The sequence below is a fragment of the Clupea harengus genome, unplaced genomic scaffold, assembly GCF_900700415.2.
Source record: "Clupea harengus unplaced genomic scaffold, Ch_v2.0.2, whole genome shotgun sequence".
NCBI lineage: Eukaryota > Metazoa > Chordata > Actinopteri > Clupeiformes > Clupeidae > Clupea > Clupea harengus.
In genome coordinates this window covers 6699-150877 of record NW_024879600.1, presented here as the reverse complement: position 1 = coordinate 150877, position 144179 = coordinate 6699, and the positions used below count along the sequence as shown (strand labels likewise).

The following is a 144179-nucleotide window of genomic DNA, read 5'->3' as shown; positions in this document are numbered from 1 at the left end:
TCGCTTTGCATAATTACTACATGATAGGTGAAAATTCACCCTAGTTACCTCAGGACTCCGGAGCTGCATATAAGTATATTTATTAGACAAACAACAATTGCAATCGGGCTCACTCCCAGCACAAGGCTGACAGTGAAGCAATGATAAACACATCGCACAAGGTCCGAATGTCCGAGGCAAGGATGGAAGTTTTGCAAGGTCGGAAGAAGCACAGTTCGTCCCTTCTTATCACTTCTGGTCTAAACATGCTCTTGTACATATGCAGACTAAGTGGCACCTAATATTCTAAGTTACACAGATGCAGAAACACAGAAAAGCCATGTTCCTGCTTACATAAGTACATGATTCATATAAGGTAATTAAGTAATTAACAGTGTTTGCAAATTATCTCCATCACTACACTTAAGGTTGTAAGTTCAATGCACTTAATTACAAGTTCAAAATGACAAGTTTTTTATTTCACTTTTATTTCAACACGTTTTAGAAAACCAAAAATACAAAAACTTAAAAAATAAATAAAAAAATAAACGTTTTAAGCATAACCTGAACGTACACAGACATTCCTGATATAAACATGAAAAAGGCTCTGTTCTCGCTTAACTTCCATGTTTTAGTCTATAATGTTTAAATAGCTGTGCTCTCTTTTCACAGCTATGAGGACAGTACTTGCACTTCCAAAACATTGTAAAACAACAAGAGGAGCGATTCAATTAAACATGCTCCGCATTCAAGTTGTGACCACGTTAGGTTAACCACGGCTGATTTGTAGTTTGTTTTTTTGCCAAATTAATTATAGACTTAATTTACTTAATGCTTTTTAGCTGTCAAGAGCATTCACATTCCCATAATGCACTCTGGTCATGACTAAAACTCAGTAATTGAAAGCCACTTAACTTAAGTTAACACTTATGTTTACTCATTCGGCTATATCTACAAAGTACTTCGAATTTTGTAGTAATGTCATCACACTTAGTAGAATATACTTAACATTTAGTAGTGATGTCATAAACTTTCATTCTTTAAGTGAAAAAAACTCAGTCATTTAAAGCCATTTCACTTAAAGTTATTCACACATTCGACTATATCTACAAATTGGTAGAATATACTTAGAAACTTGTAGTAATGTCATCACACTTAGTCAGACCCTTTAGGAAGTTGCGATGTTGCGATCGCACCAATTCACGCAAATTCAACGATTCCCCGCGAATTCAGCGCGACGTTGCAATTTTAACACATCACCGCAACTTTCCCGCAAATTTGACAAATCATTGTCATCTGCCACAACTTTATCCCTTCCGCTTCTCCAAGGGCGGAAATTCTGCCCTGTGGACACGGTGCAGACACTAGCAGAGTTCTAATCCGTTGTAAACAATGAGAATGGCTACACCAGACATGTCTATTGAACACAGCCCATGTCCACACTGAAGATTCCGAAATAGATCTGGCTTCAATTTTTTATAATTTTCCGCAAGGTGTGCTTGGCCCTTTTTACATAGAGTCTGGTAATAGATCTATGAAATGTAATGAACATTATTTATTTTGCTGTGAATAATAAAGGAAGCAATACATCCGATTATTTCCCAAACCCTCGAGAGCTGTTGCTATGGAGATTTAACATTACTTTTGGATTGAAGATAAGGTAGCAGCTAGTGTAGAAGAATGGATTACTTGAAATTGGACGACTTTAAATTAATATATGAAATTGAACAACATAAACACCTGTACGGATAAAATAAATCAACAAGGATAGCAAAACAGATTGATAAGCATAGAATGAGAACGGCAGAAACGCAGGCAGGACGTCAGGTGACGAAACAGATCACAGTGACATAGGCTGTTTTTTTTTTTTGTTGTTGTATGTGAAGGCTGAGATATTCATAACATTTTATTCAGTCTTACTTGTGGTCCTTTTGTAATACCAAAAGGTGCACTTCGTTGTGGATAAGTAAATCCTATGTACTGTTCCCCCTACGTGTTTAGCATAACATAGCATAACTAGCTATGTTTCTAGATAACTGTCTAACAGCTGTTGCCATTCCCACAAGACGAACAAATGAATGATGTCAAAGTAAAAGTCCTATACTATACTGTGTTCGTTTCCATAACAACAATTCAAGCAATATACATTTTCTGACCTAAATAAGCAGAGGGCAGAACAGCCTGTTATGCTACATTTTTGTAGTCCTGGTAATCTTTAGTTTGGCATGTTGGTAAGGTTATTTAGAGGACCATTTCTCAATGTTTTTTTTTTTTTTAAAGAATGTTTCTTTATTAATTCTTTATTTTTCAACAAATAACTCAATTATAATTACAAAGAGGGAAATTCGCAACTTTCACTTGCTCCCGCAATTTCATCGCAACAAACACCTAAAAAACACTGCAACTTTCACCGCAACTTGTTGGAAAAGCCCCCGCGAAATCAGTAATTTTAGGCCGCAACTATCACAAAAAAGGCCCGCGAAATCCTGGGGGGACTGCTTAGTAGAATATACTTAACATTTAGTAGTAATGTCATAAAACTTAAATTTTTTAAGTGCATTCTAATTAAATGGTTTAAGTACAGTAGACTTGATACGAAATTGGGGCTAACAGTGCATTTGTCAGAACTGCATGATAAAAGTTTGCAACATCGTGTGCCCTGATAAAAGGCAAGCATTTTTAAATGTGAGCCTAAGCAGAAACACCGTTGCTGATTGTGTATGTGACCTTGCCAACGATCTACAACAACATCTGATGGGAAAGGGAAAAGATTTAATCGCACACTCCCTTGCTGTGGATGAGAGCGGCGACACATCTGATACTGCCCAGCTGTCAATCTTCATCCCTGGAGTGAACTCGACTCTGTGCGTTATAGATGAACTTTTGGGATTTAAATCAATGCATGGCACAACTACGGGGAAAGATCTCTTTGAAGAGGTATCCAAATGTGGCAATGGAATGGGGCTGCCTTTGGACAAACTTGTTGGACTGACCACAAGTGCAGAAAAGAGAGGCATAAAAAATGAATGCCACTGATGTTTATTTTATTATGAAATTTGATACCTCTGTGTTTATAGGCAATAACTAAAAGGCCATAGCTTTAGGCTGCTTGTCACAGATTCAGTAGGCCTATGTTAAACTTAAGTTGTTTACATTGTTTACATATGAAAAAATATAATATATCTTTTTTTTACCAATAAATATTGAATATGTCCAGCCTTCGACTAGGATGCAGTTTAAAATGTTGGCCCTCTGTGTATTTCAGTTTGACACCCCTGACGTAGAGAATCGGAAAGGGAGCCGGTCACCTCCTCTTACTCAGAAAACAGATGGGCTGCAGTATAATTCTACCGGTATAAACTTAGGTTGCAACTAAACGAGTCAAAGTATATTTGGAACTTTGGCCAAAAGTTCAATACGAGTCGTGGCTGTGTTGTGCTTTGTTCTGTTGAAATTATTCTGCAGTGAGGGTATCTCTTTTATGCATGGAGTTCACTGTTGTAAACCCACCACGAGAGAGAAATAATTTTTAATTCGCTGCTGCTTTTAAAGGGCAAAAATGCGTCACTTTTACAACCTTGTTGTAACCAATACTGTCCCAGCGAAATGTAGATTAGGAGTGAAGGTGATAAGAGAATTGTGGGTGATGTAGTCTATGGTGGAACTACACCTACAATGAACTGTGCTTCCTTCGACCTTGTGTAAAACTGACATCCTTACAAGACAGAAAGCATAGTAAGATGACCTCGGACGTCAGAGACTCACCACATGGTTATCCCTGCTGACAAATTGTTTTGGCGTCAAAGAACGCTAACTTCTATCGGAGGCCCTGACGGGGGCCTTTGTCCTCTTGGTGGCGGCCCTCTGTTTCGGATCAGGACCTCCACGAGGTCTGGCTTGATCAGCCCTGCTGCCACCAGGGTATGAATAGAAGGAGCATTGGCGGAGGTCCCCAGTGGATAGGATGTGGTGCTGCTGGCAGGGTCTTCGGTGGTGGCGAATTGGGCCCGATTTACTACAAAAGAGTGGATGAAATGGCAGAGATTGCCAGCCACCTTGACAAAGTCTGCCTTTAAAGGGCCAAAGATTCCCGCATCCAGGGGCTGCAAGAGATGGGAGCAATGCAGTGGAAAACACTGGAGTGTGACACCCTCTCTCTATCACCTCCGCCCTGCTGGCATACGCGATGAAATGGCCAAACCACTTGAGGAACAGCTCCCCTTCAATGTACCATGCAGGCCACTTGCCATAAATGGCCTCCGGGGAAATGTTGGGGAAACTGGCGTCCTTATCGACAGTTCAGCCAAGTGCCTCCTCTTGAACCCAAGCCACCACTTCTGGCCCAGTGGTGGCGTGATGTTGTTTGGGCTCCTCTTCATCCTCACCGCATTGGCATTGTGGAATAAATCGCAGAAAGACGGAACCGCCAGCGACACCATTGACCGATATGCATGTTAGGCTTAAATCATACTGATAATCATATAACAAATGTGTGCTTTTCTGAAATTGCTTGAAGCATGTCTTATAATCATATACAAAACCCATAACCCATATACAAAACCCATATCCCATATCCATATCCATATATGCTTGCAGATAACGGTTTGAAGAGTGAAATATGCATACATGCTGTGTGATGATATACTTATATACTGTGTGGAATGTGCTTACATGCTGTAGAACAATGTATGTGTTTAAGTATGCTGAAATATTTGTACGTGTCTGTAAGAAAATGTGCTGAACTGTGTTGCAAGACAAAAGAGCAGGCAGAGAAAAAGAGGAAGTGTACGTTGGGGCCCTGAGTTTCAATGAGGAAAGTAAAAAAGTAAAAAAAGCCAGGCGGAGGCTGACACATGATTGTTAGAAGATGACATTCCCTTGGACAATTCCCTTGTACGTCGCTTTGGACAAAAGCGTCTGCTAAATGACTAAATGTAAATGTAAATGTGACATGACATAGGTAAGAAATGTATGCTACCAAATATGGGTTAAGCAACCAACTAGGAAACGGATTACCATGTATGGGTATAACTGTTGCTTGCAGGAAGCAGGAGGATATAAGAAGCGACTACGCAAGTGGCTCTTCTCTTCTCTTCCCTTCTCTGACTTTGCTGGACTGAGATTGAGATTTTGGTAGATAGCCACTTCGGTGGTCTACCCCCTCGGGGGAGACTACTTCGGTGGTGAGGACTCTAGTTAGGCTAGGGAATCTTGAGGGGCGAGAGCTGTCTTGCTTTGGTGTTTGGAGAAGAGTTACGTAGTTTTCATTTGCTTGTATCTTTTTTACCTCTTTGACATTAAATCTTTGAGCTGTTCAATACTGAAAAGTGAGTTCCCCCCGCGTTCGATACACACCTCACCTTAGTACACCTGTCAGATCAGTTCTCTGTGGTGCGGAACATTCGCTGTCTTAAGAAGGGCAGGGATCTCTGGCACAGAGGAACCTGTGGACTGCGTGAAATAGGTGAGTTGTCCTTCTCTTTCACTATAGAAGAGAGTATGTGAAGGTGATCTCAGGGGATATTCTGGTTGATCCCTTTCGTATCTTGATTGAAACATGCGAATAAGGCTTGGCATAATGTGACATGATTTTTCCGAACTAAGTTGTATTCTATTAGGGGGGGGGGGGGGGTCCTCCAAGTAATCTGCGAACGCAAGCTGTCATAAATATTTTTTTCAAGCTTGTTCGTTTGACCAACCCCATGTCACCATGACAGGCACGCTTTTTATTTCGGGTTCGAAATGGAAGGTAGCTGCCTCGATGCCGTAATAGACAAATGTATTACAAGACATGTCTTTTGGGTGAAAGCGTTGGTTTCGAGCGGCCTTTTTAAGATGGCATTTACGGTAACGTTTGACGTTGGTACGCTGCAAGAACGTTATATTATCTAACGTGCTAATGTCAGACAGTTGGCCGACAGACGCCTCGCAAATCACATCAACCATTTTTGCTGGTTACAATAACTGTGTTATTGGATAGTAGCTACAGTGTCTTTTTCTCAGTAACTTTTGAAAAATCTAAGTGTGAAAACGCCGAAAAATGTACATTTACTTAAAAGACATGGCCGTCAGCCGAGTTTGGTCCGGAGTTTAGCTGCTAAAGTTATCTTCTGTCCTGTCGTTTGAAGCAAACCTTTTAGCTCTGGCATTGGTCTCCCATTATGTATTTATCACTTCACTGGATTGTAAATCCATCTCCCAGGCTATCGCACGCCCCCTTCATTGAGGCAGAGGTTAGGTTTGCCTCCACTATGTGCTTTTTCACTGTGGTTTTATGACAGATCAGCAAGACTAAATAGCTTCTTTACATACGTGAAATGCATTACATTACATTACCTATTATATGGATACAAACGACATATAATAAAAGGGTCTACAAATATTTCAGTGATGAAAGCAATAAAATAGATTAATGCATGAAAGCAAAAGTCATGCGCTCAACCCAGTGTGGGATTGCACAATCTGAGATGAGTCGCCTCTGTTTGAACAGGACATGGTCAAATTCAGCGATTTTGACTATAAAAATGATCGGAATCATACAAAAATTCAATGTAAAGCAAAGATCAGTAGATACATATTAATATTTATTATCATTATTTGTTTTCTACTTTCATGATGACTTTTACTTTTCATAAGGCTCTGCCTTCCCTGACCGCACGTCCCCATGTGTATGTAATCTGAAGCACTGACCCGTTTTCTACTGCCGGGCGCTTCACTGCAACTGAACAAATTTACCACTCTCCTACTTCAGTTTGGTTTCAGAATGAGAGAATTTTAGGAGGAGGATGCCATTACTGTGGCTCAACTAGGAGTCAGGTTCAAATGGGCCTTGTCCTGACAAGCTATACTCAAAGAGTAATGTAAAGGGAAAAGAATATGTGTTCCCACTGTCACAGTTTTTCAAGAACACAGAGAAGCTAGGTCATGCCTGATGCAGCCTCTGTTGATTTTCTGTTCCTATTTGGCCCTGATCTGTGACGTAATGTGCTTTGGTGAAGTGGACTGGAGTGGGTGGTCGGGAGGGTATTGGGGTGGGGGGTTGGCCTGTTTATAAACAGGAATGTTTATGATGAAACTGTTACCAGAGCACAAAATTGTTTACAACAGCACAAAGTTTTTCATAGATCTAGCCTCATAATTTTGTTGTCAAAGTGCACCAGATTGATGCATTGAACTTTAAAATGTGCAAAATGTTCTTATATATAAAATGAAATAATTTGGGGGTGGCTTTTACCCCATGTGACCAATCTGTCTTTATATTTTGTTCCCCAAACTTCACTCCCAATGTAGTAGTATTAGTTTTATAGGAGGGTTATATTTTAGTAATGATTTCCTTAGCATGTAGCAGGTTGTTCTTGTCTTTTCAGTTAAATCTCTTATTGCTCCATCAAAATGTCCTGTGGAAGAAATCATTAATTCTAAATAACAATAACTTTTTATCTGTTCAAGTTTTTTGTTCAACAGTTGTGATCCTGTAATTACTATTAAGTATGGAGTGTCTTTTCTGGAATATCATGATTTGGGATTTATCCAGGTTAATTGGAAGGCGGCCCTTGTTAGACTGTATTTGTTAAGAATATTCAGACTTTCCTGAAGCGCCTCTGCACTACGGGAGAGTAGGAGGAGATTGTCCGCAAAAATCAGGCTTTTAATTTCTTAATTTAGAAGTTTAAGACCTGGGGACGAAGATCTTTCAATCTTTGTAGCCAAATCATTGATATAAATAAGGATGGACTTAAGCAACAGTCTTGTCAAACTTATTTTGTCTGGTCAAAATAATCTGTTATCTGTTGTTGATTTTTACACAGCTTTTATTGTTTTTCATACAGGTCTTTAATGATGTCATACATTTGTCTCCAATTCCACCATCAAATAATTTTAACATAAGTCAATTGTGCCATTCTGAGTGGAAAGCTTTGCTAAAGTCTATGAAACAGCCAAATATTTTATCTTTTTTTTTAATTGTGTACACGTTCCTCTCTGAGGGCCTCATTTACTAACATTGCGACCACAGCGCAATCTGCGCCTTTGCCAACCCGCATATAGCGCACTGTATTTTGCATCGTATTTATCAAACAAGAACCTCATCTCCATGTGTCGACGCCTTACCAGCGTAATCAGCACCTAACCCCGCCCATTAGTGTTATTTAGCGCGCAGCTAAAATAGGGAAGAAAGAGCCTGCGTGTTCCTTCCACCATGAATGATGAGGTAAAATTAGAATTCGAGTTTTGGTTCACGAGGTTACAGCAAACTAACCCGGGTAAATATAGAAACTCATAAATATTTCTCCATTTAGCCCTTCCTAAAAGTTGTGATCACTTTGAATTCATTTTATTGGTGAGCTGATTTTGGGAAATTAAACTTCTCAGCGAACATTGAGGTTATGGGTTGCTATAGTTACCCCTCAGGGTGCCTGTGCAGCTTCATATTAACGAGTTTATGTTCATGAGTTCATATTCACACATATTAACATGAGTTAATCACATACAGGCAACTGCAAACTGTTAAGATGGTTCCCTAAGCTAGAGATAGCTAGGATAGTTAATATCCAGGTTAACTGCTCCATAGCATCCCGTTAAATAGTCTGGTAGGAATACACGGCACCCCTTACTTTAAAACGGCGTATTCCAACACTGAAAACCATGCTTTTCAAAAACGCTGCCCTAGGCAGATACATTTGAAAATTGTAGTTGTAGGTTGCCATGGCACTGGGGGTAGCTTGCACTTGAGAGGCTATAACGTCAAAATAAACATGGAAGGTGAAATGAATATGCAGCTCTGTCTCTACAATTTACTTACCGGTAGTTTAGTTAGTGTACTTCGAGTACAAGTACTTTTCCTGAATAGATACGCGTCACTCCTATGCAGAAGGTGTGCACTGTACTCGGTGTGCTTGAACTATGAGTGAAAATACCATTTAAACCATACAATGAGCGGCGATTCTGGGTAAGACGTGGCCGAACTTTTCCCAAACAGCTAGCTGGTGGGACAGTTTGTAATTCTATTTGTTTGTATGCCTATTAAATGATATATCAAATATAAACATAAAAAAAATAACATTTCTGATGTTCCTATTTTTCAAATTTCTCGCAGGCACATAGTTTTCATTTAGCAGCTGATACGTCATGCTAAAACACCTCTTGTTTCTTTACTAATACATAATTAGGTGCACTTTACGCATCTCCTCCCATTTCTTTGCGGCGAACACCCACTTTCCCACACCCACTTCCCAGCAGCGGTAATTTGCGCTTTTACTCAGGTGTGCCTCCTTTGGAAATATGGTTTTATGTCTTTACCCGCTATTTTACACCTGAAATGGGCGCAATCCTGTTAGTAAATGAGGCCCTGAGTGTATGCGATGAGTATATATGGTCAGTTGTTAGAAAAACCTATCTGGGGTGAATTTATGATATTATTGTTCTGGATACATTGTGTTAATCTGTTGTTCAGGTGTCACAGAATAATTTCCCTAAATTGTTGCCTTGTGAGATACCTCTATAGCTGTCAGGATTACATTTGTCACCTCTTTTATGAAATGGTGTGATGTGGTTCACCTTCCATCGTTCTGTAAAGTGGCCTGAAGACAGGATTAAATTGAATAATTTCAAGATTGCCTCTTTTAATTTAGGTGTGCTGTGTTTCAGCATTTGACTGTACACTCCATCTACGCCACATGATTTTTTGTTCTTGAGGGATTTTAATTTTGGATTTAATTCTAGTAATGTTATGACATCTAATTGATTTAGCCTGTTGTTTTCTCAACTGAGATTTTAAGGCTTTTTGTTCAGAATTTAGGTTACCTTTTTGTATAATTTTTCAAAATGTTCTGTCCATTTTCTACCATCAACTAATGGGATGACTTTTAAAAAAAAAATTATCGAAGTTATTCCAGTGGTCCCAGAATGTGTTGTGTATACAAAGTTGCTTAACAAAGTGGATTTGATACCTTTCTCATCCCTTACTGTGTGTGTGTGTGTGTGTGTGTGTGTGTGTGTGTGTGTGTGTGTGCTTGTGTGCGTACGTACGTGCTTGTGTGGTGTGTGTGTGTGTGTGTGTGTGTGTGTGTGTGCGTGTTTGTGTATATGGACAACCTTAGAATCTATATTAAACAAAAGAGTTTCCACCATTACAAAACCTAAAAAAAGAAATGTAAACCGTGTTTTTTTTTTTTGTTTTTCATTGTAGTTTTGTTGGTAAAAATCTTGTGGCAGACAGAGGGCCTGCTTGTTTTGAAGGGGATGGGGTCATTGGGGGGATATTGACAGTCTGGGGATGTAAACCCTCTTTTTGATAACCTTCTTCCTCAGAGTAAAATACAGACATCTGCTTGTTGTCTCTAAGTCTAAATTGGGGGTTAAAGGCCTTGTTCCCATACAGGTCCCTACATCATTTAAACCTAATGTGTTAATGCAAATGTTTGCGAAAGGACCCAGACACCTCTGGCTCCGACATCCCCCAGGCTGACAAGACTAAGGTGTGTGTGTGTGTGTGTGTGTGTGTGTGCGGCCGTGTGTGTGGTCTTGTGTGCTTGTGTATATGGCCAACCTTAGAATCTATATTAAACAAAAAAGAGTTTCCACCCATTACAAAACAAAAAAAAATTAAACCCTGTGTTTTTTTCATTGTAGTTTGTTGGTAAAATATTGTGGCAGACAGAGGGGGCTGCTTGTTTTGAAGGGGGTTTGGGTCGTTGAGGGGGATATTGACAGTTTGTGGAAACTTACTCTGAAATATGTCTGGGGTCATAAACCACCCTATTGACACCTTGTCCTTCAGAGTAAAATACAGATGTCTACTTGCTGTATCTAAAGATAAATTGATGTCTAAAGGACTTGTTCACATACAGCTCTCTGCAGCAGTTTAAAACTAATGGGTTGTGTTTTAACATATGTTTGACAAAAGGACACAGACACCTCTAGACCCCGACATTCCTCAGGCTGGCAAGACTTAGCTATGGCTGTGGGGCCTACCAACTAATGGGCCTTTGGGGAATAGAGATAGAGAGAGAGAGATCCTAATACGAGCCAGTCAAAATGACAAGAGACATTAATCAATCAAATATTGCTCTGCATACCGATCATGTTGACAGCATAATTAATCATCTTGACATTTAGGAGATATTAATAACTACTTACATGTTTAATTTCTTCATGTGATGGAAATATTAGCTAAATAAACTGGATTTTTTTTCTTAACAACTTTTTAATTTATTGGTTGTTACCTAACTAACGTTATTTTTGTTTTCTGGTGAGACATTTGTGGCCGAAGCTCATCAGTTGGCGGGCCTGTACCATAAACCCTCACTGTACTTCCTTCTTCCTTCCGTTACTGATCTGAATGAGAGTAAGAGGTTAGATTGGTTTGTGTGGCAGATTAAATGCGTGCGTAGGAATACTAATTTATTAATGACAGCCCACATCGTTTCACATATTTTGCAATCATTTTGGATGATGACTAGATTCAATTAAATGACTAGATTAAAAAGGAAACTGCAGGATCTTATTTCTAGGCGCAGTTCAAAGAAAACAAAGTTCGAAGCTCATGAAAATGGCTACAGTAAAAGCACCTGTTAAGGCCACAAATCAAATGCAATATTGAGAGTACAAGGAGCAGATTTGGAGGCTCAGAGGAAATCAAACAGAGAGTTTGCTTTCTGACCACCTTAAAGTTATTGAATTGTTCCGAATGGCTGGCTAAAAAGCACAAATATGGGGCACTTGGACGACTAATTCATGATATTTCTAAAATTTACAAATAAATATTTCACTTTATTTCCCCGATGCTGTGTTGTGTGTTTTTGCCATTGATCTTAACGTCTGAGGTCATTTTTGGAGACTCTGACGGAGAATGTGTGTAGTCACACTTTACATCAGTTGCTGCAGAAGTGTCTACTAATGGTATGTCTCTCAGTAACGGGTAATTTATAAATGCTTATAAAGTATAGATAGTGCCCGCTTTAGATCAAGCCTTGCAAAACACTTTACTAATGATTAGTAAATGGTTTCTATAGTATGTCCCTCAGTAATGGGTGTGACAGTGGTACAGGAGGTAGAGAAGTCGTTTAGTAATCAGAAGGGTGCTAGTTCGATTCCCTGTCGAAGCGTTCTTGAGCAAGACACACCCCTAATTGCTCCTGATGTGCAGTGTACCATCAGTGTAAAAATGTGTATTTGGATAAAAACGTCTGCTAAATGACTAAATGTAAATGTAATGGGCCATTTATAAGTGTTCATAAAGTATAGATAGTGCCCGCTTTAGATCAAGCCTTGCAAAACACTTAACTATTGATTAGTAAATGGTTTCTATAGTATGTCCCTCAGTAACAGGCCATTTATAAATGTTTATAAAGTATAGATAGTGCCCGCTTTAGATCAAGCCCTGCAAAACACTTTACTAATGATTAATACATGATTTCTAAAGACCTATATTAAGCATTAATTAAATAATATTAATATTAATTAAATAATATTCCCTTACACCTAGCCAGGCAGCCCCTCTCCCTCTCTCTCTCGCTCTCTCTCTCCCTCCCTCTCCTCTCATATCACATCGCTAATGCTTATAATAATACTGATAAAATGGCCATATTGCCTACTGTAAATCTACTACCCAAAGGTATCTCCTTATCTGGTTCTGAAATAAATGTCTACTAACAAAAATGTTCTCTCTCCCTTGTAGCATGTTCCAATTGCTGATGGAAGTGGAAACATTGCTCCTCACCCCCACTACTCCTCAACTACGCATATGGACAGCCAAACTCTACCCACTCACTCTGTTCTTTTTCTTTTTCTTTCTCTCCTAATCCAGACTATCTTCGCTATGGGACGCTGCTGTAATCTCTCCACCCGGTCTACCCGTAGAAACCCTCTGCCAATTGCACCCACCGCCACCGCACTGCCGTACACTTACTCTACCTCATACCCTATGCTAGCATTTATATACAATATATAATATTGCCACCATCAACATGTTTCTCTGTTCCTACTCCCCTTACCCCTGTAACAGTAAACCTTTGAGCACAGTGTATACCCACTAAACTGGTCTTGTTTGTATCATGTATTTACCACCGGATGTCTGTATATATATTATGTACACCTACCAAATGCAGGATATGTACAACACCTGTTGTTTCCCATCCCCTTCTGCCACACAACCCTCCCCCCATCCCCCCTTCCTATCTCCACCCGGCCGACCTCAAGCAGATGGGTCCCCCCTTATGTGCCGTGGTTCTGCTTAAGGTTCCTTCCTGACTAACAGGGAGTTTTTTCTTGTCCCTGTTGCCAATGTGCTTGCACTAAGGGGGTTCAGGCTCTGGGCTCTGTAAAGCGCCTAGAGACAATTGTATTGTTATGGCGCTATATAAATAAAATTGAATTGAATTGAATTGAATTAACTGAGGTGCTACATGTGCTAACATATATGATTTCACTCATGAATTAGACAATAGCTTATGCATGATGAAGGTTATTCATAATGAACCATAAATGGTGAGCAGACCATTATCATATACCTTATAAACGATCTTATAAATCATTAGAAAATCGTTTGAAAAATGTTCATACATACATGACTACTCGTTTATAAATAGCTTACTAATGTCCTTATAAATTATCTTATAGATCATTAGAAAATACTTGGTACCACTTTACAATAAGGCTCCATTGATAAAGGTTTATAAATGGTTTATAATTAGGTTATTAATTAGGTTGTAAACACTTTGTAAGTCATTAATAAGCCATTATAAATGAGTTACAACACAGTTTTTATACATCGATGCGGGCTCACTATTTGGGAATCTTGACAACCCACTGTCTATCCCTTAACTGGCTATACTAGCCCATTGCACAGTCCCTACCATTCTTGTATCTGTTACTACCAGACCCGTAGACCCTACGAGGGGGGGGGCCCAAAAAAAGATATAGAAATAAAGAAAAATATATTTAATTGTGCTTTCTTTGTTAGGTAGCCTAGTGACGTGATGACATAGGTCAGAAGGTCACAGACCGGTGCGGCAACAGTAAATAGGGAGCTTGAGTTTTGATATCTTGCCTATATGGGGGGGGGGGGGCTCTCGTGTTTCCGTTACGGTACTGGTTACTACCCCACTCCTTTTGAACGTGTTCTCCCTATGTGTATGTGATTTGTGTATGTTGTGTCTGGATGCTACTGGATGTCCTAAAATGTCCCTCGGGATTAATAAAGTATCCATCCATCCATCCATCCAAGATCAAGTTACTGCTTACTACTCATTAATCTTATGAGTTACTAACATTTATAACTGGAAAAACGGAGCCTTATTGTAAAGTGTGAAACACATCATCATGTATTAATCAGAAACACATCATCATCGTGGCTGCGGGGGTAATCTCTACGGGTCTGGTAGTAACAGATACAAGAATGGTAGGGAGTGTGCAATGGGCTTGTATAGCCAGTTAAGGGATAGACAGTGGGTTGCCAAGATGGGGATCTTCCCAAATAGTATATATAAATCGTATAAATAAATATATCGATGTATAAAAACTGTGTTATAACTCATTTATAATGGCTTATTAATCACTTACAAAGTGTTTACAACCTAATTAATAACCTAATTATGAACCATTTATAAACCTTTATAAATGGAGCCTCATTGTAAAGTGGTACCAAATAATTTGAAACATGTTCATAAATACATTACTACTCATTTATAAATATCTTACTAATGTCCTTATAAACGGTCTTATAGATCATTAGAAAATCATTTGAAACATGTTCATAAATACATTACTACTAATTTATAAATAGCTTACTAACGTTTATAAATGTTGTGATAATGATTTGGAAATGATGAACAGACTATGAACAAATGCTTCATAAACAGTTTATTAATGAGGGTTATTCTAAAGTGTTACCCCTTTCGGTCATAAAAACAATTAGCCATCTTGAAATTGACTGTAAATAAGGAGGAGACAAATAAGACTGACATCATAATGTCATGGTGTTTCCACTGGTAGTCAGATAAATGCTATAAACTGCTAAATGAAACACAGTGTTTTAAGTGAACTTTAGACTTATCTCAAGTGGCTGCCTATTTTTTCCTAAAGTTGTGCAGCAATAATAGTAACAAAGAGAGAAAAACGTACTGAAAAGTCTCTGGTTGAACAACACTTTCAGGAAAAGCACACCTGCACTCCCCACAGCACCCGGCCCACAAGTGTTTCATGACTGAGCACAAAGCATCCTGATCACGGGATAATGGGAAATCTCACTCAGACTATATTCAGTGTGAACTCCAAATGACCACAAAGATATAATTATTGAACATTAAACATTAATCTGTTCTCATCAGTGATGTTTATTATAAATATTAGAATTAAGGGAATATTAATGAAAACATTATTTTCACAACACTACTTACAAACTCTTTGAATTTGTGTTCTGTACTTCAAATAGTGATGCAAGTACTATACAAGGGAGAGGGAAATATATTTACAGTCCAGTGGAGTACAGAGATAGGAGTAACATAATTTCTTCCTGAAAGACAGTTACAGTGGAATGGAGCTGTTGGACCGTATACCATGCAGTGACACTAATTATTCCAGTAACTATAGAGCAATCATGTTTACATCAGATTTTATGATTGGTTTCATACACAGTGTAGAGGAATAAAATATGAATGGATTCATGACAGTTCAGATATTTTGATATGTTTACAGTTTGGATCTTTTTGAAGTTTAGAGAACAGCTGCAGTTCTGAGGGTCCAGGCTGATTCCCATACAGCCAAAGCTCTCTGAGGGCTGATGGGTTTGATCTCAGTGCTGCTGCTAAAGATCTGAAGCCTTCACCTGTAATCCTGAGCTCTGCCAGACTGAAGAGAGAAAGAAAGAAAGACTATTAGATCAGCTGAGGGACACACATGAGGACAAAGAGAGAAGCAGTTATTACTTCATTTGTTTTGTGAATGTTGGACATGTCAGACATAAAAGTGTGTACTTGTATCTCTGTGTGTTTGTGTGTGAGGGGTATGTGTTTGATACAGATCAAACACACACCCCACAAAAAGGAAAAGGAAAATGATAAGAAGTGTTTAATGATGAATTCATATTAACCCTTTACATGTCAAGAGCATGACAATTCACTGTCAAAATCAAATTCACTGATAGCAACTCAGTTTTGTACTGCTGAATTAATAGTTACCCTTTACCTGTCAAGAGCATAGCAGTGGTATTGTGATACTCACAATAGTTTCTCCAGTTTACAGTTGGGATCCTCCAGAAGACAAGAAATATCCTTCACTCCTGTGCCTCCTCCTTCATTCCCACTCAGCTTCAGCTCTCTCATGTGGGGGGGGTTTGATCTCAGTGCTGATGCAAGATAACTGAAGTCCTCCTCTGTAATACTGCAGTGTGACAGGCTGAAGAAAGAAAATAACAAATATTATTTGTTTCCTTTAAGTTAAAGAGGTGTGTGTGTTTCTGTGGTGTGTGTATGTGGGTGTCTGCGGTGTGGTGTGTTGTGTTGTGTTGTGTTTTGTTGTGGTGTGTGTGTGTGCTGTATGTGTGTGTTTGTGTGCTGTGGTGTGGTGGGTGTTGTGATGGGTGTGTTTGATAAAGATGCAAAAGGAGAATGATAAAAAGTATACAAAGTGTTTACTGTTGAATTAATAGTGACCCTTTACATATGAAGACAGTGAACCAATGTCAAATTCACTGATAGCAACTCAGTATTTGGCCTTGTGATACTCACTCTAGTATCTCCAGTTTACAGTAGGGATCCTCCAGAAGAGAAGAAAGATGCTTCACTCCTGAGTCTCCTGCTTGATTCCAACTCAGCCGCAGATCTCTTATGTGTGAGGGGTTTGATCTCAGTGCTGATGCAAGAGAACTGAAGTCTTCCTCTGTAATGCTGCAGTGTGACAGGCTGTAGAGAGAAAGGGAAACATTTTCTTTTTTTCCTTTTAGACATTAAAATGTTAGTCGGATTCAGAATATTTTTTTCCCAACAATGTATCAAGTGAATACCCTGAAAATGTTTTAAATGTTCTGCTTTGTTTTGTTAGATTGCAGCCTTGTTACCAACTTTACTATACAACGATACAAAAGTGGTGCAGTACAGCAGTTGCATTGAAATGTACGAAGGACAAATAGAGATATAGTGGTCGCTGAAGACTTTTTCCCACTATTACTGCTGTATATGTAAGACATGGACTATCAATGAGACAACGTGACCCAAAACTGCAACTATAACAAACATTTTTATCCAAAATGACTTACAATAGCATCTTGCATTCCAGGAATTGAACTCAGGTCAGCTACTTATTATTCAACAACACTAACCACTGTACCAATGATCACACACAATATATTTGCCACACTCAAGTGATGAATACAGTATTGTGACAGTCAAACCAACAGATCAAAACAGTTTGTTCTCAGGTGTCATGACAGCAGCTTGAAATATTTGTGGAATATGGGGAATTTTAGGGGTGTATAAGATGTGCTAAAACATTTTTCCAAAGATTCAAGGCAAGGGAGAATGTTGCGGTTCTGTAAATGTGAAGTTCATAAAAAACTCACCACATATCAGCATTAGAGCTGCACGACACTTCTAGTGGTATGTAGTAGTCTCATGTGTTGTTGTTTCACTTACTGTACTGGGAAAGAAAAGTGTCTGCACACTTTTTGTTGTACTATAGTATACCACATGAAATTTAGCATGGAGCTGTCTGGAGGCATATAGCTGAATTTCGTAGTAACTGTATTTTATTTTATATTACAATATTTATGAGTTGTCATATGTTTTCCTTTTCTTTTGCAATGCAAGACTAAACTGTGCAAATATAAATGATACACAACACATAATATATGCATTTTGCAATGCTTCAAGTTGTCTGTGTTTTTTTAGTTTATCGTACATTGAGAGATAAAGTAGTTTAATGGGAGAGAGCATATGCTATAGGTATGGCTGCACGAGTCACTTTTGGGTGAAGTATGAAATGTGGTTGGTGGTTGTAGTGCATTTTGCACCAAAGGTTAACTGATGTGCTGAGGTGTATGTCTGTAAAGCCCACTGTGTGAAGAGGTTTGAAAAAGTGGACATGGTATTGAGACAAAAGTGAAAATGATTGGGGGGGGGGAATAATAGTAACCCTTTACATGTAAAGAGCATGGCAACTCACTGTCAAACTCATTAATAGCAACTCAGTATTTGGTCTTGTGATACTCACTCTAGTTTCTCCAGTTTATAGTTGGGATCCTCCAGAAGAGAAGAAAGATGCTTCACTCCTGAGTCTCCTGCTTCATTCCCACTCAGCCGCAGCTCTCTCATGTGTGAGGGGTTAGATCCCAGTGCTGATGCAATATAACTGAAGCCTTCCTCTGTAATACTGCAGTCTGACAGGCTGTAGAGAGAGAAGGAAACATTTTCTTTCTTTCCTTTTAGAAATTAAAATGTTAGTCAAATTCAGAATATTTTTTTCAAACAATATTGTGTTTGTGTGTGTGGGGGTGGTTCTCTGTGTCTTTGTGGTTGTGTGTGTGTTTGTGTGATACTGATGGAAAGGGAGAATGATAAGAAGTGTTTACTGCTGGATTACAGTTTTTTCCAATCATTTTCACACGTGTTTCAATACCATGTATACTTTTTCACACATTCCCCATATCAGTAGACTTGAACTAAACTGTAGATACTTTTCCATTGCTTACATACAAAATGCATTCAATGACCACTTCTTCCAAAAAAATCATGGTCTCAGTCAATGTTCACCACCAGCAAAACTCTGTGCAGCTACAGCATTTTTTGCTGATATTTAGATACTCTGTTCAAAACAGTTTACTTTTAGTTCAAAACCAGAGAACATTTAGATAACTGTAGATGCTGTATATTGACAAATAATGGAAATTATACACTTGAAATAAGGCAGATTATTCTACACATTTTGCTGAAAATGTATCAAATGTTCTGCTTTGTTTTGTTTGTTTGCAGCCTTGTTACCACCTAAACTATACAACGATACAAACGTGGTGTAGGACAGCATTTGCATTGAAATGTGCATGTACGAAGGACAAATAAAGATATAGTGGTCGCTGAAGACATTTACCCACTATTACTGCTGTATATGTAAGTCATGGGCTATCAATGAGACAAAGTGACCCAAAAATGCAACTATAACAAAAACTTGTATCCAAAGTGACGTACAATAGCATCTTGCATTCCAGGAATTGAACTCAGGTGAGCTACTTGTTATTCAACAACACTAACCACTGTACCAAGGATCACACACGGTACATTTGCCACACTCAAAAGTGGTGAGTACAGTATTGTTCTGGGGGGCGCTGCTGAGCAAGCATGGAGTAAGACGTGTGTTTGTGTAGCTCTGCAAGAAACTACGGTTAAATTATTACTTTCAGAGGTAACCTCTTTAAGCAGTGTCAAGTTTGCTTAATAATGCGCGTGAGACAGACTGTGTACTAAGGTTGACATGTTTAATTAGATGCTCACCCCGTATCTGACCCCCGCACCCCACATTCACTCCCTCATCCTATTGGTCCCAAGCCTATCAACATACGGCTTCCTATTGGTTAAACATACATGTCAATCAACTGTTATCAGTAACATTGAACAATACCACATCTTCCCTTTTAAGATAACAAAGAGTAAACTGTTGTTTCTATTAGACCATTCGAACCCTGTAAAGAAAACAATGTTTGGCACTTAAGTGAACATTGGAACTTGTATGAAACAAGTGCATTAATTAAACAACTGCTGTTCCCTGAATTCTCACCTTGTAACATAAAGTGTTTTAACTACACTTATTAGCTTCAACTAGCTTTCACATATCCATGACACCATAACACAACAATAACTCAACATATATTTCAGAGATTTCTTTCACTTCATTTCAGTTCACAAGTTAAGCCTAGCAGGCTCAATGACGGCTCTCCCAGACCTAGTTCTAAGATTGGGAGTCTCTGCAGGTAAGACTGGAGGTGTCACGGCAGGTGACATTGGAGCCTGCTCTGACATGTGCTGCTGTGGTGGTGTCCTCTCTTGTGTAGGCGTCTGTAGAGGTATCAGATGCAGGCGGTTGCGTCTCACCACCCCCTGAGGTAAATCCACCAAATAAGATCTTGGAGTAGAGTGGTTCTGGATCACAGTTCCAGACGTCTTAGCGTCGGTGACCCATACAGGTTCTCCTGGTGACAAGACACTGAGCATTTTTGCACGGTGACGCCTGTTGTAGTGTGCAGCATCTGACATCCTCTTCTCCTTTTCCTTCTGAGCCAGTGCGCTGCTGTCAGGCAGTGTAGGGTCCAGATGAGAGGGAACAGTTGGCACCGTGGTGCGTAAACGTCGGCCCATGAGAAGCTGAGCGGGGCTGTATCCATTCTGAAGAGGAGTGGCTCTATAAGCGAGTAGAGCAAGGTAGGGGTCATCTGCCTTCTTTAGAAGGTTTTTCACCGTCTGGACCGCTCGTTCTGCTTCGCCGTTACTTTGCGGGAACCTCGGGCTGCTGGTGACATGTCTGAATCCGTATGCAGCTGCAAACAAGGCAAAGGCCTGTCCAGAAAACTGAGGTCTGTTATCTGACATCATTACCTCCGGGATGCCATGGCGAGCAAAGATCGACTTTAGATGAGTGATGACGTCGGTAGACCTGGTGTGAGATAAGAGTGCAATCTCAATATATCTCGAGAAGTAGTCTACGACAAGTAAGTACGTTTTACCTCCCAGTTCAAATAGGTCCGCCCCCAACCTTTGCCATGGTCGGTCAGGGTGCTCTGAGGGCATGAGCGGCTTATTGTGATTGTGTCTCTCTTGTATGCATGTTCTGCATTTGAGTACCATGTCGTTTATCTGCTGACCGAGTCCCGGCCACCAGACTGGCGTGCACTTGCTTTACATTTCACAACACCTTGGTGTCCTTCATGCAGCTTGGCTAGCACATCGTTCCGCAGTGTTGCTCTTTTAGTAGCAAACCGTCTTCCACTGTGAGTGTGGCTCGCTCTAGCCAGTAGTTTTTCTGCACTGAATCCTGTTTTACATGCGCTGGCCATCCTTCTCTGCACAGCATCATGACCCGTGAGCAGACACTGTCAGCTTTGAGCTGCTCTTTCAGATTGTCTATGTATGAGGGACTGGCAGGCAGATTTGCAATGATACAGTCCAACTATATGTTTGTGCTCTCCATCAGTTCGTTTTCATCTGGGGACATGCTCGCTTTTACAGGTGAGGGTGACAGTGTGTCTGCTGTCCAGAGTGACTTCCCTGGCACATGTATGATTGTGTAGGAGTAGCGCATGAGCCTCATTCTGAAGCGCTGAATTATTGGCGGCAGAAGATCGAGTGCTTGGGCTCCAAGTAGGCTGAGAAGAGGTTTATGGTCGGTCTCCAGGATGAAATGCTGTCCCAGGAGGAAATCCCGGAACCGTTCACAGGCCCATGTGAGGCCCAGAGCCTCCTTTTCAACTTGTGCATAGCGTTGTTCAGTTGGAGAGAGTGACCGCGATGCATAAGCCACAGGACACCATTCACCGTCCACCTTCTGGAGAATAACACCTCCCAAGCCATATGATGATGCATCGGATGATACTTTAGTGTCTCTGTTTGGGTCATACATGGTCAGCACTGGAGGAAAAGCAAGTGCCTCCTTCAGCTCCTTAAACGCCATTACCTGGTCAGTGTCCCACACCCAGCAGTTCTTTTTCGAGAGGAGGTCACGGAGTGCTTTGTCTTTTTCAGCCAGCTGAGGAATGAATTTTCCGAGCTGGTTGACCATGCAGAGAAAACTCCTCATCTCACTCACATTTGTGGGCTCCTTCATCTCCGTGATAGCCTCCGTCTTCTTCGGATCGGGCCGGATGCCCGTGACTGAGATGATGTGGCCCAAAAAGGCCATCTCGCTCTTGGAGAGTTCACACTTTTCCACATTCAGGGTGTTGCCTGCTTTCTCCACTCTTTGCAGCACAGCATGGAGTCGTGTGTCATGCTCGTCTTGGTCCCACCCCCACACTAGTAAGTCATCAATGTGGCAGACCACACCCTCCAACCCCTCTATGACTTCCGCCATCATGCACTGAAAGTGTTCGGGTGCTGAGTTGATGCCGAAGGGAAGGCGGTTAAAGTGGAACCGCCCAAAGGGTGTTATGAATGTGGTGTACCTGACTGACTCTTCAGCTAAGGGGATCTGCCAGAACCCCATGTTAGCATCCAATTTACTGAACACTTTTGCTCCAGCAAGCATTCCGAGGGACTGATCCACAGACGGCAGAATGTACTTTTCACGGCACACATACGCATTCAAGCCAGTATAGTCCACACACAGTCTCAGGCGCGAACTGTTTTTCTTTGGTACGACCACCATACCGGCACACCAGTCTGTTGGCTCCTCCACACAGCTGATGACGCCCAGCTCTTCCATTCGCTGGAGCACTTCCTTGACTTTCCCCGCCAGCGGCAGAGGAATTCTCCTAGGGGTTTTCAGTGAGAAAGGCACAGCATTTGGTTTTAGTTTTATGTGATATGCCCGTTTCACCTCACCTAGCCCACTGCACAGTCTAGGGTACGTCGACTTGAGAGTGTCCAAATCTATGCTGTCAACACGTTTGAGCAGGCCAAGGGCTGTATTGGCTGGAAATCCAAGCAAGGGCGTGCTCAGATGTTTGACCACATAAACCTTCTGCATGGTCTGCTTGACTCCACTCCTCAGCTGCAGTCTGGCGAACCCTGACACATCCAGCGGAATCCGTCCCGGACCAAGCAAAGGTCTCTCTGCTTTCTGAAGAACAGGCTGCTGTGTACCGGAAAATATTCTGTTCATATCAGTCTGTGACACAGCAGTGACATCCGCTCCGGTGTCGAGTTTGAACTTGATTGTGGTGTTCTTTATTCCTATGTTAGTGGTCCATGCAGCTTTGTCGGACGTCACAGAACCCAGGAAGAAACTTTCATCCTCCTCCTCCTTCTCAATACCGTCCACGTGTTCGCCTGCACGACAGACACGCTGAAAGTGACTTTTTTTCCCACATGAATGACACTTTGCATCGTTGGCAGGGCACTCATGTCCAGGGTGAAGTGGGCCACCACATTTGTAGCACTGGGAGCTATGTGGATGTCTACTCTGGCTGCTGAAGTGTCACTTTGCTCCATCACTTTTGTATTTGTTGAACTTGGGCTTCTCTCTTTGCTTTCTGCCTTCAAACACTCTGTCCACAGTGGCGGCATCCATCTGCACTACACTACTGACATCACTCCTCAGTGTGTTTTGTTGCTTTTTTATCTCCTCTGATTGTCTTGCCATGTTAATGGCTTTTTCCAGGTTTAAATCCTTCTCCATTTGCATGCGTTCGGAGAGCCTTGCATCAGCCAGTCCCACTACAATCCTATCTCTGATTAGCTCCTCGTGCAATGTCCCATAATTGCAGTGCTCTGCTAATGCATGTAGGGCAGTTACAAAAACGTCAACAGTTTCATTTGCCTCCTGTTTGCGCATGTTAAAACGAGTGCGCTCATATACGATGTTCTTTCTAACAATGAAGAAAGACTCAAATCCGTCTCTCACTTTTGAGTATACTTGCTGGTCTGTAGCCCTTAGTTTTAAGCCTCTCAAGACGTCATCTGCGTCATCTCCCATGCAGTATATCAAGGTATTCACCTGGTTGACTTCGGAGCTTGCAGACAGGTTACTTGCCTGACGGAATCTTTCTAACCTCCGAATCCATTTTGTCCAGTCGTTCGGCTTGGAAAAATCAAAGGCTCCGGCGGTTGGATGTTAAACGTAGCGCTGGGAGTGTTAGCTGCCATGCCATGGTTAGCTGCTTCCCGGTCCTGCTCGTTATCACTCATCTAACTTCACCGAACACTTCTTCCGAACGTTTACCTACATCCCTACAGTAGTACAACTTTTATATGTCCTGTTTTGGCTACACAGCACTTCTGACACCATGTCAAGTTCGCTTAATAATGCGCGTGAGACAGACTGTGTACTAAGGTTGACATGTTTAATTAGATGCTCACCCCGTATCTGACCCCCGCACCCCACATTCACTCCCTCATCCTATTGGTCCCAAGCCTATCAACATACGGCTTCCTATTGGTTAAACATACATGTCAATCAACTGTTATCAGTAACATTGAACAATACCACAAACAGCACTTTAAACAAAGACATTTTTGCTTTGTGCAACTGTTATATGCGCAAGATGTCAAACAAACCTGGCAAAACACGACAAACAACCATATCTGCGTCGAAGCCTTCTTCAACGAGTCAGACCACATGTGAAAAACAGACGGCGGAAGAAGGCACCCCGGCTATGCCTCTTGATTTTGAAGGATTTAAATGTGAGCTACGCGAAGACCTAGTTGGTGCAATGAAAAAGGATGTTCGATCTGTACTCGAAAGAGAACTGGGATTTTTCTAATCGGAAGTTTTGGCTCTAAAATCAGGTTCGGTGGAATTCAAAAACATAACGAACTCAGAAATAGCTGTGCAACGCAGCACGCTAGCTAGCACAGAGCACAGACTGTCCACTTGTAGTGATGATGTGACTACACTGCAATGCGATGTGAAGCGTTTGACAGAGCTGGCTGATACTACGGTGGCCGAGAGGTGCAAACCAACATTACAAAATCTGAAACACTTTTACAAAGCTTGAAACAAATTTACATTTTGGAAAACATTTTTACATATCATAAAACGAAATTACATTACCATAACACATTTACAAGTCCCGAAACAAATTTACATTTCAGGCTGACAACAGTCAGCCACTCGTCACAAAGGGGGGAGCGGTGGAGTCCACACTGCCTCCGCAGAAATCAGCCCGTCGCTCACATGTGGAAATCATGTCCAGCACGATAAGCAGGTTTTCACAAGCACCACAATCATATGTCCTAACTCCTGTCCCAGATGGCGCAGTGCCCAGGCATGCTTGTGCAACTGCCCCCGCGATGCACACAGTGCAATCGCATCCCCACATTTTTTTCAAAAACATGAGGGGGCAGCCTCAGATCTCGTTTCCCTCCCTAGGCGGAGTGGGTGTAGATCTAGGCTTAGACTCATTGACCATGAGCGGGTTAGTCCCCGACAAATTCAACTCAAAGCACAACCTCCCTGGTTGTGCGGAGAGTTGGCGCGCATGCGCAGTGTCACCATGGGTGCTAAAGACGATCACAAGGGGTTACGTGCTGCAATTCGCCCGTTCCCCTCCGCCATTCAGCGGAGTGATACAGTCTGTGGTGCAGCGAGAACAGTCTCACTTCCTACGAGGAGAGATAATCTCCCTGCTCAGAAACGAAGCGATAAGCAGAGTCCCTCCCAAGGAGGAAAATGCAGGCTTCTACAGCCATTACTTCCTCGTACCCAAAAGAGACGGGAATTATCGGCCAATATTAGATCTACGTGTGTTAAACAAAGCACTCATGCGGCTACGGTTCAGAATGTTGATCCCACGCAAGCTTGTGCAGTTTATAAGGCCAAACGATTGGTTTATCACGATAGACTTAAAAGATGCTTATTTCCACATTCCGATCCACCACAGACATCGGAGATATCTGAGGTTTGCGTTCGGAGGAATAGCGTACCAATTCAACGCACTTCCATTCGGCCTGTCTTTAGCGCCGAGGGTATTTACAAAGTGCGTAGAGGCAGCCGTCGCCCCATTACGTCTACGCGGCTTACGCGTTTACAATTATTTGGACGACTGGTTAATTGCCTCTTATTCAAAGGCTGCAGCAGTGCAGGACGGCCATCTAGTGGTGGCGCACCTGTATCGACTGGGCTTTGTAATTAACAGGGAAAAGAGCGTTCTCTGCCCCAGGCAAGTTACGCATTTTCTGGGTATGATTTTAGACTCCACCTCCATGGAGGTCAGGCTGTCTCAAGAACGGATAAATGCCATCAAAACATGCATTCCTGTTAGGAATGATGGCGTCGGCCGCTATAGCGCTCCCGCTGGGGATGTTGCGCATGCAGCCATTCCAAATATGGTACCTGTCTATGAAGCTCAACGCAGTCACAGACAGGCATCGCAGAGTAGTGGTGTCCTCCAGATGCAGGAAAGCCCTGGCGATCTGGAGAACCGCCTGGTTTCTCGCCACGTCGGGCACTATGGGCATAGTGTCGCGTCGCGTGGTGGTGACCACAGACGCTTCCACCAAAGGCTGGGGAGCGGTCTGCGAAGGGAGAGGCGTGAACGGTCTCTGGTCAGTGACAGAGGCCGTGTCTCACATAAATGTGTTAGAGCTGCGAACAGTAGTCCTAGCTCTACAACACTTTCTGCCCAGGCTGAGTGGTCAGCATGTACTAGTGAGAACGGACAACACTGCGACCTTGGCGTATATAAATCGCCAGGGCGGAGTGCGCTCCCCGTCACTACACCATTGGGCGACTCGCCTGCTCCTGTGGGCAGCGAGGCACGTCCTGTCCCTCAGGGCAGTTCATATACCAGGTCACCTCAACTACGGTGCGGACCTGTTATCGAGGGGCGATCCTCGAACAGCAGGCTGGTGCCTTCACCCACAAGTGATAGGTCAGATCTGGGTGCGTTTTTTCAAGGCGCAGGTGGACCTGTTCGCGAACAGGCAGAACACCTGCTGCCCGCTCTGGTTCTCGCTAGGGGGCGACGATCCCCCACTAGGCATAGACGCGCTGGGCCACCAGTGGCCAGCTCTACCCCTATATGCTTTTCCCCCGATCCCGCTCCTCCAGCAGGTGCTGTGCAGGATTGCGGACGAGGGCAGGGAATTTATATTGATAGCCCCCCACTGGCCCAATCAGCCGTGGGCGGCAGATCTGGTCAATATGTCAGTGCAGCAGCCTTGGGAGCTGCCTCTGCGGAGGGACCTCCTAACGCAGGCGCACAGGACAGTGTGGCACCCACATCCGGAGTGGTGGCGTCTCAGAGCCTGGCACCTGAAAGGTGCAGGCTCATAGCGTCAGGCTTGTCGGACGCGGTGGTGGCTACAATACAGAGTGCCCGAGCTGTATCAACACGGGCTCTGTATACGCTGAAGTGGCGCAGTTTTGAGCGGTGGTGTGCTGCGCGTCAGCACGACCCCATTAACTGCGCGCTGGGCGTTATTCTAGAATTCCTACAGCAGTTGTTTGATGAGGGGAAGGCGGCTTCTACTCTCAAAGTGTACATGGCTGCCATTTCAGCCTGCCACGCAGGCATTAATGGCAGTTCTCCTGGCAGTCACCCGCTAGCGTCACGCTTTATGGCGGGGGTGAGACGGCTCAGGGTGCCAGAGAGACACCTCATACCCTCTTGGGATCTGCTAGTGGTGTTACGTGCTCTCACAGGGCCTCCGTTCGAGCCCCTGGAGACAGTGGACATAAAGTTTGTCTCTTTAAAGACCACGCTGCTGCTGGCGTTAACGTCAGCAAAACGCGTTGGTGACATGCAAGCCCTGTCAGTCAGTCCATTGTGCCTTCAGTTCTCGATCGCTGGTGACAGAGTGGTTATGCGACCTAATGCTGCTTACACACCTAAAGTGGTGGTAACCCCATTCCGCAATCAGGTGATTGAATTAGCAGTTTTCTCGCCTCCTCCTTTTGCGTCAGCAGAGGAGGAACGTTTGAATAAGCTCTGTCCAGTGCGCGCTCTCCGCTGTTACGCAGAGCGCACTAGAGCTTTCAGACAGTCAGATCAGCTATTCGTGTGCTTCGGTGCACGCGCAAAAGGCAGACCTCTATCAAAACCGAGCCTCTCCCGTTGGATAGTAGAGGCTATCGTGTTGTCTTATAAGAGCTTGTCTTTAGATCCCCCGGAGAAGTTGCATGCGCACTCTACGCGGGGGGTCTCGTCTTCCTGGGCCTTACTAAAGGGCGTCTCAGTGGAAGATATTTGCAAAGCTGCAAGCTGGAGTTCTCGCCACACTTTCATTAGATTCTATATGTTAGATGTGGCTGAACCTAGTTTTCTTCATAGCGTTCTGCGGGCAAGCGATCTCCGAATCCCTTGGCCGGAGAACGATATACATGATAAGTGTGTTCATTAGTGTCTACATGTTATGTTGCACATGAAACATCCCAGGGTTTTCCTACGGGCGCAGGATCACGGATCCCTGTCGCCTATGATAAAGGTGGCCCTGTTAGATTCATGGTGTTCTGCAGGCAAGCGATCTCTGAATCCCCTGACCTGAGAACGATGTATATGATAAGTGTGTTCATCGGTGTCTACATGTTTGTTGCACATGAAACACTCCAGGGTGGTTTCCTACAGGCGCAGGATTGCGATCCTTGCCGCCTATGTCAAAGGTTGCCCTGTTAATATGTTCACCGCCAGCGGCCGTATGAACCTCTATGAGGGCAAAGGCTTCAGTAAAGCTGGTGTGTGTAATTGGCTGCCACTGTATTATCACGCGGGAATGTATAGGGTCCCATACTGTTATATCGCAGTGAACTGCGATAAGGAACGTCTCGGTTACTTACGTAACCTCGGTTCCTTAAGCAGGAACCAGATATAACAAAGTTGGCGTGTACAGTGTTACCTTGGATTGATTGTCTTGCTCAGTTTCTTTCCAAGGCAGATCTGAGGGCGCGTAATGATATTATAGTACTCCTGGCAGGCGGGGCCAGGAGCGCGCGCTGACAGATCTCGCAGCCTTTCAGGCGTGAATAGATAAATGCTTCGATTTGTACCCCATGACTGACGTCATGTACCATACTGTTATATCTGGTTCCTGCTTAAGGAACCGAGGTTACGTAAGTAACCGAGACGTTTGTGTGGATTGTCAAGGTGATTCTTTCCTTATTCACCGTTTTGCAGTAGGCTATGTTTGTTCTTAATATAAGCTAACTAGATCAGGGTTTGGGTTTCCCAACCCATGGGCCGCGGAGCATCATCCAGTGGGCCGCGAAAATGTTTCAGGTTTTTTTTTTTTTATCAACATAGTTGAAGACGGTGGGCTGACTGAGGTGATTCGAATTGCTTTAGGGGACAATTCTTATGATTAACCGTGGAGGGGCACCATTGTGTCTCGCATACATTCCTTGTATGACGGCGAGAGAGCACGAAAAATTCAGCTCCTCGAGCAAGCTGCCAGCGTCGCCCTTACTGGTGACCACTGGACGTCAGTCAGTAATGACAATTACCTGGGTGTCACAGCTCATTTTATTGACAATGTATGGAAATTGAGATCTTTTGCATTGGAAGTAAAAAAAAGGCGCGACATACAGCGGAGAACTGTGCAGAGGAATTAATCGACGTCTCAAACAGATGGGAGATAAGTGGCTAACTGACCACTTTAGGCACTGATAGTGCCCGTAACATGTTGGCAGCTGCTAGGCTACTTCCATTTTAACATCTACCCTGCGCGGCACAGAGTCTGTACCTGGCTGGCACTTTATAGGTATGAGTTATAGGCCTGAGCCTCTTTGAAAACACAGTTCTGTGTGCAGTTTTGTGTTAAAAAAAATAATACAATTAAACAACAGTGTCTAAAATACACGCTGTCTGAAAGTGATTACTTAATTTATAAGATTTAGTCTTAAGAGGTAAAACAAACTTTTAATCGCGATTAATCTAGATTAATGAATTTCAAAATGTGAGATTAATTAGTTAATTTTTTTTTATCTATTGACAGCCCTAATATTAATACAATGTATGATTGAAATTGGATGTTTTAAACACAATATAATATATATATATAGGCATAACAGACAGATCATGAAAATAATATCCTATCTTGTTCGAACTTTACAGCGTCATCAATTTGAGGCGCTCAGTTAAGGTTTAGTCTGTGGCAATATTAACGGGAAAATTGAGAATTTGCTGTGCACAAATAGGCCTTGGCCTACTGCAATTAAGTTCCTTTGTTTCAAAACTCTTTTGGACTAAAAATGCTCTGTGTGGTTTTATGTTGTTTTCTGGTGCACAATACAATTCTGATGCAATATCTAGAGTTAGATTTTCTTGTATTCATTTCTAGGCTTCCACGTGTAGCAGGTGCTTTTTGCTTTTTGTGCTTTTTGTAACACATAACAATCACTTATTGATTATAATGAATGGATTATAGATTAAATTAGCCTAATGGAATATAGAGTAGCTAAAATAAGCGGGGTGTCTGTTGGGCCCCAACCTGTTACAAATACGAAAAGTTGGGCCTCGGAGTCGAAAAGGTTGGGAACCCCTGAACTAGATAATAAGGACTGCCAAAGCCACAATAGTAATTTGTGAGGATTGTCAAGGTGATCCTTTTTATTTTATTATTATTATTCTCCTCACTTGTTTGCATTATGTTTGGTTTGGTCATTACAAACTTAGTTATTTGATGATGGCTATATGATTAATGGTCTAATATGGCAGCTTGCCATTCTTGTTAACTTTTCAAAACTTCATGTGTTATCAATGTTTAAATTATGGAACCTACCTCTGTTTATCATTTCTAATTTCCTGCAGACTGCATACTAGTTCAGTAGTTAGGCTACCTGTAAAGCCATGTGCTATTACCTCTGTTTAGGGGCTGTTTATGCGACCTCTGGATTAGGGGGAGGTCGGCATAGGGGTATAGGGTACTTACTTACTTGCTTGTTTGTTTTTTTCCTTTTTTTAATGTATGTTTTTTGTCTGCTCACCACTGGGACATTTTACTACTAAATCACCCAAGTGTTCACTTAAAATACTGAATGACTTCACAAAGTAGCGGTGCACCCTGCGCCACACGTCTCATCAGCTGGAATATAAAGTGGATGAACCACCCAATTAAACGCAACCGTGTCTTCTCACACTTAAAATCCTTAGGCCCAGATATAATTTTCTTACAGGAGACACATCTCTTGGCTACTGAACGTTCTAAATTAGAAAGAGGCTGGGTTGATCAAATATTCTGCTCTAACTTTGAGGCCAGAGCCAGAGGGGTGACAATTTTGATTAAAAGGGGGACCCCTTTTGTCCTATCTCAAGTTATCTCTGATACAAATGGGCGAAACATCATAGTCTCAGGGAAACTGTTTGGCACTCCCATTATCCTAGCTAACGTATTCGGTCCAAACTGGGACAATCCACAGTTTTTCTCACGCCTTATAGCCAAGTTACCAGATATCAACTCACATTATCTAGTATTGGGAGGTGATTTCAACTGCGTTCTTGACCCAGTTTTGGATAGGTCCAGGGCCGTGACCCAAATCAATATTTACAAGTCTGGGGACGGTACTTCTGTCTTTTCTGAATGATTACAGGCTACAGGACCCTTGGAGAAGCTCTAACCCCACAACCAGACCATATTCCTTTTACTCTCCAGTTCACAAGTCTTACTTAAGAATTGATTTTTTTCTTGTTGAGGATAGGTCTCTTTCTTTTGTCAAACATTCAAAATATCACAGTATGTTCAAAATATCACAGTATCATTATATCAGATCACTGCCCTCTACAGTTAGACCTTCATATGCTATTGGCTGATAAGTATTTCACTAATTTCATTAGTAGTCAAATAGACTACTTTTTCTGAGACCAATACAACTCCAGGTATATCATATAGCATCATTTGGGATAAAAGAGGGCAAATCATCTCCTACTCAGCCAACTTGCAATCAATGCGTAATTTGCAACTTACTGATGTATCTAGACAGATAAAATATCTAGACTGTAGAGCTGCTTCTGATCCTGACTCCAATCTGCACAAAGAGCGTCTGCTACTGCAATCAGAGTATGACTTCTTATCCATTAGAGACACAGAACAACTTCTTTACAAATCAAAGCAAACGCATTACAAACACAGTGATAAAGCAGGCAGACTCCTCGCTCATCAACTACATCAGAAAACAGCTAAGACAGCTATCCCTGAAATGCACCGGATAAAACCACCACCCATCCACAGACTATTAATGACCAATTCAGACATTATCATGCAGATATTTATACATCAGAGGCTAATGCTAATACTGGGGAGATCCAGGAGTTCCTGGATAAACTTGACATTCCACAGATAAGCCAAGAGGCACAAACATTTATTGATGCCCCTATAACATGCCAGGAAATCACACAAGCCATCAGCTCATTGCAAAGTGCTAAGGCAGCATGTCCTGATGGGATTTCAATTGATTTCGACAAAGCTTTTTCTAACAAACTGGCACCTATATTGGGTTTCCTATACACAGACATTTTATCCACAAGAGAAGAGAATGCCAAAAACAATGAATCAGGCTGTAATAACAGTCTTACTAAAAAAGGGCAAGGACCCCCTAGAATGTAGTAGATACCGTCCAATAAGCCATCTTTGCTATGACTACAAAATTCTTACAAAAATACGTGGGGTGAGGCCGGGCTGCTATTTGCATTTACATTACATTTACATTTAGTCATTTAGCAGACGCTTTTGTCCAAAGCGACGTACAAGGGAGAGAACAGTCAAGCTAAGAGCAATACAAAAACTGGTGTAACAATAAATACTACTTTACATAAGAAATAGAAAAACGACCTAGAATGGAAAAAGAAGTGCAGGAATGTAACTGCTGAAGTGCAAGTTAAGCACTAGTCAAGGTGCCAGTTAGGAAGGGAGGTGCTCTCTGAAGAGTTGGGTCTTCAAAAGCTTCTTGAAGGTAGAGAGGGACGCCCCTGCTCTGGTAGTACTAGGCAGTTCGTTCCAACAACGTGGAACTACAAATGAGAATAGTCTGGATTGCCGTGCTTGCACAGACGGCAGTGCCAAACGACGCTCACTAGACGAGCGCAGCGTCCTGGGTGTAACATTTGCCCTTACAAGAGCATTTAGGTAGGTGGGAGCAGAACCAGCAAGCACTCTGTAGGCAAGCATAAGTGACTTGAACTTAATGCGAGCAGCTACCGGCAGCCAGTGGAGCTCAATGAGTAGCGGGGTGACGTGTGCCCTCTTCGGTTGGTTGGACACCAGACGCGCCGCCGCATTCTGGATCATCTGTAGTGGTTTCACCACGCAAGCCGGCATGCCCGTTAGGAGGGCGTTGCAGTAGTCACGGCGGGAACTCACCAAGGTTTGCTAGGTGGCATACTGGGTTAGGTACGGCCTGATTTTGCGGATGTTGTATAGCGCAAAGCGGCACGACCTGGAGACAGAGGCGATGTGGGGCGTGAAGGTCAGTTGGTCATCAATAATGACCCAGAGGTTTCTTGCTGTTTTGGATGGAACAAGAGATAAAGAGTCAATATCGATATTGATGTTGTGGTGAATGACCTGTTTGGCTGGGAAGACCATCAGTTCTGTTTTGGCCAGGTTCAGCTGAAGGTGGTGATTTTTCAGTCCAAGATCCGTGCCGAGACAGTGGTGTCCTCAGGAGGGAAAGACAGAAACAGTTGAGTATCATTGGCATAACAGTGATAGGAAAAAACATGCAAGCGGATGATAGGGTACAACGAGGTGGTGTAAATGGCAAAGAGAAGTGGTCCCATCACCGAGCCTTGGGGCACCCCAGTGGTGAGGCAGTGAGGTACAGACAGCTGACCTTGCCATGACACGTTGAACGAGCGCCCAGTGAGGTAGGATTCAAACCAGGATTGCGCGTTGCCAGAAATGCTCATACTTGACAGTATGGACAGAGGGATGCGGTGGTTGACTGTATCAAACGCAGCTGATAAGTCAAGCAGGACGAGAGCCGAGGATTGAGCTGCTACTCTAGCTGTTTTTAAGGCCTCCGTTACAGACAACAGGGCTGTTTCGGTGGAGTGACCGCTTTTGAATCCAGACTGGTTTGGATCGAGGAGATTGTTCTTTGACAGGAACTCGGTGACCTGTTTGGAAGCTGCCCTCTCAATGGTTTTAGATAGGAGCGTGAGAAGTGAGACTGGTCGATAGTTTTCCACCTGAGTGGGATCGAGAGACGGCTTCTTGAGCAGCGGCGTTACCCGAGTCACTTTGAAAAGAGAAGGAAATGTTCCAGAATTAAATGAAGCATTAATCACCTGTGTGATTGCCGGTAAGACGGAAGGGGATATGGCTTGAATGATGTTGGATGGGATGGGGTCCAGCGGACATGTAGTTGGACGGCTACCTGTTAGGATTTTGGAGACCTCACCTCTCAGTGAGAGGGATGAAAGAAGGAAACGATGAGTCATTGACGGTTGTGCCCTTAGGGGGGGGAGACAGTTGGTCGAATTGTTTCCCGATGGCTGCCACTTTCTCTGTGAAAAAGGAAGCAAATGCATTAGCAGTGAGGTTAGTAGCTGTTTGTCACCTTTTTTGTTTAACCTAGCAATTGAACCTCTGTCCATAGCTCTCAGAGCTGACAATAGAGTTCCTGGCATTGTTAGGGGGGGCTTTGCCCACAAGGTTTCACTTCATGCTGATGACCTTCTTTTGTATCTTTCTAACCCTACAGCTTCCTTACCTTATATCACTCAGCTACTAAACGATGTTAAAAGGATATCTGGCTACAAGCTGAATTTCCAAAAGCGTTCTTTTTCCTATTGATAGTTTAGCACAGAATATTAATTATAATGCTTGCCCATTTAGACTGGACAGAGAATCCTTTACCTACTTTGGTATTGTGGTCACACGCTCTTACAAGAATTTATATGAGGCCAACTTTAAAAAGCTCCTTGAAAATACGAAATTCAATCTGAAGCGGTGGTCTACCTTGCCCATCTCCCTAGCAGGCCGTGTCAACACTGTGAAGATGACAGTCCTTCCTCAATTTTTGTATGCTTTTCAAATAATACCACTGTTTCTCTGATCTGAATTCACATATTTCATCCTTTATTTGGAACAAATCTGTCCCAAGAGCAAAGAGGGCTATTTTAGAGATGCCTAAATCAGTTGGTGGACTTGCACTTCCCAACTTCATGTTATATTACTGGGCAGCCAATCCCTCTCAATTGCCCTATTGGATTACATAATTTAGAACAGGACAAAGCCCTACTTGGGTTTCCATGGAAAGTGAAGCATGTCCCTCCTTTTCACCATTACCTAGCCTTTGTACTTCCTTTTCAAATCCTGTGACAAAACATTCACTCCGAATATGGCGCCAATTCAGGAAACGCTTTAATCTTAGTCATACGATATTTTTCCTGCTGTAAAAGCCGACTCAGCTTTTCGCTGTTGGTATGATAGTGGCATAGTGTTTTGCAAAGACTTTTTTGTAGGCAACACCTTCACTTCATTTGAGACTTTGCGTAAGGATTTTAGGATTTTACAATACCTCAAGTTCACTTCTTCAGATACCTACAGGCCCGCAGTTTTGCTAGTGAACACTACCCATTCCCACATCTATCCGATAATGATTTACTTGACAGAATACTTGGGCGTGACCCAACCCTTAAGGGCAACATTTCTTTCATATACAACATCATTCTCAATTTTAGTATGCCTTCAACAGAGAAGACTAGATGCACCTGGGAACAGGACCTTGGAGTCCAACTCTCAGCACAGACCTGGGAAGGTAGCCTAGATTTCATCCATACTTCATCTTTGTGCCTTAGACACAATCTGATACAATTTAAGATCCTACACAGGCTTAATTTCTCTAGGGATCGGTTGGCTGCCATTTACCCAAACACTGATCCACATTGTTTGAGATGTCATCAGGGCATAGCTACTATTGGGCATATGTTCTGGGCCTGCCCAGCACTGACAAATTTCTGGATCCAGATATTTGAGGCTTTTACACATATGTGTGGCAGGCTCATTCCACTAGACCCTATCACTGCTATCTTTGGTGTTAGAGCTGGGGAGGTTCAGACCTCTACATCCCAAGCATATGCCATTGCATTTGCTTCACTTTTAGCTAGGAGACTTATCCTGCGGCAGTGGAAGTCAGCTAATCCCCCATCTTTCCTCTGCTGGGTAAAAGAAGTCCTCGCTTTTCTACCCCTAGAAAAACTGAGATACTCTAGGGGTAAATCTTCCAAATGATTCCACAATTTGCAGATAATCTATCCTTCTCTTGATCCTCAATTGCACACATGACGTAGGATTAGGACACAGTGTGCAGACAAGGGGCCTGAATAAACAGGGATTCATCTGCTTCAGTTTAGCTGGCTAGTACAAGGTCAAAGTCAGAGACCTTGTACTCGCCAGCTAAACTGAAGCAGATGAATCCCTTCTTATTCAGGCCCCTTGTCTGCACACTGTAACCTAATCCTACTTGTATACTGGTTAATAGGCCTATACATTGTTCATATGAATAAGTTGTTAATAAATTCGTATTGAACTGAATTTATCTTACACGCTGTGTGCAGCACAATTGCATTACTTATGAATAGGGATGGGTATCGTTTGGGTTTTTTCCGATACCGGTGCTAAACCGATACTTTTAAAACGATGCCGGTGCCTAAACGGTGCCTGAACCGATACTTAAAAAAAAATAGCACAAAACTACGATTGACGACATTAAAGAAAGGCTCTTTTATTGCCAAGGCAAATGTATTTCTTCAAATTGAACAATATATTAACTGTTTAAGGTATACTATAAATATAAATACAAAATACTTGGCTTCAAACTACAGCTTCAAACATTTTAACTTCAAACTATGAACCATATACTGTATTAACTGTTAACAACAGTTTACAGTATTCCTAAATAAATATAAATAAATACAAAACACACACACACTCTGTACACACACTACAGCTTCAAACTTCTGTAATTCTTTTGCAGAAATATGAGCATATGCCTTTCGGCATTTTCTCTGTTAAATTGATGGCTAGCTCTGTTTGTGTCAGGTCTGTGCTGTTTTTGTCCGTGCTTTTACATTGTTTCCCTTTCGTTCTTTTATGTTGCTTCCTTGTTCCCTCCATGTGCTTTCCTGTGTTTGTTTGTTAATGCCATGTGCCCTCTTGTTGTTGTCCGTGTCTCCACCCCTCACCTGTTCCCAATCACCTGGTTTGTTAGTCTCATTGGTTTCTCCTGTGTCCTGTTAATTCCCCTTGTTTAGTCCACCTGTGTCTCATTGTCTGCCCCACCTTGATTGTTCTCACCTGTCCCTTGTTATCTGTTGTGTGTGTATATATAGTCCATGTATTCTTGTTACTCGTTGAGTCGTCGTCATTAAGGTTATGTGTTGGTTGCTCTGTGTCTCGAGTTCGGTGTCTCGAGTTCGGTGTCTCGAGTTCGGTGATTATTTAATTAAGTTTCTAGTGTTGCCGACCTTGGACTGTACAACGACTTCTCTATTGCCTATTCCCATTTGGATTTGTTTGCCTGCTCTTGGACTGTCTACCCGTGTACCGAACCTTGTTAAGTAAAACGTTAACCCCTTCATTCTACTGCTGAGTCGTGCTTTTGAGTTTTGTTCATCACCACCAATTCCTAACAGTTTGTGCTTGCTCTGTGAAATCCTGCCTGCTCTTCGCTGTCATACTGTTGCTATGTAATCACCAATGAGCGTGAGCGACACAGGCCAAAGTTTACATTGGGAGATGGGGCAGTTTTAAAAGTGCCCCACAAAATCTGCCTAGCAACCCAAAACATTATTCATACAGATCGTACTCAGACAGATCTACGCCGCCAACGTTACTGCTCGTTAGCTATCGCTAGTTTTGTACTGTTTTGGAACCAGCCTCCGTGTTTCATGTTGCAGCCTGAAATCATTCCTGTTCATAAGACAACATTTTACGCAAGTTTTGTTAATTTAGCTGCATGATTTGTTGCTGTTTAAATCGGCTCAGGCACCGAAATCTGCGTTGCATTTCCGTCCGGGTAGGTACCGGTTGTATTGGAACCTGTGCCATATTGGTACCGGTTCTCGGTTCCCAACCCTACTTATGAACAGTCATTCACTAACAAAACTTTGTCTATACAGGGTGTGTTTCAGAATGTTACATTTTGCCTCAAAGGTGGCATTATTTTTTATTAATTTGTTTAAGTTTCCTCTTTCTTTAATGTTGTGTATGTGTGTGTGTGCGTGTATGTATTATATGTACCCTTGGTGTGTGGGATCAGGGCTATTGTTTGTATAATTGTACTGTGAAAACTCTGGAAAAAAAAAGTTTGTTCTCAACAGCTTGAAATATTTGTGGAACATGGGAAATTTTAGGGGTGGATAAGATATGCTAAAGATTTTTTCCAAAGATTCAAGGCAAGGGAGAATGTTGCGATTCTTGTATATTGTTAAGTTAATACAAATGTCACCATGGATCAGCATTAAGGCTGCAGGATTTGGTATTTAGTAGTCTCATGTGTTGACGTTTCACTTACTGTACTGGGAAAGAAAAGTGCCTGCACAATTTTTTTGTACTTATAATATACCACAACATTTTGCATGGAGCCGTCTTGAGGCATATAGCTGAATTTCATATTTACTGTATTTTAATTTATATTCCAATATGTACGAGGTGTCATACGTTTTCCTTTTCTTTTGCAATTCAAGACTAAACTGTGCAAAAATAGATGATACAGCAACACATAGTATATGCATTTTGCAATGCTTCAAGTTGTCTGTGTTTTTAATTCATTGGACATTGAGAGATAAAGTAGATTAATGGGAGAGAACATATGCTATAGTTATGGCTGCACGAGTCACTTTTGGGTGAAGTATGAAATGTGGTTGGTGGTTGTAGTGCATTTTGCACCAAAGGTTAACTGATATGCTGAGGTGTATGTCTGTAAAGCCCACTGTGTGAAGAGGTTTGAAAAAGTGGACATGGTATTGAGACAAGAAAAAATGTTTGTAACCCTTTACATGTAAAGAGCATGACAATTCACTGTCAAACTCATTGATGGCAATTAAGTATTTGGTTGTGTGATACTCACTTTAGTTTCTCCAGTTTACAGTTGGGATCCTCCAGAAGAGAAGAAAGATGCTTCACTCCTGAGTCTCCTGCTTCATTCCCACTCAGCTGCAGCTCTTTCATGTGTGAGGGGTTTGATCTCAGTGCTGATGCAAGAGCTCTGAGACCTTCCTCTGTAATACTGCAGTCTGGCAGGCTGTTGAGAGAAAAGGAAACATGATTTGTTGTCAATCAGGTGTGAAGTATGATTCTTTGGACAGGTTTCTTTTATACACATCACCAGTTGATATCAGGTGTACCTCGTTAGGCCTAATGAGGACTAATCTGTGTGCTTCTTGGGCGCATAACTGGTCATTGGGAGCCAGAATTCTTGCTGTTTGCTTGGGGGTTCAAATACTTATTTTCTGCATCAAATGCAAATTAAGTCATAAATGTTATAAAATACAGTTTTCTGGATTTTTTTTGTTGATATTCTGTTTCTCACTGTTAAAATACACCTACTATTACAATTATAGATCACACATTTCTTTGCAAGTGGCCAAACTTGCGAAATCGGCAGGGGTTCAAATACTTATTTTCCCCACTGTAACTGTAGATGGAAAGATGCTGTATTTTAAAAGACAATTTAAATTATACACTTGAAATTAGGCAGATTATTCTATACATTTAGCTGAAAATGTATCAAATGTTCTGCTTTGTTTTGTTAGTTTGCAGCTTTGTTACTAACTATACAATGATACAAAAGTGGTGCAGTACAGCATTTGCATTGAAATGTGCATGAACAAAGGACAAAGATATAGTAGTCGCTGAAGACATTTACCCACTATTACTGCTGTATATGTAAGTCATGGGCTATCAATGAGACAAAGTGACCCAAAATTGCAACTATAACAAACACTTTTATGCAAAGTGACTTACAATAGCTTCTTGAATCTTAGGAATTGAACTCAGGTCAGCTACTTGTTATTCAACAACACTAACCACTGTACCAATAATAATAATAATAAATATAGCTGCAAGCAGTGATGCGGATTCCTCCAAAGATTGCGAAACCAGGGGAAAATGTATATTCTTCACAATTTTGGAAAGAAGAGTAAAAGAAGGAAAGAAGAGTGAAGAAGGGAAAGAAGAAAAGAAAGAAGTGTCTTGCTAAAGGACGCTTCGACAGGGAATTGAACTTACAACCTTCTGATTACTAAACGACTTCTCTACCCCTGTACCACTGACGCCCAGCTTAATATCTCAAAGATTTGCTTAGATATTACTTCACTTCCTGTTTGGCGGCTTTTCTGCTGAATTTGAGTGGCTGTACCGGACAAACGGTTGTGAGGATCAAAATTATATGAATACGTTTTGTGAGGCTTGGTCTGAAGATCATCTCTAGTGATTTTGAAGAAGATTTGAGAAAAATTGTAGGAGGAGTAGGCTTTTCAAAGGTTTTTGAGAAAAGCGCAAATATCAGAAAATCTACATAACCGAAAATTGGCGCCATTGAACGTTGAATTTGTCTTGATCCAAGGAATCCAATGGTACCTCATTTTTGAAAATCGGTCAAACGGTTCAAAAGTTACAGTGTTAACAAAAGTCCAACTTTGACCCGTTGGTGGCGCTAGCGTGGTCTAGTGGGAGACATGAAACTTGGTGTAAGTAAAGAAGGGACTGTCCTCAATGAGTGTGCCAAATTTCAGAAAAAGTTACCATACGGTTCTAGGGGCTGCCATTGACTCCAATGGTACAAACATAATAATAATAGGAAAGCCTACAATAACAATAGGTTTCCTCCTGACGGAGGAATCCTAATAATAATTTATTTTATTTGTAATGCACTCTTCATTCAAAAGAATCTCAGAGTGCCAACATATTAGAAACTAACTATAATAATACAATAAAATAAAAAATAATTAACATAAGCATAATAGAAAACTTTTTAACATTTTAACATACGATTTAACACAAGGCCAGAAATGTCTTCCTGAATAAAAATGTTTTTAGTCCAGCTTTAAAGGAGTCCAGCGTCTGCGTTGCCCTTAGGTGGTCAGGGAGGCTGTTCCATAAGCGTGGCGCTGCCGAGCAAAAGGCCCGGTCGCCCATGGTGCGGAGCTTGGTTTTGGGGACGCGGAGGAGCGAGCTGTTTGAAGACCTGAGGGTGCAGGTGGAGGTTTGGGGAGTAATTAATTCTTGCAGGTAGGGAGGTGCATGCCAATTTATGCATATACTCTACAAGTGTAATTGAGAGAATCCATAAGAGGTGGATTTCATATGGGGAACATGAGGCCATGGGGAACGTTACTCATCTGTATTTTACTAATTCATGGTATGGATATGCATTTTTGCAAGCGAACAGACTTGATAAGACTAATTGCTATGTGTGTACCTTAATGCCAACATCCTCCTTTCACCCTAGACTTAAAGCAAGGCCACTCTCAATCCAAGCAACGATCTGTGTTGGAGAGAAGTGTGCCCCAGACAACTGGGGCTACAGTAAGCCATCTTATGATGCAAACGGTACCCAGGTGCAGGATCCGTGTAACAATACCCACCCACTAGCAGAACTAAAAAACATGCCACAACCTAGCTGTCACCTTAAGTGGCAGTCCATTCCATATTCCTAATGTGTTTTTCTATTAATGGAACAACGAGAGTAGGCTCTCTGAGACGGAAACAGTGTAGTGAAATTGTCATCCCTACTGCTATACTGTCCTCAAACACCGCTTCCTCAGCCAACGTCGTACCCTGTCCATGGGAACAGTTTCCTTATGTTGAGGTTGGAATGCAGGGCATTGCCACTCTGACAAGGGTACCCCTAAGGTGAGAGAGGTATTGTGGGTGTGTGGTAGTAGATTGTACAGTCATCTTCCTCCACACTGGGGTGGCGTATGCGCCCCCGCCCAGGTCATGGACTATATTTGTGTTGTTAGTGCTATCTCGCAGCAGAGTTATCTCGTAAAAAGAGATTTGCTGTTGAGAAGCATGACAGCGTGTGGGGGACTGACGTGCCTGATGACCAAAAGATTTGGACCACCAGCTCCAAGGTTATTTTGTTTCTGTTTCAGGCCCTAGGAGTAGGAAAAGTCATGTTAAGAATGAAAACGCTTAACTATAGGTTAGGATTGTTTGTTAATGCCAACTTAGTCAGCCTGGACGGCCTTAATGATGAGGTCTCGCAGATTCGGCTGATTGTGCTGCAAAATAGATTAGTGTTAGATTTACTCACTGCTGCTAGTGGAGGGGTTTTGTGTTATGCTGACTGATACCTGCTGTATCTGGATATTGGATGATATTCATAGTGTCTCTGTGACTGAAGCCTTACAGCAAATGAGGGCTGTTAGTGATGCTTTAATACAAGATAAAGTGGTTAATGTTCCGTGGTGGAATCTGTTTGATTGGTTTACATCTGGTACATGGTGGTAAATTGTGTTGAAAAGTCTGCTCTCCATTGTGGCAATTTGTATACTTTTTGTATTTTTATGATGTGTATTTCTACGTGTCAAAGTTCTCATTTCTAGTCTTGTACGTACTTCTGTATAGAGTGTACTGTTGTCTGGAACCATCAAGATGATGATGCTTTAGTTTAATGATGTTTAGACTAGTATTGTTTTCATGATAAACAGGAGGGAAATGTGAAAGAAATATGCTATATAATTATTATCATGATATGAGTTGTAGTTTGATATTAGTTTGTTAAATGGAAGTCTAAGATGTTTCTTTGTTCTGATGAGAGTAATTCTGAGTTTGTGAGAAAGTGGGGGTTTTGGAACTCAGAGATGTTAAACTCAGACCTGTCATTTGATGTTTAGGGTAGGACTGAATTAGGAGACCATGTGTTTATGTGAACTCATCTTGACTGTTGTGTTAAAGTCTGGGTTTGGGGGTCTTAGGTAAACATTCTTATCTCTGGGAACCAAAGAGCAGATGGGAGTGTCTTCCTGTATGAACTGTGAACATTTTCTTTCCATAAAGAGTAGACATTTTACCAGAGAGTCAGTGTATGTTGAACAGCGGTCTGAAACCACTGCACTCCTCTTTGCCAGAGTAAAAGTCTGTTATTTATTATATTCTTGGTTGTGTGTCTTAATTCTGAGGTTAATACAGTCCTGGTAAAGGTTAAGAAATTCCCTGACATGACAACAGCTTGAAAAATTTGTGGAATATGGGGAATTTAAGGGGTGGATAAGATTTGATAAAGATTTTTTCCGAAGATTCAAGGCAAGGGAGAATGTTGCGGTTCTGTAAATGTGAAGTTCATAAAAATGTAACCAGGGCTGCAGGACACTTCTAGTGGTATTTAGTAGTCTCATGTGTTGTTGTTTCACTTACTGTACTGGGAAAGAAAAAGTGTCTGTACACCTTTTGTTGCGCTATAGAGTACCACACCAAAATTAGCATGGAGCCATCTTGAGGCATATAGCTGAATTTTATATTTACTATATTTTATTTAATATAACAATATGTACGATGTGTCATACGATTTTCTTTTCTTTTGCAATGCAAACCTAAACTGTGCAAAAATAGAGGATACAACAACACATAATATATGCATTTTGCAATGCTTCAAGTTGTCTGTGTTTTTTTAGTTCATTGTACATTGAGAGATTAAGACCACATTTACACATAGCCGGGTATTTACAGAAACGAATATTTCTGCCCCTCCGTTTTCAAAAATAACGTTGTACACACAACATCGTTTTCAAAAAAGTTTCTGTTTACATGAACCCGCATAAATACGCCCTTCTATGGAGGGATGCAGTAACTCCGAAAGAGACAGTAGTGATGAGCGCGACATTCGGAAGTTCTCATGCCATTCGTCCGGGAGGACGACTTCTTTTTCGAAGTTTTCCCACCAGACAGCAGTTTGCCCTGGTCGGATCCAAAACCCGCGACGGCGACGTTGGCAGGCAATGTAGCCTATGTCTTGGGAGTGAAAGCAGTAGAAAGACTGCTGACCTCCGTGCAGTTCTTTGCCTCTGCTCCTCCATAGAAAAGCAGTTGTGTTTGTAAATACAAACAGGCGTTTGCATTAACGTATAAATGAGCACTACCTGACTGTTCACAAAAGTGCGTGGACGCCTCGCGGACCCCCCCCCCCCCCCCCCCACGTTTTTAACACGTGTTCGAATTCCCCTTAACTAATCGCGGCCAAGATAAATATATTTTTTCTGAAACAAACCTTAATAATAAAAGCCATATATGTTCTCTACGAAACTGTGTTGTTACAATTCGCCAAAGGACATTTAATTCCTTGTGCTTCGTTCATTTTCATTTGTACTACACACTTCTACCTAACTTTGGTATCGCTGCTGGTTTTACGAAAATGGGTATTCCTCCTATCAAGTTACTAGAAACTGATTGACACTTACTTTATCCAATAGTACTCATTCTCAGGTTTAAAATGGTACCTCCTTTGCCTGTCGTTGAGTAATGTAAAGGTCTGATTGGATAATGCGTAACCGAGTGAACAAGATTTATGACCCGCGCGTAATGACGCAGCTCATTGCTCTCTTCACTCTGACAGCCTGCAGACGAATTTGACGCGACACCGAGATACGAAATACGAGTTTCATGCGAGTTTAGATAATAGTTTATATTATAGTCCTATAGTTTATATTATTTTATATTTTATATTATTGTCTATATTATTGTCTATTCCTTCATTCAAAAATGAAGAAATATACCACCGAACAAGCTTTGGAGTTCATGTTTGAAGACAGCGAAGAAGACGATGTTGGAAGCTGGGCAGATGATAATTCCGATGGAGCAAGTATTGATTCCTTCGATGAGTTGGATTGGGAAGAACGCACTGACCGTGTCCTTGACATGTAAGTACATATCTGCATTTACTACTATGAGCATGCATTTTGGTATGTTTCCACGATATTATTACCAAGTATTATCTGACTAAAAAGCATGAATGCTAGCAAGCTGGCTGTTGTTATGTTATGTTGAGCGTCTTATTTGTTTGCTGTTTACATAGTAATAGTGTTGTAATAGTAGTAATATAATAGAACTAATAGTGTTGTTTACATAGTAAAAAATGCTCATAAAAAGCACGAATGCTAGCAAGCTGGCTGAGCTACTTAGGTTATGTGGGTGGATGCAGCCTTCATCACGCATTGCTTATTTTATATTGACGTTTTCCTGGTCTTATTTGTTTGCTGTTTACATAGTAATAGTGTTGTAATAGCAGTAATATAATAGAACTAATAGTGATGTTTACATAGTAAGAAATGCTCATATGACTGATGGAACAGAATGTACTCTTGTCTATAATCTTTGATTTACGGACACGCACCTGACCCATTCGCACCTCGATAAACCAGCCGCATTCCTGCTATCAAAACCCCCCTCTTTACCCTTTGTCCCCTGATCTCATCCCATCAACCTTAGATTATCCTCATTAGTATGTATTATCAGACTCTGTAACCCAGACATCTAGATATATACTCTCTTTTGTCTCACAGATAAATGAGCAATTAGCATCTAGAACTCTATAAACCAGCTCCCTTCCTGCTATCAACGACCCCCTCTTCACCCTTCGTCACCTGTTCTCATCCCACCAACCATAGAGTATCCTCATTAGTATGTATTATCAGACTCTGTAACCCAGACATCTAGAAATATACTCTCTTTTGTCTCACAGACAACTGAGCAATTATCACCTTACCCCACCCCATAGCAGGAAGGAATAAACCAAACCCATGTTGCATATATCTTATTTTTAGTTGCATATTGTGTTTTGTTATTTTACAAAGTTGTTTTGGAGATGTTCAGTTGTGCTTACATAGTAATCTATAGTTTTATTTTCGCTGGGTTGTTTGTATAACATTTGCCAATTGATTTTTTTTTTCAGAGATGTCCCTGCACGAGACACACCTGTCCTCTCCCCTCATCCAACACCCCTCAGCTCTTCTGACCTGCCTGGACCGTCAAGGCCTCCTCCAGCTCGAAGGCAGATGAAGGCCAAAAGGAGAGTGAGGTCATCCTCCAAGGTAGCAACAGCATCCACACCATGGCTGCTTCCTTCAAAGAGGAGGAGACCTGCCCCACTGGGGGATAGAGGGCATGCTGGTGGTTCTGAGGAGAACGTGTGCCCTTCACAGATTCCTGCAAGGCAGACGAGGGCCAAAAGGAGAGTGAAGTCATCCTCCCAGACAGCAACAGCACCCATACCACTGCTGCCTCCTTCACCGGTGGATAGATGGCATGATGGTGCTGAAGAGGACGTGTGCCCCCCACAGTTTCCGTTCTGCCCTAAGAGGATGCCTGGAGCGCAGCTTGATTCCCAGAAATCATACAGCCCCAAGGAAATCTTCGACCTGTTTTTCACAAACAATGCCAGAGTGGTTACACGTGTGACTTCACCATTTACGAGGGAAAGGCGCCGTCTCCGAGTGGCAATGGACTAACTTTTGACGCAGTTGTCAACCTGCTCAAGGTGCCCTATCTTGGCACGGGGTTCCATGTTTATGTAGACAACTTCTACACCAGCACCAAGCTTTTCAGCCATCTACACCAGGTGCGCTTTGGGGCTTGTGGGACCATCCGGGAGAACCGTGTGGGGTTTCCACGGACAACAGAGAATGCGCTGGGCAAGAAGGCTGCCAGAGGGGACATGCGCTGGATACGCGAGGGCTCCTTGCTTTATGTAAAGTGGAAGGACACACGTGACGTTACCATGTGTTCCACGATACACAAAGCGAACAGTGGGCAGAGTGTGCAGCGCCGTGTCCGCAACCCCGATGGTACCTGGTCCAGGAGGGAGTTTCCTGTGCCTGATGCAGTCAAGCAGTACAACAAGAGCATGGGGGGGGTGGACCTCTCTGATGCTCTCATCAAACATTTCTCTGTTACCCGGAAAACAAGCCGCTGGTACCTGAAGTTCTTTCTACACTTTGTAGATAATGCGGTGGTGAACAGTTTCCTCATCCACAAGGAGATGGCAGAGATGAAGAACCAGAAACTCCTCACCCAGAAAAAATTCAGGATTGCACTGTGTGAGCAGCTGGGTAAAGTTGGGAAGGAGCTGGCATCCAACGAGGCATCCACGGACCACGTCCCATTGGAAGCCTGCGGACTCTCCAATGATCCACACCTGAAAGCCACCAAGGGGAGGAGGAAGTGCCGAATCTGCAAGTCATCCACTATATGGCTATGTGAGGCTTGTGACGTGCCCCTGTGCATTATCCCAGGGCGGTGTTGCTTCAGATTTTGGCACAAGCGTGTCTGATTTAAAAAAAAAAAATGATCGTTTTCCGTGATAAAACCTCCGTTTTCGTGTAAATGAAAGGCCAAAACGCATGAAAATATATGCGTTTTCCCATCGTGTAAACGGGGTATAAGTAATTTAAAGGGAGAGAGCATATGCTATAGTTGTGGCAGCATGAATGTGTATGTCTGCAAAGCCCACTGTGTGAAGAGATTTGAAAAAGTGGACATGGTATTGAGAAAAAAGTGAAAATGATTGGGACATTTTTTTATAGTAACCCTTTACATGTAAAGAGCATGACAATTCACTGTCACTGTGAAACTCATTGATAGCAACTAAGTATTTGGTCTTGTGATACTCACTGTAGTGTCTCCAGTTTACAGTTTGGATCCTCCAGAAGAGAAGAAAGATGCTTCACTCCTGAGTCTCCTGCTTCATTCCCACTCAGCTGCATATCTCTCATGTGTGAGGGGTTTGATGTCAGTGCTGATGCAAGAGCTATGAAGCCTTCCTCTGTAATACTGCAGTCTGACAGGCTGTAGAGAGAAAAGGAAACATTTTCTTTCTTTCCTTTTAGAAATTAAAATGTTAGTCAAATTCAGAATACTTTTTTCACACAATATTGTGTTTTTGTGCTGCTGGATTACAGTTTTTCCCAATCATTTTCACATTTGTTTCAATACCATGTATACCTTTTCAAAACACTTAACACATTCCCTATATCAGTAGACTTGAACCACCTGTTTATACTTTTCTATTGCTTACATACAAAATGCATTCAATGACCACTTCTTCCGAAAAATTCATGGTCTCAGTCAATGTTCACCACCAGCAAATCTCTGTGCAGCTACAGCATTTTTGGCTGACATTAAGATACATTGTTCAAAGCAGTTAACTTTTAGTTCAAAACCAGAGACAATTTAGATAACTGTAGATGGAAAGATGGTGTATTTTGAAAGAATTTAAATTATACACTTGAAATAAGGCAGATTATTCTATACATTTTGCTGAAAATGTATCAAATGTTCTGCTTTGTTTTGTTAGTTTGCAGCTTTGTTACCAACTATACAAAGATACAAAAGTGGTGCAGTACAGCATTTGCATTGAAATGTGCATGAACAAAGGACAAAGATATAGTGGACGCTGAAGACATTTACCCACCATTACTGCTGTATATGTAAGTCATGGGCTATCAATGAGACAAAGTGACCCAAAATTGCAACTATAACAAACACTTTTATGCAAAGTGACTTACAATAGCATCTTGAATTCCAGGAATTTAATTCAGGTCAGCTACTTGTTATTCAACAACACTAAGCACTGTACCAATGATCACACATGGTACATTTGCCACACTCAAAAGTGGTGAATACAGTATTGTGACAGGCAAACCAACAGATCAAAACAGTTTGTTCTTGGTGTCATGACAACAGCTTGGAATATGGGGAATTTTAGGGGTGGATAAGGTGAGTTAAAGATTTTTCAAAAGATTCAAAACAAGGTAGAATGTTGTGGTTCTTTAAATGTGAAGTTCATAAAAAAACTCACTATGGATCAGCATTAGGTCTGCAGGACACTTCTAGTGTTATGCAGTAGTATCATGTGTTGTTGTTTCACTTACTGTACTGGAAAAGATGTGTCTGCACACTTTTTTGTACTATATTATACCACATACAATTTAGCATGGAGCTGTCTTGAGGCATATAGCTGAATTTCATGTTCACTGTATTTTATTTTATATTACAATATGTACAAGGTGTCATATGTTTTCATTTTCTTTTGCAATGCAAGACTAAACTCTGCAAATATAGATGATACAGCAACACATAATATATGCATTTTGCAATGCTTCAAGTTGTCTGTGTTTTTTTGTTCATAGTACATTGAGAGATAAAGTAGTTTAATGGGAGATAGCATATGCTATAGTTATGGCAGCATGAATAACTTTTGGGTGAAGTATGAAGTGTGGTTGGTGGTTGTAGTGCATTTTGCACCAAAGATTAACTGATGTGCTGAGGTGTATGTCTGTAAAGCCCACTGTGTGAAGAGGTTTGAAAAAGCAGACATGGTATTGAGACAAGTGTGAAAATGATTGGATTTTTTTTATAGTAAGCCTTTACATGTAAAAAGCATGACAATTCACTGTCACTGTCAAACTTATCGATAGCAACTCAGTATTTGGTGTTGTGATACTCACTCTAGTTCCTCCAGTTCACAGTTGGGATCCTCCAGAAGAGAGCAAAGATGCTTCACTCCTGAGTCTCCTGCTTCATTCCCACTCAGCTGCAGGTCTCTCACGTGTGAGGGGTTTGATTTCAGTGCTAATGCAAGATAACTGAAGCCTTGCTCTGTAATACTGCATTCTGACAGGCTGAAGAGAGAAAAGGAAACATTTTATTTTCTTTCAGACATTTCCAACAATATTGTGTTTTTGTGTGTATGTGTGTGTGTGTGTGTGTGGGGGGGGGGGGGGGGGGTTCTCTGTGTTTTTGTGTGTGAGGGATCTAGGCGGGCATCTAGTGGTGAAAATATAGAAAAAAAAACATGGTGAAGGAGATGATGTGTTCTTACAAAAATATACTATTATTTATTTTGCTGGGAAAATCTTTCATATAGCCCCAAACATATATACACAAAACAAACAAACATAAATCCGTACTTAAAAAAGTACTCAAAACTAGTCAAAGAGTGTCAAACAGCAAGCTCAGTATTTACTTCATCTCACATCAGGTAAGTACATCTTCTCTTCCACCTTTCTGAAGGAATGAGGCACCCTTAAAAAATGCTGCCCATTGGGCTAAATCGGACCAATCAGCCCCAATTGGACCCAACCTTTTCAGTGGGGTAACCCTCCCCACGTCAGTCCAATAATATCCATAGTATGTTGCATTAATAAATAAATAAATAAGTTCACCACCAATTTCACCATTGCACCCAAAATTATACATTTACCATATTTACACATCTTACACAGACCACAAATATTATTAACATACATACACATACATAACATACAAATGTCACATCAAACACCCCTCATTCCAATTCCCTTCTCCCTCCTCGTGGAGAAATACCACTCCTAAGCCGCACAGGCTTCTGCAAACAAGCAGCAGTGCGGGAGGTTGGGTGAGAGTGAGTATCTGTATGTATGAATGAATTAACCAGGGTTGTATGCTGTAACAGAGAGTAAATGTGACATAACCTAGTGGGTACCGCACTAGGACATGGATTGTAATGATAATAAACAGTTGATCAGTGACGATAGTGGATTCATTGTTTCTGTTAAAAAGCAGGAACACCGTGTGCAACCACACAATGGAGTTTGCGCCTGAACTTGCGCCAAACTCACACAGCCAACCATGCACACATCCGCATGGAATGGGTAGCTAGCGACAGACATGACTAGGCGTGTTTGTGCAATGTCTCTCTCTCCCGTTCTTGCGGGAAAGGTGAGTCAGGTCTCTTTCCCGCTCTTGCGGGGCATTGTGAGATGCACTCCATTTTACTGCAAAGGTGAGAAGGGGGGAATTCACCTTTGTACATTGTGGTTGTGTGTGTGTGTGGTGTGTGTGTGTGTGCGTGTGTCTGTGTGTGTGTGTTTTAGGTACACCTGGAATTCGTCCATTGTTTTTTACTTTAATCAGTAACTTGTTTAACCTGAACCTACGTAAAACTTCAGCCCACTGTAATTTGATGCGACTTTATCCACGCCCCCCCCCCTGAGCTTGGACAATAGCCACGTATCCACAGATATCGTCTCTCTCTCTCTGGCTTTGCCAGGAAAACACATTTCTTCTCACCTCCAGCATCACCTGGAGCACACCGTCTCGTTCGTCCACCTCCAAGGGTGTAGGCCTACTCTCTTTGTTCTCTCACACGAAAGAGAACAGACAAAGCTATCACTTTTGTCTACGGCAGTGATTTCCAAACTTTTTACAGTCCCGTACCCCTTCAGACATTCAATCTCCAGCTACGTACCCCCCCCCCCCCCCCCCCCCCCCCGTTTAAAAAAATAAATAATCCTTTTCATCTTTTAGGTGCATTCCGTTTTATTCCGTTTCGGCCCATTTTGTTCACCCTGAGGTAGATTGATGGCTTAAAATTAGTAAATAATATATGCCAGAAGTGACCCAAACCTTCTAAGGTTGTTGTTTGCCGCCCATCAACAGAACAGAAGACTAAAAAAACATTATTTGCAGGCGATTGGGAGAATGAGCAAATTAATTTGACAGGCTGTAGCGGAGGTGTGTGTGTCAACCGTTGAACAAGGGGGCGTGGCCGGAGCAGAGTTCAGCACAGACGTGACATTTTCTCAGTTGTTTTTTGTTTTTTAATTAATGCTTGTTCTGCCTCCAGGCATTTAATTTGAATTGTTACGCTTGCAACGTGTACAATTTCAGTTTCATCCAGACTCTTATTTTGACGTTTGTATTTTTGAGCTGTACAGGAAGTAGGCAGGTAAATTGTTTAGAATAATTTAGAAACGGCAGGCTAATTAAGAGTGCAGACGGTCATTACGCCGGGGAGATTCCTTATTTACAGGTTGATTCCCCAGCAGAGGCATCGCTGTATGTATCTTACATTTACATTTACATTTAGTCATTTAGCAGACGCTTTTGTCCAAAGCAACGTACAAGGGAGAGAACAGTCAAGCTAAGAGCAATAAAAAAGCATGGTGTAACAATAAATACTACTTTACATGAGAATTAGAAAAACAACAACCTAGAAAAGAGGAAAAAGAAGTGCAGGAATGTAACTGCTGAAGTGCAAGTTAAGCGCTAGTCAGGTGCCAGTTAGGAGGGGAGGTGCTCTCTGAAGAGTTGGGTCTTCAAAAGCTTCTTGAAGGTAGAGAGGGACGCCCCTGCTCTGGTAGTACTAGGCAGTTCGTTCCACCAACGTGGAACTATAAATGAAAATAGTCTGGATTGCCGTGCTTGCACGGACGGCAGTGCCAAACGACGCTCACTAGACGAGCGCAGCGTCCTGGGTGTAACATTTGCCCTTACAAGAGCATTTAGGTAGGTGGGAGCAGAACCAGTAAGCACTCTGTAGGCAAGCATAAGTGACTTGAACTTAATGCGAGCAGCTACTGGCAGCCAGTGGAGCTCGATGAGTAGCGGGGTGACGTGTGCCCTTTTCGGTTGGTTGAACACCAGACGCGCCGCCGCGTTCTGGATCATCTGTAGTGGTTTCACCACGCAAGCCGGCAGGCCCGTTAGGAGGGCGTTGCAGTAGTCAAGGCGGGAGCTCACCAAGGTTTGCACCAGCAGCTGGGTGGCATACTGGGTTAGGTACGGCCTGATTTTGCGGATGTTGTTATAACTAACTTAATTCATTAGAATGTTCATTTCATGGTTTAAAAACGAAGTTATAATGCTAAAACCTAAGTGGCAATGTTAAAATATGGATGTTAGTTCTAACACGTGGATGCTATTACGATAATGCTAGCTCTAGGAAAGGTTAACAGTTAGCTTTACATGTGATTTATATACTTCATGGAACTAGGTGACTTCACTAATTGCAATATTTTGCTGTTTTCTAGTTTCACTCGCTTTCATCTTTTGATCTTATCAATGTGGATTCAGTACAACGTGAAGAGTGAAAATGAAGCTACAAACAAGAATTTAAGGCATTCTTCATGTTCATGAACAGAAGAGAGTTTAGCTTGCTGTCTAGTTGAAGTTATCACACCTCAACGAGGACAGTACAATGCTTGTTCATCATTGTGATAGTTGTTGTGTTTATTAGAAAGAAATACAGCCTTGCAGGGCAAAATACAGGGGAATTTGGGCGATTTTGATGCACAAAATGATGTTTCCGTCTGAAAGTTGCAATTCTGTTTCAAAGGGTACATTCCGCGAATTCTGTCCGTTTTCCGTTATCGCGGACATTTTCTCCCCGCGTACCCCCTGAACCACTTCACGTACCCCTGGGGGTACGCGTACCCCATTTTAGGAACCGAGGGTCTACGGCAAACAATAGCCTAAGATCTCTCGTTGGCCAAACACAGACCGCTAACGTAGACGTGCACACACATGCACGCGGAACTGCGGTGATCAAACAAAGACACACACACATTCTTTCTGGTGCGCTCCTAACAGCGCAACCCCGAGCCCACAAGCCCTCACACACACACACACACACACACTCCCTCTCTCTTACACATCCCCACACTCCTTCAATTCATTGGTTAGTTACATTTAGCTAGATTACATAATGTGTGTTATTTTCTTATCATCGTGTAAATAAATACTTTGATTATATACGCTGGTCTATTTAATGTTACACAAGAATGAACGTTGCCAACCTCTTCTATTCAGAACTCCAATGAACTTCAACCTTGCTATTAATAAGGTAACTTCGGTTGTAGTTATTAATTTAATTAATAATCAGAGTTCCAAATTGATAGTTTAATATATTTTATGAGACTGATATATTAAATGAGACTGATTTGTGGATTATCTTTATTTTGACCACCGTGGAGGACACTACACTTTGTGTGGTGCCCCCTAGGTGTTCAACTTAATTGATCTGCCTTTGTGTTGAATGGTTGATGCCTGTCCAATCGGGTGAGATTACCAACATTTACATTTACATTTACATTTAGTCATTTAGCAGACGCTTTTGTCCAAAGCGACATACAAGGGAGAGAACAGTCAAGCTAAGAGCAATAAAAACCATGGTGTAACAATAAATACTACTTTACATGAGAATTAGGAAAACAACAACCTAGAAAAAGGAAAAAAAAGTGCAGAAATGTAACTGCTGAAGTGCAAGTTAAGCGCTAGTCAGGTGCCAGTTAGGAAGGGAGGTGCTCTCTGAAGAGTTGGGTCTTCAAAAGCTTCTTGAAGGTAGAGAGGGACGCCCCTGCTCTGGTAGTACTAGGCAGTTCGTTCCACCAACGTGGAACTACAAATGAGAATAGTCTGGATTGCCGTGCTTGCACAGACGGCAGTGCCAAACGACGCTCACTAGACGAGCGCAGCGTCCTGGGTGTAACATTTGCCCTTACAAGAGCATTTAGGTAGGTGGGAGCAGAACCAGCAAACACTCTGTAGGTAAGCATAAGTGACTTGAACTTAATGCGAGCAGCTAAAGAGTCAATATTGATATTGATGTTGTGGTGGATGACCTGTTTGGCTGGGAAGACCATCAGTTCCGTTTTGGCCAGGTTCAGCTGAAGGTGGTGATTTTTCATCCATGTGGATATATCAGCAAGACAGTCCGAGATCCGCGCCGAGACCGTGGTGTCCTCAGGAGGGAAAGACAAACAGTTGAGTATCATCGGCATAACAGTGGTAGGAAAAACCATGCGAGCGGATGATAGGGCCCAACGAGGTGGTGTAAATGGCAAAGAGAAGTGGTCCCAGTGGCACCCCAGTGGTGAGGCGGTGAGGTACAGACAGCTGACCTTGCCATGACACATTGAACGAGCGCCCAGTGAGGTAGGATTCAAACCAGGAGTGCGCATTGCCAGAAATGCCCATACTTGACAGTATGGACAGAAGGATGCGGTGGTTGACTGTATCAAACGCAGCTGATAAGTCAAGCGGGACGAGAGCCGAGGATTGTGCTGCTGCTCTAGCTGTTTTTAAGGCCTCCGTTACAGACAACAGGGCTGTTTCGGTGGAGTGACCGCTTTTGAATCCAGACTGGTTTGGATCGAGGAGATTGTTCTTTGACAGGAACTCGGTGACCTGTTTGGAAGCTGCCCTCTCAATGGTTTTAGATAGGAGCGTGAGAAGTGAGACCGGTCGATAGTTTTCCACCTGAGTGGGATCGAGAGACGGCTTCTTGAGCAGCGTATTGTTGCTGTTGCAAGGACAGCACCAGTGTGTCTTGGTGGCCCTCGCAAAGCCGGTATCACAATTTACACACAATTGCACCCACATTTACCCGGCGCCTGCTCACAGGGTAAGGTACCTACATAGTCTGGAACTCCCAATTTCACCTACCGTGTGATACTGATGGAAAGGGAGAATGTTTACTGCTAGATTACAGTTTTTTCCAATCATTTTCACACTTGTTGCAATACCATGTATACTTTTTCAAAACACTTAACACATTCCCCATATCAGTAGACGTGAACTAAACTGTGGATACTTTACCATTGCTTACATACAAAATGCATTCAATGATCACTTCTTCCGAAAAATTCATGGTTTCAGTCAATGTTCACCACCAGCAAAACTCTGTGCAGCTACAGCAATTTTTGCTGACATTTAGATACTCTGTTCAAAACAGTTAACTTTAAGTTCAAAACCAGAAAAGATTTAGATAATTGTAGATGATAAATATGCTGTATTTTGACAGACAATTGAAATTATACACTTGAAATGAAGCAGATTATTCTATAATTATTGCATCAATGTATCAAATTTATTTTGCAGCCTTGTTACCAACTATACTATACAACGATACAAAATTGGTGCAGTACAGCATTTGCTTTGAAATGTGCATGTATGAATGACAAATAGAGATATTGTCACACCGGCACCGGGCACTCCCTCGGCCACACCTCCTCGTTCAAGAATCGAGTTGGCCAAAGGCCTGAAGGTTCACAAAAAGCGATGTCCAATAATGATTGCATCCAACGAAATGGCGATCTCAGGCATGCTCCCCTGTGAGGCAATGAGGAAGCCTTTTATACCGGGTGTCGGCCAATGACGACCTAATTGGGAAAAGGCGTGACAAACAGGCCATCAAACTGAAACAATATTAACTCACCACCAGGGTGGGCCAAACTGGCTGGGGAAAATAACTAAGAAAAGGACAGGTTCTTAACACACCCGTATTCCTTTTATTTTGTCGAAGTTTTGTGCCTTTTGTCTTTGTTTGTTCCACCCTTATCCCTTTTATTTGGCCCAAGCCGTGTGCCTTGACTGTTGTCAAGTACTCTTGCACATTCCTGTTACCAAAACACCCCCCTCCCCCTCTCTCACAGTCAAATGCTTTAATACTTGAATGTCCTGTTAACCCCTCATACTGTTGTTGGTTTCTCATGTGAGATTCGATAAGTGGGGCCGACAGTGGTACAGGAGGTAGAGAAGTCGTTTAGTAATCAGAAGGTAATCAGAAGGTTGCTAGTGTGATTCCCTGTCGAAGCGTCCTTGAGCAAGACACTGAACCCCTAATTGCTCCTGATGTGCAGTGTGCCATCAGTGTAAATGTGTATACATCCTTGTAAGTCGCTTTGGATAAAAGCGTCTGCTAAATGACTAAATGTAAATGTAAGTATACGCAGCCAAGAATTCGGACCCTAAGGGACCCAACATTTGACGTCCAGTCAGAGAAGAAGATTACCCCTCCCCTGCCCAACAGGAGCGAGGGGAAACCGCATCAGCTGCCACCAACACACCGCATCTAACACCTCCTTGTTTCTGTGTGTCCCGGGGCTTTTGGGCCTCCTGGAGCCGTGGACTCATGCTGAAGTGATGGACTGTCCACCCTTCCCCAGAGATACACATACTCACACTAAACATTGACAACCCTATGACCACAATGGACACCTGTACACTTCAACCAGCCATCCACCTGCTTGGAAGACCTCTGGCTACTGTTCCTGATTCAGCACTTCTTGTCATGGTAGAGACTACCCAGCCAGAACACTAACATACATGGCAGAAGGACTCTGCATATGGGTTCTGGGTGTTTTACATTATAACTTTAGTTTGAGCAATACAATGCTCATATGGGGGACTGATGGAACCGCATATTGATGTTTTCCTGATTGGCTGTTAGAATATGGGGGACTGATGGAAGCGGAAATATTGCTATTCTGTTGTTGTTAGACATTAACTAAGTGTAGCCTTATTTTGTATCTGTAACTCATTCTTGGATGTGCACTCTGTCTGCCTCACTGAGACCTGAACAAATGGCATGCAAATCCCTCCCCCCCAGATAGTCTCCTTCCTGCTATCACCCTGTGTACCCTGTTATCACCCCCCTCCCCCCATAGGTGAACCCCTTACCCCACTATCTCCCCCTTCCTCACACTAGGGTGTGGTCATCCCCTCCCCCAGGGGCGGACTGGCCATCGGGGATACCGGGGGAATCCCCGGTGGGCCGACGGGGTTGGGGTGGTCCAAAACACCGGCCCAATTTCATCACCAACCGGCCCTCCCTCTACTATCGCCGGCACAGACTATACTGTATGCTTCAGAGAACACGTATAATTTACTCGAATAACTTTAGTTGTTGGAAACTACTGACTGAAATTTATACTACTGTTCGTGGTCTGTATTCACACTCATGGTGCCTAGTTTTCGAAAAAAAGTGTCTTCTGAAATGTGTTCTTATGGACTTCGGAAGACCACCATAAGAAAAGATACCCACCTGATTCATAAACGCCTGAAAATGGGTTTTTACACAGCCGAAGTGTTCTCAGCTGTGCGGATTGAGGATGAGGATTCTTAAATTGAACGCACTACTCAACACTTGCGTAACTCGCTCGCAGACAAAGTCGTTTTTAAAAGTGAGAGCATGTCATCAGCACCAAAACGTAAAGGTGAAGCTGAAAAGCTCAGGGAGAAAAAGAAAAGATGTCTGCAGGAAGGAATGTTTAAAAATCTCTGATTTATTTGGGAAAGCACCAACTGGAGACAGTGATACGAAGGCAAATTGTGGCGTTGACTTGGCCAATTTTAGCTTGCTTTTCACAGATGAGGTAACGTTCCCTACAAGCTAGCCTAGCTAACGTTAGGTAGATAAATGTCCAAAATTGAGACCGTTATGATCTGGTAAAATAAGCAAACTGGCGCTGTTGTTATCATCGAGATTATCTAATTTAACATGTTAGCCGTAGTGACTTGTTTACAATCGATGAGCAAGCTGTCCATGGTGGTAGTTGTAAAGAGGGCAATCTTATCATTTTTAATCATTTATGTCAAATAAGTTAACCAGCTAGATTGTTATGCTAAAATCACCGTGTTACACACAACACTAACATTATAAACAATGTTAATATGTTATCTAGATTAGATAGTGAGGTAATAATAACACATGAGTATACTGATGTTGTTTTTTATTACCATGTGACTATAATGCACCATGGCCGGCAGAGTTAGTTTAGGTTCTGTTACTTAACTTACTGTTTTGTTATGCACCTTCAACACCCCTACACACACACCCAGCATGCAACACTACTGATACCACTGATGTTCACACCCCATCGTATGTTCTATTCTGTTCATTTCTACAATATAGTTCATACTAATTCTACCCTCTGATTCCAGTTTCTTTATTGTGTGGACATTGATTCTTTAATGTTCTGTAGTTATACGTATAACCATCTGATACTAGCCCAGTTAAGCCTATTCATCTAGCAAACTATACCTACCTTGGAGTATTACAATATTACAATAATATGTCCATCCAGGCAAGTGGATCCAAATGTTATAAAGAGAAAAAACATATATGATGTAATTTCTTCCAAAATAATGTTAAGTGTATGGGTATTTTTCCAAGTAGGTCACTGACTGGTCGATACGTGCGATGCATTGGGTGGTTAACGCGCCATGTATTGAGTGGGCAGCGCGCCGTGTACTGAGTGGGCCGCGCGCCGTGTATTGAGTGGGCCGGTCTGACAGTAACTCCCGGGCCACTTTTTTCCCCCAGTCCGCCCCTGCCTCGTTCATTTACATTTACATTTACATTTAGTCATTTAGCAGACGCTTTTGTCCAAAGCGACGTACAAGGGAGAGAATATTCAAGCTACGAGCAATAGAACCTGGTGTAACAATAAATAAATACTACTTTACATTAGAAATATAACAAAATGAAATAAAAAGAAAGAAAGAGTGCAGAAGTGTAACTGCTGTAATTGCAAGTTACGCACTAGTCGAAGTGCCAGTTAGGACGGGAAGTGCTCTCTGAAGAGTTGGGTCTTCAAAAGCTTCTTAAAGGTAGAGAGGGACGCCCCTGCTCTGGTAGTGCTGGGCAGCTCATTCCACCAACGTGGAACTACAAATGAGAATAGTCTGGACTGCCGTGCTTGCACAGACGGCAGTGCCAAACGACGCTCACTAGAAGAGCGCAGCATCCTGGGTGTAACATTTGCCCTTACAAGAGCATTTAGGTAGGTGGGAGCAGAACCATCAAGCACTCTGTAGGCAAGCATAAGTGACTTGAACTTAATGCGAGCAGCTACAGGCAGCCAGCGGAGGTCAATGAGTAGCGGGGTGACGTGTGCCCTCTTCGGTTGGTTGAACACCAGACGCGCCGCCGCGTTCTGGATCATTTGTAGTGGTTTCACCACGCAAGCCGGCAGGCCCGTTAGGAGGGCGTTGCAGTAATCAAGGCGTGAATTCACCAAGGTTTGCACCAGCAGCTGGGTGGCATACTGGGTTAGGTACGGCCTGATTTTGCGGATGTTGAATAGCGCAAAGCGGCAGGACCTAGAGACAGAGGCAATGTGGTCCGTGAAAGTCAGTTGGTCATCAATAATGACCCCGAGGTTTCTTGCTGTTTTGGATGGAACAAGAGACAAGGAGTCAATATTGATGCTGATGTTGTGGTGGATGGCCTGTTTGGCTGGAAAGACCATCAGTTCCGTTTTGGCCAGGTTCAGCTGAAGGTGGTGGTTTTTCATCCATGTGGATATATCAGCAAGACAGTCCGAGATCCGCGCTGAGACAGTGGTGTCCTCAGGAGGGAAAGACAGAAACAGTTGAGTATCATCGGCATAGCAATGATAGGAAAAACCATGCGAGCGGATGATAGGGCCCAGCGAAGTGGTGTAAATGGCAAAGAGAAGTGGTCCCATCACCGAGCCTTGGGGCACCCCTGTGGTAAGGTGGTGAGGTACAGACAGCTGACCTTGCCATGACACATTGAACGAGCGCCCAGTGAGGTACGATTCAAACCAGGAGTGCGCCTTGCCAGAAATGCCCATACTTGACAGTATGGACAGAAGGATGCGGTGGTTGACTGTATCAAACGCAGCTGATAAATCAAGCAGGACGAGAGCTGAGGATTGAGCTGCTGCTCTAGCTGTTTTCAAGGCCTCTGTCACAGACAACAGGGCTGTTTCGGTGGAGTGACCACTTTTGAATCCAGACTGGTTTGGATCGAGGAGATTGTTCCTTGCTAGGAACTCTGTGACCTGTTTGGAAGCTGCCCTCTCAATGGTTTTTGATAGTAGCGTGAGAAGTGAGACCGGTCGATAGTTTCCCACCTGAGTGGGATCGAGAGACGGCTTCTTGAGCAGCGGTGTTACCCGAGCCACTTTAAATGAAGAGGGGAATGTTCCAGAATTAAATGAAGCATTAATCACCTGTGTTATTGCCGGTAAGACGGCAGGCGATATGGCTTGAAGGATATTGGATGGGATGGGGTCCAGCGGGCATGTAGTTGGACGGCTACCTGTTAGGATTTTGGAGACCTCACTCTCGCTGAGAGGGGTGAAAGAAGGAAATGATGAGCCATTGACGGTTGCGCCCTTAGGGGGGGGAGACAGTTGGTCGAACTGTTTCCCGATGGCTGCCACTTTCTCTGTGAAAAAGGAAGCAAAGTTATCAGCAGTGAGGTTAGTAGCTGGGGGAGGAGGAGGAGGGTAGAGCAGAGTTTTGAAGGTGGAGAATAGTTCCCCACTCACATGGTATCATCACTCAGAATGGGGGAGGAGGAGGAGGGTAGAGCAGAGTTTTGAAGTTTGGAGAATCGTTCCCCACTCACATGGTATCATCACTCAGAATCCCCAGTCTATTAGCTCCCCTCACCTGCTCATTATCTCTCCTACAAAACCCTTCCCCACTCTCCAGTCTGTGTCTGGCTTTGTCAATACTGGACGTAAAGACTCTGCCCATGTGCTCTCTGACGGACTTCCCAGTGATTCCAAGTTTGTGCTTTTCTCATCTAGTTTTGCCTGTGTGGATCTCCTGTGTTTTTGGCTCCTGCGTTTTGCCCTTCTGTACCCACTGAGCTTTAGTTAAATTCCTTTGTTTGAGATTGAACCTGCCTGAGTAACATTAAAGAAACTTCCCTTCGCCGCAAATCTGTTTCTGGAGTCTGAGTTTGTGACAGATATAGTGGTCGCTGAAGACCTTTACCCACTATTACTGCTGTATTTGTAGATCATGGGCTATCAATGAGACAGTGACCCAAAAATACAACTATAACAAACACTTTTATGCAAAGTGACTTACAATAGCAACTTGCATTCCAGGAATTGAATTCAGGTCAGCTACTTGTTATTCAACAACACTAACCACTGTACCAATGATCACACACGGTACATTTGCCACACTCAAAAGTGATGAATACAGTATTGTGACAGTCAAACCAACAGATCAAAACCATTTGTTCTCAGATGTCATGACAACAGCTTGAAATATGTGTGGAATATGGGGAATTTTAGGGGTGTATAAGATATGCTTCAGATTTTTTTCCAAAGATTCAAGGCAAGGGAGAATGTTGCGGTTCTGTATGTGAAGTTCATACAAAATTCACCACGGATCAGCATTAGGGCTGCAGGACACTTCTAGTGGTATTTAGTAGTCTCATGTGTTGTTGTTTCACTTGCTGTACTGGAAAAGAAAAGCACACTTTTTTTTGTACTTTGTACCACACACAATTTAGCATGGAGCTGTTTTGAGGCATATAGCTGAATTTCATATCTACTTGTATTTTATTTTACATTACAATATGTACGAAGTGTCATATGTATAATTTTTCCTTTTCTTTTTCAATGCAAGACTAAACTGTGTAAATATAGATGATACAGCAACACATAATATATGCATTTAGCAATGCTTCAAGTTGTCTGTGTTTTTTTGTAAAAGAGTACATTGAGAGATAACGTAGTTTAATGGGAGAGAGCATATGCTATAGTTCACTTTTGGGTGAAGTATGAAGTGTGGTTGGTGGTTGTAGAGCATTTTTCACCAAAGGTTTACTGATGTGCTGAGGTGTATGTCTGTAAAGCCCACTGTGTGAAGAGGTTTGAAAAAGTGGACATGGTATTGAGACAAGTGTGAGAATGATTGAAAAAAAAAAATGTTGTAACCCTTTACATGTAAAGAGCATGACAATTCACTGTCACTGTCAAACTCATTGATAGCAACTCAGTATTTGGTCTTGTGATACTCACTGTAATGTCTCCAGTTTAAAGTTGGGATCCTCCAGAAGAGAAGAAAGATGCTTCACTCCTGAGTCTCCTGCTTTATTCCCAGTTAGCCGCAGCTCTCTCATGTGTGAGGGGTTTGATTTCAGTGCTGATGCAAGATCTCTGAAGCCTTCCTCTGTAATACTGCAGTCTGACAGGCTGTAGAGAGAAAAGGAAACATTTTCTTTTTTTCCTTTTAGACATTAAAATGTTCAGAATACTTTTTTTCCAACAATATTGTGTTTGTGAGTGTGTGTGTGTGTGTGTGTGTGTTTGAGAGAGATACTGATGGAAGTGGAGAATGATAAGAAGTGTTTACGGCTGGATTACAGTTTTTTATAATCATTTGCACTTGTTTCATTTACATTTAGTCATTTGGCAGACGCTTTTGTCCAAAGCGATGTACAAGGGAGAGAACAGTCAAGTTATGAGCAATAGAGATCTAGTGTAACAATAAATACTACTTTACATAAGAAATATAACAAAAAGAAATAAAAAAGAAAAAGAAGTGCAGAAATGTAACTGCTGTAAGTTCGAGTTAAGTACTAGTAGAATTGCAAGGTAGGAAGGGAGGTGCTTTCTGAAGAGTTGGGTCTTCAAGAGCTTCTTAAAGGTAGAGAGGGATGCCCCTTCTCTGGTAGTACTAGGCAGCTCGTTCCACCATCGTGGAACTACGAATAAGAATAGTGCCATACTTGCACAGGCGGCAGTGCTAAACGACGCTTATTAGACGAGCGCAGCATCCTGGGGGGTAACATTTGACCTTACAAGAGCATTTAAGTAGATGGGAGCAGAGCCAGCAATCACTCTGTAGGCAAGCATAAGTGACTTGAACTTGATGCGAGCAGCTACAGGCTGCCAGTGTAGCTCAATGAGCAGCTGGGTGACGTGTGCCGTCTTTGGTTGGTTGATCATCTGTAGTGGTTTCACCACGCATGACGGCAGGCCGTTAGGAGGGCGTTGCAGTAGTCAAGGCGGGAACTCACCAAGGTTTGCACCAGCAGCTGGGTGGCATACTGGGTTAGGTACGGCCAGATTTTTGCGGATGTTGTATAGTACAAAAGCAGCACGACCGAGAGACAGAGGCAATGTGGGCAGTGGGCAGTGGCAGTTTCAATACCATGTATACTTTTCAAAACACTGAACACATTCACCATATCAGTAGACTTGAACTAAACTGTGGATACTTTTACATTGCTTACATACAAAATGCATTCAATGACCACTTCTTCTGAACAATTCATGGTCTCAGTCAATGTTCACCACCAGCAAAACTCTGTGCAACTGTCACGGGACGTCACGGCTCAGACAGGTGGTTTCAATGAAACAGAGTTAGCCAGGGAACAGGACACACAAAACAGGGAAGACTAATAACCAGAGGGAAAACACTCAGAAGTCCTAAATACTAAGTTAACTACTAAAATAAACACTGAGTCACTCAGGAAAACTAAATCAAGACAAGACTAGACTACAAAACGAAACTTAACCAAACAACACAGTCACATTCTGGAACACGAAAACAAGACTAAACTATGAACTAAAATGGCAGAACAGATACTCAGGACCAGACTGGGAAAGAGACTTAGGGAAACAAACTAAACTGAGATTGCCAGTGTCTAACACTGGGAAACACAGACGGGTAACTAACAATTAAACCTTACAGGAGTGACACGTAACAAACACACACAGAAATAACCATTTACACTTAACAAGGATGACACGTAACAAAACACACACAAAGTCAAACTAATAACTGAGTCTAACTCAGGTAAATGAGCGCACGAGCGCGGAACTGACAACTATGAGTCTCTGTTCTTAAGACTAAGCGCTGGGGCGCGTAACTGAGAGACTCGGTGCACTGCCGGACAAGAAGGTCACTGGATGACCTGGGGTCATGAGGCACGGATCTCGCTGACGTGGAAGGCGCATACGGATAAATGTCTTGAGGAGATAAAGGCGTGGACGAACTTCTCTGCATCTGACAGGGTTAAAGTTGTTTTTGAGATGATAAAAGGAGGTTTTGCACAGGTGTTTTATATGGTCATTAGGAAAGGTGTTAAAGCAGGCAAGGGTACACAGTCTGTCAGGTGAGGGTCAAACCTAACTCCCAGATTAGTGACTGTGGAGGAGAGGGGTATGACCTGACCGTCGAAGGTGAGATGAGTTATGGAGGATAACTGAACCTTGTGTGGAGTGCCAACATGAAGGGCTTCGGTTTTGCTACTGTTTAACTGGAGAAAGTTGTAGCTCATCCATGCATTTATCTTCCCAAGGCAGACAGTGAGACATGACATGGCTGCTGATGGAGATCATTTCCAAACACTGTTAATGACTTAAGAATATAATAATCAAGTGTCTTGTATTATAAATTACCTTATATGAATCATATACTTACTTACTGTAAGCAGGAACATGGCTTTTCTGTGTTTCTGCGTGTGTGTAACTTAGATTATTAGGTGCCACTTAGTCTGCATTTCTACAAGAGCATGTTTAGACCAGAGGTGATCAGCTTCTTCCGACCTTGTGCAAAACTGCCATCCTTGCAATATAGGGAGCCTCGGACGTCAGAGATCCACCACGTGGTTATCCTTGCTAAACTTCTGTCTATATAAACCTTATGCAATGTGTTTATCATTGCTTCACTTTCAGCCTTGTGCTGGGAGTGAGCCCGATTGCAATTGTTGTTTGTCTAATAAATGTACTTATATGCAGCTCCGGAGTCCTGAGGTAACTAGGGTGAATTTTCACCTATCAGCTGCAGAGGGGCTTGGGGCAGTTTTGATGTAAAGCTGTGTGTCGTCATCATAACAGTGGAAAGACATCCTATGTCTGCTGATGACACGACCGAGGGGGAGCATGTAAATAATGAAGAGGATGGGGCAGAGGACCATCCCTTGCGGAAGACCACAGGAGACAGGAAGCAGTCTGGACTTGCATCTTCCCAGTGAGACATATTCAGTTCTGCCAGAAAGGTAAGACTGAAACCACTTGAGTGCAGAGTCTGATAGTCCAATGGTGGTGTGGAGGCACTCTAGGAGGATAGTGTGATCCACTGTGTCAAATGTGGCAGTCAGGTCCAGGAGGATGAGGAGTGAGGGTGATCCTGCATCGGCTGGCATCAGCAGGTCATTCGTCACCCTGAGCAAAGCTGTTTCAGTACTGTGGGCTGAAAGAAATCCTGACTGAAATTTTTCAAACCAGTTTTTGTGTTTGAGGTGGTCCTGAAGTTGAGAAGCAACTACCTTCTCTAACACCTTGGACAGGAAGGCAAGGTTGGAGATAGGCCTGTAGTTGGCTAGAACCTCCGGGTCCAGGGTGGGCTTCTTGGGAAGGGGACGGATGACAGCAACCTTGAGAGCAGGTGGGACACAGCCAGACACAGGAGACATGAGGAAGATAAGCAATGAAAGTCATTGCTGAAAGGGCTGGCTGTTTGCAGAGTGCTGTATCAAAGCATATTCAATGAAAAACACAATGGAAATTTGACTGGAAGGGAATAGTGTTCGATTCAAGAACTTTACAAGGAGTGGACTGAGGCTGGAATCAGTGCATCAAGAGCCACCACGCACAGACGCGTCCAGGAAATGGGCTACAAGTGTTGCATTCCTAGCCATTCCTGAACCAGAGACAAAGTCAGAAGTGTCTCACCTGAGCGAAGGAAAAAAAGAACTGGTCAGTTGCTCAGTGGAAATGTTGCATTTAATTTGGAAATCAAGGTCCCAGAGTCTGGAGGAAGAGTGGAGAGGCACAGAATCCCAGTTGCTTGAAGATTCCACAGTCAGTGATGATTTGGGGTGCCATGTCATCTGCTAGTGTTGGTCCACTGTGCTTTATCAAGTCCAGAGTCAATGCAGCCGTCTACCAGGAGATTTTAGAGCACTTTATGCTTCCGTCTGCTGACAAGCTTCATGGAGATGCTGATTTCCTTTTCCAACAAGACTTGGCACCTGCCTACAGTGCCAAAACGACTGGTAACTGGTTTTCTGCCCAAGGTATTACTGTGCTTGATTGGCCAGCCAACTCGCCTGACCTGAACCCCATAGAGAATATATGGGGTATTGTCAAGAGGAAAATGAGATCCACCAGACCCAACACTACAGATGAGCTGAAGGCCGCTATTAAAGCAACCTGGCCTTCCATAAGACCTCAGCAGTGCCACAGGCTGCTGTCATGCCGCATTGATGCAGTCATTTGTGCAAAAGGAGCCCTGACCAAGTATTGAGTGCATAAATTAACATACTTTTTTTGTGTTTTGAGTTAATAAGCTGATTAGAGCCCTTCTCAGGTCGACATTTCTGTATTGTAAATGTTTTATTCTAATATTTTGATGCACCTGTATATGCTCAGTCTGTGTAATTTCTTATATAAATAATATTGCTATTCTGTTGTTGTAAGACATTAACTAAGTGATTAACTAACCTTATTTTGTATCTGTAACTCATACTTGGATGTGTACTCTGTCTGCCTCACTGAGACCTGAACAAATGGCATGTGAACCCCTCCCCCCCAGATAGCCCTTTGTACCCTGTTATCAACCCCCTCCCCCCATAGGTGAACCCCTCACCCCACTGTCTCCCCCTTCCTCTCACCTATAGGGTGTGGTCATCCCCTCCCCTATTGTATTCTACCTGACTGAATGGTATAAATACTATTCATAGTCTACAGTAAGGTAGGCCTTTATCTGAGCACCAGCTGAGAGGGGGTCTCCACGCCGAAATAAACTCCAGAAACCTGACTGCGTCCTCCGGTCCCTTTTTCAACTTTGGCGTGCTCATTTGGATTCTACCATTTGGTCCTTCGAAAGCCGAGGGGGTTCTTTACCTCCCCGAAACAGCAGAGAATCCGAGCCGACGCTTCAAACATTGTGAGCGGGACAGGTAAGCTATTTACGCTCATTCTATGTGCAGAATTGTTTTGACCATAGTACATAAGGGTGTAGGCTATGAACAAATGTTGGATAAATTACTTGAGGTCCGCGATGCAAATACTTACAGTGTTGAATTTTTACAGGGTGAAAGACGTTTTCAAATTCGCAATATTGGTTGACCGAGCCATGGCTGCGGTGCAGGCATTTGCTTGATAGTTTTATCGGTGGCTTTGCGCATTGAATTGGCATACCAAGGTAGTAATTTATCAGAGCGAGGCGGTTTCATTCGATGTCCGAGTAAACTGTAATAATTGCAATAATCGGATGTGTTATAGTGCGTTGCGTGGTAAGGGTAATTTGGATCATAGCGTGGCGTTTTTAAATTGCCGTCAAAGTAATTTAAACTCGTAGTTCAAGCTGGCTGCAGTTTAGAGAGCTCAGTTGAAAACTTCTGCACATAGAAAAGTCCCGTTCACTACAGTTGACTTTATTGTTTATTATAAGGACGAGTCAGTTTCTGAGGTTTGTTTCGGCATGCTATGTGTTTGTCTGTCCCATGTTGTATGTTCATTGTGTAAGCCTATGTGCGTCGATCTGTGTGTGCTGTGTTCTTAAATGGGCAACTTTGTCTATCAGTAGCGACTGCGCGTGATCAAACACCATTATCCGGCCCATTGGCTGAAATGATCAAACTTTAGCCAGTTAGCAGGAGTGAAGACTTTTATAAGATCGGTCTACATGATTTATTACTCCGAGATAAGATCATTGTATGTTGTGTTACAATTACAAGTAATAGTAAGCATATTTTTAACGGAACAAAGTCTTTGTCCTGGGTGTATATGTTTAAGGTACATGGAAAAAAGATACCCTTTCGGAAAAACATACGTAAAAGTATAGGACATATTAGCTGGCCCCACGATAGGTTGGGATGCCCCTTTTAAATAAAAGCATCCCATGCTGGTTGTTCAAGTGACAGGCCGCTGTCTGATAGTCAAATTACACCACTGAATAGTGAGGATGCAGACATCTGCTAACTCTATGTGTTGTGTGTTGCATACGTGTTGTAACCTAAATTAATTAGGATTCCTCCGTCAGGAGGAAACCTATTGTTATTGTAGGTTTTCTTATTATTATGTTTGTACCATGGGAGTCAATGGCAGCCCCTAGAACCGTATGGTAACTTTTTCCGAAATTTGGCACACTCATTAAGGACAGTCCCTTCTTTACTCACACCAAGTTTCATGTCTCCCACTAGACCACACTAGCGCCACCAACGGGTCAAAGTTGGACTTTTGTTAACACTGTAACTTTTGAATCGTTTCACCGATTTTCTAAAATGAGGTACCATTGGATTCCTTGGATCAAGACGAATTCGACGTTCAATGGCGCCAATTTTCGGTTGTATAGATTTTCCGATATTTGCGCTTTTCTCAAAAACCTTTGAAAAGCCTACTCCTCCTCCTGTCAAATCTTCTTCAAAATCACCAGAGATGATCTTCAGACCAAGCCTCACAAAAGTTACCCAACAGAATTTTTATCCTCACAACCTTTTTGTCCGGTACAGCCACTCAAATTCAGCAGAAAAGCCGCCAAACAGGAAGTGAAGTAATATCTAAGCAAATCTTTGGGATATAAACCTGGGTGACAGTGGTACAGAGGTAGAGAAGTCGTTTACTAATCAGAAGGTTGTTAGTTCAATTCCCTGTCAAAGCGTTCTTTAGCAAGACACTTCTTTCTTTTCTTCTTTCCCTTCTTCACTCTTCTTTCCTCTATTCTTTCCTTCTTCCACTCTTCTTTCCTTTTTCCACTCTTCTTTCCTTCTTTTACTCTTCTTTCCAAAATTGTAAAGAATATACATTTTCCCCTGGTTTCGCAATCTTTGGAGGAATCCGCATCGCTGTTTGCAGCTATATTTTCTCTTGTCTTTGTTTCCCCTCGAGTCAGTGAACGCGTGTCCTGAGCGAACTAGTGTGTGTGTGTGTGTGTGTGTATGGGCTGACCAGCCGTTGTATGAATTGACTTACACGACTCAATTCCATTCACCGACTGAGTGAGAATATACCAGGACATACGTACATTTGACCACTGACTTCCTGTTGTTTATTGTCTGGTATGATTTAAGTCTGACAATGCCTTGCTTTACCCTGCCTTATATACTTTTAAGTAGCATCCAGTCAATGGTGATAGCATCCAAGCTATCATATGGGGGATTGAAGGCTCTTTGTGACTTATCTACTGACAGTGCTTACACTATTTTATGTTGTCTTTGCTTGTTCCACCCTGTTACGAACTACAGACAAGTTAGTAACAAAGATTGATGTAGAACACAGAGACCGCTGGTTGTTTTAAGTGGTTTTTATTAACCCTTAACTCAAAAAGGGTCCAAAGAGACCACAGGTGTAACAAAGACGCCAAACGGGCAAGCAAATGCCAGTAAGGCAGACACAAACTGCAACAAAGGACCCACTAGTCCACAAAAGCTGGAGCCAGGCAGCACGGTGAGGCTGCGCGACGTTCCAGCAGAATCGAGTTGGCCAAAGGCCCGAAAGTGCACAAAAAGCGATGTCCAATAATGATTGCATCCAACGAAATGGCGATCTCAGGCATGCTCCCCTGTGAGGCAATGAGGAAGCCTTTTATACCGGGTGTCGGCCAATGACGACCTAATTGGGAAAAGGCGTGACAAACAGGCCATCAAACTGAAACAATATTAACTCACCACCAGGGTGGGCCAAACTGGCTGGGGAAAATAACTAAGAAAAGGACAGGTTCTTAACACAACCGTATTCCTTTTATTTTGTCGAAGTCTTGTGCCTTTTGTCTTTGTTTGTTCCACCCTTATCCCTTTTATTTGGCCCAAGCCGTGTGCCTTGACTGTTGTCAAGTACTCTTGCACATTCCTGTTACCAAAACACCCCCCTCCCCCTCTCTCACAGTCAAATGCTTTAATACTTGAATGTCCTGTTAACCCCTCATACTGTTGTTGGTTTCTCATGTGAGATTCGATAAGTGGGGCCGACAGTGGTACAGGAGGTAGAGAAGTCGTTTAGTAATCAGAAGGTAATCATAAGGTTGCTAGTTCGATTCCCTGTCGAAGCGTCCTTGAGCAAGACACTGAACCCCTAATTGCTCCTGATGTGCAGTGTGCCATCAGTGTAAATGTGTATACATCCTTGTAAGTCGCTTTGGATAAAAGCGTCTGCTAAATGACTAAATGTAAGTACACGCAGCCAAGAATTCGGACCCTGAGGTCACCCAACACTTGACGTCCAGTCAGAGAAGAAGATTACCCCTCCCCTGCCCAACAGGAGCGAGGGGAAACCGCATCAGCTGCCACCAACACACCGCATCTAACACCTCCTTGTTTCTGTGTGTCCCGGGGCTTTTGGGCCTCCTGGAGCCGTGGACTCATGCTGAAGTGATGGACTGTCCACCCTTCCCCAGAGATACACATACTCACACTAAACATTGACAACCCTATGACCACAATGGACACCTGTACACTTCAACCAGCCATCCACCTGCTTGGAAGACTTCTGGCTACTGTTCCTGATTCAGCACTTCTTGTCATGGTAGAGACTACCCAGCCAGAACACTAACATACATGGCAGAAGGACTCTGCATATGGGTTCTGGGTGTTTTACATTATAACTTTAGTTTGAGCAATACAATGCTCATATGGGGGACTGATGGAACCGCATATTGATGTTTTCCTGATTGGCTGTTAGAATATGGGGGACTGATGGAAGCGGAAATATTGCTATTCTGTTGTTGTTAGACATTAACTAAGTGTAGCCTTATTTTGTATCTGTAACTCATTCTTGGATGTGCACTCTGTCTGCCTCACTGAGACCTGAACAAATGGCATGTAAATCCCTCCCCCCAGATAGCCTCCTTCCTGCTATCACCCTGTGTACCCTGTTATCACCCCCCCTCCCCCCATAGGTGAACCCCTCACCCCACTATCTCCCCCTTCCTCACACTAGGGTGTGGTCATCCCCTCCCCCAGGGGCGGACTGGCCATCGGGGATACTGGGGGAATCCCCGGTGGGCCGACGGGGTTGGGGTGGTCCAAAACACCGGCCCAATTTCATCACCAACCGGCCCTCCCTCTACTATCGCCGGCACAGACTATACTGTATGCTTCAGAGAACACGTATAATTTACTCGAATAACTTTAGTTGTTGGAAACTACTGACTGAAATTTATACTACTGTTCGTGGTCTGTATTCACACTCATGGTGCCTAGTTTTCGAAAAAAGTGTCTTCTGAAATGTGTTCTTATGGACTTCGGAAGACCACCATAAGAAAAGATATCCACCTGATTTATAAACGCCTGAAAATGGGTTTTTACACAGCCGAAGTGTTCTCAGCTGTGCGGATTGAGGATGAGGATTCTTAAATTGAACGCACTACTCAACACTTGCGTAACTCGCTCGCAGACAAAGTCGTTTTTAAAAGTGAGAGCATGTCATCAGCACCAAAACGTAAAGGTGAAGCTGAAAAGCTCAGGGAGAAAAAGAAAAGATGTCTGCAGGAAGGAATGTTTAAAAATCTCTGATTTATTTGGGAAAGCACCAACTGGAGACAGTGATACGAAGGCAAATTGTGGCGTTGACTTGGCCAATTTTAGCTTGCTTTTCACAGATGAGGTAACGTTCCCTACAAGCTAGCCTAGCTAACGTTAGGTAGATAAATGTCCAAAATTGAGACCGTTATGATCTGGTAAAATAAGCAAACTGGCGCTGTTGTTATCATCGAGATGATCTAATTTAACATGTTAGCCGTAGTGACTTGTTTACAATCGATGAGCAAGCTGTCCATGGTGGTAGTTGTAAAGAGGGCAATCTTATCATTTTTAATCATTTATGTCAAATAAGTTAACCAGCTAGATTGTTATGCTAAAATCACCGTGTTACACACAACACTAACATTATAAACAATGTTAATATGTTATCTAGATTAGATAGTGAGGTAATAATAACACATGAGTATACTGATGTTGTTTTTTATTACCATGTGACTATAATGCACCATGGCCGGCAGAGTTAGTTTAGGTTCTGTTACTTAACTTACTGTTTTGTTATGCACCTTCAACACCCCTACACACACACACCCAGCATGCAACACTACTGATACCACTGATGTTCACACCCCATCGTATGTTCTATTCTGTTCATTTCTACAATATAGTTCATACTAATTCTACCCTCTGATTCCAGTTTCTTTATTGTGTGGACATTGATTCTTTAATGTTCTGTAGTTATACGTATAACCATCTGATACTAGCCCAGTTAAGCCTATTCATCTAGCAAACTATACCTACCTTGGAGTATTACAATATTACAATAATATGTCCATCCAGGCAAGTGGATCCAAATGTTATAAAGAGAAAAAACATATATGATGTAATTTCTTCCAAAATAATGTTAAGTGTATGGGTATTTTTCCAAGTAGGTCACTGACTGGTCGATACGTGCGATGCATTGGGTGGTTAACGCGCCATGTATTGAGTGGGCAGCGCGCCGTGTACTGAGTGGGCCGCGCGCCGTGTATTGAGTGGGCCGGTCTAACAGTAACTCCCGGGCCACTTTTTTCCCCCAGTCCGCCCCTGCCCTCCCCTATTGTATTCTAACTGACTGAATTGCATAAATACCAACACAGTAAGTCTACAGTCTACAGTAAGGTAGGCCTTTCTCTGAGCACCAGCTGAGAGGGGGTCTCCACGCCGAAATAAACTCCAGAAACCTGACTACATCCTCCGGTCCCTTCTTCAACTTTGGCGTGCTAATTGAGAGTCTATCAGAGGTGTTCTAGTAGATAAGCATCTTCCACCAGTCAGTCCTCTTACAAAAAATATCAGCAATCATCCTGTGAAATACACCGGCCACTTCATTAGGTACACCGGTTCAACTGCTTGTTAAAGAAAATATCTAATCACTTGGCAGAAACTCAATGCATTTAGGCATGTAAACATGGTCAAGACAAGAGGATCTCAAATTCAAACCAAACATCAGAATGGTCTGAGTATTTCAGAAACTGCTGATCTACTGGGATTTACACGCACCACCATCTGTAGAGTTACAGAGAATGGTCCGAAAAAGAGAAAATATCCAGTGAGCGGCACTTTGCTGGGCGAAAATGCCTTGTTGATACCAGAGGTCAGAGGATAATAGCCAGACTGGCTCAAGATGATAGAAAGGCAACATTAACTGAAATCTTGATGGTTACTTCCAGCAAGATAACGTGCCATGTCACAAAGCTCAAATCATCTCAAACTGGTTTCTTGAACATGACAATGAGTTCACTGTACTCCAGTGGCCTCCACAATCACCAATCTCAATCCAACAGAACACCTTTGGGATGTGGTGGAATGGGAGATTCGTATCATGGATGGGCAACCGACAAATCTGCAGCAACTGCGTGATGCTCTCATGACAATATGGAAAATCTCTGAGGAATGTTTCCAGCGCCTTGTTGAATCTATGCCACAAATAATGAAGGCAGTTCTGAAGGCAAAAGGAGGTCCAACCTGGTACTAGCAAGGTGTATCTAATAAAGTGTCAGGTGAATATTTATATCACAGGTGAATATTTTGACAATGAATGAAGATCCATCAATACATTTAATAAACAACAACAAAACATCAGAGCACGGTCACACAATAGTCTTTATTCTCAACCCGCTCAACTGAGCGAACAAATTCCAAACAGCCCAGTCCGTGTTGTTGGCAAAATAACGTTTCGTTAAACAAAAAAACTAAATAATCAGGGCCTACGTCTCCGTCAGTCAAACAGTGCCTTTGCTGTGTGAGGGTGATGGGACCACTTCTCTTTGCCATGTACACCACCTCATTGGGCCCTATCATCCGCTCGCATGGTTTTTCCTATCACTGCTATGCAGATGATATACAACTGTATCCGTCTTACCCTCCTGACGACACCACTGTCTCGGCGCGGATCTCAGATTGTTTCTTTGATATATCCATATGGATGACTACTGCCTTCACTACTGCAACGCCCTCCTAACGGGCCTGCCGGCATGCGTGGTGAAACCACTACAGATGATCCAGAACGCGACGGCGCATCTGATGTTCAACCAACCAAAGAGGGCACACGTCACCCCGCTACTCATTGAGCTTCACTGGCTGCCTGTAGCTGCTTGCATTAAGTTCAAGTCACTTATGCTTGCTTACAGAGTGACTGCTGGTTCTGCTCCCACCTACTTAAATGCTCTTGTAAGGGCAACGTTACTCCTTACTCATTCAACTCTCTCTTCAATTTTCAAAAACACAGAAATGCCTTTATAATTTAACTAATCAGGCTAGAACACATTCGGGCGTGTTGGGGAAATTTTAACGCGTCATGAAATGCCTAATTTCAGGACGTCACAATTTGCCACACACAAAAGTGGTGAATACAGTATCGTTACAGGCAAACCAACAGATCAAAAAAGTTTGTTCTTGGTGTCATGACAACAGCTTGAAATATTTGTGAAATATGGGAAATCTACTTTTATTTTATATTACAATATATGTGTCACACGATTTTCTTTTCTTTTGCAATGCAAAACTAAACTGTGCAAACATAGAGCATAGAGCAACTCATAATGCATTTTATATGCATTGCCTGTGTTTTTAGTTCATCATTGAGAGATAATGTAGTTTAATGGGTGAGAGCATATGCGATAGTTATGGCAGTATGAATCACTTTTGGGTGAAGTATGAAGTGTGGTTGGTGGTTGTAGTGCATTTTGCACCAAAGGTTAACTGATGTGCTGAGGTGTATGTCTGTAAAGCCCACTGCGTGAAGAGGTTTGAAAAAGTGGACATGGTGTGATAATGATTGGAAAATGTTTTTATAATAACCCTTTACATGTAAAGAGCATGACAATTTACTGTCACTGTCATACTCATTGATAGCAACTCAGTATTTGGTCTTGTGATACTCACTCTAGTTTCTCCAGTTTATAGTTGGGATCCTCCAGAAGAGAAGAAAGATGCTTCACTCCTGAGTCTCCTTCTTCATTCTCACCTAGCTGCAGCTCTCTCATGTGTGAGGGGTTTGATCTCAGTGCTGATGCAAGAGAACTGAAGACTTTCTTTGTAATACTGCAGTGTCCCAGGCTGTAGATAAAAGGAGATAAAACATGTTTAATCTCAGTTTACTGTTGACACCTCTATTAGCACTTAATAGAGGACTTAATATAGCAGACAGTAACTTAAAAGCCCCAATTTGAGGACTTTCATTGTTCAAATATATATATATATATATACAGTGGGGAAAATAAGTATTTGAACCCCTGCCGATTTCGCAAGTTTGGCCACTTGCAAATAAATGTGTGATCTATAATTGTAATGGTAGGTGTATTTTAACAGTGAGAAATAGAATATCAACAAACAAATCCAGAAAACTGCATTTTATAACATTTATGACTTTATTTGTATTTGATGCAGAAAATAAGTATTTGAACCCCCAAGCAAACAGCAAGAATTCTGGCTCCCAATGACCAGTTATGTGCCCAAGAAGCACACAGATTAGTCCTCATTAGGCCTAACAAGGTACACCTGATCTCAACTGGTGACGTGTATAAAAGAAACCTGTCCAAAGAATCATACTTCACACTTTCAACCTCACCACCATGAGCAAGACCAAAGAGTTGACCAAGGACGTCAGAGATAAGATTGTAGACCTGCACAAGGCTGGAATGGGTTACAAAACCATCGGCAAGCAGCTTGGTGAGAAGCAGACAACTATTGGTGCGATTATTCGTAAATGGAAGCAACACCAAACAACTGTCAATCGCTCTAGGTCTGGGGCCCATGCAAGATATCCCCTCGTGCGGTATCTGTGATCATCCGAAAGGTGCAGAATAACCCCAGAACTACACAGGGGGAGCTTGTGAATGATCTCAAGGCAGCTGGGACCACAGTCACCAAGAAAACCATTGGCAACACACTACGCCATAATGGTTTGAAGTACTGCAGCACTCGCAATGTCCCCCTGCTCAAGGAAGCACATGTACAGGGCCGTCTGAAGTTTGCCAATGAACACTTGAATGATTCTAAGGAGGATTGGGAGACAGGATGTGGTCAGATGAGACCAAAATCAAGCTCTTTGGCATCAACTCGACTTGCCGCGTTTGGAGGGGGAAGAATGCTGAATATGACCCCAAGAACACCATCCCCACCGTCAAGCATGGAGGTGGAAACATTATGCTTTGGGGCTGTTTCTCTGCCAAGGGTACAGGACGACTCCACTGCATCGAGGGGACTATGGATGGGGCCATGTAACGTGGAATATTGGGCTGGAACCTCATTCCCTCATTCCCTCCCATTGAAAACGCAACCTTAAGGATTTGGAGAGGATCTGCAAAGAGGAGTGGACCAAAATCCCTCCTGAGATGTGTGTAAACCTGGTGACCAACTACAAGAAAAGTCTGACGTCTGTGCTTGCTAACAAGGGTTATTCCACCAAGTACTAAGTCATGTTTTGCTAGGGGTTCAAATACTTATTTTCTGCATCAAATGCAAATTAAGTCATGAATGTTATAAAATGCAGTTTTCTGGATTTTTTTGTTGATATTCTGTTTCTCACTGTTAACATACACCCACTATTACAATTATAGATCACACATTTCTTTGCAAGTGGTCAAACTTGCGAAATCGGCAGGGGTTCAAATACTTATTTTCCCCGCTGTATATATATATACATAAAACTCTGGATTCATGGCACATAGAAAGCACCTTTAAGTCATTCAAAAGACTTTATTAGACTTCCATAGAGAATAACAAAGGATAGGAAACAGAACAAGCTATTGCCCAGGCCAGTTTACATTCGTGTAGCGGAGTACTTAATTCATGCTACTTTAATTATGTCATGAACGCAATTTCTAATTCACGTCAGAGTTACGTCAATGTGGGAGTGGTTCTTCTGAATAAAGGGTGCTCACAATCAATGGCAGGTGTGTGAGAGTGAGAAACAGAGACAAACGGAGACACAGCCACGTTAGTAGCAAGAGAGTCCAAGTTGAGCCTGGAGGAGTTTCGATAGTAAATTGGATACGGTTCATATTGCCTACCGCAAAGAGTGCTGGAGTTCGTGGTCTGGAGAAATCCTTCCGACGCAACACGGAAAACCACACTGAGAAGCCGATATTGGGAAACCACACTGAGAAGCCGACGTTGGGAAACCACACTGAGAAGCCGACATTGGAAAATCCGGAATTCCCTCACGGAGATTCAAATTGATCGTCAACCTGAACCGCCAACCTGCCGTTCTATTTTCATACGGACCGGGGCAGATCCTTGGTATCTATCGACGTTGCCGTGAGTCTTACTGGAGAGCACCTTGCTCGTACTTTGCGCCTCTCAAGCTGCTTCACATCACATAAACGCACATAAACCTACACGCACGCACCCACACCCACACCTGCACACATACAGACTGTTTAAAGTGCATTGGTTTTGTTTATTTCGTGTTTTGGTTAATGTGAATACAGGCATCGAAGTTGCTAATGTTTTTGTTGAGTTTGCCCTTGACGTGGGTTAAAGGGGAGTTTGATGTGATTTTTGATGTGTGTTTATTGTTTGGTTACTAGTAAATGAGTACTATGTACGTTTAAATCAAACTTCTGAGCTTTTCTCCTTATTTGCATTTACTAATTTCCGTTATATTGCTGACGGTATCATACCTAGTTAAGTGGCAGGATTTTGGGCCTGCCTGGCGCCTGAACTTAAACTACCTGGGGTTGCCACCGTTACATTTGGGATCCTCCAAAAGAGAACCTTGCAGCTATTGTATGTTAATTGAAGAGAATGTGACAGCATCCATTAACCTCAGTTTCTGCAGTCTGCAGTGGGAATCCTCCAGTAAAGCACACAGCTGAGTCACTCCCAAGGCTTTTGGTATGAGCTGACTCAGATCTAGCTCAGTTATGAGTAGGGGGTTTGAACCCACAGTTGAAGCCACAGCAGCACAGGCTTTCTCAGCAGAAAGGGATTTCAGGAACCTGTTCAAATAGAGACAATATACATATATATATCTGTTGTCTGGCACAAAAGGTCATCACTGGTGCTTAAATATAAAAAAACACACGAAAACATTACCACTTCGGCCAAAGCAGACTTTAACAGAAATGTTTAAAACTGAGCAGCCACATATGTGTTTTTCTCATGGGAAAGGAAGCACTGCTACACACTTGTATAGTCTATTGGTTCAATAAGTCTGCTTGGCCTGGTGCAGCTGCTTTAAATCTTATTATACTCATGGAACTCATATATAGTCGTAATAACAGTCTCATTATTTAATAGCCACACCTTGTATGTCCATGTTAAGCCTTTGAAACTCTTTGAAAAACAGCAACACAGCTGTGTAAAATTATTTGTCAAGACATACATTTACCTGAGTTTTTTCAGTTTATACTGTGGGTCCTCCTTTAGGTCTAAAAGCAGTTTGACTCCTGATTCCCCTGGATCATTTCCTCTGAGATCCAGCTCTCTGAGATGACTGGGATTTAACCTGAGGGCTGAAGCAAGACTGGCATAGCCCTCCTCTGTGACACTGCAGTCTGAGAGTCTAAAGTGATAATATAGTCATGATTTAGTCAAGGCAAACAAAACAAGACATTTACAGTTAATTTAAAGTGAGACCATTTTTGTAGTCAAATTCAGGGCATTAATTCCACTGAGGCAAGGCAAAAGAAAACACAACCAGACATATCATTGTAAATGAGGGGATCAGCAGTTTACCACGTCAGGTATATTGGATGACAGAGCATTTGAAAGGTTGAAAATAATGCACATTGAGGTGGTATTGTCACAGGACGTCAAGGCTCAGACAGGTGTTTCCGGGACAAAGCAAGGTTTATTTGAGGATACAGCCAGAGAAATAGGGGAATTGACACAAACCAGGCTAACAAACAAAATGTGAAAACAAACTAAAGTAATAATGACTAACTAAAAGACACGACTAGCAAAGTGAACAAAACTATAACTAAACTATACAGAGTGTCACTCTGAAACAACACAAAACTAGACTATACTAAGAAGGCAATAGAAAACTAAACCAAGATACACTGTGTCTAACACCAGCAAACTGAAAAGCAGTTAACAAACAGAACTGACACAGCTGGAACACAGAACTGACACAGCTGGAAACACTAACGGAGAGTAACGATTAAACAAACACAGACACCAAAACTAAGGACACAAACTTAAGATAAAACAAACAACAGAGTCTAACTCTGGTTACTAAGTGCCAGGCCCCGGATCTGAATTACATGGCACTATGCTGGACAAGAAAGTCAGGAAAGACTGGGGTCGTGAGCATGAACTCTGGGAAATGCTGGAGTGGGATCCAGGAGACATTGAACTCTGGGAAACTAAGCGTGGGAGCCAGGAGACACGGAACACTGGGATACGTAGGCGTGGGAGCCAGTAGGCACGGATTTTGCTGACGTGGAAGGCAGTGGACAGGGAACTTGCTGGGGTAGAATCCAGCGGACAAGGACTTCACAGAGGCAGATACCAGGAGGCGGGATCCTGGGAACAAGGAGTGAATCGCAGAGCTGGCCGTCTCTGGCATTAACTTTGTTCGTGTAGCGACGAGACCAGACCCCAGAGTGAGGGGAGTGAGGAGTTTATGAAGGGAAGTGCCAGGTGTGTGTGATTTGTGATTACGAGAAGTGATGTTCAGCTGGGAGTGCAAACGTGACTAATGAGATGTAAAGACGTGCAGCTGGGAGAGTGTGTGTGAGAGTGTGCTGAAGTGGCCAGAGCGGATGTCAGCAGACTCATAGATCACAATTCTAAATGCATGGTGCTATGGTCAGGGTCCCATTGTTAATTAACTGAATGCAATAATTTTGAAACATGTACCAGATATAAACAAGTCTGAGTCATCCATATTTTCCATAAAACAGTTGTGCTGTTCTAATTGACTAAACATTTTATTTTCATCTGAGTGTTTGTCCCAACATATATTTGATATAAGTTTTGTAAGACCTTGTGCATTTCTTTCAGTGAGCTACTTGCATGGAAAGGAAAAATCTTTAGGTCTATGTATGTCTGAAACATTACATGATTTGTTTGCAAGAAATACTGTTTGTCTGTCTGTAATAATGGGGATACTTTTCTACGAAAGTATATTTTCTCAAGAAATTATATGTTTGCATACATGTATGTGTGTGTGTGTGTGTGTGAATTTATATCTGTGTGTTAATGTGTGTGTTTGTAAGTGTATTTGTTTTTACGTGTGTATGTGTGTGTGTGATAAAGATGGAAAAGGACTAGGTGGTGGGCCAAAGCCCCGTATCTGTTCAACTTTGTAATTTAAATTGGGTCGATGTGGATTTCTAAAGTTGGGATGATTATGTTATTTCTAACGATAAACCAGTTGTTGCCAGCAAAATTATCAGCACAATGTCAAAACCATAGTGTAAAAGTTTGTTAAACTTGCCGGCTAGTACTTCCAGAGGTTTGTAGGTGAGGGTGTGAGGGACGCAGTAAACGAGGTGAAATTTATTTACAGTTAAAAAAATGGTGAGAACAAAAGTGCAGCAACAAAACGTGCAGCTCCCCTCTCTCTACATGTCTCTGTCACCTGAGGTCCGTGACATGAAGAGCATGACAATTCACTATCACTGTCAAATTCACTGATAGCAACTCAGTATTTAGTCTTATGATACCTACTGTAGTTTCTTCAGTTTACAGTTGGGATCCTCCAGAAGAGAAGAAATATGCTTCACTCCCGAGTCTCCTGCTTTATTCCCACTCAGCTGCAGCACTCTCATGTGTGAGGGGTTTGATCTCAGTGCTGATACAAGAGAAGTGAAGCCCTCCTCTGTAATGTTGCAGTATGACAGGCTGTTGAGAGAAAAGGTAAATATCCTTTCTTTCCCTTTAGACAATAAAATGTTACTGTCAGATGCAGAATATTTGTTTTCCAACGTGTGTGTGTGTAAATGTTTGTATGTGAATTTAAAGCTGCTTTCGTTGTGTGATAATAAAAAATACCAGTTTTCCATAAAGGACAGCAATGACAGGATAACAGAATAAGCTATTGACAAATTTTGCAGTGTACACTTGGGATTGTCTTACAGAGAAGAACAATGTTTCATTATTTCCTAACGTAACCATAACACCATCTTAACCCTAGTTTTGTTAATTGAAGTGAGTGTCCCATCAACCTCTGCAGTTTGTGCAGACTGCCGTGGGAATCCTGCAGTAAAGCACACAGTTGAGTCACTTTGGAAAAACCCTGGATTCATTGCACATAGAAAGCACCTAATATAAAGGAGCCATCATAGTTGGTAATAGGCACTTCTCTTGGGGCTCATGTTTCCTTGGGGAACGGAAAGTTTGCGGGCACAGGAAGTGCGTGTGATGTCAGTGTTTGTTAATGTTGTGATATGTATGTATTCCACGGCAGAACAATGTTTCATTATTTCCTAGAACAAAAGTGCAGCGACAAAACGTCAACAAAAAACTGTTTGAACGAACAAAACCAACTAGAAGGTTGTCCACTATAAATAGCGCAATTCGCAGTCAAAATCACAAATACCATATAGTAAGCTTCTCCTCAACTACCACATCTACGTGCTCTCCAAACTCCCACTAACTAGTGGGAAAATTCACAGCTTAAATAAAGCCCTCCAATTAGCCAAACTGGATCATACTAATATCAATAGGGGACTACCCTGTCTGTTCATACAAAGCTTAACATTGTTAACACAAGAAATGACTCCCGCACAAATCATTCCCTTTCCCCTATCCCAATCATGCATTCAAAATAGGCACTTCTCTTGGGGCTCATGTTTCCTTGGGGAACGGAAAGTTTGCGGGCACAGGAAGTGCGTGTGATGTCAGTGTTTGTTAATGTTGTGATATGTATGTATTCCACGGCAGAACAATGTTTCATTATTTCCTAACGTAACCATAACACCACCTTAACCCTAGTTTTGTTAATTGAAGTGAGTGTCCCATCAACCTCTGCAGTGTGTGCAGTCTGCCGTGGGAATCCTGCAGTAAAGCACACAGTTGAGTCACTTTGGAAAAACCCTGGATTCATTGCACATAAAAAGCACTTTCAAATCGTTCAAAAGACTTAAAGGAGCCATCGTATGCCCTTTTTACCACAAGTTGATATGATTCCTTGGGGTCTGTGAAAAAATGCGCCTCGCGCACCTTCCACACCAGGATGGTGGCAGCTAGGACTTCCAGAAGTTTGTAGGTGAGGGTGTGAAGGACACAGTAAACGAGGTAAAATAAGGTACAATTTTGTGCAAATTTATTTACAGTTCAAAAAATGGTGAGAACAAAAGTGCAGCAACAAAACGTGCAGCTCCCCCCTCTCTACATGTCTCTGTCACCTGAGGTCCGTGACGTGAAGAGCTTGACAATTCACTATCACTGTCAAATTCACTGATAGCAACTCAGTATTTAGTCTTATGATACCTACTGTAGTTTCTCCAGTTTACAGTTGGGATCCTCCAGAAGAGAAGAAATATGTTTCACTCCTGAGTCTCCTGCTTTATTCCCACTCAGCTGCAGCACTCTCATGTGTGAGGGGTTTGATCTCAGTGCTGATACAAGAGAACTGAAGCCCTCCTCTGTAATGGTGCAGTATGACAGGCTGTTGAGAGAAAAGGTAAATATCCTTTCTTTCCCTTTAGACAATAAAATGTTACTGTCAGATGCAGAATATTTGTTTTCCAACGTGTGTGTGTGTAAATGTTTGTATGTGAATTTAAAGCTGCTTTCGTTGTGTGATAATAAAAAATACCAGTTTTCCATAAAGGACAGCAATGACAGGATAACAGAATAAGCTATTGACAAATTTTGCAGTGTACACTTGGGATTGTCTTACAGAGAAGAACAATGTTTCATTATTTCCTAACGTAACCATAACACCATCTTAACCCTAGTTTTGTTAATTGAAGTGAGTGTCCCATCAACCTCTGCAGTTTGTGCAGACTGCCGTGGGAATCCTGCAGTAAAGCACACAGTTGAGTCACTTTGGAAAAACCCTGGATTCATTGCACATAGAAAGCACCTAATATAAAGGAGCCATCGTATGCCCTTTTTACCACAAGATGATATGATTCCTTGGGGTCTGTGAAAAATTGCGCCTCGCGCACCTTCCACACTAGAACAAAAGTGCAGCGACAAAACGTCAACAAAAAACTGTTTGAACGAACAAAACCAACTAGAAGGTTGTCCACTATAAATAGCGCAATTCACAGTCAAAATCACAAATACCATATAGTAAGCTTCTCCTCAACTACCACATCTACGTGCTCTCCAAACTCCCACTAACTAGTGGGAAAATTCACAGCTTAAATAAAGCCCTCCAATTAGCCAAACTGGATCATACTAATATCAATAGGGGACTACCCTGTCTGTTCATACAAAGCTTAACATTGTTAACACAAGAAATGACTCCCGCACAAATCATTCCCTTTCCCCTATCCCAATCATGCATTCAAAATAGGCACTTCTCTTGGGGCTCATGTTTCCTTGGGGAACGGAAAGTTTGCGGGCACAGGAAGTGCGTGTGATGTCAGTGTTTGTTAATGTTGTGGTATGTATGTATTCCACGGCAGAACAATGTTTCATTATTTCCTAACGTAACCATAACACCACCTTAACCCTAGTTTTGTTAATTGAAGTGAGTGTCCCATCAACCTCTGCAGTGTGTGCAGTCTGCCGTGGGAATCCTGCAGTAAAGCACACAGTTGAGTCACTTTGGAAAAACCCTGGAGTTTGCGGGCACATGAAGTGCGTGTGATGTCAGTGTTTGTTAATGTTGTGTTATGTATGTATTCCACGGCGTGAAATTGGTTATGGAGCGGATACAGCTGGTACCTAGCTGATTGCTATGATGGTGACTTGAAAAGGGGTAACAGAGGGATTTGCGAATGGTGATGTTTAATATTAGAACGGAGACGCAGTTGCCGGCACCGCCGCTATATTCCAATATACCGCAGGGGTTAAAGCAAAAAAAAATCCTGAGTCTGAACTTTTTTGTGTGTGGGTGAGTGGGAGGAGGGGGGGGGGGGGATCATCCTGTGGCATGGACACATTTGCAGGGTCAAAAAAAAAAAAAAAAAAAAAAAAAACATTTACAAAATGAATGATTGCAGATTATGGTGGGACTTTTGAAACTGCAATACCAAGAAAGGTCAGCAATAGTACTCCACCTCACTACAATATGGTATTAACACAAGTAGCATTTACGATTTCTTTTGATATCAAGGTCTGCTTCCAAGCTTTGTCCTTGAAAGGTTACAAGATGACCTACAATCACAAGGTGACATGTTATAAGGGTATGTGAAATTCAGTCAGTGGCAGAAGAAGATTTAATTTGCAACCATTTCATTGAGGATATATGAAAAAGGACAGCGATTCACTTTTTAAACCGTTAAAGTGCAACAGTGAACTGTAGATAATACTGTAGTTTTATTCTAGCATAAATTCTAGCATAAGTGCTGAGGCATTGGCTATATTCGCTTTTTTTCGCAGCCAAACGGTGCACGCCGGAAATCCGGCACGGTGCTGGAATACTTTAACCCCTGATACCGGGTTGTGCGTGTTTCCGTGTGGTAAAGAAGTAGTGATCAGTTTAAGTGTTGCTGGTAGTGTCAGTGCGTTGGTGGAAAGGAGGGGCTGCCTTTTCACAGGGTCTTAATGAAATGTCTGTAACATACTTTGGTCAAAAAACCACAAGAATAATTTAAAACAGCACCCTTTTTACCCTGTCTAAAACAGCCCTCAGAGTGACCTGTTTTGAGTGCCTGTTCCTTTAAATGCTAATGAGCCAGCTCGCCCCTCTCCCCTCCCCCCTCCTCCGCGGGGTGCGCTCACCTAAGGTTTTGGGCTACCGATAGAAACAGTTGAGTGTACCTTTGAAGAAATATGGCTTCTGGCGACGAAGATACAATCTTGCAACCATATCACTTTGAACCAGAGTCAGACCCTGAACAGGAAGAGGCTCCCGAAGAAATTTGAGAATTTAGGGTTCAGCAGGACGTTTCTGAATGGTCAGTAAACTTTCTCACTTTGACAATTATTTTTTTGTTTGTACATTGGCTAAGGTCATACGGTCTTATTGGCTGAATTAAGAGCATTGTAGTGCTAGTGATTCAAGTACATAAATAGTGTTTGCATGTACAAGTTTGTAACAAATACAGTGTGTTTATGTAAGTTACTGGTTGTGAAAATTGTTAATGTAAATGCAAGTAACGGGAACGCCATTAAGATATGCCTGCTGCACGAGTGAAACTCCAGCTGTAAAGTTTAAGTTAGATCACAGCAAGCAATGTTATCTGACAACAGTACTGGAGCAAGCAGGAGGTGTGGCTAAGACATAATGTAACGTGTTTACCTCCATTTACTAGTCTTTAAATATTGTTTTCTCATTAAATTGTTGTATTTGGTGACTCATGTCTGTACTATTAACACAACATTCAAATGCACTTTACCTGCAATGTTGTCACTTTTTAAAACTCTTTCTTGATGCAGGTGTATATGTGCCAATTGTGAGCAAATGCCTACAGAGCCTGAGAATGTATGCTGCAGGGAAACACCACAGGTAGAATTCTTTGTGAATTACATTGTAATTATGCAGTCATCATCTGTTTTATATTCCATGCCACTTACTCTTACCATTAAAGGTTACAAGAAGACTACTGCTTCAGAATCGACCAGCATTCATGGTTGATCATTCTGGCCTCAAACCAGTGTGCTTAAATGTGTTCTCACTGCATTCAACATCTATAGAGCAGAATATGGGCCCGGGGGAATAGAGCGATAAGGATTTTTTATTGCTGTTAGTCATCAGTCATTTCGGTTATACAAATGGGACAGAGGGAATAGTAATTAATTTAATTTTCTTCCTTAGTCTTACTTTGTTCATCTTACATGTGTAAATTGATAACATGTTATATATCTAACCCTAACCCTGTCCAAGGCCATGCATTGTATACCCATATTCAGCGAAATAATTAAACTGCCAAAAATAGCTACAGGTAGGTTAGTGACAGTTAGTGAAAACATAGGCACTTGCATAATGACAAGTTTCTTACACGACTAGTTTATCTGGGTGATATTTTTTTTTGTCTGAATGAATTTAATCTCGGATTACAGGGGCTCTCCGCAACCGTATTCAATGTACGAGATACAAATTGGAGTCGAAGTTCTGGGTAGACTGCATGAACAACAACAAAACAGAGGTCTTTCCGTCGTTGCATGATTTTTTTGTGTGCAAATCACCTCGGTGTGACAGACAGTGTCAAACGCGACATTACAATGCAGGGAGCTGGCTGCACAACTGCGCAGGTACTACCCTGAAACTGACGAGTCGGACAGTTGGATTCGTTATCCCTTTTCTGCTGTGCCTGCTTCCTTACCCGCATCTGAACAGGAGAGCCTCATTGAAGTTGCAACAAGTGGATCCATTAAAATAGAATTCAATCAGAAGCCTCTGCCAGATTTCTGGATAGGACTGTGCACAGAGTACCCTGCACTGGCCAAACGCGCTGTCAAGACTTTGATGCCCTTTGCCACCACATATTTATGTGAGAGTGGGTTCTCAGCTCTGACGAGCATGAAAACTAAATACTGGCATAGACTGTGTGTAGAAGACGATTTAAGATTAAGACTTTCTCCAATTCAGCCAGACATTGTAAAATTAGGTCTATCCTCTCAAGCACACCCGTCTCATTAACATGTGGTGATTATTTCTGGCTGAACTCCGCTCCGGCCACGCCCCCCTTTTCAAATTCAATGCACACACTTCTGCACACTGTTTAGTTTATTTATGTCCTTAGTTAAACATTTTTAGTGTGTGTTTTTCCGGCGTTTGGCGCTGAGTATCTTGGTTTTCATCTGTTTTGCCTTGTTTGAGTTAAATAGTTACTCCCGTTAAACCCCTGAGTGAGTTAGTTCGACCTCCTTGTTTGTTTCTCATTTCCCTTTACCTGGTTGTATTGGTAATAAAACTCAGTTTGATCTAAACTTCCATCCGAGTCCTGAAATCCCTGACAATTTCACAGTTTCAAGTGTTACAGAATGTATATGTGCGTGGGGGGAGGGGGCGGGGCGGCGGCGGTTACAAACATAAAGAAAAACAGGGGGGTACGTAGCTGGAGATTGAATGTCTGAAGGGGTACGGGACTGTAAAAAGTTTGGGAACCACTGGTCTATGACAACATACAGGGCCATAATCCCATTGGACGCACTCAAGCGTATCGTTTGTGAGGTTTGTGACTTTTTTTCAGCGTATTTGGGTGGTAGACAAGCCAGATACACAAATTAACGTGTAGAAGCACTAAAAAAGTGGAATTTTCATAATATGTCCCCTTTAAATAGACTTCCATAGAGAATAACAAAGGATAGGAAACAGAACAAGCTACTGCCAAATACAGTCAGTTTACATTTGGGATCCTCCAAAGGAAAAGAATACAGCTAAAGTATGTTAATTGAAGAGAACATAACAGCATCCACTAACCTCAGTTTCTGCAGTCTGCAGTGGGAATCCTCCAGTAAAGCACACAGCTGAGTCACTCCCAAGGCTTCTGGTATGAGCTTACTCAGATCCAGCTCAGTCATGAGTAAGGGGTTTGAACCCACAGCTGAAGCCACAGCAGCACAGGCTTCCTCAGCAGCACTCCCTTTCAGGAACCTGTACAAATAGAGACAATATATCTGCTGTCTGACACAAATTAAAAACACAGAAACATTACAACTTCTTCTGACACTCAAGAAAATTAACTAATGGGGTTGAAATAGTTACATTTTGTTGAGATTATTTTAAATTATTTTTCTTCACTGATTGGGGTTACTTTAAGTAAAACAAAATAAAAATAATCAAGATTTGGCTCAGTGCATATTGAGGTTTGCTGTAACCATACCTTCAAATGAAATTATAGAAAAGCAAAGGTTCAAATTAATAAATTAAGTCTAATGAAAGACTAGAGGGTTGTTAATGTGCTAAACCATGTTGCATTTAAATTAAACAATGATATTACGTTGAACTAAGTAATTCTGACACGGCATTCAGTACATCCATTTAAATCATTTTGGATTTCAAAATAAAGAAAAACAATCAAATATTTTGAATCTTTTTGCATAATATTTCCTTTTAATATGGAAATGCCAGGACATGGTTTACTCTTTTTAATTAAGACATTTCTCTTTTGGTGGTTATTTTGCAAATGACAAGGAATGTTTTGTCTGAGGTAAGTTCTAAACCTAACATTTAGTTTGTTAGTTCTCTCCATGCCATGAGGCACATAAGGCTGCAACTTTCTTTTTCCATTCTGCTTGGTCCTTCGCCAGACCTCGGACCTGTAGGTACACCTGGAATTCGTCTATTGCAGGGGTGTCAAACATACGGCCCGTGGGCTGGATCCGGCCCACCAGGGGGTCCAGCTCGGCCCAGCGGATGACTGCTAAGTGTGAAAGTTACAGAAATTTCAACCACGCCCCCTGAGCTGGGACAAAAGCCACGTATCTACAGATGCTCTCTCCTCTCTCATCCGGCGCCGCCCGGCATACACCTCTCTCTCACTTCCGGCATCGCCTGGAGCACCCAATCTCTCCCTCCACCGTCAACCGGTGAAGACCTACTCTCTATGTTCTCCGACAACAAAGAGAACAAACAACGCTCTCACTTTTGCTTAAGATTTCTCATTAGCCAGTAACAAACTGCTAATAGAGACTAAGTAAGTTAGCGCAAGCAGCTAACAAGACACATGCTTGCTGACTGCAATGGGAACAAAGCACGACAACAGAAGACCTGCAACGGAAAGAGGAATCGAATCCTCCGACCTAAACTGCAGTGTAACAAAACGACATCTCAGCTACGACTTCCTTCATCTACGGACACATCATCTCTTCTCTGCCCCATCCACATCAGATCCGCCAACACGACTCCTTTTCTGGTAACTCCGACATAACTGGGAATTTAGCTATCCTAGCTATTCACAACCTTTCTAAGCATAGGACTGTTTACTTTTGCCATCGTTCATGTATTTGATCTGTTTTGTTCATCGAACATAACTGTTGATATATATTTTCATGTTTTTTTGGTAGTTGGCTTCGCCACACCATCTAAGGCAGGGGTACTCAATTAGAAACCCAAAAGGTCCACTCGCCAAATTTCCATTCAGTCCAGGGTCCGGAACAGTGACGGTCAAAATCCCCAAAAATAACTCCAACAAAAACGTTCGAACTATGCACAAAAGGTGACATATTTTTTGTGCTAACTTGGGCATAAAAGATGTGAAGGCCAGGCGGAGGCACTGATGTAAGTGTTCATTAGTGAGTGTGCTCCTGTATTTGTTTTTTTTTTACCATATTCATGGTTGAAAATGCAGACTCACAACAGTATGTTGAGGTATGCACGCTCTTGTTGTGTGGCTGATCTAACTATTACACTGCATGTTGCTTGGTATGATGATTGCAGATGGTTTATTTTTCTGGCCCTTACCTCAGAGTTCTGGGGGTAATTTTGTTCGAAGTGTGCATGCTTTGTTTCATAGTGATGTTTTACGTTACCACTTTTGACAAGGGCAACCGTCTCGTTGCAGATAAAATACATCGGTTTTGTGCTCCCCGCAGGCAGCACAAGTGCATACTTGTCAGTCCACTCTGTCTTAAACTAGCTATTTTTGGAATCAACTTTTCGTTTTTTGTTGGGTTTAGAGCACGCCATGATTTTCGTTTGCTGAGAAACAGATACGGTTCACAAATCGATCTGCCCGCGTTGTTGCCATTGACACACACAACCTGCGTGACCCACAGAGCTCACGGCCAACATTGAGTGAATGAGTTGTCATAGTGATGTTGTTATTACAGCTCCTGATTGGACCTCTGGATTGGACACGGAAGATAGAAACCATATATTTGTATATATGTCTATGATAGAAACCACATCGAGTAGGAAAAAATATATAGCGTAGAATCACGCACCAATGAAAACTCGCTTGGATCATGATTAAATTAGAATGTTGATTTTGGCTTCGGTCCAAATTTGATTGCATCTGGGTCCGGATCCGGACTGGAGTCTGCCTATTGAGTACCCCTGATCTAAGGGTTATCGTTAGGATTGCCTCTCAGACACATAGGGTCTTGCATGCATCACTAACCATTTCCCTCTTCTAACATGGCATCGTAATCACGCACGATTACATATACATTGGCCTTCACATAGCCACACACGCTAAGGGAATACTCGAACTTCGCGCTGCACAGAGGCTCGTCCTTGTCCACATCGTTTTTGTTTCACACTATGGCGTTTAGTGTAGTTCATATTGAGAGTTTGACTCTGCCTTTTGTTTTCTGCACCTTAAGTGCCAGTTCCTTTTGTTTATCGCCAGAGCTGAGAGCCTGCACCCCTCTGTGGGTTTGCCCACATATAACTACGTGTGAGTGGATCTGTTCCTCATCCTGTGCGTCAACTTCAACCTGTTGTTCTGTTCCCTATCAAAGTGGGACTGCGATATAACATATGGGACGTGACGTAGTCACGAAACCAATCAAATCACTATTCACTCACGCCGGAAGGCTGAGATTCGTCCAATCACTCTCCAGAGCCCGCCCCATCTGGAGCGCATAAATACAGGTGATGGACTAGAACAGGGCTCTTCAATTAGTTTGGAGCTGGGGCCGGTTCTTGAAACTGAGGCAAAGTCAGGGGCCGGAGGATATGAGTAATCGCGGTAACAAATAAAGAAATTACAACAACATACTGAAGTGAATATATTCTATTTTGTAAGTGCTTAACAACATATGCCCAAGAGGCCGCATAGGCCCAAGGATACAAAAATCAAACCAGGTGAGCAATAACAAAGCCATATTAACAGACAATTGGAGAAATGCAATTAACTAACAAAACCATGCACTTCATTGTACATAGCTGTACCAACACAACTTTACTACTCGTTATCCTCAATATTTAAGATTAAACTGATTTGAGTGACAGGCAGAATCAAATGTATCTCCACCAACAAAGTGCATTGCATGGAACTGAATAGAATTGCAACAACTTAAAAGTGCATTGTATTCTATCAAGGTTAGGTGTTTCAAATGTCATCACTCAGTTCAGGTGAACTGTATCAGTTGTTTAGAATTTCATTCATTTAACTGGCAAACAACTTCCAAGTGCACCAATTTTTTTTTACTATTCTGCCCCCGCTTCTGTATGTGTGGCGTGGTCACTCTAGCCTGCTACATTGGCTTGGCAGATATATAACAGTTTCCCCAAGAGAAAGTCTGAAGCTTGAAGTTCTTTTCAAACCTTTACGTAGGAAGCACTGCAAAACTGAGCAGACATACAGAATACATCTTAGTAATCTCATCTCGTAACATTTGTTTCTAAAAACAATCACTTAGCATTGCATGTTTAACTGTGATAGCATTAAGCTAATGTAGTTTCTAACTTATAGGGGAAATTCCATAGAGACCGTGCTAGCGATAAGCATTTCCATCAAAGTAAACAATTCGAACAAACTTCGGTTCATTACAATTGGTTTCCACAAGAAGTAATGTTTCTAACTGAACGATGCTTCCGTAGCACACTCTGGGGGCCAGTCCAAAGCAGCTAGGGGGCCGGATCTGGCCTGCGGGCCGCCTATTGATTGGACTAGAATCATCCTCTTTTCATATCTTCGCTCCAAGTGATTTCGCTACACGCAATTCAATTCTAAAGTCTATCTCTTGCTTTAGCTATGCGAGCTACTCTCTCCTTTGAGTTGGTGAGTTGTGGGTTACGTCCCCTTACTAGCTCGGAGCGCTGCGTATTGGCTTTAGCCTGAGGAGTTCGAGTTACTATCTGCTAGCTGGCTAGCTATCTGACTAGCTTGCTAGCTATTGTCTGCTATTCAACGTGCTTCGTTGTGATAGTTTGGACTCGTACTAACTTTCTTTCGTTTCGGTGACAACCCCGCCTGCGACGTCTGTGCCAGCATGACGCTGGCCAGAGCAACGAAGCGCCTTGCGTATTGGGAGCGCAAGGACGCTAGGAAGCCGACGCCAGCGCCAACTGGGGAGATTCCCCCAGTTGGGCTGTGTGCTCCATCGGCTTCGGGCAGTGGGGTGTCTAGCCCGTCTCCCTCTCCCACTCCTTCACCCGCCCACCTGGTAGCAACAGACCACGAGGCGGTGGAGAAGCCCGCTAGCTTTGACGACCAGCCCGCTCCGGAATTGGACTTCGGGCTGGAGTCAGAGAGCCTGCTCGACTTCAGTGACGAGCAGGTGTCCGACGAGGACGACGCGGGTATGGACGTGGCTGAGCAACCGCGGGCAACCTCTCCCCCGGTCTCAACCAGGACCATGGGCCAGCAGCTACATGAGGTAGCGCTGAGGGCTGCGGGCCCCCTGGGTCTTCCCCTCGCTCCCCCTCCCAGCGTGCAGGCAGGCGTCACTGCTGGACGGGGAATTCTATGGCGGGCCCCCCGTAGCGGCTCCCAGCCCCATCCCCTTCTTCGCGGAGGTGCATGGAGAGCTAAAGACTACGTGGGCCACCCCCTACTCAGGGCGTGCCCCGGTCCCCGGCTTCGCCGCCTACCTCCACCTCGACCAGGCAAAGGAGAGCGACTACATCTCCTTCCCACCGGTGGAGGACTCTGCGGCGGGCTACCTGTCGCCCGCCTCCCCCACGATGCGCCTTGGCCAGAGACCCCTCCTGCCCACGCGAGTGGCCAGGCACCAGGCGGCCCTGGCCGAGAAGGCATACCTGGCGGCTGGGCAAGCCATCTGCTCTACCAACACGGCAGCACTCCTGCAACGCTACCAGGCGAAGCTGCTGACGGAGTTGGCTGCGTCACTGGGGAGTGACAATGAGACGGTGGTCGAGCTGCGTCGGGCGACGGACCTCTCCCTCCGGCTCACCCGCTTTACCTCCCAGGCTCTGGGCAGAGTCATGGGTGCCTCCGTGGCCACGCAACGTTCGCTATGGCTGTCTCTGGCGAGACTTAGCGACAGAGAGAAGGCGCCGCTGTTGGATGCTCCAGTCAGCGCCGAGGGAGTTTTTGGAGAGGCGGTGGGGACGATGACCGCCAAGTTCGAGGCGGAGCAGAAAAGCCCCGAGGCTTTCCAGGCATGGATGCCCCGCTCCAGCGGCTCAGGGCGCCAGTCCTCCTCGGGGCAGACAACCCCCACAACCGGGGTGAAGCGCAGCGGGTTCCCCTCCCCCGCACCCCCAGCCAAGTTCCAGGAACAACAGCCGGCCCCCCGCCTGGCTCAGAACGCGCCCCGTGCCCCACGCCAGCATGCCGCTCGCCGTGGGGGAAGGCAGTGGATCCTCCGCCACCACCAGGGAAGGACGCCCGCTGCTCACATGTAACATCCATGTCAAGCACGGTATACCAGTCCCCACAAGCACAACACTCATATGTCATGACCACTGCCCCAACAGGTGCAGAAATAAGGCATGCTTGTGTAACTCCCCCCTCAGTGCACCCACTGCACCCACACAACCACATTTTTTCAAAAACCGTGAGGGGGCAACCCCAGATCTCATCCCCCTCCCTAGGTGGAGTGGGCGCAGATCTAGACATAGGCACATTGGCCATGAGCGGGTTATCTCCCGACCTATTAATCAACTCGAAGCCCAGCCTAAGAGGCTGCGCAGAGAGTTGGCACGCATGCGCTGCGTCGCCATGCCAATTTCAGTGGGTTAAACGCTACAGTTTGCTCGCCCCCCTCCAAGATTCAGAGGGGTGGTTCAGTCAGTAGTGCCGCAGGGGCAGACCCATTTCCTACAACAGGAGATAGACTCCCTGCTCCGAAAAGGAGCGATACAAAATGTTCCTCCCGAGGAGGTAAACAAGCGCTTCTACAGCCGATACTTCCTAGTTCCAGAAAAAGACGGGGGTTATCAGCCAATCCTAGATCTACGTATACTGAACAAGACGCTCGTGAAAAGGACGTTCAGAATGCTGACTTCCCGCCAGCTAGTTCAGTCCATAAAGCCAAGAGACTGGTTTGTAACGATAGATCTAAAAGACGCTTACTTCCATATCCCAATCTATCCCAGACATAAAAGATTTCTGCGGTGTGCATTCAGAGGGAAGGCGTGCCAGTTCTGCGCGCTCCCGTTCGCCCTAGCGCTGGAACCGAGGGTTTTCACAAAGTGCGTAGAAGCGGCCATCGCCCCGTTACGACAACAGGGGCTCAGTCTATTCAACTACCTGGACGACTGGTTAATTTGCAGTCGTTCAAAGGAGGCAGCAAAGCAAGATTGCCACCTAGTAGTGTCACATTTACATCGCCTAGGCTTTGTGGTGAACAGAGGCAAAAGCGCTTTGAGCCCCAGCCAAACCGCACATTTTCTGGGCATGACACTAGACTCCTCCTCAATGACGGTCGGCCTGTCTCAAGAAAGAATAAGGGCCATCAGCTCGTGCGTAAATCAGTTCAGGCTAAGGCAAAGAGTCTCGTCTCTTCTCTGCCAAAGACTGTTGGGTATGATGGGATCTGCTGCGATCGCCCTGCCACTGGGAATGTTGCACATGAGGGAGATTGGTGAACGTCCACTGGTCTGCAGCGGAGGCCGGGTCACATATAAATGTGTTAGAACTGCGAGCGGTTTTTCTGGCTCTGCAACATTTTCTGCCCGCGTTAAGTGGTCGTCATGTGCTGGTCAGAACAGACAACACATCAGCTATGGCGTACATAAACCGCCAGGGGGGGGCCGTCTGTACCACTGCATCTCCTGCCGACCCGCCTATTGCTGTGGGCAGCGGATCACATCCGTTCCCTCAGAGCAAATCATATTCCAGGCCACCTCAACTGGGGGGCGGACCTGATATCGAGGGGCAACCCTCAGGCAGCGGACTGGTGCCTTCACCCTCAGGTGGTCGATCAGATTTGGCTGCGTTTTCACAGAGCCCAGGTGGACCTGTTTGCCAGCAGGCAGAACACCTGCTGCCCGCTCTGGTTCTCGTTGGGGGGCGCCAGCCGTCAACTTGGGGTGGATGCACTAGCCCACCCGTGGCCGGACATGCGCTTATATGCGTTTCCCCCGGTCCCTCGCCTCCAGCATGTGCTGAGCAGAAAAATGGAGGAGGGCAGAGAAATACTGTTAGTGGCTCCCCATTGGCCCAATCGGCCATGGTGTGCAGATCTGTACAGAATGTCGGTGCAGCCGTCCTGGGAGCTGCCTCTTCGGAAAGACCTCCTAATACAGGCACACGGCACAATCTGTGGCAGCTCAGAGCCTGTCACCTGAGAGGAACAGGCTTCTAGCTTCAGGTCTGTCAGACCCAGTAGTGGCTACAATCCAGAGTGCTTGGGCGGTATCGACCCGATCTCTCTATACGCTGAAGTGGCGCAGGTTTGAGCGGTGGTGCGTCACACGTGAGGGCGACCCCATCAACTGCGCGCTGAGCGTCATATTAGAATTCCTACAGCAGTTGTTTGATGAGGGGAAGGCTGCTTCCACCCTCAAAGTATACCTGGCGGCCATCTCAGCCTGCCATGCAGGTACCAATGGTAAATCCCCGGGCAGCTATCCTCTAGCGTCACGCTTTATGGCTGGTGTGAGGCACCTCAGGGTGCATCTTATACCTTCATGGGATCTGCTAGTAGTGTTACGTGCACTCACGGGGCCTCCGTTTAAGCCCCTAGAGAGAGTGGACATGAAAATTTGTCTCATTAAAAACCGCGCTGTTACTGGCACTAGTGTCAGCAAAGCGCATTGGTGACATGCAAGCCCTGTCCGTCAGCCCATCGTGCCTTCAGTTCTCGGTGGCTGGGGACAAAGTGGTTATGCGACCGAATGCTGCTTATACACCTAAGGTGATTGAGTTGGCAGTATTTTCACTTCCGCCTTTTGCGTCCGCAGAGGAGGAGCGTTTGAACAAACTCTGCCGGGTGTGTGCTCTCCAGTGTTATGTGGAACGCACAGGGGCGTTCAGACAATCAGGTCAGCTGTTCGCTGAGGGGCAGACCTGTATCAAAACCGAGCCTCTCCCGGTGGATAGTAGAAGCTATTGGGTTGTCGTATACGAGTTTGTCCTTAAAACCTCCAGAGAGACTTTGCGCACTCTACCCGAGGGATATCTTCTTCCTGGGCGTTATTAAAAGGAGTGTCAGTGGAAGAAATTTGTTAAGCTGCAAGCTGGAGTTCTCGCCACACCTTCATTAAGTTCTGTATGTTAGATGTGGCTGAACCTAGTTTCCTTCAAGGTGTTCTACAGGCAGGCGATCTGTGATCCCCAGGGCCTAGGAATGACTTAACGATGTATGTGTTCATCGGCTTCTATACGTTAGACCAGTGGTTCCCAACCTTTTTTGGCTTGTGACCCCACTTTGACATCACAAAGCTGTAGTGACCCCAGATATTCAAAACACTGACAATTTTTTGCAAATTTTTTTTTATTTTTTAATCAAGTAGGCCTAATAGAATTACAAACTAGGTTGCAAGTAAACGTTCATTTTAGACCACATTAAGTGAGGATTTTATGGGCTGCAAATTAATTAATTCTGAACAAACAATGGCAAGGCTAAGTAGGCTACAAATATGAGCTAAATATGGGCTCACCATATTTAACACTTCCAACCCTACGGCCTGTTTTTGACTTTGTTAGGTAGTCTGCCATGCCTGATATTTTTGTATATTTCACCTAACTAAAAACAATGAGGCAAAAGTGGCATTCATTATTATATTCTAGAATACCTCAGCAATAATAAAATGAGAGTAAACTGAATGTAATCAAAATAGATTTTATTAAAATTAAATCTAAACATACTCTTACAAAAAACTACTTTCAGAGGTGCTCAGACTTTGTACAAAGACACATTGTAAATATTTGGGAAGTTTTCTTTTGTACTCTGAACCTTGAAAACATATGTGTTATCTCCACATAGGTGAGTTTAGCATTCAGAAAGTGTTTCTGGTTTCTATACTAATTCTAAGTAATTTAGCAAGTGACACTTTCTTCACCTAAACCACAATGAATATTGATGAGTTAGGTCTGAATGTATTTGCGATTGCCACCCCCCATTATCACGTCCTATGGCCCGTCTGTCAGAACAATGGCTTGTAAACATGGATGAAGTTCTTTATGGGAGCGGAATTACTTCACGGGAGCCTAATACTAAATTCTGTGCAGACAACAAACTCCAAACACCGACGTTTGTAGCCTAATAAAATGAAGTATGCGTATGATATGTTTTTTTTTTACTGTAGAATAGTCTTAGCGACATAAAGTAATTTATATGATTCAAAATCGCCTTGCCGAGTTGACGGTATTCACCTACACTCAGAACTCCATAATATGACATGCGTTTTACTCCCTATAAGTTAATCAACAGCATTCATTACAAGAGCTAGTCAAACGAAGACAACTTACTCATCACAAATATCCTCGGCTTGGTCAAGGCGAAGCTCAAAGTGGATACAATTTCCTTCATCGTGTTCAGCTGTATATATGAGGTAAACGTGGACTTGTTTACAGGCGAAACCGGGTGTTTTCAAAGTAGTTGTGGCCACGTCACAACCCAATAGCGATCGCCGATTTACCATGCATTTCTCATATGAATAGCCGTAATTTGAGGGGTTGTTTTGAATTGTGTCTGGTGTTTTTATTTTTATAATAAAAAAAATTATTTGTATGTTTTTGTATTGATCACTTACTATTTCAGGCGACCCCATTTCAATTCTATGCGACCCCACTAGGGGTCGCGACCCCAAGGTTGGGAACCACTGCGTTAGACGCAAGTGAACAGAATCTTTTGGGCAGTTCTGCAGGCAGGTGACCGGTGATCCCTATGGCCTATGAAATTAATGCCCGTGATGTGCACCACCAACTACTGTATGAACCTCCTAGGAAGGCAAGACAATGAGGGGTTGGTGTGTGTTTTTTGGCTGTCACTGTTATTCACGCGTGATGGAATAGGGTGACTACGTCACGTCCCATATGTTATATCTGGTCCCTTGGTCCCTTATCTGGTACGGTCGTAACCCCAGATGTTCTGTTTGTCAAGTGGCTGTTCGTCTACAATAAACTCTGTTTTGCCAACTTCCTCTCTACGTCCGAAAGTCCTGTGACACTAACAGCGCAACCCCGAGCCCACAAGCTCACACACACCCTCTCTCTTACATATACACACCAAGGTTATTATCGTTAATGAAAACTAACGAAAAAACGAATATTGAATATTTTTTTTTAAATGGTATGTTTGGTGAGTTTTTATTACATATTATTTATTATAGCTTGTATCTTCTATTCATTTTGAGCATTTTGTTTTGCAAGCAAAATAATTAAGCTTGCCTGACTGCCCCCCACCCCCCCTGGTCTGTTGCATTCCGCGGTAAAGACTAAAACTAATACTGAAACTAATAAAAACTAAACTCAAACTAAGGATTTTCAAAAAATAGAAACTAAACTAAACTAGCAAACCCGCTTTAAAAACGAATTAAAACTGAAATTGAAAACAAAAAGTCAAAACGAAATAAAAATAAAAACTAGTGAAAAATGCAAAACTATAATAACCTTGATACACACACACCTTCAATTCATTAGTTAGTTACATTTAGCTAGATTACATGTTGTGCATTATTTCTTATCATTGTGTAAATAAATACTTTGATTATATACGCTGGTCTATTTAATGTTACACAAGAATGAATGCTGCCAACCTCTTCTATCCAGAACTCCAATGACCTTCAACCTTCAAGGTAACTTTGGTTGTAGTTATTAATTTAATTATTAATCAGAGTTCCACATTGATAGTTTAATATAGTTTATGAGACTGATATATTTAATGAGACTGATTTGTGGATTATCTTTACATTGACCACAGTGGAGGACACTACCCTTTGTGTGGCGCCTCCAAGGTGCTCAATTTAATTGATCTGCCTTTGTGTTGAATGGTTGATGCCTATCCAATCGTATGAGATTACCAACAGATTGCTGTGATAGTACCAATGTGTCTTGGTGGCCCTCGCGAAGACGGTATCACAATTTACACACAATTGCACCCACATTTACCCGGTGCCTGCTCACAGGGTAAGGTACCTACATAGTCTGCTACCCCCATGTGAGGCTGGTACCAACTTCACCTATATACCTTATTCCAGCTGCTCCATCCTTCATGTCCTCTTTCCTTCTCCACTGTTCGTTTCCAGGTTGTCTTTGGGTGACCTACAGCGCGTTTCCCCTCTGGTTGCCATCCCATTCATTATTTAGTTATTTCTGGAGTACATGGCGGATCCAGTTCCATCATCTTCTTCTGAGTTCATCGCTTATCTTGTTGACCTTGTAATCTTTTCATTTTCCTCATTGCACATTTTCTGCGGCCATCTTATTCCGAGGATCCTTCTGAGGCATGTGAATTGGAAGCTGTCCCTTTTGTTTTCTTCTGCCTTTGTTACTTTTCATGCTTAACAACCATAGAGCAGCACTGGGCATACAAGTGTTTTGAATAGTTTTATCTTGGTGTTGCGTCCAATGTTCTTTGCTTTCCACATCTTCATCAGGTTGTAGAATGCTCCTCTTGCCATGTTCAGTCTGTTCTTGATGTCCTCTGTCCCACCTCCATCATTCCTGACTGTGGCTCCAAGATAAACAAGCTCTTTTATATTTTGTACTTCATCATTTCCAATCTTAATACCATCTGCTTGTTTGGTATTCATCCTCATCACTTTTCACTTTGCTGTGTTAAATTTCAGTCCGACTCTTCCTGCATTCTCAACCAGTCTGTTGGTCTTTTCTTGGAGGTGATAATGTTTTGAGGCAAGGAATACAATGTTGTCTGCATAATCTAAATCTTCAAGCATGGTGGTGAAGTTCCATCTATTGCCATTTCGTTCTGTTGTTATTTGCATGACTTAGTCAATTGCGAGTAAGAATAGGAAAAGCCTGACATGCTGCATCCTTGTTTGACGCCTGTGGTGAACTTGAACCATCTTGTATGTTATCCCTCCTCCAGTACGGTGCATTCGAAGTCTTCTTTCATGAGCTGGACCATTTTTGTCAACTTGTCCGGAATGGCGTATGATTTCAAGATCTTCCATAGGCTTTCTCGGAGGATGGAGTCAAGCGTTTTTTCAAAGTCGACGAAGTGTGTGTATAGTGGGGTTCTCCACTCATTCACCTGTTCTAATATGTTACAGAGGATGAAAATCTTTTCCACAGTGCTCCTGCTTTTACGAAATCCTGCTTGTTTATTGAAATGTATTGTTTGGAGGATAACCCCTTGAGATGCAGCATCTCGTTTTCGAGGGGGTCCTCGAGAAACAAGACAAAGACAGTACAACACATGCACATTCAAACTCGCTCAAGTTCTCACTCGACCCGCCTCACCCGCCGCACAACTCCCTGTTGAATAACAAACCATGTATAATACATATTGCATTATTGAGAGGCATGAGAACATATAGCATATACACATATGTATGCATACAAACACATATACATACATACATATGCACACAGACATACACACAACTACACCGATACACACGTATGTACTCAGAAATAAAAAGAAAGAAAAGAAAGAAAGACCAAAAAGTATCCCAAATATTTAGGTATATAAAAACAAAAGTCCAGTCACACATGAGAAAAACATTTACAGCAAGAGTTTGCTTGCAAGTAATTATAAAGGGATGTTTTGAAGGAGTGCAAAGAAGTAACAGATCTTAGACAGCCTGGCAGGCTATCTCTCTTTGGAGATGTTTAGCACAGTAAAGAAAGGATATTCGGTGTGTCTCAGTCTATAGCTAGGTCTATATGAAATTAAATATTCCTTCAGGTAAGGAGGATAGTCAGAGTAGACACATTTAAAAATAACCTGTTACCAGTGAAACTGTCTTCTGGCTTTTGGTGATAATAAGTTCAGTGAGTTATACATTATACTAGGGCTGAACGATTAATTGCATTTGCGATAAAATCGTGATATGATAAAACGTGATTTTCTAACCGCAACGTGCGCGATTACAACGTGTTTAAAAAGTGCATGCCTTGTGTTTATACTTACAATGACTTTGTTTAAATTACTTAAATGCACAGTGGCAAAGCCACGTTATTGTTTCTGCAATGAGCAGTAAAATAAAAATGTAAAATGTGGGAAAGACTAAATGTATCTAATATTGTGTTGGTCATATTTAAATAATTCATTACGTTTTGTTGGGGGAAAAAAAAGAGGATAAAAAAAAGAATCGCATATAAAATCCCAATCGCAGTATTAGGGGAAAAAAAAATCGTTCAGGCCTACATTATACAATGGTGAGTAGTAAAATCGTTCAGGCCTACATTATACAATGGTGAGTAGTAAAAAGACATCTCAGCACAAATTTGCATATATTATTGAAAACAACATTTAATGCTTTTAGATTTGATTCTGATGTGTTTTGATAGACAACATCTACATAGTCTAATATAGAAAATATTAACTGTGACACAATGCTTAATCAGTTAATAGAACGATACAATATTCGTAAATTACAGTTTATCTTATTGACTACAGAATTAATGTGACGCCTAAAAGAGAGTTGTGAGTCAAGCCAAAGGCCCAAATATTTGAGTTCATCAACTTTTACTAGTGGAGTATCATCTAAGAATTTGAGTGAGAGATTGTTGTCTTGATTCAATGTAGCTGATCTGGTGGGAAATAGCATACTATATGACTTTTTCTTATTGAGTAGAAGGACGTTGGATTGGAACCAAAGTTGGATGGCATTAAAGTTAGATTGCAGTGTGGATTGAATCTTAGAAACCGACACGTTAGATGTGTAGATCACTGTGTCGTCTGCATATAGATGAGTAAGACAGTCTGAGCATATTTGAGGAAGATCATTGATAAATATAGAAAATAAAAAAGGCCCTAAGGAGGAGCCTTGAGGGACACCTTTTTCCATTATAACGGTTAAGGTATGTTCTTTCCGGAGGTTGTCATTGACTCCATTTTGGATCCTCTCTATGATAACAAACATTTACATTCCCTCAAGTCTCCTTTCTTGGGCAGCTTTACTTTTACTCCTTTCCTCCACTTGTCTGGTTTTCGTTCTTCATGCCAGATTTTCCAGAAGATTCTTGTCATCTCTTTGCAGGCTGTGTCACAGTCTGCTTTGAATAAGTCTGCTGTAATTTCATCAATGCCTGGAGCTTTCCCGGTCTAGGTGTTGTTAATAGCACGTCTTACTTCTGTCTCCTTTATCTATGTCGTGCCGATTTCTCTGATCTGTTCTTCTCCAATTTCGTTGCATTTAATAGGGTTGGTTGGTGCATCTCTCACAAGTACCTCTTCAAAGTGTTCTGCCCAACTTTCCAGTCGCGCATTCATGTCTTTGACCAGTTCACCTTTCTTATATTTAACAGCCGTAGCTCGTCTTCCATGTTTGTTGGTGATCTTCTTTGTTGCTTGATACAATTCTCCAGTTCTGCCATTCTGATTTTTGTGCATTGAAGGCTACCTCTTCCAGCCATTTCCTCCAGTCTTGTCTTGCTATTCGATTCAGGTCTATGTCTTTCAGTGTGTATTCTATTCGTAGCCGTCATTTGATTCTTTCCGATCTGGTGCTGTTGATCTTGTCTGAGGTCTCTTTCCTTTCATTGATTGCTCGCCAGGTGTCTGCACTCAGGAATGGTCCAATCATTTTATCTGCTGTCTCTAAGTTTCCTTTTCGCAGTTCACTGCGACATAACAGTATGGTACATGACAACAGTCATGAGCCCAAATCGAAGCATTTATCTATTCACGCCTGAAAGGCTGCAAGATCTGTCAATGCGCGCTCCTGAGCCCGCCCCCTCAGGAGTCCATATCTTGGATTACGCATCAGATCTCTGTCTCTTTTAAAACTTTGCAAGACGGAGTGCACATCTCCGAGCATATCTCAACGCTTAAACCACAGTCAAAAGAGTTTTGTGTGCTTTTTGCTCTCTACGGGTTGGTGAGTTATCTGGGTTCCTTAACCCTCACTAGCTCAGGGCGCTAAAAAAATCGTTGGCTCAACTTAATTTTGAAAGTAGTGGCTGCTATCCTGGCTGCCTGGCTGGCTAAGTTTCTGACTAGCCTGCTAGCTTGCTAACAACGTGTTCGTTGCAGATAGTGTGCTTGTGTTTTAACACTGTTCTCTACTACACTATCCCGACTGCGGGCACACCCGTCCCAAGGGTGACCGCCACCGTCGGTGCGTGACCTGTCTCGGCAGGGACCACGCAGAGGTCGCACTTTCGGGGCGAGGAACCTGTCTGCTCCATCTGTGCTAGCCTCCCGCTAGCTAAGGCTACCAGGCGCCTTGCGTTCTGGAAGCGCAAGGACGCCGAGGGGACTGCACCGGCTCCATCCGGGGCTAACGCCCCTGTAGGACCGAGTGCGTCTCCAGCCGTGGGCTCTGTGAGTGTGAGCAGTCGCTTTGCAGCTGCAGCTCTGCTCCCGGGCCTCTCCCCGTCACCGCCGCCTGCCAGCCCTGGGGCTGCGGGCAGCGAGGCGGAGGAGCTTCAACCGAGCGGTGTCCAGCTCGAACCCGAGCTGGACATCAGCCTGGAAGATGAAAGTCTGCTAGACTACTCCGATGAGCACAGCTCAATCGTGGAGGTAATGCAGACAAGCCAAGACGTTAAGATGCGGGTGGATACACCCCCTACCCTGTCTCGGGTTCTGGGCCAGCAACTCCACGAGGTTGCGCTGAGAGCAGCCAGCTGCCTCGGGCTCCCTCTCCCTCCCAGTGTGCGGTTCTCGCTGCTGGATGGGGAGTTTTATGCTGGCCCCGCCGCGCCAGTTCCCAGCTGCATCCCTTTCTTCGAGGAGGTGCACAAGGAACTGCAGGCGACATGGGCGACCCCCTACTCGAGCCGAGCCCCGGTGCCCGCGCCCTACATGCTGCTCCACAGGGCTAAGGAGAGGGGCTACCTCTCCTTCCCTCAGGTGGAGGGTGCAGTAGCGGGCTACCTCTCGCCCGCCTCCACCACGATGCGCCTCGGCCAGAAGCCTCTCCTGCCTACGCGGGTGGCCAGGCACCAGGCGCAGCTGGCAGAGAAATCCTACTTGGCTGCAGGGCAGGCTGCCTGCACGACCAACACGGCTGCGCTGCTACAGCGCTACCAGGCAAAGCTCCTGAGCTCCTGCCGCGGGCAAGGCAGAGGTAAGCCTCAGGCTTCCTGATGGTGACAGTAAGCCACTCGTCACAGGGGGGAGCGGTGGAGCCCACACCGCCTCCACAGAAATCAGCCCGTCGCTCACATGTGGAAATCATGTCCAGCACGGTAAGCAGGTTCTCACAAGCACCACAATCATATGTCCTAACTCCTGTCCCAGATGGCACAGTGCCCAGACATGCTTGTGCGACTCCCCCCGCGATGCACACAGTGCAATCGCACCCCCCAATTTTTTTCAAAAACATGAGGGGGCAACCCCAGATCTCGTCCCCCTCATAATAATATAATTATAATTATTATAATAATTAAGACCTTTGTCAGGTTTTTAATGGCACACACGACACACTGGAACACACACGTGCATATATGGAGGCGACACAGGACACACACACACACACACACACGCAGGTAGGCCTGAGGTCGCAGTGAATTTATTTTCTGCTTTTTCCCATCCTGGACCGTCCTTCCTCAAGGACCCCCCCAGGAGCAGTGGGCAGCTTTGCAGCGCCCGGGGACCAAGTGAAGTGAACTGTCCATCTTTGGTCAGGGAAGGACATGAGTTCTGTTATTTTGCATGTTTTTACTGTTGGGGTTCTTAGTGGAGGAAACCCCTTGTGAACACGGGGAGAACATGCAAACTCCACACAGAAAGGCCCGGGAGATAGCCCAGCTGAGCACTGTGCACCCTTGGGAGGACCTGCCCCCCAGAGCCAACAGCGCCCCATGCGGGAATCGAACCCATGACCTTCTTGCTGTGAGGCAGCAGTGCAAGCAGTGCAAGCAGTGCAAGCAGTGCAAGCAGTGCAAGCAGTGCAAGCAGTGCAAGCAGTGCAAGCAGTGCAAGCAGTGCAAGCAACTGAGCCACTGTGCCACTGTGCCACCGTGCCTCCATAGGCGGAGTGGGTGTAGATCTAGGTTTAGACTCATTGACCATGAGCGGGTTAGTTCCCGACAAATTCAACTCAAAGCACAACCTGGCTGGTTGTGTGGCGAGTTGGCGCGCATGCGCAGTGTCACCATGGGTGCTAAAAACGATCACAAGGGGTTACGTGCTGCAATTCGCCCATCCCCTACGCCATTCAGCGGAGTGATACAATCTGTGGTGCAGCGAGATCAGTCTCACTTCCTACGGGAAGAGATAGTCTCCCTGCTCAGAAAAGAAGTGATAAGCATAGTTCCTCCCGAGGAGGAAGCTTCAGGCTTCTACAGCCGATACTTCTTGGTCCCAAAAAAGGACGGGAATTATCGGCCAATATTAGATCTGCGTGTGTTAAACAAAGCACTCATGCCGCTACGGTTCAGAATGTTGACCCCACGCAGGCTTGTGCAGTTTATAAGGCCAAACGATTGGTTTATCACGATAGACTTAAAAGACGCTTATTTCCACGTTCCGATCCACCACAGACATCGGAGATATCTGAGGTTTGCATTCGGAGGAATAGCGTACCAATTCAACGCACTCCCATTCGGCCTATCTCTAGCGCCGAGGGTATTCACAAAGTGCGTAGAAGCAGCCATCGCCCCGTCGCGTCTACGCGGCTTACGCATATACAATTATTTGGACGACTGGTTAGTTGCTGCTCATTCAGAGGCTGCAGCGGTGCAGGACGGCCATCTAGTGGTGGCGCACCTGTATGGACTGGGCTTTGTGATAAACAGGGAAAAAAGCACGTCCTTTCCCTCAGGGCAGTTCATATACCAGGTCACCTCAACTACGGTGCGGACCTGTTATCGAGGGGCGATCCTCGAGCAGCAGACTGGTGCCTTCACCCACAAGTGATAGACCAGATCTGGGTGCGTTAGGCATAGACGCGCTGGGCCACCAGTGGCCAGCTCTACCCCTATATGCTTTTCCCCTGATCCCGCTCCTCCAGCAGGTGCTGTGCAGGATTGCGGACGAGGGCAGGGAATTGATATTGATAGCCCCCCACTGGCCCAATCAGCCGTGGTCGGATGCGGTGGTGGCTACAATACAGAGTGCCCGAGCTGTATCAACACGGGCTCTGTATACGCTGAAGTGGCGCAGTTTTGAGCTGTGGTGAGCGTGTACAGTGTGACCTTGGTTTGATATTCTTGCTCAGTTTCATTCCAAGACAGAGATCTGAGATCCAAGATATGGACTCCTGAGGGGGCGGGCTCAGGAGCGCGCATTGACAGATCTCGCAGCCTTTCAGGCGTGAATAGATAAATGCTTCGATTTGGGCTCATGACTGTTGTCATGTACCATACTGTTATGTCTGGTTCCTGCTTAAGGAACCGAGGTTACGTAAGTAACCGAGACGATGTCTTCTTTATCTGGTTGCAACATTCATTAATGCCATCTTCCACTTGTAGGGCCTTGAATCTGCGCATTTCTACATCCGATTTATCGGGCAGATATCCAGCATTTTGAGTTAATCGGCATCAGCCGATGCTTGCGCTCACAAGGCCGATTATCAAAAAATGTCTGCAGACACAGCCTTTTATTGTTGGTGAGCATGTGGTGTGCCACTGATAAGCCTGTTACATAACATAAACATATTTTTTTTTATCGATGGCGCTCATATATATGCGCATACCAGTGCAAGGTTTGCCCGCAGTAGAGTAACATTAATAGCTAGCTAGCAGAACTATTCTCAAGTGGGCAAAGCCAGCAGCACCTGCTGTCAGCTGAGGCAGAGAATGAAGACAGGATTGATGCACCTCTCCTCTCGTCTCAAGTCAACAATCTGCTATCGTAAGCGATGGATTTGATAGTTATAAAAAACCCAATGTTGTTTACAAACGGTTGCATTTGCTAATGGGTTAGAGACAGCTTTTGATTCAAGAAGTGGGCTCACGATAACAGCAGACCGAAAGCTAACATTAACATTATCAGCTTACCAAACAACGTTATGAGGAATTAATGTTATGGGTTGCTAGCTAACATAATGTTTCTGCATACAGTATGTGTGCATGTCCCTCTACCTCTGAACACGTGTGTGTCTGTGTGTTTGTCTGTGCCTTAATACACCAAGCAGTGTTTAAAACCCTCTGGGGTCTACGATTGCAAAGCCACTCGTTACTTTCAATAATAATTCTGTAAAGGATATATGTAGCGACTTACTTTAAAAACTGTCCGGCAGCGATAAAAGCGATAATTTTATGTTTCATGTACTTATTTTCATCAACTGTACAAACAACTCTGTTTTAGGGAATGAGATCACTGGCAGCCAATGTGTGAAGTGGATATATGTAATTCTTCCTTGAGACATGTTACATGCTGCATATGTTTGCAAGGTCCATGGCCAAAGGTCCTCACACATGGCTGTACACTACAATTGAATTACTACCCACATGAATACTGTGTTGTGCATAGTCATCTGCTGTGTGACATCATTTCATTCACGATACCAATAACAGAATAACATGACAGCTTTGTATAGCCAATAATATCACTGTTGCTTAATTATATTATGTAGTTTTACATTTAGTTCCAATAAGGATTCATGTGTGATATCTTTAAAAAGATGTGGAGTGGAATTCTGGGAAATTAATTCAACAAAACCAACACTAGTAAGACTGACAAATAGTGTACTTGTTCATTTGACTATACTCACTAATCACAAACAATTGGATGCAAAGCAAATACATTGAACTTATAATAAAAAATATTACATTTCATCAACAAACACAATTTGTGTTCATACAACATAATCATGACAAACTAGTATTTCTTCATTTAATTAGATGGAAATAGGTGGCATGATTAAATTGCGTTAATTAAAAACAGAATTTAAAAATCAAACTGAGCAGTCACATATGTGTTTTCTCATGGGAAAGGAAGCACTGCTACCCACTTGTATAGTCTATTGGTTTAATAAGTCTGCTTGGCCTGGTGCAGCAGCTTTAAATCATGCAAGCTCAGTTTTAATTGCAACAGCTGAGCTCATCCTGTCACTTTCAATATAATGTTTATTTATGGTCATAAGTGATGCTCTTAAGTCAACGGCTTGATAAAATATGAGGTATGGCTTTAAAATAATAAAATGCTCTATTTCAATTGTAATGAAAAGATGTGTTCATACTCATATAACTTGATAACAGTGTCATTTAACAGCCACACATCATATGTCAATGTGAGGCCTTTGAAATGATTTGTGTTGTGTGATAGTTTTAGGTATACATTTACCTGAGATTGTTCAGTTTACACTGCGGGTCCTCCTTTAGGTCTGAAAGTAGTTTGACTCCTGATTCCCCTGGATCATTTCCTCTGAGATCCAGCTCTCTGAGGTGATTGGGATTTAACCTCAGGGCTGAAGCCAGACTAGCATAGCCTTCCTCTGTGATACTGCAGTCTGAGAGTCTAAAGTGATAATATAGTCATAATTTAGTCAAGACAAACACAACCAGACATTTACAGTGCATTTACAATGTTTTAAATGAATGGTGCCCATTGTTAATTAACTGAATTCAATGATTTTAGTTTTAATAACAACCCACATTAGGTGAAAACATATGAGTCATGCACATTTTCATTAAACATGTGGTTTTATGATACTCTAAACATTTTATTTATTTATCTGAGTGTTTGTCCCTAAATGTACTTTATATGAAATTCGTTTGGCAATTTAAACTTGTGCAGTTCTTTCAGTGAGTCCTTATCATTAAAAGGAAGACTTTCTAAGTCTACGTGTCTGAAACTTTACATACAAATTATAAGAATAAGTTTATAAGAAATACAATTTGTCTGTCTATCTGTAAAAAATGAAAAAGTACAAATTATCCCACAGAACCCTTTACTAGGGAATACTGAAGAAACAAAATGTCTTACCTGAGTGTCTCCAGTGCACAGTTTTGGTTCTCCAGTCCGCTACAGAGTTCTTGGACACCAATATCTCCAATACTGTTGTCACTGAGATCCATATTTGTCATCTTTGAAGTGGCTTTGCTGAGGATACATGCCAGTGCTGTACAGCTCCTTTCAGTGAGCCCACAGCTATTGAGCCTTAAGGGGAAAACAGCCACCAGTGACTATAAGCTCAATGAAAAGGACACTGCTGCTGTGTGTATATTAGCGTTGTGCTTCTAAATCAAATATTTATATTACAAAATGTAACAAAATATTTCTTCACATTAAAGTCATTACCCCGTCCCTTTTCGAGAATACACACTGTCATCATACTTACTGAGCCTTTGGGGATTCCTCTACTACTGGCTGCAGCCTTAGGAGACCTTCATCAGATCTGATGTACTTCCTCAAGTCAAACACATCCAGGTTCTGTTCTGATGTCAGCAGCACAAACACTAGAGCTGACCACTGGGTAGGCGAGAGTTCAGCTTCAGAAAGTGTCCCAGCACTCAGGAAACTCTGGATCTCTTCCACTAAGGAGTGATCATTGAGTTCATTCAGACAGTGGAAGAGGTTGATCACCCTTTCTGATGAAGGAACCTCCCTGATCTTTGCCTTAATGTAACTGATTGTTTCTTCATTGCCCATCTGCTTGTGTCCTCTCTGTAGTAGGCCATGCAGGAGAGTCTGGTTAGACTCCAGAGAGAGGCCAAGAAGGAAACGGAGGAATAGGTCAAATTGTCCATCTTCATGCTCCAAAGCTTTGTCCACAGCACTCTTTTGTAAGATGATCATGGATTTGTCCACTGATTTCATTTTTTTTAGAAGCTTAAAGCTGAGGGGTTGTTTTGGAGAAATTAGGTCTGTCCTCCTAGTTATTAACATCAGAAGCACATACAAAGCTGCAAGATACTCCTGGATGCTCAGATGCAGAAAACAGTACAACTTTCCCTGATGAAGCCCTGATTCTTCCTGAAAGATCTGGGTGCAGATACCAGAGCATACTGCTGCCTCATTGACATCAATTCCACACTCTCTCAGGTCTTTTTCATAAAAAATCACATTGCCCTTCTCTAGCTGTTCATAGGCCAACTTTCCAAGAGTAAGGAGACTAGCCTGGTTCCACTGTGGATCAAGGTCATGCACATTTTCATACTTCAGCCTCCTCTGCATGGTTTGGAAAATAAGGAAATATGTGTACATCTCTGTCAAAGTCTTCGGGACTTGTTTAACTCCTGAAGCCCCAAGAATGATTTCAAGAACAGTAGCAGCAATCCAGCAGAACACTGGTATATGGCACATAATGTGGAGGCTCCTTGATAATTGTATGTTAGAGATGACTCTGCTGGCAAGATTCTGATCACTGAACCTCCTCCTGAAGTACTCCTCCTTCTGTGGGTCATTGAACCCTTGTACCTCTGTGACCCGGTCAACACACTCTGGTGGGATTTGATTGGCTGCTGCTGGTCGAGAGGTAATCCAAAGTAAAGCAGAGGGGAGCAGATTACCCTTGATGACATTTGTCAGGAGTACGTCCAATGAGGTGACCTCTGTAACATCAGTCAAACTTTCATTTTTCTGAAAGTCTAGTTGGAGTCGACATTCATCCAGACCATCAAAGATGAACAATGCTTTGCACTTCCCTTGGCTGAGAAAGGTTAACTGCTTTATTTCTGTGAAAAAGCGGTGGAGGAGATCCATCAGAGAGTGCTGTTCTGTTTTTATGAGGTTGAGCTCCCTAAAATGCAGTGGAAATATGAAGTGGATATCCTGGTTTTCTTTTCCCTCTGCCCAGTCCAGGATGAACTTCTGAACTGAGACAGTTTTACCAATGCCAGCAACTCCTTTTGTGACAACACTTCTGATTGGCTTGACTTGGCCAGGTAAGGGTTTAAAGATGTCAATGCATTTGATTGATGTCTCCTGTCCAGCTGGTCTCTTGGATTTTAACTCAATCTGTCTGACTTCATGCTCTTCATTTACTTTTCCACTTCCTCCCTCTGTGATGTAGACCTCTGTGTAGATATTTTTTAGAAGAGCAGGGCTTCCTTGCTTGGGTATTCCTTCAAAAACACTCTGGTACTTGTTCTTGAGATTTCTTTTTAGCGAAGTCTGACAAACTACGTCCAGCTCATCTATTTCAAAAAACAAAACAAACCATTATAATATTTTGCAAGCCACTGACACTGAGGACAAAAAATTGCTTTTTATTTTTTTCCCAATTTAGCTAATTTATCCAAGAAATGCAAATGTAAATAGGAAGAATTCTTACTTTCTTGCAGTTTGTTAGCAAGATCGTTCAGCTTCATATTTCTAAGGAAGTGCAGTGCCATCTTCAGAGCCCCTTCTCTGGCATCACTCTCATCCTCCTCTTTACTCTCAAATGTTTCTTGGTAATCTGGAGTCAACATCCTCTTGAATCTCTTCAGCTCATTCTTCACAAAGGTGATGATCTTCTCCTCTATCACCTAAAGTACAAATATCTGGTCACACTTTGCATTGCATGAACCTTGCTACATTGTAATTATAACAATGACACAATATGCATAACGGAAGAAATTACACTGTATTGACTGAAGGGGAAAATATGACAGCAAGAACTACTCATGTTATAGATTCATCATTATACATCAGTTAATCATCACAGCATCGTTTGTGTCAGTATGTTGTTTATGTCATGGAAGTTTTTATGTCACCTAGTGCAGGGGTTCCCAACCTTTTCTACTCCGAGGCCCACCTTTTCGTATTTGTAACAGGTCGGGGCCCAACAGACACCCCGCTTATTTTAGCTAATCTATATTCCATTCTTATTAATAAGCGATTGTTATGTGTCACAAAGAGCAACATCAGCACCTGCTACAGGTGGGAGCCTAGTAATTAATACAAGAAAATCTTCCTCTAGATATTGCAATCAAAATTGTATTGTGCACCAGAAAACAACATAAAACCGCACAGAGCATTTTCAGTCAAAAGGGATTTATTATCCAAAAGAGTTTTGAAATAAAGAAACTTAATTGCAGTAGGCCTAGGTCTATTTGTGCACAGCAAACAAGCAAGGAAATAAAACCAGAATAGACTCAAAAGATAGCATGCACTCAAAACAAGTGATGAAACATGCAAACAAGACCACTCAGCTAGGCCTAATTAAAATAGGTGATGCTTCAGACATGCAAACAAATAGGTTAAAATAATGTTCAAATAAATAGGTTCAAATAGGTCAATATAATGATTCAAATAATTGAAATAATGATTTAAATCTGTGGCGGCAATCTATTATCAACATAAATAGAACCGAGCATTCCTGGGTAGTAGTTCGAGTTGGTAGCTCTGCGCAGAAAAGCATGTCCTCTTGTAGAATACCACTCCAATGATAACGCACAAAAAACAGCACTAATGCAGCTTTACTGACGTCCGTCGACTCGTCTAACTTGTTTTAAAAGGAACAGGCTACCTTTCATCCTTTCCAGTTCTGTATGTGAGGGCTGGATGTCGCGTCTCCAAATGTCGATTCAGATTTTAAGGTTTGAGCGCCTCATTAGACAGCTTTAAAACGCACTCGACACACTGCGCCCTGGGCTCAACGACGACGTCACCTCCATTCACAAAACCAAATGTAATATAATCAGGGTTGTATTTACGCTGAATTTGAGTAGTTTTCGGTAGTATGACATTACCAGTGCTGTCATTCTTGAAATTTTTCTACAGCGTTGGAAACCTTTTCACGGACTGGTCTAGTTACTTTCCTAGAGAAGTCGTGGCGTGTGGGTTGGCGACCATCTAACCTGGGACTGCTTTCTGTCGGGTGCTTTGCATTACAGTGATAACTTAAAGACGAGCTGCTTCTGTGATCGCTAAATTCAGCTTGACAAATGCTACATACAACTTTAGTTTTGTCGATTGTTCCGTCTTTTTTAAGCAGAAACTTAAACAGAACCTTCCCCCCCAACAATCCCTCAGCTCTCTCCATATTCAACTACCGTCTCGGTCTCTCCTATCTAACTGACTGCAGGCACGCGGCGGTTTCGTGTCAGGGGTCAAAGCACACCGGAAGTAAACAAAGTTGCGTTAAAATATTTTATCGCATTCATCTCGGCCACAATAATCTCATAGATTAACGCGTTCGTAAAAATCCGTGCTTCGTGGAAAATTCGTGAAAAAAAAAAAAACCTGAAACATTTTCGTGGCCCACTGGATGTGCTCGGCGGCCCACCAATGGGCCGCAGCCCATGGGTTGGGAAACCCTGACCTAGTGGACACTAGTTTTAAGTACCCTTGAACTATAGTGTTAATGTGCAAAGTATCGATATGCTATTACTTAATGATACTCAGCAAGATAAATTATACAACACTGCACTTTTGCAGTATTGCTACAATGTTAGAAAGCATCTGTAGAAAAGTGATGCAGCTTTTCACTTAGTTCACTCTTCACTGGGATTGATCTAAGCCATGATGTAGCAGTTGCCATTGGGTTTACTGTGAGATAAGTCTGCTTTAGGTGCTGCTTCTACTCTAGAGATTGACTTGTAGTAGAGGTTTGCTGCCTGAATGTACAAGCCCCTTTTTTGGTTAATGTACATTTGGTCAGGTGAGTCCTGTGAGGATGTAATGAGATTCAAAGGCATTACAAAGTCCATCAATAATATGAAATATTTCAAATAATCTAAGCAAATACCAATGGATGTAAGCCATGACTATACAATAAATGCTATGTGAAATTTCCACAAGGATCATTTTATATTAACACATCTATCCAAAAGACATATCAAAGTATCACATTTTTCATGCATTGTTCATTATTGCTGTGTGCATCTATGTTTGCTGCATATGAACTGTATTATTTGCCCCTGTATATCTCTTGTGTGTACTTGTCTCTATTACTGTGAACTAAAAGATACAGTCCTACATTTCCACTGCAGTTAATTAGTATCAGTGTTGTCGACTCTGGGCATATTCAGTATAGCAGTACTGCATCCAAACCTGGAATATGCGTTCCTGGTCCTCCTGTTGAAACTTGGTACTGTCACTGTCAGCATCTGGTTTACATTTCTGCATTTTGCCTCTGTGTATAAAGCATTGAGTGGATAACATCATTAAAGCCTGAAAGTGTTATACATTAGGTGCACAACAAGCCCCATGTTAATTCAGTGCTGCTGTGTATGGTGCCTTTTTTTAAAAGTAGAATTAAATCAAATGTAATTGTATGAGTCTCTTAACAAAAAACCTGACAATTACATTCTCTGTGCTGATTTATTTAACTCTAGAATCGATAATGTTCTATGGAGTTGGCACGTTCCACACAACACATTTTCAGGCATGTATCTACACATGCATTGGGAACGTGACTGCCTGTTATTAGAAGGGTTATGAAAACAAAATGTGTGTGAGTTTTTTCCTAGCATATGGCAAGGGGTGTTTGATAAGCAAATGCTTTTATTATTTCCAGTGTAGAATTTTTTCCTTCATCCAGTATCCAAGCACTTCTCTGATACAGCGAAACAGACCCAGCTCAGATCATCAAACACAGTATTTCATCATGCATTTTGCATTATTATATCAGATGTAAAGATCATACTTGTTTTACAGTTTTTCTCAGCTGCTTTGGTACATATCTCAGATCATAACATCAATTTCTCATTGCTTTGCACATTTTGAAAATGCTTTTGCTGTTTGCTGTTGAGTCTACAAAACATGTAGGTATCTATTTGGTGTGTAAGTTGTGACATGCAAATAGTTGAAACCAGTTATCATTATGTGTCAACCATATGCTTCATCAGTTTCAGTGACATTGAGTTTTTAGTATGGTATGAATTGGCATTTGAAATGTTTGCTAAATTACAGGAACTACCATGACTACTGTCTCAGCAATAGCAAAGTTACAGCTGCGATATCTGTGGTACTGTATCTGTATCTGTTCTATGGTGTGATGGAGAAATGTAAAATCGTTTCTATAATCATATGTCTTTGTGTGCTGAAACATGGCCTTTCTGTCTCTGTATGTGTGTTTAAAACTGAGTGTGTAAGCGAGAGCTGAAAATAACTGATTGTTCTTCTTTCCTACATCTGAGGCATTGTGTGCCTAAACGTTTGCGAAAAGCATAGGTTTTATATCTGCCAGGTAGGGCGTTGGCGTCAGTCACACCAACTTAAGCCTGTATAAACCTTGTGTGATGTGTTTAACTTTGCTTCTCTCTCGTCTGCTAACATGTGAGCGAGCCCGACATGCATATCGAATAAAGACATACTTATACACAACTCCAGAGTCCGAAGTAAACTTTAATGTTAATTTTCACCTAACATGGTGCCCTCAACATTGCCCACACTAAGTAGTGTTAATGGCAGGGACTATGCATCTCAGGTAAATGTCACAGTGATCCTGATTTTCATTACAATATTCTCGCTCAGCCAACCTGTGCTTTTACGAGTCCTTGGGGCAGGGCTGGTTCTGACAATGTTGTAGTCCTAGGCAAGACTTCACTTACAAACATGGACTCACAATGTTTGCGTGTCATAATACTTGTTTACTGTATTGCATTGCATGAAGTCGTTGCATTCTTCACAAAAACAAACAATAAAAAGCTTTCAGCCCTCTGGCATTTTGCGCCCTAGGCAACCTCTTATGATGCCCTGCTGCTGAGGTTCTCTGGTTGTTGCTGCTTTGTTTGCCACTTGGACGTCATCACAAAATGTTGTAATACATTGACATATGGGTCACTCCACGCCAACTCAACTTTTAGATTTTCATAAAAACATTGTTATTATGATTTTTATTGAAGAACAGAACTACATAGGGAATATCCTGGATGTCTCTTGGGAAAGGCACGGCTACTGTTTCCGGCGCCGACGTGAGTGGCAGCCTTTCCAAGTAGCTCTGTTGTCGCGTGTCTTTTTTAGCTTTTTTAAGTTTGTTTGTCCTGTTTACACTTTGCTTTTCAAAGGCACTGTGTAGATATCTTTATATCCTATGGATACACATTAATCGACTGCATCAGGGCAGTCAGAACTTTGTTTACACGAGGGATCAGCTGATCGCACTGCAGTCGAGGAATCATGCCGGCAAAGTTTACCCCATACCGGAGAAGCTGGTGAGACGGTACCTTGGAACCAGAGCTGGCGCGTTGGTGAAGGCTAGGAGAAGCGGTGGAGGTTCAAACCAGCTATTCCTTCGTGTGTGATGGGGAACTTAAACTCGCTGGCCAACAAGACAGATGAGCTGGCAGCCTTGGTGGTGAACGTGAAGTTGTACAGAGAGTGCAGCTTACTGTGCCTCACGGAAACCTGGCTAACCAGTAACATCCTGGACCTCAACGTGGAGCTACCCGGCTTTACTACGGTGAGAGCGGACAGAGACCTTAAGCTAAGTGGCAAACGGAAAGGTGGGGGGCTTGCACTTTATGTCAACATTAGGTGGTGCAACCCAGGGCATGTGACTGTAAAAGAGACCATTTGTTGCCCAGACATCGAAGTGTTAGCCGTTAGCCTCCGTCCGTATTACATGAGCAGGGAATTCTCACACGCCATTGTTGTTTGCGTTTACATCCCTCCACAAGCTACGGTCGAAGTCGCGTGTGACACCAGCTACTCCGTTATCGCTGGGCTCCAAACTCAACATCATCAGGCCTTCATTGCAATTTCGGGGGACTTTAATCATGTTACTCTGGACTCAACTCTGCCTGCTTTTCACCAGTTTGTGCCTTGCCCAACAAGAAAGAACAGGACAATTGACCTAATGTATGCTAATGTGAGGGACGCATAAAAAGCCACATCACTTCCTCCCTTAGGGAAATCCGATCACAATCTGGTTTTCTTACAACCCAAATATACACCAAAAGTGCGCAGGCAACCAACCACCACGCGCTTCTTCAGGAAATGGTCTCCTGAGGCAGAGGATGCCCTGATGGAGCCTGTCCACGAAATCTCAAGGCATGCGCTGTGAAACTGGGTGAGCCTCTGCAGCATCTCTTCAACCTGAGCCTCCAACTGGGAAAGGTCCCTACTCTATGGAAATCATCCTGCCTCATCCCCGTTCCAAAGAAGCCACACCCCAGTGAGCTGAATGACTTCAGGCCAGTCGCTCTGACATCACACATTTCTAAGACCATGGAACAACTGCTACTTCACATCCTCAGACCCCAGGTACGCCATGCACCTGACCCTCTGCAGTTTGCCTACCAGGAGAAGGTGGGCGTGGAAGATGCCATCGTCTACCTAATGCACAGGGCACACTCTTATCTGGACAAGGGGAAAGGTGCTGTGAGAATCATGTTCTTTGATTTCTCCAGTGCCTTTAACAGCATCCAGCCCCTCCGACTGAGTGACAAGTGTGAACGTCCACCTGGTATCCTGGATCACTGACTACCTGACGGAGAGACCACAGTTTGTCAGGCTAAAAGACTGCGTATCTGGGACTGTGTTGTGCAGCACCGGCGCTCCACAGGGGACTGTGCTCTCACCAGTCCTGTTCACCCTGTACACATCGGACTTCACCTACAACACTGGGTCGTGCCACATCCAGAAGTTCTCTGATGACTCTGCTGTTGTATCAGAGATGGACAGGAGGGTGAGTACAGGAGCCTGGTGGACAACTTTGTGCAGTGGTGTAGGCATAACCACCTGCAGCTGAACACCACTAAGACCAAGGAGATGGTGGTGGACTTTAAGAGGTCTAAGCCTCCTCTGCTACCAGTATCCTTCGGGGGGGTCAGTGTGGAGGTGGTTAACACCTACAAATACTTCTGGACAGTAAACTGGACTGGTCAGCCAACATAGATGCAATCTATAAGAAGGGTCAGAGCCGGCTTTACTTCTTGAGGCGGTTGAGGTCCTTCAATGTCTGCAACAAACTCCTGCGCATGTTTTACCAGTCTGTTGTTGCCAGCGTCCTCTTTTATGCTGTGGTGTGCTGGGGAGGCAGCATAAAGAAGAGGGATGCGGGGCGACTAGACAGGCTGGTGAGAAGGGCAGAAGCTGTTGTTGGCACCAAACTGGACAGCCTCACAACAGTGGCGGAGAGAAGGACCCTGAGTAGGTTGCTGACTATCTTGGACAATGTCCACCACCCACTACACAGTACTCTCAACAGACAGAAGAGCATATTCAGTGGCAGACTCCTGTCACTGTCATGCTCATCGGACAGGCTGAGGAAGTCCTTTGTCCCCAGGGCCATCCAGCTTTATAACGCCATGCAGAAGGGGAGGGGGAGGGAGATGGACTTCTCTGCATGAGTCTACCTTAGTCTGCCCTCCTCTTCTCTTCTCATCTCATATTCCATCCCACTGTCAATCCCTTTACTGGCTATACCAGCCCCTTGCACAGACTTTTACTATTTATATCTCTTTGCACTATCCACACACACACAAGCTCAATTTGCACTATCCACACAAGCACATTCACTCTTTGCACTACTTTCCTCGTGGACATCAACACTGTCACAATCAATCAATGCACACTATACTATTGGGTCAGATCTATCCTGTATCTGTAAACATCCCACTCCCTGTGAACATCTTCTCCCTTTGTGTATGTGATTATGTATGTATGTTTGTGTGTTAAGTCAAGTGTATAAGCTACTGGATGCCCTAAATTTCCCTCGGGATTAATAAAGTATCCATCTATCTATCTATCTATCTATCTAGGTGTTTATCTGTCCTTCACATGACCATATGCCATCAAAATTAATTTGAGGATGGTACCAAAACTAGTTGCCTATAAAACCATACCTCAAAAAGTGTAAAATTGTTGCAAAGTGTTACTTTAAGATTTTGCATGATATGGCTTGCAAGGCTGTAGGTGGATTGGCATGCAATGACACATATTTGTGTTGGGATGCAATGTTCATTATGAATGTTCATTGTTTATGTTATTAGAGCTTATTATATGCTTGTGGATAATACAGTGTAAAAATACACTCAGTTGCCAGTTACACCAAGGTATCCGTTGCAGTACAAGGTGAGCTCATATTACACATGCTAGCAACTACCAACTGGTGGTTCCCTAAGTTAGAAATTATGTATGGCATAGTTCATAGCTGGTGTGAGACCTTGCATGTTTTACCCACCTCTACGCAGAGGTTCAAGCTCCGTAGCATTCTGTTGAATAGGCTATAGTTAGGTGGGAATACACACACCTGTTTCTTTATCGTTATGGAAGACTGAGTGTGAATGAAAATTAGCTCTCTCCCATCCTGTTTTCACCCGATACATTAATTGTATTGGTATGTGAAGAAGGGAGAGAGATCCATCCTACCTGGCAGAGTTACTGCAGTACTAACTTCCAGGCGAAAAAAGTGCATTCCCATGTATAGACCGCACCCACGTATTAACCAGAGGGCTGCAAACATTTTACAAAGTCGGGGCAGGCGTGTCACAGCTGTCCATAACCTAACCCGGAAAAGACTTCTGACAGACTGGAAAATGGAGTCTGATGAGACATTTGCAGTTAATTATTGTGTGACATGTAATGCTTCAAATATGGAGAGGGCAATACAAAGTGTTCAACAGGTGCATGGCTCGGAACTTACATTTGGTTGTCACAGGTACATTAAAAGAGAACCCAGGGATAAAGACAAGGCACAAATGTCTTGCAAGATCACTAGTTGTGTCCATCACTCAAACAAAGTTACTATTGAGACTCTACAAAGTTAAGGGGAGGCTAGGGATTACAGTAAATGCTTCAATGCATACTGTGTCCACCAAGTGGAATTTCACATTCCATATGCTTCAGTATTTATTTGAGTAAAAACAGACACTGATTGCTATGGGCACCGAAATGGATTCAGGGACACGTGGTCACTATCTGTAGTCATTTATACTCTGTGTGAGGATGTAACATCCTTAGCCTCAGTGAGGTTCCTCTATTGTTCATGAGCAGGATATTATTTACTGATATTGCATCTCTCCATTGCAACATTTCTGTATAAACATGGGAACATTTCAGTGAGACCTCCATGTTTGATATGATAGACAGAATGATTAATCGTTTCTTTTTAGTCAATATTAAAGGTAGTGTCAGCAATTCTGGCAAAAGGTTGTTGATATTTGAGCTCAATAGCCGACCGTGGGGAGCAATTTGCTGAATTTGACAAAAGGTGTATTGGATAAGAGTCATGTACTGCACCTTTAACTAGATTAATCTTCATGAATAATGTCCTTTCACAAAGTCCACCGCTGAACTACAACCCCAAATCATACAAAGTTGGAACGGTATGTTAAATTAAAATTAAACCTGAAAACAGTGATTTATAAGTTTTCTTTGACCTGTATTACATTGAAAACAATACAACAGCACAGTATTTGATGTTTTACCTCATCAGGTGTAAATTTGTCCAATTCTTCCTGAAAACAAGTCTTAAGGTGTGCAAATTTTGCGTTTCAAAATGTGCCACACATTCTCTATTGTGGAGAAGTCAGGACTGCACCTGCACACCCTTCTTCCTCAGCCATGCCTTTGAAATGTGTGCAGAATGTGGTTTTGCATTGTCATGTTGAAATATGCATAGGCTTCCCTGGAAAGGATGTCGTCTTGAAGGCAGCATATGTTGCTCCAAAATCTCTATGTACTTTTCGGCATTAATGGTGCCATCACAGAAGTGTAAGTTACCTTTGCCAAGGGCACTGACACAACCCCATACCATGACAGACCCTGGCTTTTGGACTTGTTACTGTTAACAGTCTGTATGGTTCTTTTCTTCTTTGGTGCTGAAATACTGATTCATCTGATTACAATACATGTTTCCACTGTGTGATGGTCCATCCTAGATGCCTCCGAGCCCAGAGAAGTCGACGGCACTTCTGGAGACGGTTAACATAAGGCTTCCTTTTGGCACAGTAAAGTTTCAACCGGCATTTGTGGATGTAAGGTTTGCCAAAGTAATCCTGAGCCCATGTGATTAAATCGCGTATAGCTGAATGACGGTTCTTGATGCAGTGCCGTCTGAGGGATCGGAGATCACGGTTATTCAGCTTAGGCTTTAGCCCTTGCCCTTTACGCACTGAAATTCCTCCAGATTCCTTGAATCTTTTAATTTTCTAGTTAGAGAATCTAGAATGTCTGCTAACCAAGGGACTTTGTTTTCCATGTGCTTCCTGTGTGTGTGTTTGTGTTTGTTATGCCATGTGTTTCCCCATGTCTGTTTATCATTGCCATGTGCTCCTTTGTTGTCATTCTGAACTCGAATCCCACTTAAAACTAATCGCTAAACGGAGATTCTCTAAAATTATTATTCACACAGGCGTAAACGATGTCCGCCTACGGCAATCGGGAACCACCAAGCTAAACTTTGCATCGTTATTCACTACCGCTACACAAATGGCAGACTCTGTAGTGTGTTCGGGCCCTATGCCCATAAACTGCGGTGATGACTTAATGTGACTTAATAACTGGCTAGCAGAATGGTGCTCATGCAATAACGTAGATTTTATAAATAACTGGCTAACGTTTTGGAGGAAGCCTGGGCTACTGCAGAAGGATGGCATCCAACCCTCCTGAGAGGGTGCTAGACTCCTTTCTCAAAACTTAATACACCACCTAGCCAAAACTTACTACTGACAACCCAAAATTAGCACTGGAAGGCAGACCTATTACCCCACACTAACTTCTGCTGCACCAGTACACTCTTTGCCCATATTAAACCATATACAAACGGTATCTATACCCAGAACGTACAAACCCAACGCAAATCACACTAAAAGAAGTATTAATCAGGAAAATCTAATAAAGATACAAACTTTATCAGCACACAATGAAACTTGTACAATCCCAAAACAGGGCCTTATTAACATTCGGTCCTTAACATCAAAAGGTGCACTTATAAATGAGCTGATAACGGACAACAACATTCAAATACTTTTCCTAACTAAAACCTGGCTAAAACCAGATGAATTCCTAGCCTTAAATGAGTCCACCCCTCCAAGTCATGTCAACTGCCACATCCCCCGCAGCACAGGATGTGGAGGTGAAGTAGCTACTGTAGACCTACGTTTATTAACTAGCATGAACCTGCCCCTGACAGGACAGTGTCCTAGACTGTCTAGCTAGCTATCTTAACTGTGTTAATTACCAGCATGCGTGTGTTATCGGCAAACGTTCACGTTGTCATGCCAATCCATAAATAAACGTATGTATACTTGTGCATATCGATTGGAACTTCGTAAATGGAGTTTAGAAAAAACGTCCTCTTTACATGTTCTTACTGCGTTCGAGAATGAGGTAAATCTCTTTACATATCGTGTATCATAGCGGCAGCGACAGGGGACAGAGTAGGAAACAGTCTGACAATCTGACCGTGTAGGCTACTGGGCTGATTAACTGAAACACGGAGCTGCCGGTAGCCCTGCCCGTTGGAAACAGCATGTGAACCAAACCACTTTGAGGAATAGGGGGAACATGATTTTTCAACACTTAAAAAACACATTGTTTTACATCTATAATTAGCACCGCTTGTGTCGTCGTATTTTTATTAAAAAATTTTTTAAAAAAAATAAAAAAATAAATAAAAATGTCAATGATTGTTGGGGGGGACAACTTTATGGTAGGGGGGGACACGTCCCCCCCGTCCCCCCCGGGATCTCCGCCTATGTCACCACCTAATTACATTCAACATGAAATTAGAACTCCGTCCAACAACGGAATTAACCCACTTCTACAGCAGAATTCATATCAAAACTACCAGTCGCTCTTGCCACAGCTCCTACCACTGGCAAAGTAAATGCCGTACGCACACCCCCACCTCATATCGACCTACTAACACAGTGGTTCTCAAACTTTTTCTGTCGTTCCCCACTTTGAACAAGGGGGCCTTTTCAAGCCCCACCTGTCCCTCATCGCTCCAATAAAATGGAAGGCCAAGCTTAAAATTGTCAAATTTATTGAAATAATGATAAGTTCTAAATCTTAATCAATAACAAATAACATCAGTTCAGAAATAGAGAAAATAAAAGTGCAATGTTGTCAATCCTTGCCTCAAAGGGGCTGAGTTCCAAAAATAAAGAAAAAGGGCCTACTATGCAATTGTATTATCAATGGTAGGCCAAGTTAAAATCTCACTTTGGATAAAAGCGTCTGCTAAATGAGTAAATGTAATGTAATGTAAATATAAAATTTTCTTTTAGGTTGATTTTTTGGTGGATCAGGTGTCTTTTTCTCCACTGGTACTGAATCGGCAACCTTTGAATTACACTCTCATGCTGCGGGAACGTTTTTTTTTTTATTGTCCCGCTGCAATTAATACGCCGACGTCAATCAAAATTTTCACATTATGATTCCAGGTCACATTTTCATCCCGGTCCCCCATCTAATGTTATTACAGTGTTCTATAATAGTGCTGCCTGCTCCTATAATGTATAATGTATAATGGAGCAACACGTAGGCTACGGGGTGGGTGTGGTAGAGCGAGAGAGAGAGAGAGAGAGAGAGAACGGTGATGCACACGGATAGATCAGATGTAGCAATTGGATCAAAGTTATGTTGCTGTAACGTTGAACTCTGTGCAACCAGTGTGGAGAATAAATCCTCAGGCCAAATCAAGTTGCCATTCATTTGCTCATCAACCACAGACTGAAGGGAAAGGGAGATAACCCCGGAGTTTAGAATATAGAACACTTCGGCCCTGTAGCAGTAAACAAAAGTCTCCCCTGTAATCTCCTACTACGAGTAGCAGGAAAGGTTAACAACAGGCTAATTAATGCAATCCAACACTTAATAGGCTAATTAATACAATATTTATTTGTTTGAGTGTGCTTGTTTAGTGCATGGGAGTGTATGATCGTTATTGTCTAAAAAGGAAGGCATTGCAACGGGAAAATCTCCCGTTCATCGCGTCCATTCGCGCCCCACCTGTCACGTCTCTGCGCCCCACCAGTGGGCCGCGCCCCACACTTTGAGAAACGCTGTACTAACGGATGGCGTCATACATGCGCTCCACTCAACCCTTGACGCTGTTGCACCACTAAAAAAGAGAATAAGAAAACTGAAAAGTGGTACACTGATCAGACTCGTGCACTTAAGCAAACCACACGAAAACTAGAAAAAAATGGTACTCCACCAAACTTGAGGTATTCCACCTGGCATGGAAGGATAGTCTTCTAAGCTATAAATGAGTACTTTCTGAGGCAAAATCGGCTTACTATTCTTCATTGATTGATAATGTCCTTTTTCCATAACAAAATTCTAACAATAAGAGAACAAATGCATAGTCTCCTCCCCCTCTATGACCCTACACCCCTTCCAAAATGCGCTATGGCTATGGCAACACCCCCTCAACCTGGTGCTCTCCTTGAATCCTTCGCACCCACTGACCTCCCTGAACTAAACTCCCTGATCCTCTCATCTAAATCATTGACGTGCCTACTAGACCCTATTCCCACAAAACTAATTAAACATGCACTACCCTTAAGGGAGACATTACTTAATGTAATGAATAATTCACTAATTTCAGAATACGTCCCGCAATCATTCAAAATAGCAGTGATCAAACCATCTCTCAAAAAACCTAACCTTGATCCTGATAATCTAGCTAACAATAGACCCATATCTTACCTCCCATTCTTGTCAAAAATTACTTCAAAAAATAGTAGCTAAGCAACTTCTACACCAAAACAAAAATCGAAGAAACCTTCCAATCTGGCTTTAGAGCCCACCACAGCACTTTCAAGTCCTGAAAGACCTGCTAATCGCATCCTATCATGGGTGCACCACAATACTAGTTCTCTTAGACCTTAGTGCCGCTTTCGACACTATAGATCATCATATCCTATTACAGAGACTTGAACATCATGTTGGCATCAAAGGCTGTGCCCTATCTTGGTTTAGATCTTACCTCTCTGGTCGCCATCAATTTGTTCATGTCCATGAGGTTATCCAATCACACCAGAGTAAGCTATGGTGTTCCCCAAGGCTCTGTCCTTGGACCACTGCTCTTTTCCCTTTACATGCTACCCTTAGGTGCTATAAGGAAACATGGCATTAACTTCCGCTGCTATGCTGATGACACCCAACTCTACCTATCCATGAAACCTGATGAAATTGTACATCTACACAAGATAGAAACTTGCCTGCAAGATGTAAAATCTTGGATGGCTAACAACTTCCTGCTCCTCAACCCTGATAAAACTGAGGTTATGCTTGTAGGCTCCGATCAATTGAGAATGACACTATCTAGCCATCTACCCACACTCGATGGCATCCCAACACCCAATACTAGCATAAAAAACCTTGGTGTAACTATCAACCAAGACCTCCTACTTGACTCACACATAAAACAGATCTCAAAGACATAATTTTTTCATTTACGCAATATTGTCAAAATTCGAAAAGTCCTATCCCTCCAAAATGCAGAAAAACTAATCCACGCATTTATTACTTCCCGACTAGATTACCGCAAAGCTCTCCTGTCCGGATGCAGCATCAACTCAATAAAGAGCCTCCAACTTATATAGAAAACTGCTGCCTGTACACTCACCAGAACAAAAAAATATGAACACATCTCACCTGTACTTGCCTCTCTGCATTGGCTCCCCGTCAAAAGTAGAATTGATTTCAAAGTACTCCTGCTAACATACAAAGCCCTAAACGACCTGGCTCCAAACTACCTAAGGGATTAGTTGTCCCCTACTGCCCTCCAAGGCCCTCCGTTCCCAGAGTGCAGGCCTCCTCGTAATTCCAAGACTATCAAAAACCACAATAGGAGGCAGAGCCTTTAGCTACCGAGCCCCCCTCCTGTAGTCTCTCCACCCGGTCTACCTGTAGAAACCCTCGGCCAATTGCACCCACCGCCACTGCACTGCCGTACACTTACTCTACACCATACCCTATGCTAGCATTTATATACAATATATATTATTGCCACCACCGACATGTTTCTCTGTTCCTACTCCCCTTACCCCTGTAACAGTAACCCTATGAGCATAGTGTATACCTACTAAACTGGTCTTGTTTGTATCATGTATTTACCACCGGATGTCTGTATATATATTATGTGCATCTACCAAATGCAGGCTGTGTACAACACCTGTTGTTTCCCTTCCCCTTCTGCCACACAACCCTCCCCCTTCCCCCCCTTCCTATCTCCACTCGGCCGACCTCAAGCAGATGGGTCCCCCCTTATTACTCCAGTAGCAGCCTATAGGTTGAGTATGATATATGAGCGGCATGACTTTTCTCAATGGTTTCTGGCTAATTTGACTATGAGGAACAAAACTAGGGTGCTGTCATTTACTGTAACCCTAGCGAACATCAAGATTTTTCCACGCGTCCAACTGGCCAGGCTGCTACTGGAGTAATAAGGGGGGACCCATCTGCTTGAGGTCGGCCGAGTGGAGATAGGAAGGGGGGGAAGGGGGAGGGCTGTATCTCAGCTTCTGAAGGTCATAGGCACTTTAATTTGGTCTCAAAATGACCGGAATACGCATGTTTATATATGCACTATGAAGATTTCTAAGCTCTAAAACCATTACTTTTCAAGATATTCTCTGTCAACCAGCGGCAGCGAGAAACATCAATCAGATGACAACTCAGTTGACCTCTTCACCAAACCGAGAGGGTAAGTTTAACTAAAATAAGTAACTTTGATGGAGATAATTTCCAAACACTGTTAATGACTTAAGAATATAATAATCAAGTGCCTTGTATTATTAATTCCTTGTATGAATCATGTGCTTATGAAAACAGAAGCATGGCTTTTCTGTGTTTCTGTGTGCGTGTGTAACTTAGAATATTAGGTGCCACTTAGTCTGCATATGTACAAGAGCATGTTTAGACCAGAAGAGATAAGAAGGGTCGAACTGTGCTTCTTCCAACCTTGCAAAACTTCTATCCTTGCCTCGGACGTGAGAAATCCACCACGTGGTTTTCCCTGCTGAATGCTCAACTTCTGTCTATATAAACCTTGTGCGATGTGTTTATCATTGCTTCACTTTCAGCCTTGTGCTGGGAGTGAGCCCGATTGCAATTGTTGTTTGTCTAATAAATATACTTATATGCAGCTCCGGAGTCCTGAGGTAACTAGGGTGAATTTTCACCTATCATATTTGGGGGCTCGTGACCGGGATTCCAACAACCTCAACGGCTCTCCACGCTGGGCTAATCATCAGGACCTAAACCATACGGAGGAGTACGAGACTCTGTTTTTCTAAAGACCTCCAAATTGATTTGGAAGGAGGCCAGGGCCTGCCAGCGGGAAGAGCCGAGAGTGAAGGAAAATAATTGGACTGTAGGGTGTGGACTCCGAGCTGTTTGTGAGTATATTGTTTGTTTGTTGTAAGTGCACGGTAGTATATTGTTGGTTTATTGTTTGTTTCGGTTTTGTGTACACGTGTCTTCGAGTGGGGCTGTGTTGCCTGTTCTCCGCGGGGTAGAGAAGGAATTCTTTAAGGTTACAAACTTGTTAGAGATATTCCTGCTTGCCTCGTGTGTTGAACGAATTTGCTAGCTGTGTTAAAAGGTTGTAAATGAGAGATAAACCTGCGTGGTAGGGGGTCCTCCGCAAACTCTTCGGTTGTAAATGAGAGATAAACCTGCGTGGTAGGGGGTCCTCCGCAAACTCTTCGGGGTAAATGAGAGATATATCCCCTTGGCCACTGGAAGCCTGTACAAACTCTTCGGGGTAATTGAGAGATATATCCCCTTGGCCACTGGAAGCCTGTACAAACTCTCTAGACCTATTTCTAGACGACTCCGGAGAAGTCTTTTAAAGGTCTATCCATTCCCCTTTACCTGGTGTTTTGCTGTGGGGTTGATACGAACTGTTTTAGATATATTCCTGAAAGAATTTGCTAGAGTTAGAGATACTCCTGGATGCTGAGGTATATTCCGGTCTCCTTAAGAGACAAAACACAAACATTGAGAAACTCAGTTATAGCTCAGTTAGAGGGGTATAGTACGTTACGAATAGATATATTCCTGAGGGAGACAAATTAAAAGAGCTATCTCCAGTCTGAGATAAAGAAAAAAGAGTCAGAGGTACTCCTGTGTTATTTTTCTGTGGGGTTGAGACAAACTTTTTACAATGAGTAAAACACAGATAATTATAGTCATAATTTATGTAATTAAAGATTTCGCATTACTGAGATGCCTTGACCCAGAACCAGTAGGGGACTGATCACCCCAGGGAAATTCCCTGGCCTCAACCTCCTCACCAAACGAGTGAGACGGGGGCCCTCTGGTCGGGCTCGGGTTGACTCTGCATTGCGATCTGAAAAAACAAACTATGAGAGTCTGAAAATAGAAACAACTAACCCTACTGTGAAGAATAAGATAGAGGTAATTTAAAAGGTTTCAAGAGCAGTTATTATTAGAGGTATTAAGAGAAATACATAAAATAACTTACAAATGGGAAAAAGTGCATCAAAAGCAGAAGACGCACATGATAATAGCAATAAGAGGTGGTTTAAAATGTCTACAACAAGAAGAAAATTGTAACACTGATTTGAAAATGTTTTTACATTATTGGTTGCACCAAACAGAGCAAAGCTAACGTTAATGGTGGCAAGAAAGCCAATGATTTTTTGTTTTGTTTTGTTTTATGTGACTTTGGTGCCTGCTGAGCAGTAATCAGAGAATTAGATGCCCAGAACAGTAAGGTTGTAAGAAGAAAGAGACATCTAAAAGCAGAATTTGAAACAGGAGAGATATTTAAAAATACAGATTATGTTTCAAAAACATTCCCTACAAACTTATTAGGAAGAGATGTGATGTGGGTTGGGCATTATAATTGTTCCAACAATACATGGGTTTTAGAATAAAATTAAACAATGATGTCTCAAAATATTACTATGTATAGAATATACACTGTTTAGCCCCAAAAAGATTTTAAGAGAAATGTAAGCCTGTCACACTAACTACATTAACCTAGACTGATACATTGGACTAAAACAGGATGGGTGGGGGCTGAGTGCTGGCTCAAAAGACGGTATTCTCACAAGCCATGAGCTCAAACTTAGCTACAGTTCGAGGGACAGTCAATTGTTGTTGAACATCTAGTGCTGTTCCTCCAGATAAGAAGACCTGTAAACAACATACCCTGGCGTTGTTAAGATTTTTAGCAGAAACAAGGCCACAAGATTAGCAGCTGTGGTCCACTAAAGTAAAGCTATCTTAAAAAGCACCTCAGCCACAGACAAAGAAATAAATGATGTATTTTCTGAGAATGACTAACTTCTGTAGATAATGGATTCCTAACCACGCGTTAGAAACACAAATGTTGCAGAGTTTACTTTATTCTCAGCCCAGGTCAGCAGGAGATATTATTAAAAGGCCTGAAGATGGAAAGCAGGCATTTGAACAGATAAAACAACTGTTGGTCAGTTCTGCTGTCCTAGCACATCCATGACATGACAAAGCCATTCGTACAAACTGTAGACTGTAAAAAAGGTTATATAACATCTGTGTTAATGCATAAGTGGGGACTTAAAGTTGATATCAGTGGCATACTAGTCAACCCGGCTAGATCCAGTAGCCCAAGCAATGTCTGAATGTTTACAAGCAGTAGTGGCTGCAGCCTTGGCGGTGCAGGCCTCTGCTCCTATTGTACTAAACAGACACTTACACTGAAAGTTCCACATGCGTACTTTTTTTTTTTGCTCACTCAGCCTCATATCAATATTGAGCGCTGTGTGACATTTAACCCAGTTACACTTTTACTTACGGCAGAGGACAGATCAAAACTATGGCAGCCAGAGCTGACCTACAAGATATGCCTTTTCCAGAAGCTGATTTAACTATTGTTTGTTGATGGTTCAAGCTAATAAACCTTGAACGCATAGCCACTACTTCCACACTATTCCGCACAGGCAGCGGAACTAATTGCACTGACACACATGCAAAAGACCCGGTTTCATTGGGAAACCACAAAGCAGACAAGGCCACTAACCAGGCCAAACTACAACAACCATCTGACACATACACAATTGAAGAATTAGATCTCACAATATTAAAAGATATGCTGCAATATTGAGCCATGGTGAAAACATGCCTCAATAAGTGGGGATAGTAAGCATATATTTGTACTTTATATTTCATGAGAAAGATGTTTAATCATTCATTATTGATTTTATTGAGTTAAATCCCAACGAAAGAAAGAAATATTGTCTAGCCATAGACAATCACTGTTCATACAACCCCCAGTCAGCCGGACTGGTAGAAAAGAATGAACCGACCTATTGAAAGCAATTTGAAAATCCAAGAGTGAAATTAGTGAAATTAAGCATGCATGTTGTTATCACTGTTTGAAATGATGTATGGAAGAATCTACACTGCCTAAACTCTCAAACCATTTGCTGAAACAGACTAAGAGATTGAATATACATTTGCAGAATATATGGCAAAAATGTGAATTAGCAAAATGCTCTCAGAACTCTCTGTGCTCCGCAGGAACCTGTGAGGCTGAAACCAAGGTTGGGTCAGGAGATTGGGTCCTAATCAACAGCCTCAAAAGAAAACACTGCCACTTGCCCAAGTGGGACAGACCATACAAAGTGCTACTGTCAACATCTACCACAGTCAAAATAGCGGAGAGAGCCACCTGGATACATCTAACACATTGTAAACGAGTAAGCCTTCCTTAGAAAGAGACAGAGGATAGGAGCTGTCTTCCTCTACAGTTTTCCAAGGCCGGGCCACTGTGACAGAAGTCCAGCTACAAAGGGGATTCTTTGCGTTAGGCAATTTTTCGTCTCAAACCTGGTGAAGAAAACAACACTGTCCAGTGGGGTAAAAGAGCCTAGTGGATACTGGGAGGGCGGGGCGGTCCTATCTCTGTGAAGTCATGGGGAGTTACAAGGGGAAAATGAAACAATGTGTGGAACTTTTGATCATAACTGTACTGCTCTACATTTTGGGACTTTTAAAATATTGATCACAACAGGCAACGGTCTTGGTCAAATGTCCGCGATGGGGCCTATAAGATCATCCGTGGTGGAAATGGGTGAACCAGACTGCCCACACACTTTCTACAAAAAGACTGTTTACATTTCCCTGCCCAGTAATATTCAACAGCCGATGTGTTCTGCAGGATGCCTGATGGGAAACAGGGCCTTCAAGGACACAGCAAAGAGGCCTTGTTCGAATGTTATCTGAAGCCTAGGCGAGCTAATGACACACACACAGTCGACATTCACTATGTTGGCCTACAAATGCAAAGTATACAAATGTGTGATGAGAAATATGATGACATTTTAAATGATTAACTTATAATGATATGGAGTGATGCTCAGTAATGATCTCTGTTCCGAAAATCCATGTGATAAAGCTCAGAGTGATGATTTTGAAGTTATCCATTGAAATTGATAATTGACGAAAGGTGATTTTGATTTTAATTTTAATTGTGATTTTGAATTATCCATTGAAACGGATAAAAGGAGGGACTGATGGAGATTATTTCCAAACACTGTTAATGACTTAAGAATATAATAATCAAGTGCCTTGTATTATTAATTCCTTGTATGAATCATGTGCTTATGAAAACAGAAACATGGCTTTTCTGTGTTTCTGTATGCGTGTGTAACTTAGAATATTAGGTGCCACTTAGTCTGCATATGTACAAGAGCATGTTTAGACCAGAAGAGATAAGAAGGGTCGAACTGTGCTTCTTCCAACCTTGCAAAACTTCCATCCTTGCCTCGGACGTGAGAAATCCACCACGTGGTTTTCCCTGCTGAATGCTCAACTTCTGTCTATATAAACCTTGTGCGATGTGTTTATCATTGCTTCACTTTCAGCCTTGTGCTGGGAGTGAGCCCGATTGCAATTGTTGTTTGTCTAATAAATATACTTATATGCAGCTCCGGAGTCCTGAGGTAACTAGGGTGAATTTTCACCTATCAAACTTGCTGTGATTTTTCATGCAATAAAAGGTTAGCCTGACAAGTTTCTGTTGAAAAATAAAACCGCATGAACTGTAGATAACTGTTCTTAAGACATTTGACTCAGGTTTCCCAAAGAGTGGTACATGTTGGAGGGGTATGGGGTGAACCTGGTCAGAACCACTACTTTAGTCTAAATAGTAGACCTACTTCATATAATTGTCCAAGAGTGCCCTACTCTGGGTTGAAATAATTTTGTTTTGCAGATGCACCTGCTCCAATGGCCATCAATAAAATTGCTATGCTGAAATTGAAACTGGAGGCTGAAATGGACAAGGGGAACTTTCCAAATCAATGTTCTGGTCATTTAAGTCAATGTTCTGCCATTGCTGAAATTACATTGTATCCTGATGTATTTACTGTCAGAGTACTCATTTGTTTTCACAAGTTTATAATGCCTTATCCTATCTCATAATAATCTTATATCTATAAATCACTGCTTTCTTTTTTTAGTTGCATTTTTCATACCGTCCCAACTTTTTCTGATTTGGGGTTGTACAAATATCCTACCGTTCCGAAGTTTGGGGTCACTTCGAGATGTCCTTGTTTTTGAAATAGCTGCAAATGGAGGATTCTTTGACAACATCAAATACACAATTATTATTTCAAATAAAAATCCTTATTTTTAACCTGGTCAATTACTGTATTTCCAATTAATTTAGCTATATTTCCAATTCAAACTAATTTCATGTACAGTACCAGTCAAAAGTTTGGACACACCTTCTCATTCAATGGTTTTTCTTTATTTTTTATTTTGTATACATTGTAGATTAATATTGAAGACATCCAAACTATGAAGGAACACATATGGAATTATGTGGTAAACAAAACAATGCTCAACAAACCAGAATATATTTTATATTTTAGATTCTTAGATCTTTTTAGAAGTAGCCACCTTTTGCTTTGATGACAGCTTTGCACACTCTTGGCATTCTTTCAATCAGCTTCATGAGGTAGTCACCTGGAATGGTTTTCCAACAGTCTTGAAGGAGTTCCCAGAGGTGCTGAGCACTTGTTGACTGCTTTGCCTTCACTCTGTGGTCCAACTCATCCCAGACCATCTCAACTAGGTTTAGGTTGGGTGATTGTTGAGGCCAGGTCATCTGACCCAGCACTCTATCACTCTCCTTCTTGGTCAAATAGCCCTTACATAGCCTGGAGGTGTGTTTGGGGTCATTGCCCTGTTGAAATACAAATGATGGTCCCACTAAGCGCAAACCAGGTGGGATGGCATGTCGCTGCAGGATGCTTTGGTAGCCGTGCTGGTTTAGTATGCCTTGAATTTTGAATAAATCACAAAACATTGTCACCAGCAAAGCACCCCCACACCATCACACCTCCTCCTCAATGCTTCACGGTGGGAACCACACATGTAGAAACCATCCACTCACCTCTTCTGCGTCTTACAAAGACACGGCAGGTGGAACCAAAAATCTCAAATCATCAGCCCAAAGTAGATTTCCACCGGTTTAATGTCCATTCCTTGTGTTTCTTGGCCCAAGCAAGTCTTCTTCTTGTTGTTCTTCCTCAGTAGAGGTTTCTTTGCAGCAATTCCACCATGAAGGCCTGATTCACGCAGTCTCCTCTGAACAGTTGATGTTGAGATGTGTCTGCTACTTGAACTCTGCAAAGCATTTATGTGGGCTCTAATCTGAGGTGCAGTTAATTGGCGGTTTCTGAGGCTGGTAACTCTAATGAACTTATCTTCTGCAGCAGAGGTAACTCTTGGTCTTCCTGTCCTGGGGCGGTCCTCATGAGAGCCAGTTTCATCATAGCGTTTGATGGTTTTCGCTACTGCAGTTGAGGATACATGCAAAGTTCTTGAAATCTTCTGGCTTGACTGACCTTCCTGTCTTAGAGTAATGATGGACTGTTGTTTCTCTTTACTTAGTTGAGTGGTTCTTGCCATAATATGGATTAGAACTGTAGTCGAATAGGCCTATTCACTGTATAGAACTGTGCACCAACCCTGCCTCTGCACAACACAACTGATGGTCTCAAAAACATTAAGAAGGCAAGAAATTCCACAAATGAACTGTTGACAAGGCACACCTGTTAATTGAAAACCATCCCAGGTGACTACCTCGTGAAGCTGCTTGAAAGAATGCCAAATGTGCAAAATTGTCATCACAGCAAAAGGTGGCTACTTTGAATAATCTAAAATATAAACCATATTCTGGTTTATTTAACACTTTTTTTGTTTACCACATAACTCCATATGTGTTCCTTCATAGTTTTGATGTCTTCAATATTAATCTGCAATGTAGAAAAAAATGTAAATAAAGAAAAACCATTGAATGAGAAGGTGTGTCCAAACTTTTGACTGGTACTGTATGTTTGCATGTTCTTTGTGTTCTGTGGACTAGTCGTTTAGCACACTGAGGTTACCTTTTGGTATTGCCTGTACATTTTTGGACATTCTTGGTTTTCCCTTTTGCTTGTTAGCGGTCAGCTGCTTGATCCGTTTTTTCTTGACTTGTTTTGTGTTTAGAATTCCCTGGAATTATCTGCCCTGATTTCTCCCCTGACATACCTTTTGTCTGAATGTTCTGAGCAGGTAGATCCATTCTTGATTTTGAAAATTAAAAGACAAAGCTTTCACACTACTATATTGCTCGGAGCGCTACACACTAGATTAGCAATCCAGCAGCATGGGGTTCAATCCCTGACTATATAGCATCTATAGCATCACCATGTTGGAAGTTGATGATGCAATTCCGACTTGTCACGTTCTTTTTGCCGTTTTCTCTTGATCCTCTAAATTCACCATTTCATTACATTATGCTGTAAAGAGGTGATAATTTACCTTTTCGCCCCTCCAGTCATTGATCCATCTGTGGCATCTCCGTGTTGGAAGTTGATTTCACGATCCTGTGACCGGTCACTCTTCACGGACACACAAGTGGGAACAGGTGATGGAGGTCTCTCATGCTGGATTGGGCTGTGGTATAAAAGGCATCCATTATTTCCCAGGGAGCTGGCATATGGCATGTTCTACATGTTGATTTGTTGCAATTCTCAAAAAGTTATTTTCATTATCTACATCTACTATTTGTTTACATAGAACTGTGAGATATGATAATCATCATTATCATCTTTTAACTGTCACACAAGTGTCTCCATTTTATTGGTATTGTTTTTTCTTTTTAGTTAAGCTTAGTGCCACAATTATTCATTTCGGAGCTTTAATTTGTTATCCAGCCTCTTGTTGGTCTACACTACAGCATGTAGGCCTACTGAATATCTCATGCATTCTTTCTCCAAATGAAACCTGATGAGTACCATAATCTCCTCCAACAATGAGGTGCAGTTTGTTTGTCTGTCTGTTTGTCTTTAAACAGAATTACGCAAAAACTGATCTTTATGTTCCTGCAATATCCTATGTTGATGCTCTAAGTCCTCAGTTTGTTTATCTTTTATCCATGCGGCCACTTAATAACAACCATCATATGTGGTTGTTGTGGGGTTTTGTTTAAATACGCCTATGGCATCACCATGTTGAAAGTTGATGATGCAATTCCGACTTGTCGCTTTTCCCGATACCCTTTTAAAGAATGAAAACTTTTAAAATTCTATGTATTGATTTGTTCTTTTTCCTGTTTTCTCTTGATCCTCTAAATTCACTTTTTCATTACATCATGTTCTAAGTGGTAATAATTTACCTTTTCACCGCTCCAGTCATTGATCCATCTGGGACATCTCCTTGTTTGAAGTTGATGTCACGACCCTCTGACTGGTCACTCTTCATGGACACACAAGTGGGAACAGGTGATGGAGGTCTCTCATGATGGATTGGGCTGTGGTATAAAAGGCATCCATTATTTCCTAGGGAGCTGGCAAGTTCTATGTGTTGTCTCAGTTGTTGCACACACTTCTCAAGTAAAATCTCAAAGCATCAACCTACAACACACAAATAGTCAAATATCTAAACATTCAGGTCTGTTGAGCAATTTGCAATCAGGACTGCAGCATAAAAGTGCCTTGAGCCTCTGTTTTGTTTGATGAGCAAGGGAGAACGTGGCAGATAACGACAACCAGAGAAGGAGAGGGGTAAGAGTGAGAGGAGGAGGAGGAGGAAGAGGAGGCAGAGGAGGAGGAGGAAGAGGAGGACAAGAAGGAGAAGGGAGAGGAAGAGGAGGCAGAGGAGGCAGAGGACAGAGAGAAGTAAGAGGAGGAGGAAGAGGAGGACAAGAAGGAGGAGGGAGAGGAAGAGGAGGCGGAGGACAGAGAGAAGTAAGAGGAGGAGGAAGAGGAGGACAAGAAGGAGGAGGGAGAGGAAGAGGAGGCAGAGGACAGAGAGAAGTAAGAGGAGGAGGAAGAGGAGGACAAGAAGAAGGGAGAGGAAGAGGAGGCAGAGGAGGAGGACAAGGGGGAGGAGAAGGACAAGGAGAAGAAGGAGAAGGAGGAGGAGAGAGAAGAAGGAGAATGGTGATCTCAAATGAAATCCGGGCAACTGTTGTAGACCATGTTCTCAACCATGGGTTGAGCATGAGGGAGGCTGGCCAGAGGGTCCAACCTAACCTCAGCCGCTTCACAGTTGCTGCCATCATTGAGCAGGCCGGTTTACAGTATTGTACAGTTGTCTCTGTGTGCCAGAATAAACATTTTTTTGCTGCATATTTGTGTGCTGTTTGACTATGAAAAAAGTAGGCCTACACTGAGACATTTTACAAAAAGAGAAATGGCTCATTCTCCAGAGTCATTGACATTCGTATGGTGTGTTCCATTTCGATGATTGTGTTTTCAAATTTGCCCTTCTGTGTGCTGTAAATGCTTGGTAGTGTGCAGCAAATGCTTAGTTGTGTGTACTTAATGAATGTATGTGTGTGTCTTTTGAAAAAATGGCTGTGTGTACCAAATGAAAACACGAGTTCCATTTTGTGAACAGTTAAGAGATTTGATGGCAAAGAGTCATCTTGCAAAGGGAGTGTCAGGTTTAGCTCTTTGTGTGAGAGGTTTTCAGTTTTCTGTGTTCAGTTTTGAGAAAGCCGTTATTGTTTTGAAAAACGTGTGTTAGCAATTGTGAAAAACTGTAATAACAACCATCATATGTGTTTGTTGTGGGGACATGCTTAAATATGTCTATGGCATCACCATGTTGGAAGTTGATGCTGCAATTCCGACTTGTCGCTTTTCCCGATACCCTTTTAAAGAATGAAAACTTTTAAAATTCTATGTATTGATTTGTTCTTTTTCCTGTTTTCTCTTAATCCTCTAAATTCACTTTTTCATTACATCATGTTCTAAGTGGTAATAATTTACCTTTTCACCGCTCCAGTCATTGATCCATCTGGGACATCTCCTTGTTTGAAGTTGATGTCACGACCCTCTGACTGGTCACTCTTCATGGACACACAAGTGGGAACAGGTGATGGAGGTCTCTCATGATGGATTGGGCTGTGGTATAAAAGGCATCCATTATTTCCTAGGGAGCTGGCATGTTCTATGTGTTGATCTGTTGCAGTTCTACACCATGTTTTATTTTCATTATCTACATCTACTATGTGTTTACATAGTACTGTGAGATATGATAATCATCATTAACTGTCACACAAGTGTCTCCATTTCATTGGTATTGGTTTTTCTTTTTAGTTAAGCTTAGTGCCACAATTATTAATTTCAGAGCTTTAATTAGTTATCCAGCCTCTTGTTGGTCTACACTACAGCATGTAGGCCTACTGAATATCTCATGCATTCTTTCTCCAAATGAAACCTGATGAGTACCATAATCTCCTCCAACAATGAGGTGCAGTTTGTTTGTCTGTCTGTTTGTCTTTAAACAGAATTACGCAAAAACTGATCTTTATGTTCCTGCAATATCCTATGTTGATGCTCTAAGTCCTCAGTTTGTTTATCTTTTATCCATGCGGCCACTTAATAACAACCATCATATGTGGTTGTTGTGGGGTTTTGTTTAAATACGCCTATGGCATCACCATGTTGAAAGTTGATGATGCAATTCCGACTTGTCGCTTTTCCCGATACCCTTTTAAAGAATGAAAACTTTTAAAATTCTATGTATTGATTTGTTCTTTTTCCTGTTTTCTCTTGATCCTCTAAATTCACTTTTTCATTACATCATGTTCTAAGTGGTAATAATTTACCTTTTCACCGCTCCAGTCATTGATCCATCTGGGACATCTCCTTGTTTGAAGTTGATGTCACGACCCTCTGACTGGTCACTCTTCATGGACACACAAGTGGGAACAGGTGATGGAGGTCTCTCATGATGGATTGGGCTGTGGTATAAAAGGCATCCATTATTTCCTAGGGAGCTGGCAAGTTCTATGTGTTGTCTCAGTTGTTGCACACACTTCTCAAGTAAAATCTCAAAGCATCAACCTACAACACACAAATAGTCAAATATCTAAACATTCAGGTCTGTTGAGCAATTTGCAATCAGGACTGCAGCATAAAAGTGCCTTGAGCCTCTGTTTTGTTTGATGAGCAAGGGAGAACGTGGCAGATAACGACAACCAGAGAAGGAGAGGGGTAAGAGTGAGAGGAGGAGGAGGAGGAAGAGGAGGCAGAGGAGGAGGAGGAAGAGGAGGACAAGAAGGAGGAGGGAGAGGAAGAGGAGGCAGAGGAGGCAGAGGACAGAGAGAAGTAAGAGGAGGAGGAAGAGGAGGACAAGAAGGAGGAGGGAGAGGAAGAGGAGGCGGAGGACAGAGAGAAGTAAGAGGAGGAGGAAGAGGAGGACAAGAAGGAGGAGGGAGAGGAAGAGGAGGCAGAGGACAGAGAGAAGTAAGAGGAGGAGGAAGAGGAGGACAAGAAGAAGGGAGAGGAAGAGGAGGCAGAGGAGGAGGACAAGGGGGAGGAGAAGGACAAGGAGAAGAAGGAGAAGGAGGAGGAGAGAGAAGAAGGAGAATGGTGATCTCAAATGAAATCCGGGCAACTGTTGTAGACCATGTTCTCAACCATGGGTTGAGCATGAGGGAGGCTGGCCAGAGGGTCCAACCTAACCTCAGCCGCTTCACAGTTGCTGCCATCATTGAGCAGGCCGGTTTACAGTATTGTACAGTTGTCTCTGTGTGCCAGAATAAACATTTTTTTGCTGCATATTTGTGTGCTGTTTGACTATGAAAAAAGTAGGCCTACACTGAGACATTTTACAAAAAGAGAAATGGCTCATTCTCCAGAGTCATTGACATTCGTATGGTGTGTTCCATTTCGATGATTGTGTTTTCAAATTTGCCCTTCTGTGTGCTGTAAATGCTTGGTAGTGTGCAGCAAATGCTTAGTTGTGTGTACTTAATGAATGTATGTGTGTGTCTTTTGAAAAAATGGCTGTGTGTACCAAATGAAAACACGAGTTCCATTTTGTGAACAGTTAAGAGATTTGATGGCAAAGAGTCATCTTGCAAAGGGAGTGTCAGGTTTAGCTCTTTGTGTGAGAGGTTTTCAGTTTTCTGTGTTCAGTTTTGAGAAAGCCGTTATTGTTTTGAAAAACGTGTGTTAGCAATTGTGAAAAACTGTAATAACAACCATCATATGTGTTTGTTGTGGGGACATGCTTAAATATGTCTATGGCATCACCATGTTGGAAGTTGATGCTGCAATTCCGACTTGTCGCTTTTCCCGATACCCTTTTGAAATATGAAAACTTTTAGAATTTTATGTGTTGATATGTTCTTTTTGCTGTTTTCTCTTGAGCCTCTAAATTCACTATTTCATTACATCATGTTCTAAGTGGTAATAATTTACCTTTTCGCCCCTCCAGTCATTGATCCATCTGGGACATCTCCTTGTTTGAAGTTGCTGTCACGACCCTCTGACTGGTCACACTTCATGGACACACAAGTGGGAACAGGTGATGGAGGTCTCTCCTGATGCATGAGGCTCCTGAATAGAAAATTATGAATTCATACAGTTTATATCAAATGTGTGTTTCATATGTGTGTTCCTATACTCAGTTAGAAAGATAAAGGTGTGAACATCACCAATATCATGTGTTCACTTTCCAGGGAGAGTATGGTATACCTGAATTCTATGCAAATGGACTGCATTTCTATAGTGCTTTTCTACTCATCAGAGCACTCAAAGTACAGGATGAAACAGAACATCACACAGGACTTTGTTGAGGTTATGCCCAGTCTCTCTCCCATATTCTGCCATCTTAATGAACTGTCTCCAATTAGTTGGCCTTGTGCCTATGAGCAGGCTTTAAAAAAACAGTTCTTACTATTGTAAGTTCTACTGAAAAGAGATGAACCCAAAATGCCCTTTATCTATAATGACCATTACATTTTTAGAGTGTACACCCCCACATGTGTGCATACACACACACACACACACACACACACACACACACACATATATATATATACACAAGTCTACAAATTAATCTCATTGCAGTTTTATGAAAGTTACCTTGAAGAGGAACCCTTCACCTTCCCTCCTTCTGAAAGAGACGTTTCGGCTGCTGTTTCCTCCATCCTTACGGGAGGGGCTGGTATCGCAAAGCCCTCACTGTTGATGATCTAATCTGGCATCATTCATCACATCTCAGACCAGGCGTAACTGCAGTAGAAGGTACCAGAGTAACGGGTTTGGTGAGATTTTCATCTTTCTCCATCCAGTAGCATGTTTTAAAACATTAGCATTCTTATAACTTCCACATGCATTCATATACTATGTTTATGGGGGAAAAGTGGCCAAATCTTCATATATATATATGTTAAAAGACTACCATATCAGGATCAGCTTAAATAAGGCTTTTTAAAATTGAATTTGAAAAAGTAAAAGACAGTAAAAACACTGCACATTGCTCTGATCTCACCACCTGTGCAACCCCAACTCTAGTGCTTTTAATGAGCAAGAGCTCCTGAATAGCCCAAGAGACACCCCTGCAGATTATTACACAGCTATTAATCACATCTCATCCCATCTCATTGAATTCCAGTTGTACACAGGAAAGGATGTTAAATTCCCTGTGCCACTGGTCCGGGACTTCCCACAGTAGCCAACCCTCTAACTATCAACAATACTTTAAGAACAACAACAACAACAAGGCCCATTCACAACAGCTCATATCATCTTATAACCATACGGACCTCCTCAGTGATTAAGGTTGTTACTAACCACACTGGCCCCATTAAGGCCTGCTCAGTATGCTTATTCCACATCCTCAGAACTGTTCTTCTTTTCCATACAATCACCATGGGCTTCCATATATAATTTATGCTCAACACCTTTATAGACATAAGGTACCCCATTAGGGCTGGGAGACAATACAGCCCTTGCACAACACACAACCTCTTACCGCTGCCTGCAGAACACTAATACCTCTCTCTGTTCATCATCAGCTCGTTTCCATTGCTTCTTTAGCTGCCTCCTCTCTTCAATCAGCCTTTCTATTTCAACCTGACTTGGTTCAGCCTTGCTTTTCCATCCTAGCTTTCTGACAAACTCCATGTCTTTCTATGCCATAATTATAAATTACCTCACCAATGCAATTCCATATATTTTCTGCTGTCCTCTTCAATCCTTTACAATATTATTTTTCAATCAACATTGATGCAACTCCATTCCCTGACTTCGGAGGCCCCTGGCCATATGTGAAACCTGACATCATTAAACAAGATTTTACAATCATCGGTGAAGCATGTTCACAGTACCTCATACAATACTGCTCTTCAGTGTCTTTAAACAATTAACATATCCATCAATCAGTCTCACTCATGGTTTTACAGCTATTAGTTCAAGTTTCTTGCAAATTAGCTTAAATGCTCCTCTACCACAAGAGAACCCAGGTCACATTTGAGATTATATATGGTATCCTTTTCTTTACATTTGATATACTCTCCATATATAAGCACCTGTTAAGTTATTTATTTGTGTGAACTGGCTGTTTCTTAGCTACAAATTGTACTCTAAGAAAATTCTGGGGCACACTATGGGGCAAATGGGGCACACTATTTCACCAAGCATAGGTTCATTCTCTCCACATGCAATAAAGAGTACATGTAACTACTTCCCGCTCAGAAACACTGGGAACACCAGCGGCCCATTAGAAAGTAGTAAGGGGGGGTACCAATACATCTTAGTAGTGTGCGACTATGCCACGAGATACCCTGAAGCATTTCCCCTTCGGAACATCAAGGCGAGACAGGTAGTCAATTGCTTGGTACAGTTATTCTCACGGGTGGGGGTGCCGAGAGAGATAGTGACAGATCAGGGCACTCATTTTCTGTCCTTACTTCTGAGACAAGTGTACAGTCTCTTAGGCATTAAAGGCATTAAGACCACACCTTATCACCCCCAAACAGACGGTTTAGTGGAACGGTGTAACCGTACCCTCAAAACCATGCTCCACCGCTTTGTCTCACAGACGGGAAAGGATTGGGATGAGTGGCTGCCATACCTCCTGTTTGCATACAGAGAGGTGCCACAGGCCTCCACGGGTTTCTCGCCCTTTGAGCTTCTTTATGGTCGGAAAGTGAGAGGACCATTGGACCTATTGAAGCAGAATGTGGCACTGTACGTCATCCAGATGAGGAACAGGCTGGAAGAAATGTCCGCTCTAGCGCATCAGAACATGGAGATGGCGCAGAAAAAGCAGAAAACGTGGTATGACAGAAAATCCAGGGAAAGAACCTTTGTGCCAGGCCAAAAGGTGCTGCTGCTACTGCCCACTGATGACCGCGAACTCCTTGCCAAGTGGCACGGCCCCTATGAGATCACCAAAAAAGTGGGAGACGTCACCTATGGGGTCTCTATGCCAGAGCGGGGTAAGAAGAAACAGACTTTTCACATTAACTTGTTGAAAGAATTCCATTCCAGAGAACAAATGGAGACGCAGTTGTTTGTCCGAGCTGTGATCGAGGTAGAGGAGCCGGAGGAGCAGTTTTTCCCTGTCTAGACCACCTCACAGACCACCTCACAGACCACCTCAAGCAGGTCCTCGGACCCATCCGGGAAGCAGGCCTGACCATCAACCCGAAGAAGTGTTCGCTGGCGAAGAAAGAAGTCAGTTACCTGGGCTACATGATCAGCAATGGCGTCATCCGGCCGCAAGGGGGAGAAAGTGGATACCATTCGCAGCTGCACACCTCCGACAACAAAGAAGAAGGTGAGATCTTTCCTGGGTTAATGGGATGGTATAGAAGGTTTATCCCTAACTTCTCCGAGAGGTCCTCTCCCCTTTCAGATCTCACCAGGGCTGCTTTGCCAACCAGAGTGGTTTGGACAGAGCAGTGAGAATCGGCCTTCCAGGTTCTGAAAGGGGCAGTCTGCAGCGACTCCGTCTTGTTGAGCCCGGACTTCAACAGGCCCTTCAGCGTCCAGACAGGCGCCTCTGGGTTGGGGCTCGGGGCAGTCCTGCTCCAGGAGGTGGATGGGTCCCGGAGGCCGGTCGCATTCATTAGCCGAAAGCTGCTACAGAGAGAGAGGAGGTACTCTGAGGTGGAGCTAGAGTGCCTAGCGATCAAGTGGGCCCTCGACTCTCTGCGCTACTCCCTCCTGGGGTGATTGTTCCAGCTGGAGACCAACCACAGAGTGCTACAGTGGTTGGGGAAGATGCAGGACACCAACTCCCGTATCACCAGGTGGTACCTGTCTCTCCAGCCATACAGCTTCACCGTTAAGTACCGGCCAGGTGCTTCAAACAGGGTTGCAGATTTCCTCTCCCGCATCCCGGAGGATGAGGGGGAGGAAGTGTGAAGAGGGGCCTGCATGGAGGGTCGTTGTTCTTCCCTAGGACGACAGCCATCGTCTGTAGAGGAGGGGGGATGTGTAACGGTGCGGCTGCCCGTTACCGCTAACATTATACCTGAACTAGACAAATGGAGTAGCCAGAGCGAGATACAAGAACAATGTTTATTTTGTACACAAACACGACAACTATATTCCACCACAATCACCGCATCTGTAAGACACAAACATACAACATACCATCACGGAAGAGCCATCCATACATCGCATGGCAAACATTGTACGGAGCTAAACAATGGCGAACTTCTTACCGTGCGGTGGCACGTTGACGTCCTGCGTAAGGACAGAGGAAAGACCCGACGTAAAGTCGGAAGGGTCTTTTGAACGTTGGCGCACAGAACGTAACACATTGTTGGTGGGATGATAGGGGTGTTTGTAGTATGTGATCACTGGGGAGTTATTTAGAGGGCTAAATAATTATATAGCATGATTGTATTTGTATTAACCTATCTGTATTATTATAGTGAATGTATTTATTGATAGTTAGGTGGAATAGGTATTATTTTAAGGATAATTGATTTAGGATAGGTATAATGGTTTAGGCTGCGCAAGTAAAATGCCAGAGCAGAGCAGGTTGAAGTCAGATGGGTCTAAGGTGAACAACAGACAACACCTCTGACAGTTGAGTGAAAAATGACATGGTGAAATGACCATAGTTAGTTAGCTTACTTTTGATTATTGAAAGTGTCTTTGTTATTTAGTTATTGGAAATTATTGTTTGGAGTTTTTTTCTTTTCTATGTTTTTCTCCATACTGGGATGTTTGCCTGCTGCCACTGGCTAGTAAAACGTTTTGGATTTGTCCTAAATCTTTGAAACGCTGCTTCCAAGCCTTTTTTTTCACCGCCGCAAAGTCAGCCAGCCTACACCTCTACAGAGTTATAGGAACTCAGAATTGAACTGCTCCTGGAAATAAATGCCGTTTGTACATTTA

General features: G+C 42.8%; 1 protein-coding gene across 1 annotated transcript; it reads right to left on the bottom strand.

Moving 5' to 3' along the window:
* Nucleotides 1-78168: 78168 nt before the first annotated feature.
* Nucleotides 78169-113736, bottom strand: LOC122129155 (NLR family CARD domain-containing protein 3-like). The gene is made up of 5 exons (XM_042704199.1): nucleotides 113662-113736; nucleotides 110957-111152; nucleotides 109022-110819; nucleotides 108025-108198; nucleotides 78169-78346 (listed from the first exon to the last, which is right to left on the bottom strand). Exons 1-5 carry the CDS (start codon nucleotides 113734-113736, stop codon nucleotides 78169-78171), a joined length of 2421 nt encoding a protein of 806 aa, XP_042560133.1.
* Between the last annotated feature and the right edge of the window lie 30443 nt (nucleotides 113737-144179).

Excerpts from the sequence above, each read along its gene's own strand:
- LOC122129155 (XM_042704199.1), bottom strand. The coding sequence starts at position 113,736 with ATGCAGAAATGTAAACCAGATGCTGACAGTGACAGTACCAAGTTTCAA. Across the intron at positions 111,153-113,661 it reads ACCAGGAACGCATATTCCAG|GTGATAGAGGAGAAGATCAT; the intron begins GTTTGGATGCAG and ends TTTGTACTTTAG. Across the intron at positions 110,820-110,956 it reads TGCTAACAAACTGCAAGAAA|ATGAGCTGGACGTAGTTTGT; the intron begins GTAAGAATTCTT and ends TTTTTGAAATAG.